This window comes from Pinus tabuliformis, chromosome 9, assembly GCF_031772625.1.
Source record: "Pinus tabuliformis cultivar Carrire ecotype Pingquan chromosome 9, CPIR1, whole genome shotgun sequence".
Classification (NCBI taxonomy): domain Eukaryota; kingdom Viridiplantae; phylum Streptophyta; class Pinopsida; order Pinales; family Pinaceae; genus Pinus; species Pinus tabuliformis.
Window position 1 is genome coordinate 68,700,662 of NC_142307.1, and position 144,179 is coordinate 68,844,840.

Here is a 144,179-nt window from a genome sequence, read left to right on the forward strand (position 1 = left end):
TTGAAAGCCCTCTCTAGAAATGGGGTCTTTTTATAGGTAAATGAAGGAAGTTATGCCATAAATGGTGATAATGAATGCCCTCCCAAACTTAGGATTTAGTTCCATGGAGGAATGGATAAAGGGATTTATGTTCCTTAACTCCCTCCCTCATCCAATTTCGAGCCCAAAGGAGTGGATAGCCTTGGGAAACTTCTAGATGCATTCGGTGGATAAGAATATTCCAAACCCCAATGTAGATTTCGCTCAAATTCGCATAGCGCACCCTAGTAGTGTACTGAGCTACACTGTAGTGCACCCTGGTAGTGTACTGGGTTGCACTACAGTGCACCCTGGTAGTGTACTGGGCTACACTGCAGTGCACCCTGGTAGTGTATCTACCTGCATTGATCCTCTTAGAGACAATTTTTGGATGATTTCAGTCATAGAACTTCTTGGGAAGCTAGGCATTCTGATGGTTGACTCCTTTAGGGCATGTAACAACTGAATTAGGGTTTGATGGGCCCTAAAGCACTAATCTATAAGATTTGAATGATGTTCCCAAATGGATCTATAACAGTTGCCCCCTAAAGCATGAAGTCGAAAATATGTATGTTGAGTGAAATGCTTTACGATGTGGAGAGGAGGTTTCGAAGTAGAAGGTGACATGCATCAATTACAATACATATATCATGATAATTTGTTTTTTTCTCATGAACTCGCTGAGGGAAGGCATACCCATGCTCAACTTATAAAATTTCATTACATGTACAAAGATAGTTTTCTATAGATATAGGCCCATGAATGGATGACCATGAATGTAAGGCCATTGTATATTTGATTTAGTACTCCTGAAAATATCGCAGCCCGGATGGATGAAACTAGATCTGAGGTCTTCATTCTCGTTCAATATTTTGCTCAAGTACAAATCTAACCATGTGAATAGATTATCTGAAGTCGAACATGGGAAGACATCATCTGATTACCAGCCAATGATGTAAGTCGTTAACAGATGCGAGAGGAATCACCAATAATGATGATGACCCTCAAGGTACTACAGTACATTTCGCATGGTGTGAATAAATGATTTTGATGTCAAACACCATACAAAGTCTTTTGGTCGAAGGCCAGTGATGTCAACCTATCGCTGGAAGCGAGAAACCTGCCATTGATGTATGCAAGCCTCAAGGTACTAAGGGGGTGTTTCTAAGTCAACTTCTTGGATAATGTGTTGATGTCGACAAGAAGTTACTCATCGCAGGAGGGCCTTGATGTATCCCACATCAACAACACGAAATGAGGTAAATGATTTTGGAGATGAAATCAACTAATGACAAAAGGTTCAGGAATGTCGGTCATGAAAATGAAGGTTTACGATATTGCAAAGGATGAAGTTTGAACTGAATGACTTCTCTTGAACATGTCGGCAACACTAAGATGAATTAGTAGCATTGACCCAAAACAAAGTAATGGATGGTATGATAGACCAATGGTGTGATAACCATTGTTATAGACATTTTTGTGCCTTACAGCATTGAGCATGAAATGTCCATAATCCAAGGGATCCAAAGTCCCTAAACATGTTGTTCCTACCCCTAGAGGAACAAGGCTAACAAACCACAGCAATTCACAGAAGTTCTCCACCAGAAACTGCTCAGAAACAAGTCAATTCAGGATCAATTCAGAGGCTCCACTAGCTGTCTGTGCTGAAATGCAGAGATTACACTGGCTAGGTGCACTGCAACGCAGGTAGAAGCACTACCAGGGTGCGCTGAGCGGGAAGTGACAAATGGCAAGTTCATTCAACGAGGTGCAAAGACCCTGGAAGCTTCCAGAATCTTCTCCAATGACACTTGCCTCAATGAATTCGACTAGTAATGAGTAAGAGGCTCTTAGTCTCCAAGTGGAAGCAAGAACTGACAGAGGGAGAGGACACTAGTCAGATCTCAAGCTGACTCATCCTCTCTCCAAACATCTATATATGGATCTCTCCTCCATGAGATCCAGGAGGCTGGAATTTTGTTATTGCAAAGAATTGCTGTTGGTTTGAGATTGGAATCATTGGGTGCTTAATGCTTTGAAGGGAGGTGAAGATAGGAATTTCATTCGCTGGGAGGTAGATGCTGGATTGGAGCCCTCTTGGTTGTATCTCCTCCTGAACCTTGTTATTCATCAATAAAGCTATCTTGGTTTCTCCTATATACTTATGTATCTTTGATGTATGATTGCATTAGTATGTTTAGTTTATTTCTAATCCTGAACTAGTCATGAATATGAATCTATGTCTTTTTGTAGTGTTCCCTTCTTGTGATCTTGCAGGAACCTGTTGAAGCTGGGCGAGCGAGAAGGCAAGTAGCTGGGAACTCTCAAAGAGAAGGGAAACCGGACCAAGGGACAAACGGAAGACACCGGTTAGTCCATCCATCTCTCTTCATTCTTAATTCATAAAGGAAGAATACTAGAATAGCTGTGTCTGTTTGTTGCTAAGGCACTGTCACACCTTAGGTGGATAGGATCGTCCTGCATAGGCATTTTTCCCCACAACAAATTGGCGACTCCGCTGGAGAGATATGTTTAGTCATTTTATTTGTGTCTCTATCATTGTTTGTTTCATAGATTCAAGAGCAACAATCGAACTGCATCTGCTATTCTCAGATGCAAAGTAGACAGCTCCTGCTTTGATCCAATCACTGGATTTGTCTATGATCTGAACAATGGACTCACAAATGATTTGATGATCCTTTGTGATAGATCTTAGTCCTCCTTCAAAGCATCCCTTTTATTGTACCTTGCTTGTTGCTTTGATTTGGCCTGAAACCGTAGATTAATCAGCAAACTGTGACCCAGAACCCAGAAACAACTCTCGTTTCTGTTTCAGCGCAGACTCTGTGAAGAGGTTCTGCATTTCAACGTAGGTCTCGTGAAGGCTACCTACGCTGAGTGTCAAAACCTCTGTGTTGGGGGTGCGCTGATCCAGTTTAGGCCTTGTGCAGCTGGGGTTCTCTGCTCTGTTTTGCCTTGTTTTGATCTCTGATTTCTACGGCCTGTAACCAGCATAGGTACCTGTCTGATAACTCCTTTTCTCTGCTTAAATTCCACCTCCTTTTGTACAAAAATACTGTGAGTGTTTTTATGTGTTTGTGGCGTCATTTACAGTTTTCCTTTGCAAGAGTGAAATAGTCATCCTGTAGCCCTTGATTCAGATCTGTTGATTGTGATCTTAGATGAGAGTTCATTGGCTGTTTACAGTTGATTATACATTTACTTTTGCTTTTGGTTTGAGTTTGTCTCTTTTAAGTGTCGAAACAAGTGTTCATTTCGAAAGTCGTAAAGTGTTGTATTCTCTTCTACCCTTTCTGATTTTGAAAAAGTAAACTTGTTGGTATTTGTCATTTAAAAGCAAATTCAAAGTTGTACAAAAAGCTTTCTTTTTAAGCATCAATATTAAGAGAGCGGAAAACAAACACCTGCATTGTGCATTTGCATCTTGATAGTTTGCATGATTGATTTAGGGAAAGTGCATTTAGAGTGTGCTGATTGCTCTTTGAGAAAAGATGGTGTCTTTCTTTTCCCTTTGTAGCTAGGATTTTCATTGTTGAAAAGATATAAAAGCTTGCTTATCATCTTTAGACTGCATTTAGGAATTGTATCATACATCTCGTGGTGATCCAAAAAGGCAAACTTCTAAGAAAGATCAACCTAAAATAAATTGAATGAACTTAACAACGCTTTGTAACTTAACGCACAACATAGAGGTCTAGGCTAGAGACGTGTTCCGGTGTCGTAAAGCCTGGTGACTGTCGATCTCGCTGATGGTGGGTGATTCCTCCTAAGGGACGATAGCGCCAGTACGGATTGTGCTCCCACGTACCGTCGAGTATATATTGGGAGACCCCTATAGGCATAAAACCTTTATCCTTAGGAAGTCGTGTCGGCCGCCCTACTGATCGCAATGCACTGAACACAGCATTTAGGAAGATTGACTGCCCGTACCTTAAAAGGTATTCTACGGTTTTGTGAAAAGTTTGGCACACCCTCTACCTAGAACTCCAGAGCAGTTCCTTTTGGCCTTTTTCAGACTCTATAATGGAAAAAGTCCATCCGAGCATTTGTCACTTCGGGCTCGTTAAAACATCGAAGGAGACTAGAGTCATCTTTAGCTTTTTCTCGACTCTTTAAAATTGAAAAAGCAAGTTGTGTCTAAAGCGTCGTTAAAATTTATTTTAAACGGAACAATCACCCCTTTTTCCTGCGTTGATCTTTAGGTTGAGAAAATGGAGCACACCAACCAAGGAATTCCCCTTGGTGGAAATCCTCGTCCCTTCTCCTCTTGGGGAGATGTTGGTGCGCCCCATATGGCCACATTGTCGCTTCCAGGACTGACGATTGGCTTGCCGGTCTGGCTCTTCTCAACCAATGTCGTTCAGAACACCACTATTCCTGAACAGTCGAATCAACAGTTAGACCAGACCAGAGTTACCCACCAGCCTTCTACTTCATCTAATTCTTCCTCTCCTCCTTCCTCTTCGCTTGACAGAAATGGTAAAACAAAAAACCAAGTTCCTAAGGAGAAGAAGGAAAAGAAGAAGAAAGAGAAGACGAAGAAAGAGCCAAAAGTGACTGGGGGCAAACAAGTGTCGTCTGACAAAAATCCACACACAGCACTGACTAGGCCTAAATCGCCATGTGTCATATGCAAGGGAGACTACTTCCACAGAGATTGTCCCTGCATCCCTCGGATACTAAGGGACTGGTCTCCCCGTTTGCACAATCTGGTGGCATCAACCTCTGATAGCCATGTTGAATGCATACCGTCAACTAGCGAGAGTGAAGTCCTTGGACAAAAAGGGAGAGCTAGATCTCCCTGTAAACTGTGCGAAGGCAACCATGCCATCCACCGCTGTCCCTTCTTAGACGAAGCGAAAAGAGTTTTGGATGATCGTCCGGTTTCACCGTTACGACTTCCTCTTGGATATAAGAAACTCTTGCCGAGTCCCTCGTTGGTTGAAAATCCAGCTGGCCCGCTCAAGTGGTCAGCTGAAGCACCGTTCATTGAAGATGAACCAGCTGAATCCATACCTGACGAAAGTCAAAAGGTCGAGGCGGCAGTTGACCCAGTCTTGCCTTCAGAAGATTCATCTTCGAATGATATCATCACAGAAGAGAATAAAGACGACATCGTCCAAATTCTCTTCATCAACACAGACTGCGACGAACAAGGGAGCAATTTTCCCATTCCTTTATCGCAGGAAGGAACTTCGTCAGAGTCATACCCGGCCGTATATTCGGTCCCACCACCAAGCAACCTAGTTGTATCCTTCGATTGGAACCAACTAGGTAGACCCCAGTTGCCAACAAGCATACCATTCAGAATTATCGTTCAAATATACAGAATGGTAATGGCTGGCACCATTATTGATGAGGAGGCATCTGTGAGTATCCTTTCCTCTATTGCTTGGAAAGCGCTTGGTTCACCAACGCTTTTGCCTGAAATGAGAAATCTGACAGGCTTTGATAAAGGAACCAGTCGACCTTTAGGGATCCTCCCCAATGTGCCCATAACATTGAAAGGGAAGACCGTTCAAATGAACGTGATGGTCGTTCAAGGACCCTTGGATTATAACCTACTCCTTGGACGAGACTATATATATTGCATTGGAGCTATTGTCTCCTCACTCTTTAGAGTAATGTGTTTTCCGCACGAAGGAAGAGTGGTCAAGCTCGTGGACCAGCTTTCATTTCCCGGATCACGCATCGCAAATAGTCATATACCTTCCCTAAATGGTCTCTTCATGCAAGAAATGTCTCAACCCACGGTCCGTCCTCCCGATGAGCGCGAGTAATTCAGAAGGATATGACTGGAACCCAGGGGGCATGCATCCTGGTTTGCTTCGGCAGGAAAACTTTGGGTATAGAGTAGGATTCCGCGGGAGAATATGACTAGTCCGTACCCCGTCCGTGATTGAGACAGTGGTTGTTCTAGAATAAGATTCTTTTGTCAAAGTTATGTGTTTGACAGAACATAGTCACTCACCTTTGTTCATCTCGGTGGACATCGCCGAAGAAGTGTTTTGTTTGAAAGATTAACAGGACAATCTTTGGGTAACCTGAAAGAGGTAGGCCTCTCTCGGTAAAACAATTGTTCTGGCGGAAGTGAAGTAGAGGTAACCTTGAAACTCTGTTTTATACCTGGGGGCATGCAAACCTTTTGGAGTGCAAGCAAGGGGCGACTATTTATTTTTTAAATTTTTAGGTCCTCCCTTTAAACCTGTAGGTCTAACCCTTTAAACTCTTAGGATTAGTCGTTTCCAAACTTGCATAAAGAAAGGATCCGGAGCAAAGCTTTGTAAGATCAAGCTCCATAAAAAATAGAATCTTAATGAGACATTCTTATCATATGACTGGATTATTCGAGCAGTTTTAGCACACAGTTCATGCTCATTAAAAAAATAAACGCAAGATCCGAGCAGTTTTAGCACATAGTTCATGCTCGTTAAAAAATAAACATAAGACTGAGCAGTGTTTTTCCGCGTTTAAGCTCGTTAAAAAATGAACTATCTTCCGGTAAATAACCACCGTGAATGTAACATTATCATCCATTAAATCCTTGGTCGTGTTTGCACCGTCACCTCCACTTTTCCATTGGCCGATCGTTCACCTCCATATGATTGTTTACCCATTTTGAGGAACAGCTGCGAAGAGTGATTTCACTAGCCATCCTTGTGACACTGTCGTGATTGGAAAATTCCAACCCATACCTGGAATCAACTGCTAACCCGTTTTATCACTCGTTCCTCAAAAGACGAGTCTTCTTTAAGCTCTTTTCATCTGACTCGTAAAATATGAAAATATTGCCGAGTTTCGACCTTCCTGCTCGTTAAAGCGACCGGAAGTGCTATCCCTCCTCTAGATTTTAATCTTTTTGGACCTGAGGGATTATTACACAAAAATATCGAGCACTTGTTTTGTTCGGCTCGTTAAAACTATCGAAAACTCATCCCTTCTGTATTGTTTTATACTTTTTCGGACTTAAGGGATTAGATGACGAAAAAGGACTTTCGGAGTTGACTTTACGTACCTTTTCAGACTCTCTAAAAATGAAAAGGACCGAGTTATCTTTGTCGTTAGACTCGTTAAAAGAATTAAATAGCGACAAACTTGTCTTTAGACGAGAACGAGTTTCACTATCGCTAGGCTCATTAAAACATAGAGATGGGCTTGCCCGAAGGGCAAGTTATAGAACAAGCATATGTTATCCTCCTCAAGCTTGACAAAAATAAAGAGGTACTGGTCAGCAATGACTGGGGAAAAATTGGGAGAAACTCAAGAAAACATTGATGGTAGCAAGTCGCTCTTGAACATGAAACTTTTCCTCCGTACCACAGTCGGGTTGGGTTGTTTCATTCACCGGTCACATCACCATGGTCTCACCATACCATCCATATTTGGGGTAATGCTACCGATCCATCGCATAAGTGTCACCATATGTTCAAGAGAAGTCGTTCAGAGAAGTCACCCATGTCCCATCCACTACCATAAATTATCCTTCATTCTTTTCATGACCGCCACCCTGAATCATATATCATCAGATCGTTTTCACCTCCATCAAAATCATTTGCTCCGTTCCGTGTCACTGATGTGGGATACATTAAGGCCCTCCTTTGACGGATCGCTTCTTGTCGACATCAGCTCATTATCCAAGAAGTTGATCTAGGAACACCCCCTTCAGTACTTTGAAGCTTGCATGCCTTAATGGCAAGTTTCTCACTTCCGGCGACAGGTATACATCAATGACCTTCGACCGAAAGATTTTGCGTGGTGTTCGAAGCCAAGTCCTTTATTCACACCACGTGAATTTTACTGCAGTACCTTGAGGGTCATTATCATTATCGGTGATTCCTCTCGCACTTGTTAACGGTTTACCTCATTGACCGGTAATCAAGCGATGTCTTTCCATGTTCGACTTCAGAACATTTCTCACATGGATTGACTTGTACTTAGAGTGAAGATCGAATGAGTTTGAAGACCCCGGATCTAGTTTCATCCATCCGGGATGCGATATATATTCAGGAAAGATAAAGACATTGACATGTACATCATTGCAGCAGATAATCATCCTACCCAAAGGATGATAATTTCATGAAAATTATTAGTCTACCATCAGACGATTGTCTGTTCTGTGTACAGAAAAATGAATTTATAAAGCTGAGCATGGGAATGCCCGCCTCAGCTAGATCATGAAAGCAGTATGAAAAATAATGTATTGTATTGTATCTTATTATAGGTCTCCTCCCAGCATTGGATGAACTCCGGATCCTCCTAATAAAGCATTTCACCCGATAAACGGCCTCATACTTTAGGGGGCAACTGTTATAGACATTTTTGTGCCTTACAGCATTAAGCATGAAATGTCCATAATCCAAGGGATCCAAAGTCCCTAAACATGTTGTTCCCTACCCCTAGAGGAACAAGGCTAACAAACCACAGCAATTCACAGAAGTTCTCCACCAGAAACTGCTCAAAAACAAGTCAATTCAGGATCAATTCAAAGGCTCCACTAGCTGTCTGCGTTGAAATGCAGAGATTACACTGGCTAGGTGCACTGCAACGCAGGTAGAAGCACTACCAGGGTGCGCTGAGTGGGAAGTGACAAATGGCAAGTTCATTCAACGAGGTGGAAAGACCCTGGAAGCTTCCAGAATCTTCTCCAATGACACTTGCCTCAATGAATTCGACTAGTGATGAGTAAGAGGCTCTTAGTCTCCAAGTGGAATCAAGAACTGACAGAGGGAGAGGACACTAGTCAGATCTCAAGCTGACTCATCCTCTCTCCAAACATCTATATATGGATCTCTCCTCCACGAGATCCAGGAGGCTGGAATTTTGTTATTGCAAAGAATTGCTGTTGGTTTGAGATTGGAATCATTGGGTGCTTAATGCTTTGAAGGGAGGTGAAGATAGGAATTTCATTCGCTGGGAGGTAGATGCTGGATTGGAGCCCTCTGGGTTGTATCTCCTCCTGAACCTTGTTATTCATCAATAAAGCTATCTTGGTTTCTCCTATATATTTATGTATCTTTGATGTATGATTGCATTAGTATGTTTAGTTTATTTCTAATCCTGAACTAGTTATGAATATGAATCTATGTCTTTCTATAGTGTTCCTTCTTGTGATCTTGCAGGAACCTGTTGAAGCTGGGCGAGCGAGAAGGCAAGTAGCTGGGAACTCTCAAAGAGAATAGAAACCGGACCGAGGGACAAACGGAAGACACCGGTTAGTCCATGCATCTCTCTTCATTCTTAATTCATAAAGGAAGAATACTAGAATATCTGTGTCTGTTTGTTGCTAAGGCACTGTCACACCTTAGGTGGATAAGATTGTCCTGCATAGGCATTTTTCCCCACAACAACCATCAAGCTGAATGACCCAACCCACATAGTAATGGTGATGAGATGAAAGTGTCATGTTCAAGAGCGACTTGCTACCGTAAAGTGTTTTCCCCTTTTTCCAATTTTCCCCAGTCATTGTTGACCAATACCTATTTATTTTTTATCAAGCTTGAGGAGGATAGCATATTCTTGCTATATAATTTCACCCTTCCGGTGAATCCATCGTTATTTGATGCTTTAACGAGTCTAGCGAAGGTGAAACTCAGTCTTATCTAGATGGACAAGTTTGTTGCTATTTGATGTTTTTAACGAGTTTAACGACAAATATAACTCAGTCCTTTTCATGTTTAGAGAGTTTTAAAAGGGACGAAAAGGAAACTCCAAAAGTTATTTTTCATAGATTAATCCCTCAAGTCTAAAAAAGAATAAAATAATATAAGAGAGATATCATTTCCAATCCATTAACAAGCTAGAAAGGACAAGTTCTCGACAATCTTTTCATGTTTAGAGAGTCTGAAAAGAGCTTAAAGAGGACTCCATTTTGAGGAATGAGTGGTGTCTAGGATAACATCTGGTTCTGGTGATGTTGGAACTTCTCAAAACATGTTGATTGATGTGAAGAGGCTAACTAATAAGACCACTCATTGCAACTATTCCTTAAAAATGGTAAAATAACCAAGTGAAAGTGTATGATTGGCCAAAGGGATGGTGGCAATGGGCTGAAAAAAACCAAGGCTCATCTGATGAAAGAGGCTGATAGAATGGAAATCACGAGGGTTAAAATGGAAATGGATTCACTTTTACACAAGCCTAAACCATAGGGAGCTATGCTTGGATTCAATTTCATGTTTATACAAGCTTGAAATGAAAAACTATGCTTGAATTCAGTTTCATGTTTACACAAGCTTGAAATGAAAAAACTATGGTTGAGATAGGTTTACATGCCCCCAGCATGATGAAAGGGAGAGTCTCTTGTAACCAAATGGAAGTCACTGCGGTGAAGCAAGACAGTTATCCAATACCTTTTTGGCTTTGTCCAGAAAGGGACAAAGGTGAATGAGGTGATTCCCTTCACATAACCTACAGGGAAACTTAACTTTACCATTAGGTGCATGCCCCCCAAGCTTCATTACATTCACCTAAGTAGACTACTCATGGATATCAGGTGGATGGAATGAAGGTTCTTTTATGGGATCAAGTGAAAGAATCGACTAGGATTTTACGAGATCTAATCAAAGACTTGTCTTGGAACTTGGGACCTTGTTTCATTTTTTAAATGAGCTTGACACAAGACAAGGAAATCTGCTCATGGGAGATGTTTCATTTTTTAATGAGGCTGACACAGTAAAAGAACTATCCTCATACCCCTTGTTTCATTTTTTAATGAGGTAGACACAAGACAATGAACTATCCCCATATTCCTTGTTTCATTTTTTAAACGAGGTTGAAACAAGACAAGGAACTATCCTCATGGGCCTGTTTCATTTTTTAATGAGGTTGACACAGTAAAAGAACCATCCTCATACTTCAATCACAACCCATAAGAGGTCACGAAGGAGAGATCTAGTTCCAATGCCCCCAGTACATGATGTACAACATCACTGAATTGATTGTTAGTTGATGTAGGTATGGAACGGGTTGCCACATAATTAACCCGTGGTGAGAATGATATCATTGGTACAAAAGTACCATTTAGGGAAGATGGTTGACTAGAAGCCATATTTGCACCGGAAAATGAAAGCTGGTCAATGATGACAATTATGCCTTCATGTGGGAAACAAATCACTCGAAAGAGTGTTGAAACAATAGCTCCCATGTCATAAACATAGTCGTGCCAAAGAAGTAAGTTATAATATAAAGGGCATGGGACTACCATCACATTCAGAGAAATTATTTTTCCTCCCAAAGTAATAGGGAACTGAGGGAGGATCCTTAATGGTTGACCGGTTCCTCTGTTAAAAGCCAATAGATTCTAGGTATTAAGCACAAGCGACGACGAACTGAGCGCTTGCCAAGCAATTGAGGAAAGGATATTCACAGACACACCTTCATCTATAATAGTGCTCGATACAAACATATTACAAACTTGTATTATGATCTGGAAAGGAACATAAGAAGGAAGACGAAATCCTATGAGTTGATTCCAATCAAAGGAAGTGACTAGACTACTTGGAGGAGGTACCATAGAAACAGAAGAATTAACCTCTTGAGTTACAAGAACTAGAGGATTTTCCTCTTGTCTTGATGGAACAGGATAAATTCCCCTAAGATCATTAGAATCTGAAGAAACAAAAAGAACTTGAGTGGTCTCATATTCACTCTCTTCGAGAAAGATACAACTTACTGAAGGTGAAATCGGGTCAACTATTACCTCGACCTATTGATTTGGGTCGGGTATAGACTCATAGGATTCACTTTCAGAGAGAGTGGGTTTGACCAATGGTTGATTTTGGTCAGTCAATTCATTAACTAGTGAAGGATTTAGGGAGAGTTTCCTATAACTAGATGGAAGTCACTATGGTGAAGCAGGACGATTATCCAACACTTTCTTGGCTTCATCCAGATAGGGACAAAGGTGAATGGGGTGATTCCCTTCACATAACCTACAGGGAAACTTGATTTTTCCATTCTTTCCATGAACTTTACTACCACTAGTTGATGGTGTGTCACCAACATGATCTCGATAAGTTGATGACACAGGATGTTGTGAATGAGAAGACCATTCTTCTAAGATTTGAGGAATATCAGGACAATTTCGAAGAATATGGTCTCCCGCACAAAGTTTGCATGGATATCGAACCTTGTGAGGCTTGACAGATGGTTTCTCATCAGATGTTGCATTCAAAGCAATTGTTTCTTAGTTACCCCTCTGTTGAATTTACTTCTTCTTCTTCTTATTCCCTTTCTTCTTCTTCTTCTTAGCCACCTAGTTACTACTACTAATACTTTCACTAGGTGAAGAAGAAGAAGGGGAGGAAGAAACAATCAAGGAAGAAGGCAAAGGGTCAACTTTAGGATCAACTGGAGGTTTATTTTTTCCAATTGGAGGTGTACTTGATTGCGGAGAAATCATGACATTTTCAACCAAGGAGGTTGAAAACAACCATACTAGCAAGCCAATGGTAATCCCGGAAGGGACAATGTAGCCATATATGGAGCACCAATATTTCCAAAAGAAGGAAAAGGACTAGGATTCCCATCAAAAGGAATTCATTGATCGGTGGACTCTGGATTTGTCGCCATATGCTTCAACCTAAGATCAACTAAGGAGCGAGCATGGAGGATTTTATTCACGGTCAATTAATTTTATTTTAATCAAAGTAACATAACAAAACAAAAGAGGGATAATCTAGGCAAAAGGTTTACCAAGCAACTGTGAACTACAAAAAACCTCCTGGCGAACCAAGAAGTACAGGCAGGCAATCTCCCTGAATGTTGTGTTCAGTGTATCATAGTGTACAAGGTGGCCAACTTGGTTAGCTAAGGATGGATAGCAACCTAGTTTTGTCCTCCCATAAATACCTGAAAGTATGTGGAGGCCCAATCTGTATAAGCGTTGTCTAATGCAAAACCACACAGTGAGAGAATTCACATATACTTTACATACTGTAACACTGCCCTATATACCCGAAGCTACATGGATGAGCTACGATATAATCATGTACGTGGAATGAGGTATCACACTCAAGATGTATTGCAGACAAGTTAGTGACAACTGCTTTGTTTTAGAACACCGGAACACGTCTCTAGCCTAGACCTCTAAATATTTTTCGTTAGGTGACAATGATCCATTAGGTAAATTCAGATAAATTTTAAGTTGATCTTCTTTAGAATTTTCCTTTTAGGTTCACTACATGATGTATGTTTGCAATTCCTAAAATTCAACTAATATGATAAGAATTCTTTCCATCCAATTTAATAATGAAAATCCTTAGTGAGTAGGGATAGAGCAATCAGATCTTTGATAAAGAGAAAAGAGCACATCTAATGCAATTTCCCTACACTATTCCTATCAGCACACACAAACTTTTTCAATGAAACATGCATGTATTTCTTTTAAATTTCCCTTAATTTTAATTAACAAAAAGGAAAACTAATGCACAATCGATCAATAAACTCTTTTCATAAAAATGACGATTTTGCGACAATTTCTTTTCAAGGAAAGGAAGAATTTATGACACTTTTGTTTTCAAAGAAATGAGGAATTATGACACTTTAAATGAAAATACTAATTATATGCACACATCAATCAATTGATCTTTCATGAATGAAGACTTTACGACAATTCAATTTTCAAAGGAAAAGACGATTTTATGCCACTTTCTTTTGACAAAGATCAATCAACCAAAATACTAACTTTCGACTATAGACAGAAAATGACAAAGTAAATACATAAGAAAAATTTATCAATCCTAGTCTAAGTAGGGCTAGCTAAGGAGATGAAAACCTATTTTCTAAGACATGACATCCATTTACAATCAGCAAACAAGAAATCAGAAGAATTTTGGTAAAAAATTTAATTCTAAGGGTGGGAATCTGACCCTAGGAAGATCAACACAAGCAAAAGAGGGAGTAACTACACTACAGTGCACTGTCTGTAACTAGAGGGTGCATTGCAGCACACTGTCTCTAAGGCTAGCCTGCGTTGATTCTTGTGAGGCCATTGGAAAGTCATCTAACCTCAAATTTTGACCAAAATTCAATACAAAAGGTTGAATTACAACAAGTGAAGTATGTCAAGGTGTCTAAAGAGGGTGATAAGCTACTAAGATGGATAATCTCTCCCCAATAGAGTCGCCAATTTGTTTTGGGAAGTTTTAGTGTCTACGGATAAATGCTTAAACCCCTAGACTAGTAGCTAAGTCTAGAACAACATTGCAAAGCATTCTCTACCTTTTCTATAATCAATAGATTAAATAAGACAGTAAAGAAGCGTACATGTAGCTTTCGCTTACTCCTTATCTCCCTTGACCAATTCTGTTGCTCCTTTCTATACTTAATCCGCTTGAAGAGTACCTGCACACAGACAAAAGACAAAAACTGATCAAAGCATATGATAATGATCTATTGATTAAACATAGAATGGAATCAAGTTCATAATACACATATGAAAGCATCAATGAACACTACAAACATATGGAAAAATATTTGAACACTTTATTAGTAAAAGGAAGAGTTACAACCCAATTTTCTTGATTTAGTGTCACTCCTCCAGTTCAATCCCATCCTCTCCTCATAAAAATAAATACATTTTGACATCATTACAATACTTGAAACTAGCTCAAGTATCATACTAACAACATCTCCCTATAATTCAATGATTTACAACCCCTGGTCACTTAGATGAGTGGTTTTTTTATAGGTGAATGAAGGAACTAATGCCATAAATGGTGATAGTGAATGCCCTCCCAAACTTAGGATTTAGTTCCATGGAGGAAGGGATAAAGGGATTGATGTTCCTTAACTCCCTCCCTCATCCAATTTCGAGCCCAAAGGAGTGGATAGCCTTGGGAAACTTCTAGAGGCATCCTATGGATAAGAATATTCCAAACCCCAACGCAGATTTCACTCAAATTCGCCCAGCGCACCCTGGTAGTGTACTAGGTTGAACTGCAGTGCACCCTGGTAGTGTATTGGGCTGCACTGCAGTGCACCCTAGTAGTGTATCTACCTGCACTGATCCTCTTAGAGACAATTTTTGGATTATTTCAGTCATAGAACTTCTTGGGAAGCTAGGCATTCTAATTGTTGACTTCATTAGGGCATGTAACAATTGAATTAGGGTTTGATGGGCCCTAAAGAACTGATCTATAATATGGGAGTGATGTGTTCAAATGGATCTATAACACCATTCCCTCCATTGATCCATAAATGAGGTCGAGCCATTTGCCAATGGATTGCACCAAATTAAGCCAATCCAACGGCCTCATTTCAAATCATAAAGCCACCAAAGTCACGTCGAGTTCAAACTTTAAATGTTATTGTTCACTTGCAAGCACTTCCTCCCACTCCATTCATATATTATAGAGAACGCAAAGCAGAGCAAGAGAACAGCAACACAGTCCAGCATTACTAATTTTCAAGCAGTGATCATCAATTCCTATTCTTGAATCCCGTTTCTGATTCAAATCCCTTTCTTTCTCCCTCACTAAAAATCCCACTTCTTTCATCATTTTCTGTTACAAAGTAGACAATAATGGCACTGAAGTAGAAAGAACTACAAATATTCAACCCAATGGTGCACCCACCACTGGATTTAGATCATTTACCAATGGCTGACAGGGATTTCAATATCCATGAAACCCTCCTAGAATTTGATCTGTTTAATGTATATTGCTGGTGGGAGGACAAATTCATGGAGGAAATGGATGACATAGGCCTATCTAACACCAACCCCCCTTTCTATATATTCCCTAAAACATAGAGTTGTCCATAACTGATCAGGAAGTGCCATTCTTGTTACACCCAAAACAAATGGCAGTGATGGCCCCAACAGGACATTTTATTCACAAATGATGCTCAATCAATCATGCAGATGATGTAGGCCCCAATTATTGAAGGAGTTGTTCCTTTTTCACATGAAGTTTTGATTGAAATGTACCAAAAACTTGATTTATCTAAAAAAGCTAAAATATTAGATCTTTTCATGGCTGAGAACACACCTTTACTAGGCAAAAACCCTCCTTATTCCTCCTTTGTTTTCCCTGACAAAGCTAGACATATTTCCTCAGTTCTTTCTTACCTACTTGGCTATTATTCTGATCAATGGCTAGATGAAGCTATTATATCTTTCTTATCTATCCTCTCCACTGAATTCCAAGCCCTCAATCATTTTCAACTTCAGTCAGTTTCTAGCAGATGTAATTCATGAACAACTTGTCAACTTTTTCACAAAAGAAGTGTTTCATTATTCCTCAGTGTTGGCTAACATGTTTATGTATTTTTAGGCAGACAAGTTTCAGTTTTCATTGAGAAAAATGAATAATGAAGGTGATCCTCAATCAATGATATTTTGGACAACCTTGGTTATGAAATATCAAAAGGATTTTAGTTACAAGACATTTGTGGAAATGTTTGCACACCCAGAAATGATCCTCCTCAGTGGATTACAGAACCAAGGATAAGTGAAGACATAAAAAGAATTATGCAACTGTCTGATCAAGCCAAAATTGGTGATTGGTACTTGTCGCAAAACTACACTAAAATAAGAGTGTATGGCTGTGAATTGGCTCCCTACAAGCTGCCAAAGTTCCTCCCCATGAGGATCTTTGCATTAGAGTATATTAGACAGATGATTAGTGCAGATGAGATGCATTTTGTAGTAGCCAAGAAGAAATCCCAATTCAGGATCAAGTCCCAAATTGGTCCCTTCATTTGCAATAGCAGAGCTGCAGGAGAGGAGGCAGATAGAAGACTAAGAGAGATGAATTTCACCCATAGCTTCACTTGGTCTTATGACCCTTGGGGTATTATTTCTAAGAAGAGGGTGGAAAATAAATCCATGTCCTACATCCACACTCTGTTGAAAATAATACTGAGAGGGGGGGGTGAATCAGTATTATCAAATTAATATAACTTTTTCATTTCCATATTAAGATTCATATAAGCTACTTCAGTTAAGGCAAACCACGTGTATACGCAACTCTGTGTAATGCAATAAGCGTATATCCAGTAAACTTATGATTTAGCTAGTTGATCCTTAATGAGTGCATCAGAACATTATTAACCATATGAACAGTAAATAGGAGCAGTAAAATAGAACAAATCATCACACACAAGAAGCACACATGAACACCATGATGTAAGGTGGAAACCCAATGTGGGTGAAAACCACCTGTTGCAAGTTGTCTCAATCTTCTTTTTAATAAGAAACTTTTTTTTACAATGGTTTTGTACTGGTGCAGTCTTATACCAGTACACAGGCTTCTACCTGCAGAAGGATACAACCTTCTCTCATTCTCCAACTTCTCCTGGAAGGGAGCTACCACCCCCCTTAGCTCTTGTACTAGCCGATCTTTTTACTATGTTGGAAATAATACTGAGAGGGGGGCGGGTGAATCAGTATTATCACATCAATAAAACTTTTTCATTTCCATATTCAGATTCATATATGCTACTTCCACAACTTCTTATGGTTCAGTTAGTTGATCCTTAATGAGTGCATTAGAACATTATCAACCATATTAACAGTAAACAGGTGCAGTAAAATAGAACAAATCATCACACATAAGCCACACACATGAACACCATGATATAAGGTGGAAACCCAATGTGGGAGAAAACCACCTGCTGCAAGTCATCTCAATCTTCTTCTTAATAAGAAAATCCTTTTACAATATTTCTGTACTGGTGCAGTCTTATACCAGTACGCAGGCTTCTACCTGCAGAGAGCTACAACCCTCATAGTTCTTGTACTAGCCGATCCATTTACTAGTACGCAGGCTGCTACCTGCTACAATGCTCCAAAGTTTTCAACTGCTATTGGAAGGGAGCTGCCACCCCCTTAGCTCTTGTACTAGCTAAGATATTAGTACGTAGGCGCCGGCCTATAATCTTCTCTCCTCCAGGTACCACGTTTCATACATTTTCATACTGGATACTACTGAAGCACAACACATAATCTGAAAGGCCACGTTTCATCCAATTTTCATACTGGACCCATAAATATCATTGAAGCACATAATCAATCAATCTTTTGAATCACCCAATCACCAGATCAATACATATACAAGGATAATATGAGTGTTAGCAACCCGATCTAGTCCATTACTAGATCTCATCCATCAACACAATCAATCAAACTGAATATGTAGAATACTGACACCATTAAACAGTCATCAGAACACATCAACAACCTAAACCACCTGTAACTTTAAACATCATAGCTCAAATGGTATATGCTACTACAATGAACCAAACCTACGTACATACGTGCTTTCACCAAAGCCAACCTGCGTACAGACCTATAAATATTCAATCATGACTTGCAGCGATTTCAAACTTAAGTTATACCGAGTTCAGATCATTACAAGCATCCGTATACAGATCTAGAATAAGCATAATCAAATATATAGAGATAGTTCATTTCAAACCATTTGATCCCGATCTATTGACGCAAGCCTGGAGCTTGCCATACCCAGGATCTTCAAAAAACCATGCATGAAAATGCATACTCAGCATTTACCCAAATCAAAACATCAATCACTAGCAAATTCATCATTTTCCCATTTCAACATGCGGAAGTTTTCCATTATATGGTTTTATGGTTGTAAAACCATGACCATGAAACCATCCTCTCAAAAAAACAAAAACCCATTGATTAAATCCCAACCACATCTTGGAATCAAACTCAATTCATAAACTCAAATACTTTCCATCTAAAACAATTCCAAGACAACAAAGTTTTTCAATTCTCTATACACATGCATCATCCTCTATTCACTCAATCATACTTTCATGTTTTTAATGCCAGAGTTTAAAATCAAACTCAATAAAAAGATGCCGCCCTGCTACCATTTCAATCTCACATGAAAACCTTACATCCCAAATCCAAATCTTGAAACTCTTCGGACATTCCCATAAACAATCTCAAAGTATATTGGCCGGACTCAATTAAAGAGTGCACCTTACCTTTAGACTCTGATGATTAATCCTCATATGTCTGCCACTAATCTATTTAGTTCAAACAACTCTAAGTTTTCATTAACAAACAGCTCGAAGTTTACCATTTCAGCAATCTTACTCATTCTAGACTGCGCCCTTCAGATTCTAGATTTTAACAATCGAACTATTCGACTTCTGAAATTAATCTGTTTCAAAAGTCCATTGACATAAAACATACCTGCTGTCATCATGGCATAAGTTTGCATCTGCGTTTCCTCCAAGCTAACCACAATACGCACTCTTTACAGATCAGTCATTTGCGTCCAAATTCAACACATCTCCAGGCTACACGTGGACTTCAACGCATCCTCATTCAAGATTCACTTCCAAATACATAATTTCTTCAACACTGCCTCACAATGGATCCTTCATTTTAGTTGTAGAACGTCCGGCAAAAACAAAACCTGTTTCAATTGACATGATTAAACCAGAACTCTGCATTGACTATCAATGTAATTTCATGCGGCTTTATAACTACCGTGCGCCCTCACTATCGATCAAAACAGAAAAGCAATCGATTTAACTCATATCGAATTGCCAATTCGAATTGAAACGCCTTACAGATACCCTGACAGTTCAATGGTATCGTCTTCAACGCTTACAGTGTCAGATCTTCAACAACGCCATACTCCAGCAATCTGCTTCTTCAACCAAACACAATCATTATTAATGGCAAGTCATCATTCACAATTTAATGCTTATTTTGCAGGCCGAATACCAGAAATCATTAACGCATTCCTGAACAACGAATCTCCAGTGCTTAACGCTTTCTACACTGCATTATTAACTCAACGCTGTCCATTATTGACTCAACGCTTTCTGCACTGCATTATCAACGTTGTCCATACACGTACTAACATGTTTTCCCAACACATACCCATTCTGAGTATCGATTTAACTTGGTTGCAGTTCGGCTATCTGCAAAACAGATCGACTTCACAATTTCTTTAACACAACATTTCAATCGGTCATTGCCAATGTCCAATTACAGAATTTTGCAGAAACCTTGCGCCCTACTTCATACAATGTCTATTAAATTTTGCAATTGAAACCAATTTCAGTTTTCCCAAATGTAAATTCGTTCAATTCTATGAACACGGTTTCATAATGCGCCCTTATAAATCGACATTAAAATATAAGAACTATAATGCTGGCTAATGTCGATTCTTTACTTATGTGCAGAGATTGTTTATAAAATTTGTCAAATGACTGAATTTAAGATTCTAACTCATTATACCAAATTGACCAGAAATACAAAACTCACAAAAAATTTCAGAACAATTCCTTATTGTATAAACAAATTCAAATCAATTTCAAAACCCTTTATACATGGCTAGATATTCAACATTTGGCCCTTACAAATTTACCAAAGGCTTACAGCCTTGGTTGTTCCAAACCAGCTCTCTACTCCTTTCAATATTCTCTATTGTCTTTTCTCTCAAAAAGCCTGTAGGTTTTAACCCTGTACAGAAATTACCTGCATACGAATTCTTAAACAAAGAAAATAAACAATGCGAGAGCATAACCCATAAAACACATATGCACAGAGATTTTTCCCTGGATCCCAAAACCGGGACTACCAGCTTGATTTTTCATTATGTTCCTTTCAATGTTACAATACATATTTATACATGCCGAAGCATCCAATACCATGGACCGAAAAACCATCGCGTCCAATACCATGTGCGAAAATCATGCACAAAACCATAGGTAGGTTCGCCCAACCTAATATAGGGTCCAAAAAAATTTTTCCCGGGGTGCTGCCCCAGACCCCGTAGAGGGGGGCTACCCGCGCCCCGCTGCGCAATCGGCGCAACGAAGGGGGCCTACCGCCCCCCTCTAACCCCCCGTTTAACTACGTCGGTTAGTCGTGGAAAGAATATAACACAACCCAACAATCTCCCACTTGTTGTTTTCTTTCCACAGGGGGCCACAGGAGAGCTTAGTCATTTTTCCAGCCCTGAAACACCCATTGTTTCTCTACACCAAGAGAACTTCTCAGAGCTCACAGATTTTGTCAATGCATCTGCAGTATTCTTCAAAGTGTCCATCTTTACCAGCAACACCTTTTTGTCTTCTATCATATCCCTCACAAAGTGATACTGAACATCAATGTGCTTTGTCTTTGAATGATAAGCAGGGTTCTTTGCCAAGAAAATTACACTTTGGCTATCACAGTCTATTCTTATAGCTCCCTGTACTAACCCCATACTTGAACACAATCTCTGCAACCAAACTGATTCCTTGCTTGCATGAGTGGCTGCCATGTATTCTGCCTCTGTAGTTGATAGTGCCACTACAAATTGTTTCTTACTCATCCAACTGATTGCACCTCCAAATAGGTTAAACACATACCCACTTGTAGATCTTCTCTGATCCAGATCTCCAGCCCAGTCTGCATCAACAAAACCATGAATATCCAACACTCTGTCCAATCCTGGTCTTCCTTGGTAGCACAAACCATAATCACTAGTGCCACGCAAATACCTGAATACCCGCTTCACTGCTGTCCAGTGCTCCTTCCCAGGTTTTGACATAAACCTGCTCAATACTCCCACTGCATGTGCAATGTCTGGTCTAGTACAAACCATTGCATACATCAGGCTACCAACTGCACTTGCATATGGAACACGGGACATGTCCTCTTCCTCTTCTTGTGTCTTGGGACACTGTTTAGCAGATAACCTCACACCTACAGGAATAGGAACCTTCACCGGTTTACTATCCTGCATATTAAACCTCTGCAGTATTGTCTTGACATACTTCCTCTGGTTTAACCAGAGCTTCCTCTTTGCCCGATCTCTTTTAATTTCCATGCCCAAAATATAGTTTGTAGCACCAAGATCTTTCATGTCAAATTTGGAGGACAATTGGGTCTTCAAATCCTGGATAATTTCTTTGTCATTTCCAACCAGCAACATATCATCCACATACAATACCAGATAAATAACACGGTCACCAATTAATTTAAAACACACACAATGATCTGCTTTGCTTCTGGTGAAGCCAAGTCCCCATATAAATGTATCAAATTTCTGATACCACATCCTTGGTGACTGTTTTAACCCATACAGAGACTTCTTTAACTTGCATACCAGTTCTTTCTTACCCTTCACCGCAAAGCCTTCAGGTTGCCTCATGTAGATTTCCTCTTCCAAATCCCCGTGAAGAAATGCTGCCTTCACATCCATCTGTTCTACCTCAAAATCAAAAGCAGCAGCAACAGATAAAAGTAATCTAATAGAAGCTACCTTGGCAACAGGAGAAAAAATATCACCAAAATCAATTCCCGACACCTGGGAATAACCTTTTGCTACCAACCGAGCTTTGTATTTCTCCACCTTTCCTTCTGCATTAGTCTTCTTCTTGAACACCCATTTGCTGCCAATGGGTTTCCTTCCAGCCGGCAACTCTACCATATCCCAAGCCTCATTTTTGTGCAAAGATGCCATTTCATCAACCATGGCCTCTTTCCAGAGTTTTCCATCCTCTGAATCCACTGCTTCCTTCACAGTTCTGGGATCATCATCAGTAACAGACAAAGCAAAATTTGAACTGAAAGCAGATGGACTATACCTTTCTAGCTGCCTTCTTTCTCGACCTGATCTTCTCACAGCCGGAGTTTGTGGCTCTTCATCTTCTGATTCCTCCTCTGCTGCAGAGTCTGATTCTTCCTCCTTTGGCTCAAACTCTATCTTCTCAGGTTCCTTTGGTTGGACTTCATATTGAATAACATCTTTTACCTCTCTGAACACCACATCTCGACTGTACACAACCTTCCGTGTGACTGGGTTCCAAAGCTTATAACCCTTTAAACCATCCTTATACCCAATAAAGATGCACTTTTCAGATTTACTATCCAACTTGGTTCGTTTCTCCTTTGGAACATGTACATATGCATCACATCCAAATACCCTCAGATATGAAAGAGAGGGTTTCTTACCAGTCCATACTTCTTGTGGAGTCTTATCCTCCAACACTGATGAGGGTGATTTGTTGATCAGGAAACGTGCAGTATCCACCGCCTCTGCCCAGAATTCCTGTCCTAACCCAGAACCACTGAGCATGCTTCTTGCCCTTTCCATCAACGTCTTATTCATTCTTTCTGTGACTCCATTTTGCTGAGGTGTATATGGAGTAGTCTTCTGCCGTGCTATACCACACTTCTTAAAAAATTCTTCAAATTCCTTGCTGCAAAATTCTCCACCATTATCTCTCCTCAGCACCTTTATCTTCTTCTCTGTCTGATTTTCCACCAGAGCCTTAAATTCTTTAAACCTGTCAAAGACTTCAGATTTCTTCTTAAGGAAATATATCCATGTATTCCTTGAGAAGTCATCTATGAATGATACATAGTACACAGACTTACCCAGTGATGGAACCTTCACAGGTCCAAACACATCACTGTGCACAAGCTCTAATATATGTTTCGTCCTCTTACCACCAGAGGGGAAACTCACTCGATTCTGCTTCCCATACACACAATTTTCACAGAAATCAAAATCCAGAGAGATATCATTCATACCTTCTACCATACCTTTACCATGAAGTATTCGAAGGCCCTTCTCTCCAATATGTCCAAGCCTTTGATGCCACAACATGGTCTTCTCTCCAGAGACCACTAGATTTTCTACTCCATTTTCAGGAACCATAGAACTATTGCACCCATCAACAACAATGCTACCTTGCAGCTTGTATAGAGTTCCAATCTGAACTCCCCGCATCAATATCAGTGCTCCTCGAACCATCTTGCAGGTATCTTTATTGAACACCGTCTTTACACCTGCATCATCCAACTTGCTTACGGAAATCAGATTTCTGGCCAATGCAGGAATATGTAGAACACCCGGAAGTGTTCTAACCCTTCCACCTTGCAACTTCAACTTTACTTTTCCCCGACCAATGATTCTAGCCTTCCTATCATCTCCTAAGAAGACATCACCACCATCGTATTTCTCATACTCGCAGAACCACTCTCTATGGGGAGTGAAGTGAAAGGATGCACCTGAGTCAATCAACCATGCCTCATGATCTACATGTGTACTTGAAGAAGCCAAGTACACATCCCCACCTTCATCTGAGGTGGTTTTCACCTCTGCAGAAGGAGCATCATCAGATCCCTTTCCTTTATCAGGAGCTTTAGATTTACAATCCCTTCTGAAGTGCCCTTCCTTTCCGCATTTCCAGCACACCACCTTTGTAGGTTTTCCTGGAGATTTAGATCTCCCTCTAGATTTAGATCTCCCACTCGATGACTTATTTTTGTTTCTGTTCTGGGACCGTCCTCGTACAGATAAGGCATCACCATTCTGGTTGTCCATATTCTTCCATCTCATCTCCTCCGTCAGCAAGGCTGAGACTATTTCATCAAACTGCAAAGCAGTTGCATTGCTACCTATTGCAATAACCAGACTATCCCACGAATCTGGTAGAGAACACAATAGACTGATGCACTTATCTTCATCTGAAATTTTAATATCAACAGATAATAATTGACTTACCACAGTATTAAACGCATTCAGATGCTCTGTCACCGAGTCTCCATCTTTCATCCTCAGGTTATACAGCTTTTTCCGTAGGAACAGTTTATTCACCAGAGACTTAGATTGGTACAAAGTCCCTAACTTGACCCACAAAGCCTTTGCCGTAGCTTCCCCTGATACATTCAGCAATACTGAATCTGAGACACACAATCGTATTGTGCTCTTTGCCTTCCGATCCAATTTCTTCCATTCTTCATCGGTCACTCTCGATGGTTTAGTACCCGGATCTACCGTGATCCACTGATCTTTATCGACCAACAGATCCTCCATCTTGAGTTTCCACAACTAAAAACTCTGACCATTTAACTTCTCAATCTCAATCTTTCCACTGCTCGCCATCTTCTTTCACCACCAGAATCGATCTCGCAGATCTCCCACTGAACAGGGTCTACCACAGGCCCGAGCGAAACCCCTCAGCAACAAAGGCGTCCCCTTGAAGCCAAAACAGCTCTGATACCAAATGTAGGTTTTATCCCTGTACAGAAATTACCTGCATACGAATTCTTAAACAAAGAAAATAAACAATGCGAGAGCATAACCCATAAAACACATATGCACAGAGATTTTTCCCTAGATCCCAAAACCGGGACTACCAGCTTGATTTTTCATTATGTTCCTTTCAATGTTACAATACATATTTATACATGCTGAAGCATCCAATACCATGGACCGAAAAACCATCGCGTCCAATACCATGTGCGAAAATCATTCACAAAACCATAGGTAGGTTCGCCCAACCTAATATAGGGTCCAAAAAAAATTTCCCCGGGGCGCTGCCCCGGACCCTGTAGAGGGGGGCTACCCGCCCCCCCTGCTACGCAATCGGCGCAACGAAGGGGGGCTACCCCAACAAAACCCTCCTATTTATACAATTTAAAAAAAATCATTAAATTAAATGCTCAATCCCTTAAAATCCTCAACAAACCCCTAAATCTCTCAACATCCCTAAAGGATAGGTTTTTATCTCTAAAATCCTTCAATTTATTAAATTTCCTCATATCCTTTTATTAATAAAAAGATATTTACATAAATCCTCACCTTCTCCTATCTAATTCAAATTAATTAATAAAATATTAAAAATCATCACACCCCATATTTACAAATGGAGAAAAAGGTCTTGATGCTCCTGCATCAGACTCCCCATGTAAGAAAATTCATGACCACCTGGTCATAAGTCTGGATATCTCCTCCTGGATCCCAAATTTTATTTTTTAATCCTTCCGTGCTTGTCGATCGCTTCACTGCTGTTGTCATCTGCTGTTGTCTTCCAGGTTTCCATATTTTGTGCTGTAGTGCTCCACTTGCTCTGCTCTTGCAATCTTTCACTGTCATTCTCTTGTTGTCGCTCCTTTCCTTTCTTTCAGCTGTCTTTCTCTGGGATGTTTTTATCATTAACCTCCTTATCAACTCAATTTCTCTGTCCAGTATGTCCTCTGTTTGATGATTGTTTCCATCCCTTGATTGTTGAATTCTCATTCTTGCTTGCTCTTCACTTGTTTTGATCACCTTTTCTGATGATGCTACTGTAAATGTTGCCTCACATGTTGCTCTAGCTATTAATATGAATTTTGCGGCCTCCCAAACTTCCTTTCCCTCTGCAACATTCCTTTGCTCGTCACCTGCAATTTCATCTTGATTATCATTTATGACAACTGCTTTGTCATCCTTCATCAGCAATCTATCCTGGACATTCATCCTCTTTTCTTCCAATTTCCTCCTTTGAAAGTCTAATTCTCTATATAACTCAATGATTTTACTTGGAGTGGACTTTGGAAATTTTACACGATCTTCCATTTCCTCACATGGTTTTTCTTCTGCTAAATCTTCCTTAACATCCTTCAGTAGATGTTCTTCTTCTTCTTCCAAACCTGTAATCACACACAAATCATTAGTTTTAAAATCACAAGACCTTACGGTCTTGTTTAAGGCTTCAGTCATCAAATCTTTCGACTGCTTCGAATCATTCATATGATTCAACTCCTCTAGCTCTTCATCACTTTCAAAAAGTAATGGTCCACTCTCTGGGTAACATATAGAAACTTCAACATCTTCTTCAGCATCTTCCTTTTGTTGTAGCTCAACTGTTTCGAGCTTCTCTTTCTTCTGTCTCGCATCTATAACCTGTTCAAGTTCCCTTAGTTCCTTTATCAACTGCATATTTACCTGATGATTCCACTTCTCTTGTAGCCTCTGCCACCTCAACTTCTTTCTCATGACATAACCATGCTTCTGGTCTTCCTCATTTCTTTGAAACATCTCCATTAATACCTCAAGCTGAACTGCTATCTCAGCCTTCTCCCTCTCATATTCCTCTTTGCTTAACTTTCTCTGTATGCCAATTGCCTTGGCATCCTTCTCCTTTTGTCCTCTGCTGTGGTTGATTTTAGAACCTCTGTTATGACTGTCACTAGTCATCTTCCTTTCCATCTCTATGAGTCCCTCACTCACTTTACTATGAGTTGCACTAAAGCCTCTTCAGCAGCAAGTCCTGTCCTGCCGCCACTTACCTCACCAAGCTCTTCTCACTCAGTCTTTTGGCAAGAAATTGGTTCTATCTCTGGAACCTCCTTTGAGCACTTCTCTTTGCTCTTCCTGGCTTCAACTCATCTGCGTGTTCACAACTGTCTTCCTTCATCTGTTAGCAATTGCCTTTTGGGAGTTGCAATAATACTGCAAAGACTACAATATTCAAATCTTCAAAAAACATATCATCTTACCTCCAAGATCTCGTCTGATCTTGTCCTTCCATTTGCCTGTACTTCAATTACCTTCAGAATCTCACCACTCCTGCAAATCTGTTACAGCAATCTTTATGCTTCCTCTGTCAATCAGATTTAAAATCTGATTCTCTCTTCCAATCTTCTGGCAACTTCAGCTGTCGGCAACAATTCCCTCTTTGCTAAGTTTCTTCTTTGCTGCAACCATCAATTCTCATTCCATTTCTTGTCAGTAAAATTCAAATAAAAATTAACCAAACACAATACCTACATGATCTTTCATTCCTTTAGCTGTATTCTGGTTGCTTGACTTTCAATTAGAATCTGATCTTCTTTACCTGCATTCTGTTTACTTGCAATTGTATATGCTGCATTTCAGATTTAAAATCTGATCATTCATCACACATTCAGAAATATATTCCAGTTCAACAAACCTTCTGACTTCAAACAAACATTCCTCATTTCAACAGAGCCAAGCTCTAATACCAAAAATGACGCAAGCCTGGAGCTTGCCATACCCAGGATCTTCAAAAAACCATGCATAAAAATGCATACTCAGCATTTACCCAAATCAAAACATCAATCACTGGCAAATTCATCATTTTCCCATTTCAACATGCGGAAGTTTTCCATTATATGGTTTTATGGTTGTAAAACCATGACCATGAAACCATCCTCTCAAAAAAACAAAAACCCATTGATTAAATCCCAACCACAACTTGGAATCAAACTCAATTCATAAACTCAAATACTTTCCATCTAAAACAATTCCAAGACAACAAAGTTTTTCAATTCTCTATACACATGCATCATCCTCTATTCACTCAATCATACTTTCATGTTTTTAATGCCAGAGTTTAAAATCAAACTCAATAAAAAGATGTCGCCCTGCTACCATTTCAATCTCACATGAAAACCTTACATCCCAAATCCAAATCTTGAAACTCTTCGGACATTCCCATAAACAATCTCAAAGTATATTGGCCGGACTCAATTAAAGAGTGCACCTTACCTTTAGACTCCGATGATTAATCCTCATATGTCTGCCACTAATCTATTTAGTTCAAACAGCTCTAAGTTTTCATTAACAAACAGCTCGAAGTTTACCATTTCAGCAATCTTACTCATTCTAGACTGCGCCCTTCAGATTCTAGATTTTAACAATCGAACTATTCGACTTCTGAAATTAATCTGTTTCAAAAGTCCATTGACATAAAACATACCTGCTGTCATCATGGCATAAGTTTGCATCTGCGTTTCCTCCAAGCTAACCACAATATGCACTCTTTACAGATCAGTCATTTGCGTCCAAATTCAACACATCTCCATTCTACACGTGGACTTCAACGCATCCTCATTCAAGATTCACTTCCAAATACATAATTTCTTCAACACTGCCTCACAATGGATCCTTCATTTCAGTTGTAGAACGTCCGACAAAACAAAACCTATTTCAATTGACATGATTAAACCAGAACTCTGCATTGACTATCAATGTAATTTCATGCGGCTTTATAACTACCGTGCGCCCTCACTATCTATCAAAACAGAAAAGCAATCGATTTAACTCATATCGAATTGCCAATTCGAATTGAAACGCCTTACAGATACCCTGACAATTCAATGGTATCGTCTTCAACGCTTACAGTGTCAGATCTTCAACAACGCCATACTCCAGCAATCTGCTTCTTCAACCAAACACAATCATTATTAATGGCAAGTCATCATTCACAATTTAATGCTTATTTTGCTGGCCGAATACCAGAAATCATTAACGCATTCCTGAACAACGAATCTCCAGTGCTTAACACTTTCTACACCGCATTATTAACTCAACGCTGTCCATTATTGACTCAACACTTTCTACGCTGCATTATCAACGCTGTCCATACACGTACTAACATGTTTGCCCAACACATACCCATTCTGAGTATCGATTTAACTTCATTGTAGTTCGGCTATCTGCAAAACAGATCGACTTCACAATTTCTTTAACACAGCATTTCAATCGGTCATTGCCAATGTCCAATTACAGAATTTTGCAGAAACCTTGCGCCCTACTTCATACAATGTCTATTAAATTTTGCAATTGAAACCAATTTCAGTTTTCCCAAATGTAAATTCGTTCAATTCTATGAACACGGTTTCATAATGCGCCCTTATAAATCGACATTAAAATATAAGAACTATAATGCTGGCTAATGTCGATTCTTTACTTATGTGCAGAGATTGTCTATAAAATTTGTCAAATGACTGAATTTAAGATTCTAACTCATTATACCAAATTGACCAGAAATACAAAACTCACACAAAATTTCAGAACAATTCCTTATTGTATAAACAAATTCAAATCAATTTCAAAACCCTTTATACATGGCTAGATATTCAACATTTGGCCCTTACAAATTTACCAAAGGCTTACAGCCTTGGTTGTTCCAAACCAGCTCTCTACTCCTCTCACTATTCTCTATTGTCTTTTCTCTCAAAAAGCCCTCCTATTTATACAATTTTAAAAAAATCATTAAATTAAATGCTCAATCCCTTAAAATCCTCAACAAACCCCTAAATCTCTCAACATCCCTAAAGGATAGGTTTTTATCCCTAAAATCCTTCAATTTATTAAATTTCCTCATATCCTTTTATTAATAAAAAGATATTTACATAAATCCTCACCTTCTCCTATCTAATTCAAATTAATTAATAAAATATTAAAAATCATCACACCCCATTTTTACAAATTAATATTATCACACCCCATATTTACAAATGGAGAAAAAGGTCTTGATGCTCCTGCATCATCTATCCTTAGATCTTGTTCTCCATCAACTAGAGAGATCCCTCTTTAGCTCAGATCCAGATCTGCACCATAACCCAATCAAAGTATTCCAGATCTAGCACTTTATCAGATATTCAATAATTCAGATGATGCTTTGCCAAATGATCTCCTTCCTCTTTTATAGCCTTAGTCCTTTCTCAATACCACGATCCAAAGCCATAGCATCAAAAAACTGTTGGACTAATACCATGAACCAACCATGAAAGTGCGTGAGATCAACACTTTTAGATGCAATACCACGGACCAAAACCATAGGATCAAAAACTGTCGGACTAATACCATGAACCAATCATGAAAGTGCGTGAACTTTTCTCTACATGAAAGAAACTTTTCTCTGCATGAAAGTGCGTGAAATTTTCTCTACATGAAATAAAATTTTCTCTGCATAAAAGTGCGTGAACATTTCTCTACATGAAATAAACTCTTCTCTGCATAAAAGTGCGTGAACTTTTCTCTACATGAAATAAACTTTTCTCTGCATAACTTTTCTCTACATGGAATAAACTTTTCTCTGCATAAAAGTGCGTGAACTTTTCTCTACATGGAATAAACTTTTCTCTGCATAAAAGTGCGTGAACTTTTCTCTACATGGAATAAACTTTTCTCTGCATAAAAGTGCGTGAACTTTTCTCTACATGAACGAAACTTTGTTGCACTATAATTTATCAAATAAATTTGCTGCACTATAATTTATCATTTGTGTGATTTTCCATCAATGACAACACTTGTCTCATAATGCCAAAATCTCCCCCTTTGGACTTGTCATACTGAGAATTGTCATCTGATATCTCTTCCGTAGATTCATCTAGATATATATAAGTGAGTTGATCTTCTATGAATTGTTTGCCATCAAGTACAACACATGCATCATAATGCCAACAATCTCCCCCTTTGGACTTGATGGCAACAATACCAAATCACTCGCCCCCTTTGACATCAAGGGCAAAGGGCGAACCAAGATATTCTCTTTCCTAGATAAACATTCCACTGTCCATACTCCCCCTGAGTACCTGCTGAAATATCTGAATGAGCTCCCCCTTTGTATATGCCAAGGTGTACCAATATGTCCATGCTACATGCTGAAAGCTCTGCTCTTGTTGAATTGTGCTGTTCATGCTCCCCCTGTATGTAAGCAAGGTCTGCAAAAATGTGTTCTACAAGAAGATGACTCTATACATCATACGTGACCTTCCATACATCCATCTCCCAACCAAGTGGGGATATACCAGAAAATGACAACCAAGTACACTACATCATTCATCCCAGGCATAGTGGGGAAACCAACATAGGCCGTTACATGACCTGAAGAGATCTCAGCAAATGACTACAAAAGATAGAGACACACTATTACATCATGAGTCTTGATATGACCTTTACATCGAATGATATACATGACATTTATATAGAGACCAAACACCTAAATAAGATCATGATAAACATCAGCAACGACACTGTATGATCTGCTCCATAGTATCTATCATCATATAGGTAAGAACTCATCATCATCATCTCTCCAACAATGCAACATTGAATAATCATCCATGTATCCAGCCAACAATCCTCATTCATATATGTGTCAAGAACAATAGGAATCCTGCATCATAACTGTAATATATGATCTTTATGCATATGACGGCAACAGCATATGAGTGACTCATCATCAAGTAAAGAAGATGTGAATTCAAGCTATGTACTTCTCCTTATCCTTATGAAGATCACCATGTAAGCACCATTAGAGAATCAACTATGTAACCCCAAGAATCATCTGAACAACTCATAACCATATCATAGCAAGATTAATCATTTATCCATATAAGCATCATCACCAAGGACTATTAACCATAATGCCAACAATGCATTAAGAGCATATGCTCCCCCTAAACCTGTGCCATCTGTCAGATCTGATCATGCATATTAATAAGAAGTATCAAGACATCAGCAATATCAAGTTAGAACCAAAATACTTCTAACCATCATATCCACACATCATTAGCAAAATGCAACCATTATCAATTAGAGCAAAACTGATCCTTTTCTTGAATCTGACCCTACTGCCTTTCATCAAACAATCATATACGCGACTGTGCAGTAACAAATTCGCGTATATATGCAACTTCCCTTTATCAAGCTTGCGTAGGAGATTGAAGTTTTACACTTCCGGTTCCCTCTGTTATGTCTGTATAATGTGTTGTGCCGCCACTTTCTGACTGAACTTCCTTTTTCTTCCATATCTTCAAGTGTGATGATGTTTTCTCCTTTTGGTGTGATGTTTGTGCTTTGTTCCTGCATTCTTTGCTATATGTCCAAGCTTGTTACATGCATAACATCTTACATGTTTCATATTCCTTTTGTAGCAATCAACAACTTTGTGACCAAACATATTGCAAGCAAAGCAATATCCATTAAAGTACCTTGACTGAGATGATCTGTTTGTTTGATGATCTTGAACCCTTCTTCTTCTACATCTGGCTGCAACATGTCCAAGGTTATGACATACATAACATTCAACATTATTCATAGGAGGAGTAAAAGATTTTCATTGAAGAATTTCTTTCCTTGGTTGATGATGAGATTGACCTTTCATCTCTCTTATCTCCTTGTTGATCAATTTAGATTTCTCTTTAGAGTTCCTTGCCTCACCTTGTGAACTAGATTCACCTTCAATAGATTCATGAAAGCCAAGACCAGTTTTGATAGCAGGAGATCTTTGACTATTAAGAATATCATCCAAGACTTTAGTACTATCTTGAAAACGTAAGAGCTTATCCTTTTCTTCTAATTTACTTTTCAAGATATTTACCTCAACCTGAAGTTGTTCTTATTTTTCTAGATATTGCTTCTTCATGTCTTCTTCAGCTTTCCTTTCTTCTTCCAACTGATGCTTTAGCTTGAGAATCTCCTTTTCTTTTTCTTCATTCAGATCCTGTCGCATTTGATGAATTCTGAAGGCACATTCTAGCTGACATTTTAAGCTGATAACTTTGTTTCCCTGTTTTTCAATATCTTGGACTAGATCTTTATTCTGCTTCTTTGATTCTTCAAGATCTTCCTTTAGAGAGCGGATCGTGGCTTCAAGACTTTCATAGTAACTGTATCTATCTTTGAGTTTCTTGATGGTTGTGTTCTTTTCATTGACTTCATTTCTTATAGATGTTGCTTCAACCTGCAACTTTTGATATTTCTCCTTGAATAACTCTCGTTGAGCCTTTTGTCTAGTAACAGCTTCTTTGAGGGCAACACTCTTTATGTTCAGAAGTCTTTCTTGTTCACTAATTTTGTTTGTCAGCCTGTTAAATTTTGCTTCTATTTTATATCCTTCTTCCTCACCCATAAGAGCACATTCAGTTGTTTCGTTATCACTTCCATCTTTTCCAAATGGATAGATAGCTGGAACATCAGAGGATAGCAAATTCATACCTGATAGTTCATCTTCATTCTAAAATGATTCCGAATCTGAATCTGAATCTGAAGAGCTTCTTATACCTAATCCCCAATCGATTCTCCCACTGTCATAGTTCTTCTGAGATGTCTTCTTCTTCTTATGAGATTTCTTCTTAAGCTTCTTTCCCATAGTTCCATGGATCTCCTTCAAGCGATCAAGCTTCTACCAAAGGACCTGCTCTGATACCAATTGTTGGAAATAATACTGAGAGGGGGGGGTGAATTAGTATTATCACGTCAATAAAACTTTTTCATTTCCATATTCAGATTCATATATGCTACTTCCACAACTTCTTATGATTCAGTTAGTTGATCCTTAATGAGTGCATTATAACATTATCAACCATATTAACAGTAAACAGGTGCAGTAAAATAGAACAAATCATCACACATAAGCCACACACATGAACACCATGATATAAGGTGGAAACCCAATGTGGGAGAAAACCACCTGCTGCAAGTCATCTCAATCTTCTTCTTAATAAGAAAATTCTTTTACAATATTTCTGTACTGGTGCAGTCTTATACCAGTACGTAGGCTTCTACCTGCAGAGAGCTACAACCCTCATAGTTCTTGTACTAGCCAATCCATTTACTAGTACGCAGGCTGCTACCTGCTACAATGCTCCAAAGTTTTCAACTGCTACTGGAAGGGAGATGCCACCCCCTTAGCTCTTGTACTAGCTAAGATACTAGTACGTAGGTGCCGGCCTACAATCTTCTCTCCTCCAGGTACCACGTTTCATACACTTTTATACTGGATACTCCTGAAGCACAACACATAATCTGAAAGGCCACGTTTCATCCAATTTTCATACTGGACCCATAAATATCATTGAAGCACATAATCAATCAATCTTCTGAATCACCCAATCACCAGATCAATACATATACAAGGATAATATGAGTGTTAGCAACCCAATCTAGTCCATTACTAGATCTCATCCATCAACACAATCAATCAAACTGAATATGTAGAATACTGACACCATTAAACAGTCATCAGAACACATCAACAACCTGAACCACCTGTAACTTTAAACATCATAGCTCAAATGGTATATGCTACTACAATGAACCAAACCTGCGTACATACGTGCTTTCACCAAAGCCAACTCGCGTACAGATCTATAAATATTCAATCATGACTTGCAGCGATTTCAAACTTAAGTTATACCGAGTTCAGATCATTACAAGCATCCGTATACAGATCTAGAATAAGCATAATCAAATATATAGAGATAGTTCATTTCAAACCATTTGATCCCGATCTATCCTTAGATCTTGTTCTCCATCAACTAGAGAGATCCCTCTTTAGCTCAGATCCAGATCTGCACCATAACTCAATCACAGTATTCCAGGTCTAGCACTTTATTAGATATTCAATAATTCAGATGATGCTTTGCCAAATGATCTCCTTCCTCTTTTATAGCCTTAGTCCTTTCTCAATACCACGGTCCAAAACCATAGGATCAAAAAACTGTTGGACTAATACCATGAACCAACCATGAAAGTGCGTGAGATCAACACTTTTGGATGCAATACCATAGACCAAAACCATAGGATCAAAAACTGTCGGACTAATACCATGAACCAATCATGAAAGTGCGTGAACTTTTCTCTACATGAAAGAAACTTTTCTCTGCATGAAAGTGCGTGAAATTTTCTCTACATGAAATAAACTTTTCTCTGCATAAAAGTGCGTGAACATTTCTCTACATGAAATAAACTCTTCTCTGCATAAGAGTGCGTGAACTTTTCTCTACATGAAATAAACTTTTCTCTGCATAAAAGTGCGTGAACTTTTCTCTACATGGAATAAACTTTTCTCTGCATAAAAGTGCGTGAACTTTTCTCTACATGGAATAAACTTTTCTCTGCATAAAAGTGCGTGAACATTTCTCTGCATAAAAGTGCGTGAACTTTTCTCTACATGAAGGAAACTTTGTTGCACTATAATTTATCAAATAAATTTGTTGTACTATAATTTATCATTTGTGTGATTTTCCATCAAGGACAACACTTGTCTCATAATGCCAACAATCTCCCCCTTTGGACTTGTCATACTGAGAATTGTCATCTGATATCTCTTCCGTAGATTCATCTAGATATATATAAGTGAGTTGATCTTCTATGAGTTGTTTGCCATCAAGTACAACACATGCATCATAATGCCAACATACTAGTACGTAGGTGCCGGCCTACTGAATGCTCCAACCTTCACTCATTTTCCAGCTACTACTGGAAGGGAGCTACCACCCCCTTAGCTCTTGTATTAGCTGATATACTAGTACGTAGGTGCCAACCTACAGAAGGTTACAATGTTCTCTTTCTTCCTCCAGGTACCATGTTTCATAAATTTTCAGACTGGATACTCTTGAAGAACAACACCATAATCTGAAGGCCACGTTTCATCTAATTTTCATACTGGACCCATCAATATCATTGAAGCACACAATCAATCAAAATTAGCATCATCAATCTCTGAATCACCCAATACTAAATCACTGAAGCCCTGTCAACAAAATGCAGTCACCAGAACACAGAGCAGAACACTAAACTCTGCAACAATATTCAGAACCAACTGTATCATCAAAAATCATGCATCAGAGTGCATATGCTACTTGGAAGTGCCAAACCAACGTATATACGCAACTTCACCAAAGAAAACCAGCATATATGTCATTAATTACCTACTTATAACTTCACTACACTTCCTGACTTCAGACATACCCAGATCATTTCATATACAAGGATAATACATATGTTAGCAACCAGATCTAGTTCATCAGATCACATAAAAATAAGTCATTATGATCCTGATCTATTATAGATCTCATCCATCAACACTGAAACTAAACACAATCAACCAAACTGACTATGCAGAATACTGACACCAGTAAACAGTCATCAACAACCAGAACCATTTGTAACTTCAACATCATAGCTCATATGGTATACGCTACTTAGATGTATCTAACCTGTGTATGTACACGCTTCTATCATAGTCAACCAGCGTATACATCTGTAAATATTCATTCATGAGTTGCAGCTATTTCAAACTTAAGTTATACCCAGATCAGAACATTACATGTGTTAGTATACAGATTTAGAATAAACATGATCAAACCATATAAAGATGACTCATTCCAAGCCATTAGATCCCTATCTATCCTTAGATCTTGTTCTCCATCTACCACTGAGATTCCTCCTTAGCTCAGATCAAGCAAAGCATCATGAACCCATAACCTACATACTAGATCTCATACTTCATCAAATATTCAAGACTTTTTCAATGCCTTTTCCTAATGATCTTCTTCTCCTTTTATAGTCTTAGCCTTACTCAATACCATGGTCCAAAACCATTGAGAACCAATACTAGGGACCCAATACCTGGATTCAATACTTCGGACGCAATACCAAGGACCAAAACCATAGGTCTAATTACCACGGACCTAGAAATAAGATTTCCCACATGTACGCACTTTTCCGTGCATGAAAGTGCATGCATACGCATACGCGACATTTGATCAGCAATCTCATGAGTATACACATCTTTGTATATAGTGAACTTGCGTGTATACCCTACTTGGTGTATAGCGAAATTACATATATACGCAACTTGGTACATAGTGAACCTGTGTATAACCTGCATATGTACGTGACTTGGTATATAGTGAACCTGCGTATATACTCCTCTTTCTTCATTCTTTGTAGTCTGATCATCAACTCTTTGCTACTGACTTGTTGCACTATGATTTGTCATCTGTGTCAGTTGCCATCAAGGACAACACTTTTATCATAATGCCAACAATCTCCTCCTTTGGACTTGATGGCAAAGCTAACTTGTCGTACTAAGAACTGTCATCTGATTCCTTTAAGTTGTCCTACATCCCATGTATTCTATCACATCTGATATCTCTTCTATAGATTCATCTAGTTATATATAAGTGAGTTGTTCTTCTATGAGTGGGTTTCCATCAAGTACAACACATGCATCATAATGCCAACAATCTCCCCCTTTGGACTTGATGGCAACAACACCAAATCACTCTCCCCCTTTGACATCAAGGGCAAAGGGTGGACCAAGATATTCTCTTTCCTTGATAAACCTTCCACTGTCCATACTCCCCCTGAGTACCTGCTGAAATCTCTGAATGAGCTCCCCCTTTGTATATGCCAAGGTGTACCAATCTGACCATGCTCCTTCTCAGTACATGCTGAAGTCTTTGCTCTGCTGAAGTGTGCTATTCATGCCCCCCTGACTGTAAGCAAGGTCTGCAAAAAGATGTTCTACAAGAAGAACATGACTCTATCATAAATGACCTTCCTATCACCAAGGACTCATACATACATCCATCTCCCAACCCAGTGGGGATATACCAATATTGACTCATCCACCCAACCAAGTGGGGATATGCCAGATACCAAATGTTTATACATGACTGAACTATTACATCATCCTTCCCATGCATAGTGGGGGTACAAATTACATCATATGACCAAAAGGGATTCATCAAATGACTACAATAGATAGAGACAAACTATTACATCATGAGTCTTGATATGACCTTTACATGACATTTATAACAGAGACCAAACATCTAAATAAGATCATGATAGTCATCAGCAACTATCATACAATGTATGATCTATTCCATAATCATCTGACAACAACATCTAGACCAACAACAAGGTATGTCTGCATCAACTCATCCTTTTGAACAAAATTCTGCATATGACATATAGAATCATTCACATTATATCATATGTGAAAAACACCATAGCCATCTCATCAACATCAAGATCTGCATGATCCAAGTATCATCACATGGAAACATTTGCATCAATCAACATATGTAAGTATCAACCTATCATCATATAGGTAATAACTTATCATCATCATGTCTCCAACAATGCAACTTTGAGTAAACATTCATGTATCCAGCACTATGTATCCTAAGCTCAAGATCATTTGTCAAGACTTCTTGATATCATCAACAACAACAATCCTCATCCACATGAGCGTCAAGAACTATAGGAATCCTACATCGTAATTGTATTATATGATCTTTATGCATATGACGACAACAACATATGAGTGACTCATCATCAAGTGTATTCAAGCTTTGTACTTCTCCTTATTTTTATGAAGATCACCATGTAAGCACCATATATGCATCCACAAATCTGATCATAACACTAACTATGTAAACCCAAGAGTCATATGAGATTTTGTCATGGACAACTCATAACCATATCATAGCAAGATGTATCATTTAGCCATATAAGCAACATCACTAAGGACTATTAACCATAATGCCAACAATGCATTATTAAAAGCATATGCTCCCCTTGAACCTGTGCCATCTTGCTTACTGTCAGATCTGATCATGCATAAGAAGTATCATCATCCACAAGTTAAGATCAAATCATTCCTAAACATCTTACAAGTATCAAGACATTTTCACACAACATCAACAGATTGTAACCATTATGAAACAGAGCAAATAATGGACTGAATCATATCAGACCCCTTTTCTGAGCCTGTCCCACTGCTTTTCCTCAAACTAACATATACGCGACTGTGCAGTAACCAACTCACGTATATACATGACTTCCCTTTATGAAACTTGTGTATGAGATTTAGGACACTGAAGTTTTTCACTTTCAGGTCCCTCTAAATCTGTTATGTCTGTATATTGTGTTGTGCCACATATTTCTGACTGTACCTCCTTCTTCTTCCATATCTTCAAGTGTGATGATGTTTTCTCCTTTTGGTATGGTGCCCATAATTTGTTCCTACATTCCTTTGTTGTATGTCCAAGCTTGTTACATGCATAACATCTTACATGTTTCATATTCCTTCTATAGCAATCAACATCTCTGTGACCAAACATATTGCAAGCAAGCAATATCCCTTAAAGTACCTAGAATGTGATGATCTTTCTGAGTCATAGTCTTGAACCATTCTTCTTCTGCATCTGGCTACAACATGTCCAAGATTATGACATACATAACATTCAAAATTATTCATTTGAGGAATTGACCGACTATTATTTCCATAGTTAGGAATAAAATATTTTCTTTGAAGAATTTCTTTCCTTGGTTGTTGATGGGATTGACCTCTCATCTCCTTGTTGAGCATTTCAGATTTTACATTAGAGTCCCTTGTCTTACTTTGTGAACTAGATTCTCCTTCAACAAATTCATGAAAACCAAGACCCATTTTGATAGCAGGAGACCTTTGACTACTAAGAATATCATCCAATATCTTAGTACTATCTTGAAATCGTAAGAACTTATCCTTTTCTTCTAAGTTATCTTTAAGAATATTTACCTCAACCTGTTCTTGCTTCTCCTTTTCATGATATTGCTTCTTCATGTTTTGTTCATCTTTTCTTCCTTCTTCCAACTGATGTCTTAGTTCAAGAACTTCATTTTCTTGTTTTTCAAGAGCTTGGAATAGTTCTTTATTCTGCCTTTTTGATTCTTCAAGGTCTTCTTTTAGCGAGAGGATCGTAGCTTCAAGACTTTCATAGTAACTGGATCTATCTCTGAGTTTCTTGATTGTTGTGCTCCTTTCATTGACATCATTTCTTAATGATGTCACTTCATCCTGCAACTTTTGACATTGATCTTCCTTGTCCTTGAATAACTTCCTTACCTTGTTTCCTTCCTCTAATAGATCTTTTTGATCTCTAATTTTGTCTGTAAGCCTTTTAAATTCTACCTCTATTTGATATCTTTCTTGCTCACCCATAAGAGAAAATTCAGTTGTTTCGCTATCACTTTCATTATCTTCAAATGGATGGCGAAATGTATCACCAGAGTATAACAAATTCATACCTGCTAGTTCTTTTGCTTGTTCATCTTCATTCTGAAGTGATTCTAAATCTGAAGTGCTTCTTCCACTTATTCCCCAATCGATTCTCCCACTGTCATAGTTCTTCTGAGATGTCTTCTTCTTCTTATGAGATTTCTTCTTAAGCTTCTTTCCCATAGTTCCATGGATCTCCTTCAAGCGATCAAGCTTCTACCAAAGGACCTGCTCTGATACCAATTGTTGGAAATAATACTGAGAGGGGGGGGTGAATTAGTATTATCACGTCAATAAAACTTTTTCATTTCCATATTCAGATTCATATATGCTACTTTAGTTAAGGTAAACCACGTGTATACGCAACTGTGTGTAATGCAACAAGCGTATATCCAGTAAAATTATGATTCAGTTAGTTGATCCTTAATGAGTGCATCAGAACATTATTAACCATATGAATAGTAAACAGGAGCAGTAAAATAGAACAGATCATCACACACAAGAAGCACACATGAACACCATGATGTAAGGTGGAAACCCAATGTGGGTGAAAACCACCTGCTGCAAGTCGTCTCAATATTCTTTTTAATAAGAAACTTCTTTTTACAATGATTCTGTATTGGTGCAGTCTTATACCAGTACACAGGCTTCTACCTGTAGAAGGCTACAACCTTCTCTCGTTCTCCAGCTTCTCCTGGAAGGGAGCTACCACCCCCTTAGCTCTTGTACTAGCCGATCCTTTTACTAGTATGTAGGTGCCGGCCTACTGAATGCTCCAACCTTCACTCGTTTTCCAGCTGCTACTAGAAGGGAGCTACCACCCCCTTAGCTCTTGTACTAGCTGATGTACTAGTATGTAGGTGCCGACCTACAGAAGGCTACAACCTTCTCTTTCTTCCTCCAGGTACCACGTTTCATAAATTTTCAGACTGGATACTCTTGAAGCACAACACCATAATCTGAAGGCCACGTTTCATCTAATTTTCATACTGGACCCATCAATATCATTGAAGCACACAATCAATCAACACTAGCATCATCAATCTCTGAATCACCCAATACTAAATCACTGAAACCCTGTCAACAAAATGCAGTCACCAGAACACAGAGCAGAACACTGAACTCTGCAACAATATTCAGAACCAACTGTATCATCAAAAATCATGCATCAGAGTGCATACACTACTTGGAAGTGCCAAACCAGCGTATATACACAGCTTCACCAAAGCAAACTAGTGTATATGTCATTAATTACTTATTTATAACTTCGCTACACTTCCTGACTTCAGACATACCCAGATCATTTCATATACAAGGATAATACATATGTTAGCAACCAGATCTAGTACATCAGATCACCTAAAGATAAGTCATTATGATCCTAATCTATTATAGATCTCATCCATCAACACTGAAGCTAAACACAATCAACCAAACTGACTATGCGGAATACTGACACCAGTAAACAGTCATCAACAACCAGAACCATTTATAACTTCAACATCATAGCTCATATGGTATACACTACTTAGATGTATCTAACCTACGTATGTACGTGCTTCTATCATAGTCAACCAGCGTATACATCTGTAAATATTCATTCATGAGTTGCAGCTATTTCAAACTTAAGTTATATCCAGATTAGAACATTACATGTGTTAGTATACAGATCTAGAATAAACATGATCAAACCATATAGAGATGATTCATTCCAATCCATTAGATCCTAATCTATCCTTAGATCTTGTTCTCCATCTACCACTGAGATTCCTCCTTAGCTCAGATCAACCAAAGCATCATGAACCCATAACCTGCATACTAGATCTCATACTTCATCACATATTCAAGACTTTTTCAATGCCTTTGCCTAATGATCTTCTTCTCCTTTTATAGTCTTAGGCCTAATCATCAACTCTTTGCTACTGACCTACTGCACTATGATCTGTCATCTGTGTGAGTTGCCATCAAGGACAACACTTGTATCATAATGCCAAGAATCTCTTCATTTGGACTTGATGGCAAAGCTAACTTGTCGTACTGAGAACTGTCATCTGATTCCTTTGAGCTATCCTGCATCCATCTGATATCTCTTCTGTAGATTCATCTAGTTATATATAAGTGAGTTGTTCTTCTACAAGTGGGTTGCGATCAAGTACAACACATGCATCATAATGCCAACACACTCAAAGACCAGAAATCGAAAAATACATGAATCAAATAGAGTGGATGCCAGATACACTATAGGAAGCCGAGGAGCAGGTAATCTCCTCATCCAGTGCACAAACCCCAAGGCCATAGGAGAAACAAACTACTGAAGAAAGGTCTGAAAAGGGAAAAGATCCAAAGCAAGGAATAATAGGGAAGAGATCTAGATAAGAATGGTCACTAGGAACTGATATTTCCATAAAAGAGTTCAGATTGAAGTACAAAAAGAAATCTAGAAAACAACACATGGATATAGATAAAGGATCACCACCATAGACAATGATCAAAATAATTGATATTCCAGATTCTTCACCAATTGGAGAAAAATCATTTCCTTCTACTCCAACTTCAGAAAGACAACAAACTCTCCAAGTGCCCTCATCTAAAAAGGTGACTAAAGAGAGAAGAATTTGTCTTTGATACCTTCATGGAAATCAAAATTAGGAATGAAATGCTCAAGAAGAGCACTTATGCTCAGTTTTGGAAGTAAAGTGCAACTGCACAAGGCAGACTTCTCTCTGCCTTTGACTCAGAGAAGGGTAAGATGCATATGGAATTTTTGGAGGCACAAACATCAGAACCTAAAACTCCAGTAGACTACAAGTAGACCTCATTTTAGTTTGATGTCAAAAATGTGCATCCAGTTGATCAACTAGAGATGCACAAGCAAACAGGTGAAATTATTTCATCTACTTTGACCAGCACTTCCATGAATTTTTTCAAAATGCAGGTAGCCCTTTCAAATGCTCAGTCTCAGTTGAAGATGGAGAAAATTTCATCATTATCAAAGGACACCAACATTAAGTCTTTGGATGACTTAATTATAAAAATTGGGTATGACCCCTCAAATACTAAGGCAGTCGAAGAAGTGATAAAGAAGAAAAAGCTAGACATTGCAGCTTTGAAGAAGCAGCTCACGATGCGTGCTACACATGACCCACTTACCAAGGAAATAGAGGAAACAAAGAGCATAAAAGATGACATGATGAAACTTATAGTAGAACAATCCATCCAAATCAAACAGATGGAGACAGAGATGGAAAAGATGGTGCAGGAAAAATAAAAAGTAGCACATATGGCTATCACCACAATGGAGACCCTTCCTCTAATGGCCCTCTCCATAACTACTCTAGCAGGTACAACAACAGGAGCAGGAAGCAGTAGAGAACAGTTGACAAGATCTATGGAGGGAATGAATTTGAAAAATGAAGAAATTAAAAGGCTAGAATCTCAAGTTAGTGTGCTACAAGATCATATTAAAAGGGCTGAAGATAACCACTTGGTAGAGATGCAGAGAGCAAAGGCATTGATTGAGAAGCTTCAGAAGTCAGAAAAAGAATTCTCCATTGGGAATAATCTAGGGAGGGTTAAGGAAATCATTTGGCACAATATCATAGATCAGATGAACGAAATTTGGCCTAGCATACATTTTTTTTTTAGCAAAAATAGTTGCTAGAAAAAGCCAAAGAATCCATTTCAGCCACCAACACAGAGTTGGGAGATATGCCAAAGACAGCAAAATTTTTTATCAAGTTACTCAATTCAAGAAACAAATATGAGCTGGAAGTCTTGGGAGTGGCAGACAGGACAGAGACCATACTACAAGTCAAGAAGGTGCTGACAAAGAAGAGTTTAAATGTGCAGTTGAAGGAAAAGTGCCAAGTTTTAGAGTTGACAGTAAACAAGTTTTTTAACAGAATGCAGGCTCTACACCAAAAGGGTCTTCCCTCTCTATTTGTTATAAATGACAAACTCATGGACAGAGGGGATTATTTCCAAAAGCTTCAAGGCATAACCACAGACTCTGCAAATTTGTGAAACATCAAATGCAACATAATAGGAAAAGCTTTACTAGAAGAAATTAGAAATTAGATTTACATCCAACATGAGGTGAAGCATCTATTTTTGGTCAAGCCATCATTTTCCAAATACACTGATGCTAATGAAGTGTACCGAAGGTTAATAAAAATTAAGATCCCTGAAGGGGAAGCATGGAGTGACTTATGTGACTACCAGGAAGAATGAGACAAGGATGACTAGAGTAGTCATACATGTTTGAGTCAGCACGAGCCACATTAGCAAAAACCACTCCAATCTAACTAACACTTCAGGCAACAACATTCCAGAAAAGGAGGGACACCTGTTCCAGTATTCTCAGCGTGGCTACTCTTTAGCCAGATTAGTCATTTTTTCCTTCATTGTAATAAATAATAGATTTCCAAGTGTATGAGGCAAATCATTGTAGTTTTTGTTTAAATACTCAATGCATTGGGAGTATTAGGGGTTGGACCCTAGTCATCTGAACTATTTTTATATTTGGATCATTGTAATTTCAAGTTGGAGCATCAATATTAGGACAATTTACAGGATACTTGATCTGTTTTGACCTGGTGACGTTTTTCTCTTTGTGTTTAGTGTATTTCTATTTACTTATCCAGGCCTTTTCACTTCTCATTGTAAAATAAAAATTATAGTTTAAGATATGTCGTTGGAGCACCTTACTGTTATATGTATTTACAATCTCTATGTTTTCTTCTAAATTATGATTAGAAAATACTTAAATGTTTTGTAATCCTAACTGATATCATTATCTGTCATTCCATTTATCATTCTGCTTTAAAATATCTAGTGAAGACAATTAGCTTGCCCTATAAATGCTCTATAAAATTGATGTTACCACCTGGCCTGTGACTCCATTGCCTAATGGAAAATGTTTAAAAATGATCTTTCTCCAACCAAATGAACAAACAAACAAACAATATTTTTATTCTTAATATCTAGCCTAAAATATTGCAACACTAAAAACAAAGTTAAAACATAATTGTATAGAGAGAGCTCTCTCTGAGTCCAAGAAGGCTAGGTCCTGCACTCATAAGTGGTTTGATGTATCTTTTGTGACTTTTATCTTTCCAATATTCAAAATCACCGAATGATAACATGATCAAAGTTGATACGCCCCAATCTCCTATTCCATAGACAAGATTCATCTTGTCTGTCGATGTAGCATTCCTCACACTCTTCTTTCAATATATATACATTATTTTCAGGTAGAACACCTTTAGCCAGAACCTTCCCTGTAGATTTTGACCTAATTTCATAGTCTTGAGCTCTAAAGAGAACATCACACCCTTTGTCACACATCTGACTTACACTCAACAAATTATGTTTTAGACCATTTACAAACAGTACATATTGAGCCTTTCCTCTTCTGTTGTTCAAACTGATTGTACCTTTTCCTCTAATTCTTCCTTCTTCATCATTACCGAATGTGACATTTCCAGTTTTATTTTCATTCAAGGAAAAAAACTTGCTTTTATCTCCTGTCATATGTCTAGAACAACCACTGTCCACATACCATTTATTGTTTTGATCTTGAGCATACAGAACTAGATCACACTTATCAAGTTTCTTTTCTTCTACCTTCTTTCTCCATTGCATGCATCCATTTGTTCTATAAATGTTTTGAGATGTTAATCTATTGTCTTTAAGCTGACATTCATAAGACTTGTGCCCAAATTTGTGGAAATATAAACATTCAATGATATCAAGGAGAGGAGAAAATGCATTTTTGTCTAGATTCATGTTTGTTTTAATGTTTGTGAATCCATTGTTTCTCATCTTAAAATTTCCCAAATCAATTATTTTGACATAAGCTCTACAATTTATGGCTTTATGTCCAAAGTTTTTACAACAGTAACAATATCCATAAAACAAATATATTTACTTGGTAGTGGATGTTGTTTGAGAATCCAACCATCTTGATATTTTGTAATCCTATCTCCTGAAGAAGTTTTGTTTATTATATATTGTTGTTTGATTGTCCATTCCTTTTTCCTTCTATGTTTTACCAACAATTTTTCTTTGCAGCTGTTCACTTGATGTTGAAGTGTTTCTCGAACTTTTTTTCTCAGATTAATGTGAGTTTTCATCCTCTCCCCTAGCAGCTTTTACAAAGGTAATTGTTCTTTTATCCTCTCCCTTAGATTTACTGGATTCTCCTTCATATCCTAACTCGATCTTTATGAGTGGATATCTCTGAGAATTTAGTATCACATCTAGTTTTTTAGACCCTTTTATCTGTTGAATATTCATGTTTAGTTAATTTTGAGCCTTCTCTATCTTTTTCTTTAGACATACCATCTCTTCCTCCAATATTTCACACTCCTAGTTTTTCTCTTTTATTTTCTTTATTAAAATGTCTTCCACCTTGTTTTATTCTTAAAGTTCAACTTTCAACTTGATAATGTCTTCTGAATTTGATTCTTCATTTACATATTTCAATAGGATCTATTTTTTCTTTCTATTCTTTAGTTTAGGCCTTTCTATTTCATCTAGGGCACTGGTTAACTCCCCCTCAAGGTCTACCTCACCTTCCTCTTCTTCTTCAAATTCCTAGAAATCCTTTTCAATTTCTTCCAATGCCATCAACATGAATTCACTAGTTCCATATTCACTCTAAGAGGATTCATTAAAACTTTTAGATCCACTGCTATCATCTTGAGCATATAAATTTTTTCTTTTGAGTTGTATCTCTTTCTGCGTTTTGTTAGATTTGTTCTTCTGTTTCCCTTTAGGCTAATTTCCTCTTTCTTATAAGGGAATTTCGATGCATACTTTCCCACTCTTCCATAGTTAGAACACTTAGATGGAAGTTTTCCTTTATACTTACCTATGCCTTTCTTCATCCTTTTTATCTCTTTCATGAAAATTTTCTAACTTAACCCAGATATCTTTATTTGACATTGCATTACTTTGATGAATTCAAACTCACATAGACCACTTAGAAGTGCATTCATAGCTTTTGCATTAGCTATAAAATTCAGTTTGGCATCCTTTTCACTAGTTGTTTCCTTCGGTTCTTCATACCCCATCATCACAACAACCCAAACTTCTATTCCTAGAGACACTAAATATGCCTTCATTCTTACATTCCAGAAAGCATAGTTTGTACCAGTAAATAGAGGATCCTTATTTATTGAGAATCCTTCTTGACTAGCCATTTTACTAACTTAGGGCCTCCTTCTAGTTGTTAGATTCATGCTTAAGGAACTAAGGCTCTAATACCAATTGATATTTATGATTGGGAATTACTGATGTGAGGGGTGAATAAATAATTCAAAATTATTGATTTTTTCTCATCTTAATCTTCTTCTTATGTAGTTAATGGTTTACGTTTGTGCTCAATTATTATTGAATTCATTTTGCAAGTGTGAAGGAGAGAAATTTTCATATTTATTTATCAAGAATTCAAAAAATTCACACAACATGAAAGAATAAACACATGAAGACACTGATTATAAGTGGAAACCCTAAAGGGAGAAAATCACAAATTTTAGGTTGCATGTGATGTGAAGGAAGACTGCGACTCCTTATTAGATCATATTTTTGTAGGCCCCGACCTATAAGAGACTCCTACCTCAAAGGAAGCTCCAACACCCACAAATTTTTTTGTAGGCTACAATGCACGCGAGGCTCCTACCTCAACAGGATACAACATGTTCCTTTTCAAGCTGCAACATAGAAGGGAACATAAATTTCTCAATCACAACATCAATTCACAAATGTTGGTTACCTCATATATAATTCTACTGTCAAGTTTATTGTTGAACTCCTTCTTCTTTTCACTCCTTCTCTTCTACTACTCCTCATCAATTCTCTGATGTAGACTCCTTCCCCTAAAAAAAAGGTCAAATTTTCCATTCAACATTGCACATTTGATAAGAAAGTCATATTGGTTGTTTAAAATCTTTGTAGGAATATTAGATGAAGCATAGTCTCTTGGACTTCCAAAAACTACTCACAATATTGCCTCTTCATTTCAGTTCCAAAAATTATTTGTGATATAAGCTACAACTGAACTAATAGCTCAATCAACAATAATTACAAGAGACAAATCAGATTTGTATTATCTACATTTTATGTAAAAATAATATATGTATTCATCTTTTGTCAATATTTTATGTCCCACATGACAATGTTTAGCCTTCACATTGGTTAACATAGTCTTTGCACTTCACATCACTTTCAACCTTTTGCATTCAAGCATAAATTATACCCAATTCAACATTCAATATTCATGTGATTAATGAAATCAATTCCAACATTTCCAACAAATAATAAGTAGATGAAAACATGATAGTTTCAATAAAAAAAGAGGTAGATAATCGTTGGTTGATTTACAAATACATACTATGGAAAATTTGAGTGGAAATACATAGATTTGAACTCTCAATTGCATCTACCTTCTATTGAATATTGAAAAAGATACACTACATAGTTCAAAAAAAAAATTTGATAACCATCACAATGTAACACCTTTCATCTTGCTTATAGAATAAGAAGATGAGAGAAAATACAATGAATATGGACACATGCAAAATCCTATCTAGTTGGACTTTGTTAAATCATAGCCCTAACCTGATCACCTAGTACACCATAGTTGCATGGTAAGAATGCTAAGTAAGTGATCCGGGTGGATATTGGTGGCCACTCACCTATTCTAATTGGAGCCCCACCACTGTTTCTTTCATTTTTTCAGTTTCCTTAATTGTAGTACAATTTACTATTTTTGGCAGTTTTCCGGGTCCTAAATTTCTAGAGTTGTTTTTCGGCCCTAAACGATGTTTTTTTTGGAGAACGAGAAAAGATGAGTATTTGAATCATTTTTTCACTTGAAAGTTGTAGTGCTCGGTAGATGTTTCTAACGAGGTATTATGCACGTCAAACGGAGATCATATGCAAAAGTTACGACCCCGAGAAGTTGATTTACCAATTTACCCAAACAGGGCCCATAGTTTTGGTGCTTCACCTCCTAGGGTTAGGTTTTTGGATGTTTTGGGTTTTCCATTATTTCTCAGTAATAAATAGGTGTTTGAGCCTCATTGTAGCATATTTTATAGGAATGTAACCACCACATCTCTCCTCCGAGATAAGCTACCATCACTTGATATAGTTTTATTTCCTTTCTGTTTGTAAGCATATTTCAGTATTTGATGTTAATGAAATGAAGTGTTATTTTTGCTGCATCTCTATATTTATGGGTATATCTATAATCTTTTGCATTCCTTTTTAAGTTCAAATTAGTGGTATCAGAGCGGTATTCTCTTTATTTATTTTTCTTTGCATGTCCCCAACAAGGTTGGGATATAAGGAGTTAGGGCTTGAACTGATCCAACCATTGCAAGAACAACCTCACAAATCCTGATAGCATCCCATGGTGTAAGAGAAGAAAGATGAGGGGGTAGGAGATTCAAAATCTTTCTCAAAAAATCCCTCGAGCAACAGATGAATATAATGATGGACAACTTTCCCTAGATCCTTTAGCAACTACCCAAAGGCGATGCATCTCCTTCCAATAGCTACTCTAGAAGTGCCACACCCTTTAAGGTACAAGTTAACTTTGACATCCATATATTTGAAGGTCAGATAGATGTGGACGTCATAGATAAATGGTTAAATATGCTAGAAGGATATTTTTCTATTCATTATTTTTCGAGCCAGGAAAATATTACTTTTGCACTTCTCAAAGCCTCCCCCCATGTCAAGGACTGGTGGGAAACCTACAATGAGAAGAAGGACGATACTTGGAGACTTTGTATTGACTATCAGGCACTGAAAAATATCAATGTATGGAATAGGTACCCAATCCCACAGGTTAATGACCTGCTGGACCAGCTCAAGGGGGGCAAATAATTCAACAAGATCGATTTGAAGTCTAGTTATCACCAAGTGCCTATCGAACCCTCTGATGTGTGGAAGACTACCTTCAAATCCAAGGGGGGCCTTTTTGAATGGTTGGTCATGCCTTTCGGGTTGAATAATGCCCCCACAACCTTCATGAGATTGATGGATGACATCTTGCAATCTTTCAACAATGCATTCATGGTGGTGTGTTTAGATGACATCTTCATCTTCAACCAAATTTGGGAATATCACCTCCACCATATTTGATAGGTCCTCTAAACCCTGTGAGAAGATAAGTTGGGTGCCAATTTGGAGAAATGCACTTTTCGCATGACCCAGGTTCAATATCTGGGGTACATCATTGATGAGGAGGGTGTGGATGTGGACCCAGCCAAGATACAAGTCATTTAGGATTGGCCAACCCCAACCACTCTAACAGAGCTCTGTAACTTTTTGGGTCTTGCCAATTTATACCACAAGTTTATGTTAGGGTTCTCTCATATCACTTGGCCTTTAAATCAAGTCACCAAGGGAGGAGTGAAAGCAAAGGTATTTTGGTTTGAAACCCAAAAAAATGTGTTTTTCAAGTTGAAGCATTGCCTCTGCTCTACTCCAGTGCTCACATTACCAGACTTGCTGAACCATTTAAGATTGAGACGAAGGCCTCTAACTATGTTATTGGGGTAGTTATTACTTAGCAGGGGAATCTAGTGGCTTACCATAGTGAGACACTTTTAAACACAGTCCGAAAGTATCCCACCTATGACAAAGAAATGTATTCCATTGTGCAGGCTTGCTGATAATGGAAGCATTACATTACGGGGAAGGAAATGGTCATCCACTCTGACCACCAACCCCTACAGTTCATATAGATACAGGAAGCTGCAGAATGATCGCCATCAGAAATGGTCCACATACCTACATCAGTTCCATTTGAACACTAAGTACAAGAAGGGTAGCACCAACAATGTTGCAGACTGCCTCAGCCAACCACCAGTCATGGCATTGACCACTATGCTCGACTCTTGTGGGCATGAGAGTACAAGGTGGCCACATATTTACAAGAGTGATCTAGAATTCGACAACACATACTAGGAATTCCTGGAAGGAAAGTGTGGAGTACTGAAGAAGGTATGTTTTTATTGATTATTTTGTCATCTTTTCTTTAGAACTTGTAACCTCTTTGCATCATGAACTAGGTAGATAATAAGAAATCATGACAAAATCTATAGGATTTATACGCAACATGAAAACACTAATAATTTCTTTTTCTTATGCAGGAAAAGGGAAAAACAAAAGATTTTCGTTCCAAAGAAAAAGACAGGGCCAAGTTAACTGCTATCCCTTTGGCAGGGAACCATATGCAAACAAGGCGATCTAAATTAAAACATATCAGCCAAGGAAAGGAAAAGGAGATATCGACTCGGCACAAGAAAACAAATGGATAACTGGGAATTAATAGTTTGGCGAATCCCTCAGGATCCTTTGATCTTGAGGGATCACTGCCTTAACTATTTTTGCATCCTTGATATCTTCGCTTTAGCTGTTATAAAAAGGGGCAGCACTGCTAGCCCGGGCGACGATCTGCTGTTATTTTTTCTATGTAACTTTTCTCTGTATTTGAATCTTTGATCATCGACTCTCGTTTAGAATTGATTTGCTGTAACTCTGTTTTAATGCTTTAATATAAATCTAGTTGCTATTCTGTCTTTGATCCTGGAGTAATTTCAAGCGATGTGTCCCTAGAGGCTAAGGGCCCGGCCCTGGTGGAACACTTGCTCCTATATCATTATCTTTAGTTCGTGCGTGGTTTTCATTATCAGCTTTGTTCAGTAATTTGATGTGTTTTGTTATTTTACATCATGACTCTGTTATATTTAATTCATGTTTGACTGAGTAATACCGTTCTCTGTGACAGGAATGTCGGATTGTTCGTTCTGACTCTCTAACGCATTGTTGTTCCTTTAATCATTAATATAACATTGGCAGTCTTTACAAAATGCTATTATTGTTCAATTACAGAGTACTCGTGTTGTAACAATCATAAATTGGTATCACTGTATTCATCTATAGATTACATTTAATTGCGATTGTTGATTCAATTGATATTGTTGTTCCATTATGAATTACAATCGTTATTCTTTATAACTAAGATTGATATTTGTAGTACCAAAATCAAATTACTATTTTTCTCAATACTAAGGTGTGTCGTGTGTGTTATTTATCTTGGTTTATTGTGCATTTACATTTGGTTCCAAGTGATGTTCTATATTTCATTACTAATCAGTTTCCGTTCTATTTCCATGTGCTGTCCGATTTATTCCTAGAGTAAAGATTACTATCTGATTTCTGTAGGATACAATTTCTGCACTTATTCCTATAGATTAAAGTGTTTCTGTTTATAAGAATCAGTTGCTGTTACATTTTCTAGTTGTTGTTCCATTTCTTAGTTGCTGTTCCATTTCCTAGTTATTGTTCCATTTCCTATTATTTGCGTTCTCGTTGCTTTGGTGTGCAGAACGATTTGAAATTGTAGTGGGTGTTGACATTTGTTATCTAGTTCCCAGATTGATGATATGTTCCTTGATTATATTTATTTACATCAGTTTACAGAGGGATGAGTTACTGTTACTGGACCCTTGACTGATAAATCGCTTAGTTTTCTGAATGCATGATTTAGGCTTTAAAGTGCTTTGTTATAAGTAGGTCTTGTTTTAAGCATCCATTTACTCTTGGATTATGAGCACTATACTACTAGCATTAATCTGGAAAATAATAGCCTCAAACTGAGTACACTCTTTGAAATAACAAATCGTTCCTGGATTGACAAGTTAATGTGAGGTAATTATAGGTGAAAAAGACCCTTTTTACGGCTCGACATTTTGGCACCGTTGCCGGGGAGAGTGTAGCCATTTGTCTCTTTTCAGAGTAGTGTAAGATCCTGTTAGGAAAGGATTGGGTTTTAAAAATAGAAGGTAAGAACCTACGTGTGGAGTATGTAATAGCCCTGCTCCCCTGCCCGCTTTCCTGCAGATTTGTTGCTATTCTGTTTGGGTAGAACCTAGCAGTTGATTTTTGTGCATGACTAAGCAGAAAAAGCCTGAAAAGAACCCTAAACCTCTACCCAAGCCTGATAAAGCTAAGGGGCCGGTGACCCTTGGCTGATCGACCTTTATAGACGAAATCCTTAAGAAAGCAGAATCTCAGCCTTTAGTAGGACCTAGAAAAGTTACTTCTAGATAGCCACTAGTTCCCTTCAAGCCACAGGATCACCATCTGTAGCCTTTGCTGAGGTGCATAGTCAAACCGAAGAGAAAGATTTTCAAGAAATTGAAAATTCTAGCCCAAAATCATTACAATAAGGGAACCTTAGCAACCTCTATGAAGGAAGAGGAGAAACTGGAGAGACTGAAGAACCAAGATCTCCCCTTGGGGTAATTCAGCCACTAAGCAATCCAGATAAGGGAAGTGCTGCAAAAATCATTTATAATGAAATTCAAGAACCTGAATCCCCCCAGACGTTAGGCACTCTCATTATCCCAGATAAAGGAAGTGTTGTCAAGACCATTCCCATTAGAGCCATTCCCCCTCGACAACCTAGGAATACCCTCCTAGATATCCCAGAAGGTTATTGGCATATATTTGACCAAATGGCCCAAAACCAGCCAAACACCCAAACCTCTACACTGCAATACCCCATTGTGGATACTGTAGCTAATGCACCTATGAAAGAAATTCCTCTTCAGCACATCCCTACATTCCATGGCCTTACATTAAAAGATCCGGATGCATTCATGTTTGAATTTGATGTGTTGTGTAGAGGATATGACTATACCACTGATCCCCAGAAACTGAAATTATTTCCCTCTACATTAAAAGGGGCTGCTTTAAGATGGTTTATGGGATTGGGTGGTGGTGTTATAAATAACTGGGATCAAATGAAAGAATCTTTTCTAAAAAAATATTAGGACTATTGCAGGTCTAGAGAGTTAAAAGATGAAATATTTCAGATGGTAGCTAGACCAAATGAAACATTAGAAGAGTATGTTGAATGTTTCTAGTATAATATTCAAAGATCTCCTTATGTATCATTACCCTTATCTGATAATGTGTTAAAAACAAAATTAATTAGGGGAATGAAGGAACAATGGATTGAAACACTGAATATTATGGGAAAAGGAGATATTTATAAGGAAAATTTTGTTGACATTATTAATATATGTATCAGGAGCTCGAGAGGCAGCACAAGACTAAAACCAGCAGAACATGATCGGTTTGTAAGAGATAATAGATTTTCGGAAGAAGGAGTAACTCATGCAGAAATTGGAAATTTATTAGAAAATTTTAAAATTGACATATTGGGGACACTGACAACACAACTTGATATTATGCAGGCCAAACAAAAGCAAGCAAAGGTAGAACAAAATTTGGCAATCTTCTATCCCCAATGCAGAAAGAAACATAGCCATAAGTAGATGCAGTCCAAGTTTGTGCCATCTGTACAAAAGAACATTCAAGAGAGAGCTACCCCTCACTTCCTGGATTGAAAGCAGTATATAAGGAAGCAGAAGAAGAACCAAAACTAGTGTATCTACTCAATCAGCGCCGTCAATGGTAGCCACGACAATCAGGTATGTTTTCAGACCCAGCTTCTTCTTTTCAGCCTCCACAATATCATGCTCAACAATATAATACAATGTGGCAAAATCAACCTCCCTTCCCGAATTGGTCACAACAATCATTTCCTTCATCATATCCATGGCCAAATCAAGCAAACCAACCCAATTGGACAATTTTTCCCTATACCCCACCATATTGGCAAAACAACGTATATCCAGCACAATGGACCCCTCCTACCTCACAGAGTCAAGCCTGGCAGACAAACTGGCAAAGACCGATGAATCAGCCAGTAGGAACCATCCCGCTCCCTCAACCTACACTGCCAGCCTTACAACAAAACCCCCAGTCTAATTTAAGACTGCAACTCCTAGCCCAACCCAACCCTAATCCAAATAACAGACCAGTCCAATCTATTCAAATAGTGGAAACACCAAAAATAGGAACCGATCTAAGGGAGTGTAATGACCTTCAATTAAGATCTCAGTGTATCATCGAAACAGAGGGAGATAAAATAACTCAAGTTGAAAATCAGTTACCTACAGAACAACCTCTACAAGAAGAGGACATGACCAGACAACAAATTCATGACCCAAAAACCACATCCTCTCCCCCATCCTAGAGTGATTAATTATACCTCGACCTATACAACACCCTAATTTTGATATTTTGGGAGAACTAAAAAATCTGTACATAAAAATCCGATTCCTCCTGTTATCACTCAGGTTGTCCTTAAAGCTCCTTAAAGGATACGACCGAGGTAACCACAAACCAATCTTTGGACTGCAGGTCCTAGCCTACCTGCAATCAGAGAGGGCTCTCTCTTTATAATTTAGCTTTGTTGAAGATGATATTAGGCTAGCTAATGAGTTCAAGAGGGTTTTGTTTATGTTTGGTGGGATGGGGGATTCTTTCAAATAGAGTTGGGATGCATAGTGTGAGAAGTTAAAACCATTGGGCATGGAGTCGTGGATTAGGCTTGCTGTTGCGTTTTCTTGGTCACAAGAGGAATACAGAGCAGGATAGCTACACATAAAACAACATCAAGCTAGAATAAGGATGGAATGAAGGTCAGTGAATGAAAGGCAACTAAGTAGCTCTCATTATGCTAACAGAGGGAAGGTGAATGAACATTTATATAGGAGCAATCAAGGATTCCTAAACAACATTCATATATGAAGGAACTAGTGTAAATATGAGCCAATCAGTATTCATATTCAGGACTAATTCAGAGGAAAACATAGATAAATCACAGAAATTGAGAACATAATACAACTAAGTGAGCTCTGAACTATTCTTTCTTTCTGCTATTTAGATAGTGAAACAATGATGGCATAAAACATATAAACTATAAACAAAGATAAGAAACACTTATTGGGCTATGTAGAAGCGTTAGGATTCCATAGTCACTATTTAGTCATTAAAACACAATAGCCAGTTCATCTCCCAAACATTCCAGCGATCTTTGATTATAGAGACTCTCAGAAAATACAGTGCAAGTCTAGAGAGGAAGTTATCGACCAACCAACCCTTTAAACAATGCTCAGGGTGGTTTATATAGGCAAAATATCTACAATAAACAGATCTCAGACAGATCTGATGAAATAACTACTTCTAACCTAATCTGTACTGAAATAAATGCACAAAATATCTATCTAAGCTGCGCTGGAGGCAACAGCATTCAACATGAGTAAATATGGTGTCCTTTGAGCTCTGCGCTGGCCAATTTATCATAATTGTGCTTTAACACTTGTTCTGCTTCTTTATATTCGGCTTTGCTGCTCTTGGGTGGCCTTAACGCGCATTAACTGTGATCTGGTGAGCTTTGAATGGCCTTTGCCACTTTCTTTGACTTTGATGGAGGCTTTTCAATGTTCATCTGCCTTGGAAATAAAGATTTCCACTAAAAAACATTAACTGATACACTTTGCCGCAACACTGATACTCTTTTACTGAATGTGGGCTCTTTCTCACCACTGATACACTTTGCCGCATCAAAATCGCCCTTTTATGGCCACTTATGGCAAGATTTGACTTTTGTTGTGCTGTCTGTGGGCTTCTGGAGGCTTTGGAGGAGTTTTGGCGCTGGTCGATCAAACTATCAACCAAAATGAAGAAATATTGCAAAAATGGCAGAGATCTGCAAAAAGATAATTGTGCTTAGGCCGTGCTCGTTGTCCGGAGCAAAATCTGGGCTTGGAGCGATCAAAAATGGCTTAAGAATGCATGCTTTTCCTTTGACTGGGCGCGCGCGGGCGCTGGAAGAAATCCTGTGAAAACCGGCCATTTTCCTTTTACACAGCCAAAAAAAACCCATTTACACGCAAAAATCGCAAAAATCCGGAGCGGGAGCGGCACTGTAGCAAAGATTAAATCCAGGCCGTTGGATCGCGCGAAGGCAGATCCAACGGCTAGCGCTAAATCGGCAATCGGCGGATCGGTAGTTCCCAAACTGTAATACCTTCGATGAGCGATGAACCTAGTGGACTCGATATACTATAGGCCCTTTCTTTTATGGATTTCGGGTCCGCCCATCGGAGCTTTCATATTAGCGGATTTGGTAAAAATGGGTAAGCGGACCCGATATACTATATGCTGCACTTCATAGCTTTTCGGCTCCGGGATATAGGAGCACACAGTGTGGACCCTTTCGGACCCTATATGCCTTTATGCCGCGCTTTATTACTTTTCGGCTCTGTGGTCGGAGCCATATAGGAGTGATGCGATTAAATATGGGTCGTTGATCTCTGGGCCTAAATGGGCGGCTGAGATTAACTCGGCAATTCGCTATTGGCGGGGTCATGGGGTTGCCACATAGAAATGCCGAAACCCATCGGACCCGATAAGTTATACAGGCCCTCTTTATTTTATTTCGGGTCCGACCCATTGGCGGAACCCAAATCGGCGGTTTTAACAGTGGAATGGGTCTGCGAACGCGAAAACCCTTAACACTACAATTGATAACTCATCGGCTCCGCCAAATCGGAGCAGTATATGGGGCGATGCGAAGTGGGGGGCTGCGCGACAAGATCTGGGCCGTCAGATCTGGGGCCCGATCCAACGGTCCAGGATCCGGCGGACCCGAAAAACCTTTGCAAGCCCTTTATTATTTTTGAAATCGAGTCCGGCCCGGGCTTTCGGCAATGCAACATAGAGTTAACACATTATATCGCCCGACCTCCGACAGCGATATCGTGTCGGAGGGAGGGCACATGTCTTCGGAGGGTTTCCAAATATGCTTGTTATATGCCACTTCCCCCTCCCGATAGCGATATCGCATCGGAGGGGGACCAAATAGATCCTTTTCTCATCGGAGCATGCATTTTATTAAAATGCAAAGGAAAAATGAATTCGGAGGGGTAGCCTTTGGTGTTTCGGATGGATTCTAAGGCATCGGAAGGGGTCCGATAGCCAAAAAGGGAGAATTTTATCATTTTGTGAAGGTTTTTCATGGTTTTTGTATTCTTATGCCTTGGAAGGAGTCCAAAGGCACTTAGGAGGAAAGTGATGTGGTTTTGAGAGGGGTTTAGTGACCAAAGAGGGTTTCATGCCTTATAAAGGCAAACCAAGGCCAAAGAGATGATTTTTATACATGTGAAGGGAAACTATGCAAAGGAATGAGTCCTTATGCATTTGGAAGATGGTCAGAGGGGTCAATGAGGGTTCTTGCTAAGTTTCAGATAAACTTAGCAATTCCCAAGGATGTATATGGTTATTTTTCAACCAAGGCGAGGGGATAAGTATATAGGGGAGTTATAGAGATAGTTTTAGTAGGGGAAGGGAAAAGAGATAGGGAGTTACATAATAAAGTTAGTAGTTAATATGATAATGATGAGAAAAAGCACTAAGAATGAAGTCTTAGGCTATCAATGGGGGAAAATTACTGATAGAAGAAGTGTGAACATTCCTTTAGTGAAGCAGATCTTCACCAAGGCAGATGATATGGAGAATGATGAATCTAAGAGGTATCAAGCAGATCTTGACCTCTTTAGGGGAAGTTAGTGAGTGATTTGGGAAAGAGGGAGAAGGGGGAAGTTAGACATGCATTTCTTGAAGTCCTCCAACTGAAAAATCACCTTCAACTTGTGATATGATAGATATAACACTTGACAATATGAAATGGATCACAAGCCATGATTCTGCAACCACAAAGCTACCTACCCGGCCTATTCACCTAGCTTTTTCTCTTCTTTTTGGTTTGGGTGCACTTGAACTAGCATACCCAGCTTTTTGTTCTTTTCTTCTTGCTGTCCTTCTATCTACAACTACATTTATTACATCCAGGGGCTCAGATTAAGCTGTTGAGCACCCTTGTTTCTCTACCTATCTACAAATCTGCCAAGATTAAGCTCTTTGGACAGATGTTCATTCTCTATATTCTACAACAGGAAATTGAAACCTAGGGAGGCCAAGATTAAGCTGTTTGGACCTCCCTATACTTGAAAACTGATCAAAATGGATTACTCATCAAAACTAGAACACAACAGTGGCATTTAGACTAGCACACTCTCATAGATACTTCTCTGGCCATCTGTAGAAAATATGGAGCATTTCAGCAAGCAAAGTATGACATATTTGGCATGTAAAAATGTCGATCATGAAAATGATTAACTTGCTACAGCAGGAGGCTAACAGTGGCTCCACTTGGGGATGGCTTTTCCTTGTGAAGCCAAGAACAACAGGTTAGAATGCCTTGATCCTCTGTAGTTGTTGTTAATTGAAAATTTCTTCTATGCTAACTGTTGAATGACTAGAACTTTAACTTCTGAATGCAACACTCCTCCTTATCTGAAACACTTTGAAAAATAAAGCATCGTCTGCTTTCTTCTGCGTGCTTGATATTGCATACGCTTTTGCTTGAGCACTGCCTTGTGAAATAAACACAAAAAAGGGAATAAAACTGGAGCTCTTCTTTTCTTGTCTTTGAAAGGGTGCTAAAGTAAACTGAAAATCCTCCTTTCTTTTTTATACTGTTGACTTGAAGACTACAAGCTGCAAACAGTTTCTCTTTAACCTAAATCACTGTGACATGACAGCGCTGCTCTTGCTGTTTTGCTGAGATTACTGCCGAGACAGAGCTTAAAAATAGAGGACTTGCATCGGCTGTGTCTTCACAAAATTTGTTGCTACTCTAACAATCAGACTGTTTATACAAAATAAAAACAAAAGTGTTGATATATACAAATATCACTGTACAAAGAGATATATACAAAGTTGCATTATGTTCAACAAAAGGGATAATAATAATGCTTCAGAATACGACCATTTACAGGGCCTTCTTCAGCAGTGCTGCCCTCTACAGATTTGAGGAAATATGTGTTATTTCCCTGAACAGCAGAAATAACAAATGGCCCTCTCCAAAGGAAATCAAATGTTGCATGTTTTCCCTTGTCTTCTCTTCGTGAGTCCCACCTTAAAACTTTGTTGCCAACACAGAAATTCTCAGCCTTAGTCCTCTTATCAAACATCCTTTTGAGCTTCTCTTGCATAATTTGAGCTCTATCATAGACCTGCTCTCTTGTCTGTTGCAAATGAATTGTTTGGTTTATCCTCCTTTGTATATCATTTGGCTCAGCTTGAATCTCTTGCAGCAACTTGATAATAGGAATGCCCAGTGATGAAGGAAATCTGGCCTCCATGCCATATACTAGCTCATAAGGGCTCAACCCAATGGATTTCTTGGTTGACAATCTGTCTGCCCATAGGGCATTTGTGAGCTTTCTATGCCAGTTCTTCTTGTTTTATTCTAAGATCTTCTTGATAATACTGATCAGGATCTTGTTAGATGACTCGGCTAAGCCATTACCTTGAGGGTAATAGGCTGTGGAATGGCCTAAAGTGATATGGAATTTATGGCAAAAATTGATCATCTTTTTGGATTTGAAAGCAGCGGCATTGTCAGTGATGATCTTCTCAGGGCAGCCAAATCTAGATAGGATATTGCACTCAAGGAATTGGATAATGGTGGTGTCATTGGCCTGCCTACATGGAATGGCTTCAATCCACTTGGTGAAATAGTCGGTGGCAGTTAGAATCCACTTATGCTGGCCTGAGGAAGAGGGATGGATTTCTCCAATGAAGTCAAGACCCCATTGTTGAAAAGGTTTTTGGGTTGAGATGGGCTTAAGAGGCAAGGGCAACAGCTTTCTTTTGCCTTCAAAGATTTGGCAATTGTGGCATGAGGTGGCAAACTTCTTTATATCTGCAAACAAAGTGGGCCAATAGAAACCAGCCCTTAAAATTTTATCAGCAGTGGACTTCCAATATAGATGTCCTCCACATTCCCTTGCATGGAATTCTTTCATGACATTATTAGTTTCATTCATGGTCAAACAATTAAGCAATATGCCTTCATGATTTTTCCAAAATAATGCACCATCTAAGACACAAAATTTCAAAGCCTTCATTCTTAAAAATCTATTCTTGGTCCTGGACAATCCTGGGGGAGCAAACAGGTTTAACAATACAAAGCATATATCAGCATACCATGGGGATTGCAAAAAGGTGTCACTGATCTGTGGAGTCGCCAGCTCTTATTCATTGTCCAGTTGGTTGATGTCTAAGGCTTGAATGTTTGTTTCGGACATCAGTTTGGCTAAACCTTGTCCCGTTATTAGCTTGGTTGGTTTTATTTCTATGTCATACTCAAGAATGTTAGCAGTCCACTTGCCCCTTTTGCCTTCTAATCCTTCTTGGGTTAATATGTATTTTACAACAGCATTTGGGACATAGGCAATCACGTGTGAATATAAAATGTAAATTCTGAAGTCTTTGATTGCTTTAACAAGGGCATAGGCCTGCTTCTCCATGATTTGGTACTTCAGGGGTGCATCTCTTAAGGCTCGGCTAAAAAAAGCAATTGGCTTTTCATTTCCTTGGTCATCCTTTTGCAATAGGACGGCAACTATGGTATTATCAGATGCTAATGAAAATATGATAAAGTCCCTATCAAATTGAGGACTTGTGAGGACTTGGGCTTGAGTTAAGGAAACTTTGATACTCTCAAATTTTTGCTTAGTTTCAAGAGACCATTTTACCTTGGCATCCTTCTTTAACATGTTGCTCAACAGTCTTATCAGCTCGGCTAGGTTTGGGATAAATCTCCTTAGGAAATTGATCTTTCCTAGGAATGCTTGTAGCTCTTTTATGTTTCTTGGATATGGGATTTGGAGAATGGCTTGGATCCTTTCTGGATCAATTCTAATCCCGTCTTTTGAAATGATATGTCCAAGTAATTTGCCTTCTTCAAGGCCAAATAAAGACTTCTTGGGGTTCAAGGAAATTCCATATTTCCTACATGTTAGGAACACTTGTCTCAAATGTCTTAGGTGCTCTTGATCAGATTTGGAGAAAGGGGTAAGATCATCAAGATAGACAACCAAGAAATCATGGATCTCCTTGGCAAATGCAATGTCCATGGCCCTTTGAAAGGTGGCACCTGCGTTCTTTAGGCCGAAAGGCATTTTCACATATTTGAATGTTCCCCACGGTGTGGTAAAGGCTGTCTTGTCTTGATCATCTGGGTGAACCAGTATCTGATTAAAACCTGAAAAGCCATCTAGCAAAGAGATTCTAGATGACCCCACTACTCTTTGTAGGATGTGGTCCATTTTGGGCAATGGGTAGTGGTCTTTAAGGGAGACTTGGTTTAAGTTTCTCAAATCTACACAAAGCCTAATCTCACCTGTTTTCTTTCTTGTGGGAACAAGATTGGATACCCATTCAGAAAATCTAATGGGTGCTATGATACCTGCTTCAAACATTCTTTTCACTTCTTTCTCAATTAAAGGGAGAAGCATAGGATTGATTCTCCTCAGTTTCTGTTTGAAGGGCTTTTGATTTGGCTTTAAGGGGATGGTATGTTGAATAATTGAGGTGTCATAGGACTTCAAGTCCTCATAACTCCAAGCAAATACATCTTGGAATTCTTTGAACAAATCAACATATTTGGGCTTTTGATCGGGTGGCAAAGATTGAGATAGTTTGATCATTTTGGGCTTCTCTGCTGTCCCAATGTTGTGTTCTTCTATGGCAGTGTTTATAGGCTGCATTTTTGGCTTTTTGGGCACATCATTTGCATCAAACATGTCTTCTAGTGGAGTGAGGCCAACCGGGAGAAAATTGTCCTTTAGATCAATGATTTCGGCCTCTGTTTTGGCTATTTCCTCCAAATGCATATGTTTCAGCTCTTCTATGTTTTCTTCATCAAAGATGGTTGGCTGTAGCAATTTTCTAGCTGTTTCAGCTGTTACAGTTTGCTAGATTTGGTTTATTGCTTGCAGTGGATCATCCATAGCATCCATATCAATGTTTAGGCCTGAAAACTCATGCTGTAAGGTAAGAAAATTTTTGATTTGAGCATCATTCTCAAACACTTGCCAATCTTTAACATTGTTAGGGACAGCAGGCCTGTGTTTTATCTCAGCAGTAAAGTGGTGATTGGGTTCAAAAGGAATCTTGCAAGTGCTAGCAAAAGTAGCTAGGCTGTGAGCATGCATGTTATTGCTTCTAGAAATATTAGCAAGTTTGGATTCAGTGAAGGTATCAAGTATTGCAGTGGCAGCAGTCCTATAAGCTCTTAGCCTTCTATCATTGGTAACAAAGTTGCCTTTCATTTGTTGGATTACTAGGTCTGAGTCACCTAGAATGGAAACTTTGGCAGCTCCTAAAGCTTTGAGCAGCTTAAGGCCTAAAAGGAGAGCTTCATACTCTGCCATGTTTTTGGTGCATCTGAAATTCAATCTATAAGCATGACCCTCTGCATGGTTGTTATGTGTATTGTGAATCCATATTCTTGCCCCTGCTCCTAACTTGTTAACAAAGCCATCAAACTCTAAATACCATGTGATTTCTTGCTTGTGGTTAGTATTAAGAGTTTCAGTCATTTTAGGATTGGGTAGACCTGAGTCTTGTGTTTCAGGAGGTTTTTCTTGTGTGCTGGTTGCATTGGCTGTTGTAACAGTCTCATGGGTATGTGCAACTGATTCTTCATTGATGTGCGCTTGTTGTACTAAAGCCATAGGCTTATCATCAGTTGGAGGACTTGTTTCATCATTAAACAAAATAAAAGAATCCATATCAGAATGGATTGAATAGATAGGGATATTCTGGGGCTTTTCCTCACTACTTACCACATACTTCATCAGTGTTTCTCTATACAGTCTCTTTGGTTGCCCAAAGACTGAAATAGTGGCATAGGAGAGGTCTAATTGGAGAGATCCTTGGAGTTTTGCCCCCCAAGATCTTGATAACAGCATGCCATACTTTGGTGGAATGTCAGCAACCACCACATCCATGAGGATTGTCTTGTTTGGGTATTGGACTAAGGAGACACACAAGTCTTTGATGAGGCCTAAACATTTGACTTGACTTGAGTCAAAGGAGAATAGATCTTTGTAGGGTCTTGTTACATCAAGGTTTAGCTTCTCCATTACAGCTTTGGGCATAAGGTTGTGTGAGGCACCTGAGTCAAACATTGCATTCTGTAAAACTTTATCATGTATGTGTAGACTGACATAAAAGGGTAGAACAGCTCCATGTGCTGATTTGCCATCAACTTTTGGACCAAAAAGCAACTCAGGTGTATCATCTAAAACATTCACATCATCCCTATTCTCTGGCATTTGCAGTGATCTTTGGATTTGTTGCCTATACACATCATGCTTTGCAAGTTCAGATAAGGGGATGGAAATCTTGAGTTTGCTTATTTCTGCTTCTAAGTTGAATGGTTTCTCCAATGGAGTCTTTGTGTTGGCAATAGCAGATTTCCCCTTTTCAAGTGTATTTTCTGCATTTTCCTCTTGATTATCAGTGTTATGGTGAGTGATACCTTGCGGTATTTCTATTTTGGGAAGGCTTTTAGGAGTGTTTTTCAAGTTATCTTTCGAGGGAGAAGGTGGCAGAGGCTGATCAACAGAAGGTTGTATGTCTGTTATGTCCTCTACAGTCACTTGGTGTGGGTTTGGGACAGTTATATCAGTTGTTTCTGTTATAATAGCCTTGCCTCTAATCTAGTTGGGTTGTTTGCCCTCCTTTGGTTTAACTTTTTCGGGCACATCTATGGTTCTTGTCCTCAGCTTATACTGTTTGTGGACTTCATAAATAGCTGAATCATAACCTTGTTTAAAGTCAAAAGACTCACCAGAGTTAGTCTGAAATTGACTTATCTCATGGTCATCTTGGTCTTCTTGAGTTAGGAAAATTTGTTGCTCACCCTTCAAATCCACCATGTTCATGTGAGTGTCCTCTATGGCATCACTAGATGTGGATGCTTCTGTATAATTTTCTTGGAAAGGAGGCCTTATATCACGGTCTGGGCTAGATCTACCAGCGTTTGAGTTCTGAGTGTTCCTGAAATTTGGGTTCCTTATGGTATTGGGCTGTTGTCCTTCCCATGATGATTTCCTCTCAACACTCTCTACTCTGTCTCCCAGCCTGTGCATGCCATTGATAATAGCATCTAGCTTTTGATCCAAGGCTGAGGGCTCTTCCTTGAAGGTGGTTCTTCTCTCAGTTCTAGCTCTGTTTCTTTTGGCAATTAAATTTGCCTCCACAGTGACAGCCACATTTTTCATGTTTGCAAGGCTGTTAGGGGCTCTTTCTTTTAATTGGTAGGCCATATCTGGGTCGAATCCATCAGGGAATTTATATAAGGCAAGGTCATGTGGGGGCCTTAAGTTTTGTGGGATAGCATTATAAACGCTATTGAACCTTGCACAATAGTCCAAGACTGTTTCTTGTGGACCTCTTTTGATTGTATCATATTCAGCTAGTATGTGCAAGGGGTCTTTATTTTTCTCCCATTTGTTGATAAATGAGTGGTATAAGGCTTCTAGGTCTGCTATGGAATTGGCTGGGAGTGCTCTAAACCAAGTCCTGACATCACCTGACAAGCCTTGGACAAAAATCTTCATTCTCACACTATCATCGTCAATCTCATAGCTTTCAAAGTAATCCTGCATTTTCTTTGTATGCTGAAGGGCTGTGCAGGCACTTGTGCCATCAAAATATGTGATTTTAGTTTGGTAATCCTGAGGCATAGCTCCAGGATTAGCAGGTAATTGCAAAGGTGCATATCTGTTAGCCATATTCACAGGGATAAGAGGGACAATAGGAACAACTGGGATAATAGGAGTAGTAGTGGTAGTATGTGCAGTGAATGGAGGTGTGGAAGGAGTGCTTTGAGAGGTGGATGAAGAACAAGGGGAACTGGGGGTTGAACGAAGTAAAACTTTGACAGGGGTTGGGCCACAGCGTGGGTGAACTGCTTCAGGACTATTATCAGCAAAATCCTCTCTTCGCTCTAGCTTCCTAAGGTTCCTTGGGATTATATTGGGATTTTCAAAAGCTGTTGGGGGATTTGGGTTTGGATTTGACCTTGTATAATGTGAATTCTTCCTGGGAGCCAGCTTCTAGCTTGTTGTTTGGGGATTTTTCTAAGAATATATGCATTAGAAAGAAACTTTTGAAGGTCTGGTGCTTTCCGAGTGGAGCTTTCCAACTTGATTTGTGAAATTATCTGAGGATGTTCCCCAGTGGAGTCGCCATTATGTTATCACTCAGGTTGTCCTTAAAGCTCCTTAAAGGATACAGCCGAGGTAACCACAAACCAATCTTTGGACTGCAGGTCCTAGCCTACCTGCAATCAGAGAGGGCTCTCTCTTTATAATTTAGCTTTGTTGAAGATGATATTAGGCTAGATAATGAGTTCAAGGGGGTTTTTTTTATGTTTGGTGGGATGGGGAATTCTTTCAAACAGAGTTGGGATGCATAGTGTGAGAAGTTCAAACCATTGGGCATGGAGTCGTGGATTAGGCTTGTTGTTGTGTTTTCTTGGTCACAAGAGGAATACAGAGCAGGATAGCTACACATAAAACAATATCAATCTGGAATAAGGATGGAATGAAGTTCAGTGAATGAAAGGCAACTAAGTAGCTCTCATTATGCTAACAGAGGGAAGGTGAATGAACATTTATATAGGAGCAATCAAGGATTCCTAAAAAACATTCATATATGAAGGAACTAGTGTAAATATGAGCCAATCAATATTCATATTCAGGACTAATTCAGAGGAAAACATAGATAAATCACAGAAATTGAGAACAGAATACAACTAACTGAGCTCTGAACTATTCTTTCTTTCTGTTATTTAGATAGTGAAACAATGATAGCATAAAACATATAAACTGTAAACAGAGATAAGAAACACTTATTGGGCTATGTAGAAGCGTTAGGATTCCATAGTCACTCTTTAGTCATTAAAACACAACAGCCAGTTCATCTCCCAAACATTCCAGCGATCTTTGATTATAGAGACTCTCAGAAAATACAGTGCAAGTCTAAAGAGGAAGTTATCGACCAACCAACCCTTTAAACAATGCTCAGGGTGGTTTATATAGGCAAAATATCTACAATAAACAGATCTCAGATAGATCTGATGAAATAACTGCTTCTAACCTAATCTGTACTGAAATAAATGCACAAAATATCTATCTAAGCTGCGCTGGAGGTAGCAGCATTTAACATGAGTAAATATGGTGTCATTTGAGCTCTGCGCTGGCCAATTTATCATAATTGTGCTTTAACACTTGTTCTGCTTCTTTATATTTGACTTTGCTGCTCTTGGGTGGCCTTAACGTGCATTAACTGTGATCTGGTGAGCTTTGAATGGCCTTTGCCACTTTCTTTGACTTTGATGGAGGCTTTTCAATGTTCATCTGCCTTGGAAATAAAGATTTCCACTAAAAAACATTAACTGATACACTTTTCCGCAACACTGATACTCTTTTACTGAATGTGGGCTCTTTCTCACCGCTGATACACTTTGCCGCATCAAAATTGCCCTTTTATGGCCACTTGTGGCAAGATTTGACTGTTGTTGTGCTGTCTGCGGGCTTCTGGAGGATTTGGAGGAGTTTCGGCGCTGGTCGATCAAACTATCAACCAAAATGAAGAAATATTGCAAAAATGGTAGAGATCTGCAAAAAGATAATTATGCTTAGGCCGTTCTCGTTGTCCGGAGCAAAATCTGGGCTTGGAGTGATCAAAAATGGCTTAAGAATGCATGCTTTTCCTTTGACTGGGCGCGCGTGGGCGCTGGAAGAAATCCTGTGAAAACCGGCCATTTTCCTTTTACACAGCCAAAAAATTCGATTGGAATCAAATAAATTTTGTCCCTATTGTTACAAGCATACCATTCATGGAGAGATAAAAAAAAGAGATTAAACGTACTACCCATGGATAGGAATAAATCACAGATATAAAAAGAAATGGTATTTCAACAAGATCTTTAATGGAACAATATTTTAAAAAGATTTTGAATAAATAGTATTCAAAAGGTTCATGAAACAAACTATGGATAAACCCAAGCAATCTTTTCGTAGACATTTGAAACTAATTCGCAGACGTTTGAAACCAATTCGTAGATATTTGAAACCAAACCCATTTACACGCAAAAATCACAAAAATCTGGAGCAGGAGCGGCACTGTAGCAAAGATTAAATCCAGGCCGTTGGATCACGCGAAGGCAGATCCAACGGCTGGCGCTAAATCGGCGATCAGCGGATCGGCGGATCCCAAACTGTAATACCTCCGATGAGCGATGAACCTGGCGGACCTGATATACTATATGCCCTTTCTTTTATGGATTTCGGGTCCGCCCATTTGAGCCTTCATATTAGCGGATTTGGTAAAAATGGGTAAGCAGACCCAATATACTATATGCTGCACTTCATAGCTTTTTGGCTCCGGGATATAGGAGCACACAGTGTGGACCCTTTCGGACCCGATATGCCTTTATGCCGTGCTTTATTACTTTTCGGCTCCGCTGGTCGGAGCCATATAGGAGTGATGCGATTAAATATGGGCCGTTGATCTTTGGGCCTGAATGGGCGGTTGAGATTAACTCGGCAATTCGCTATCGGCGGGATCATGGTGTTGCCACATAGAAACGCTGAAACCCATCGGACCCGATAAGTTATACAGGCCCTCTTTATTTTATTTCGGGTCTGACCCATCGGCGGAACCCAAATCGGCGGTTTTAACAGTGGAATGGGTCCGCAGACCTGAAAACCCTTAACACTGCAATTGATAACTTATCGGCTCCGCCCAATCGGAGCAGTATATGGGGCGATGCGAAGTGGGGGGCCGCGCGACAAGATCTGGGTCGTCAGACCTGGGGCCCGATCCAACAGTCCTGGATCCATCGGCAGAGCAGCAGTCGGAGGGACCGGGGGGCGGCACACATAGAATCGTCGAAATATGGCAGACCCGAAAAACCTTTGCAAGCCCTTTATTATTTTTGAAATCGGGTCCCGCCTGGGCTTTCGGCAAGGCAACATAGAGTTAACACATTATATCACTCGACCTCCGACAGCGATATCACATCGGAGGGAGGGCACATGTCTTCGAAGGGTTTCCAAATATGCTTGTTATATGCCACTTCCCCCTCCCGATAGCGATATCGCATCGGAGGGGGACCAAATAGATCCTTTTCTCATCGGAGCATGCATTTTATTAAAATGCAAAGGAAAAATGAATTTGGAGGGGTAGCCTTTGGTGTTTCGGATGGATTCTAAGGCATCGGAAGGGGTCCGATAGCCAAAAAGGGAGAATTTTATCATTTTGTGAAAGTTTTTCATGGTTTTTATATTCTTATGCCTTGGAAGGAGTCCAAAGGCACTTAGGAGGAAATTGATGTGGTTTTGAGAGGGGTTTAGTGACCAAAGAGGGTTTCATGCCTTATAAAGGCAAACCAAGGCCAAAGAGATGATTTTTATACATATGAAGGGAAACTATGCAAAGGAATGAGTCCTTATGCATTTGGAACATGGTTAGAGGGGTCAATGAGGGTTCTTGCTGAGTTTCAGATAAACTTAGCAATTCCCAAGGATGTATATGGTTATTTTTCAACCAAGGGGAGGGGATAAGTATATAGGGGAGTTATAGAGATAGTTTTATTAGGGGAAGGGAAAAGAGATAGGGAGTTACATAATAAAGTTAGTAGTTAATATGATAATGATGAGAAAAAGCGCTAAGAATGAAGTCTTAGGCTATCAATGGGGGAAAATGACTGATAGAAGAAGTGTGAACATTCCTTTAGTGAAGCAGATCTTCACCAAGGCAGATGATATGGAGAATGATGAATCTAAGAGGTATCAAGCAGATCTTGACCTCTTTAGGGGAAGTTAGTGAGTGATTTGGGAAAGAGGGAGAAGGGGGAAGTTAGACATGCATTTCTTGAAGTCCTCCAACTGAAAAATCACCTTCAACTTGTGATATGATAGATATAACACTTGATAATATGAAATGGATCACAAGCCATGATTCTGCAACCACAAAGCTACCTACCCGGCCTATTCACCTAGCTTTTTCTCTTCTTTTTGGTTTGGGTGCACTTGAACTAGCATACCGAACTTTTTGTTCTTTTCTTCTTGCTGTCCTCCTATCTACAACTACACTTATTGCATCCAGGGGCTCAGATTAAGCTGTTGAGCACCCTTGTTTCTCTACCTATCTACAAATCTGCCAAGATTAGGCTGTTTGGACAGATGTTCATTCTCTATATTCTACAATAGGAAATTGAAACCTAGGGAGGCCAGGATTAAGTTGTTTGGACCTCCCTATACTTGAAAATTGATCAAATTGGATTACTCATCAAAACTGGAACACAACAGTGGTATTTAGACTAGCACACTCTCATAGATACTTCTCTGGCCATCTGTAGCAAATATGGAGCATTGCAGCAAGCAAAGTATGACATATTTGGCATGTAAAAATGTCGATCATGAAAGATGATTAACCTGCTGCAGCAGGAGGTTAACACCTCCAAGCCATGCAAGACATCCCCATATATGCAAGGACTATCAAAGAATTATGTATAAAGAAACCAAGTAGGAAAATAACAAATAACCCAAAAGTCCAAGTAGTTGGCACTCTATCCAACTTATTATCAGGAAAAGAAACACCCGTTAAATACGAAGACCCAAGAAATCCAATAGTAACCGTACAAATCTATGGTCAAACCTTTTCAAATTCCTTAGTTGATCTAGGAGCTGCAATTAATATCTTAACAACCACCACTTTCCAAAAACTGGGCATTACATCAGTAGAGCCGACCTCTACTTTACTAGAACTGGCTGACCGATCTATGGTTAGGCCAGAAGGCACACTACATGATGTCATGGTATCTATTGACTCATAGGAGTATTCGACTGATTTTCCGATAATAAACCCCAAAGGCCGACTTGATGGACATCCATTGATTTTAGGCAGACCTTGGCTTGCAATTGTCGATGCTTATATTTGCTGCCGATAAGGCAATATGACCATCACTAGATGGGAAAATATCAAGAACCTAGATTTATATACTCTAGTGCAGCCAAGTGTCACAATAATAAAAACTAAAAATCATCTTGTATCATACCTCACCAAAAATATTAGATCTCCATTAACCATAGAAGAGGCCCTTGATTTCAAAGACCAAACAGAAGATGATGCCATTAATAATTTTATTAGCCAAGCTGAACCCAGATCCCACATACAATGTCAAATGATAGAAGCAGCATTTGATAATGAATTAGAAGAAGATCCTCTTAAAGATACACACAATCAAACAATGCCTAATACCTCTGTTTCAAATAGTAAAATTGTAGAAATTGAGCCAGGAAAGACTTTAAACATTAATGCCAACCTGACTTCCGAGCAAGAAAAGAAGCTCATCCAACTATTGAGGAAATATAAAGGAGCATTTGCATGGGACTACCCTGATATGAAAGGAATTCATCCCTAGTTATGTACACACCACATTTACATAGAAAGGGATGTGAGACCTGTTCACCAACCACAAAGGAGACTTAATCCTCATCTAAAAGATGTTGTAAAATCTGAACTTCAAAAAATTTTAGATGTCAACTTCATCTACCCTATCTCCGATAGTAAATGGGTCTCTCCACTTGTTGTGGTACCAAAGAAGAATGGAAAGTGGAGGATTTGTGTAGATTATAGAGAGCTAAATAAAGCAACATAAAAAGACCACTTTCCCCTTCCATTCATTGACCAAGTATTAGAAACTTTGGCAGGGAAGAAATTCTTTTCTTTCTTAGATGGCTTTAGTGGATACAATCAAATTTAGATTGCCCCTGAAGACCAAGACAAAACCACTTTTACTTGTCCTTGGGGAACATTTGCCTATAGAGTTCTACCTTTTGGCTTATGCAATGCTCCTGCCACATTTCAAAGGGCTATCCTCAACATCTTTTCAGACTTAATAAATGAAGGACTCGAAGTATACATGGATGACTTTACACCATACGGAGATGATTTTGACCCAGCATTGGACACACTGGAAAAAGTATTGCAGCGCTGCATTGCCACCAAGATTTGTTTGAGCCATGAAAAATGCTATATGATGATGACTGAAGGACTTATTCTAGGCCATTATATCTCAGTGGCTGGCATACAGGAAGACCTAGCCAAAATTCAAATAATTTTGCTAATTCCCACTCCTACCACTCAAATAGACGTACGTAGTTTTCTTGGATTTTTTGGTTATTATAGAAGGTTTATAGAACATTTTTCACATATTGCTGCACCTCTATATGCACTGACAGGTAATGTTGACTTTCTTTGGACAGAAAAATGTGACCATGCTTTTCAGGATCTTAAGAAGCTTGTGTCCACAGCCCCAGTCCTTTGAGTACCAAATTGGGACCTGCCATTCCAAATTTCATCAGACACCTCAGATACAGCTATTGGAGCAGTCCTTGGGCAGGAAGAAGATAAAAAACCATATGCAATTTATTATATTAGCAAGAATTTATCCCCTGCTGAATTGAATTATACTATTACTAAAAAGGAATTTCTAGCTGTAATACATGCTGTCAATATGTTCAGGCATTACATTACTGGATATCTTGTTATCTTGTATACAGATCACTCTGCCATAAAATATTTAGCAAATAAACCAATCACAAATGGTAGAATAACTAGATGGCTAATTTTATTGCAGGAATTTGATATTACAATCAAGGACAGACATGGAAAAGAAAATCTTGTAGCTGACTTTCTCTCACAAATGCTAAAACTAGTGGACGCAGCAATAGTTGAAGATCAATTTCCAGATGAGAATTTGTTTGCTGTCACGGTTAAAACACCCTGGTATGCTGATGTTGTGAATTACTTAGCAGTAGGTAAATTACCAAAACATCTGACCCCCAATTAATGAAAATAGATTGTCCACTGAAGTGCTCATTTTTCTTGGATTGGGGGCTACCTGTTCCATACAGGGGCAGATATGCACATCAGGAGATGCATCCGCGAGGATGAAATTTTTGACATTTTGAAAGCTTGTCATGACGGACCATGTGGTGGACATTTCGCCGATCGCAGAACTAGACATAAGGTCCTGCAAACAGGGTATTATTGGCCCACAATCTTCAAAGATGCAAAAAAGTTTGTTCAAGCCTGTGACAGTTGCCAGAGAGCAGGATGCCCTGGTCAGTCCGACGAAATGCCCCTGAACCCACAACTAGTTATTGAACCATTCGAGTGATGGGCCCTCGATTTCATTGGATCAATTAACCCATCCTCAAACCAAAAAACATATATTTTAGTTTCAACAGAGTATGTCACCAAATGGGTTGAAGCAGAGGCATTGCTGAGAGCTACAGAGGATTCTGTCATACAGTTCCTGTTCCATATATTCGTGCGATATGGGCTTCCAAAAGATATAATTACAGATGGTGGACCACAATTTGCTGGTAACAAGATTGCTGCAACACTTAAAAACTATCATATCCAGCACAAAATCACCACTCCATACCACCCACAGGCAAATGGTCAAGTAGAAAGCAACAATAAAACAATAGAAGCAATCTTAACAAAAACCATTGCGTCACATAGATGCGATTGGGTTGCAAGACTACCAGAAGCCTTGTGGGCTTATAGAACAACATGGAGAAGAACTACCAGGTATTCACCTTACCAATTGGTGTTTGGAAAGCAACCCATATTTCCCATAGAATTCAAAATCCAAACACTGCGAACAACACAAGAAGTCAGCTTAGATCTAAATGAGGCACAAATTAATAGGTTACAGCAAATCAATGAGCTGGATGAAATCAGGCTCTCTGCCCTCCAACACACTACATTGATCCAACAGTAGTGAGCTAAATGGCATGATGCTCGCATTAAAAATAAAGTCTTCCACGAGGGAGATTGGGTGCTCTTATATGATTCTAGGTTTCAAGATTTTCCCAGGAAGCTTCAGACTCGTTGGCTGGGGCCATATGAAATCCATAAGGTACATGATAATGGTACCCTTAATCTAGCCACTATTGACGAATCTGGACATACTTTTAAAGTAAATGGCCATCGAGTTCGATTATACCACAAACCACTTACTCGGGAATCCTTCTACCAGCAACTCCACGAAGATTCTGATGTGCAAATTTTACAGAACGAAGAGAAATCTTCCTCCCCTATGATTCATTAAGTGATTCACCTGTTTTTACACTTTGTACATAATTTCTTTGTTTTGTTAAATCATTCTTTGTACATATTTTTGTATTTGCACTTTGTTGTTCCTTTTCGAAGCAGCAACAATTCCATCGTTTTTGTTGTTCCTTTTTTTTCAAAAGAACAACACTTGCATTTTTTTCTGCTGTTCCTTTTTCAGAGGAAACAACACTGTCATTTTTTGCTGTTCCTTTTCTGAAGGGACAACATTTGTGTGCACTTTTGTTGTTTTTGTTGTTCCTTTTCCAAAGGGACAACATTTTTGTTTTGCTATTCCTTTTTCAAAGGAACAACACCTTTTGTTTCAGTCGTTCCTTTTTCACTTTCATTTTGTTGTTCCTTTTCCAAAGGAACGACACTTTTGATTTTTGTTGTTCCTTTTCCAAAGGAACAACATTTGAGTTTTCTGTTGTTCCTTTTCCAAAGGAACAACACTTTTCATTTTTGTTGTTCCTTTTCCAAAGGAATGGCATTTGCATTTTTTCTGTTCCTTTTCCAAAGGAACGACACTTTTAGCATTTTAGTTTTTGTTGTTACTTTTCCAAAGGAACAACACTTTTGGTTTTTGCTGTTCCTTTTCCAAAGGAATGGCATTTGCATTTTCTGTTGTTCCTTTTTAAAAGGAACAACACTTGCATTTTTTTTGCTCTTCCTTTTTCAAATGACAACATTCTCATATTCCTGTTACTTATGATTGTTCTCCTTGTTGTTCCAATTTAAAGATATTTGTCCTTCCTCTTGTTTCAAGTATTTTGAAGCACAGTTATACGCTTATGTGTATTTTTTTTGCTCTTCCTTTTTCAAACAACAACATTCTTGTATTCCTGTTACTTATGCTTGTTCTCCTTGCTGTTACAATTTAAATATACCTATTGTTCCTCCTGTTTCAAGTGTTTTGGAGCACACCTATATGCTTATGTAATGGATACAAAGCTAGAGCATACTGAAATCAGCAAATTATATAAAATTTCTACTTTTAAAAGAAATTGCTATGAATTGATGGGAGGAAAGAGGAAAGGACACAATTATCCATCACTTTTGTTGTCATTATCCTACTAATACTGATATGATTGGTTATGTTTATCATGTTGGTTCTTTTTAAATTCCCATAATCTTCTTTGATCATTATTAAGGAATAAGAACAAAGGGTCTATATTTTTATATTGGGATGTTAAGACTTCTTCCACCATTCCCACTCTTAAGGAGTGCTAAACCACCCGTTGTGTATAAATAGGAAAGTACTTTAGAAAAAAAAAGGAGAAAAAATGTTTATATGAGTTGTCAAATGCAGGATAGGGGGTCTCATCAAGAGCCAACCTACCATGATCATAAGGAAGAAGTGAAGTGGCATTCCCACTATGGCCACCACACCAGGGATATGATCCAAGAGGCACATCAGAAAAACAAAGAGCCCTTGGAACAGGAGGTCTCATTACGAGCCAGCCCGCCCACCTTTCACTCCTTCCTGGGGAATAGCATTATGGTTTAACTGGTTACCAAGCCAGCATAATGACCTCCATTTGGACATGGACAACACTTCCTAAGTATACATAAATGATCATGGTTCCATGGGTGAAACAAACAACTCTATCAAGGTTATGGACACATGTCTATAGCGGAGCTGTGTTAATGGTATTGAAGTCACATTCTGTATACACCAATAGAAATCATTAACACGCTTCTGTGTCTTATACCTTTGTAATCCGTCAAATAAGATTATGTATATCACTTCCCCGAACCATTAAACACATGAAAATTCAGTCATAACCAATCATGACAGAAAAGTTGATAATGACCGCATTAGACTAGTTGTGCACGTCAGCTGTCCTATCCTCCCAGCCTCACATCATATCACAACATTCTGTTATTTCTTAAGCGATCCTATTATACGCCTCAATTTCGGAAACCTACTCCTTTTGTAAACATGGAATGTTCACATACGTTGTTCCTTTATGACTCTTTACCATGGCAGATCGGCACGCCGCTCCCTGATTTGACGTTGAGGATGGCCTATCACATTGTAGGGGGGAGGTTGACCTCATAATTTGCTGGCATACATGTCAGACTATTATTCGGAAAACTTTTACTTGGAAATAGCAAGGCTTAATGGTATCTCATTTTTCAATTTGCATGCCTTGTTGTTCCTAAGATATTTCTGTATTATACTTTGCAGCAATTAGTAAGATTTGAACGAGCCTTGCTGTTTCGTTATTTTTACTCTGTGTTTCTAACAGTTTGAATAGCTTGTTATTCTATTCCATTGTCGTCTCTGTGTTTTTACAGTGAGCTAAAGCATGGGAGGAAGGTCAATTCGAAGAGAACCACAGGTATTGACAGTCTCTGATGCTGCACGGGAAATCCTGGCATGGGCAGGATGGTTAGTCTATCTTAATTGTTTACAGGAATCCAACGAGACCGTAGCAATAGAATTCTTGCAGAACTTGCAAGAATATCACTCCACGATAAGGGGAAGACACATAGCAATCACTGATGACATAATTATAGAAGTCTCGGGACTGCCAGCCACTGGACCTGTGTGGACTCTAAAGAAGGAGAGACTACGAAAGATAATAAAAATCTTCTGAAATGAAGGCTAGAACCTGATAGTCAAAGGAAAGGGAATTCTGCCAGCATCATTAGGAGAGTTGTGGCCAGAATTGGTGAAAGTCATCCAGAGCTACATCACCTGTGAAGGCAGGAAAGACGTGGTAAGACCATGACACCTTAAACTCTTAGCCGTATTAAAACATAAATGCTCTGTGAACTTACCTGCATTTTTAAATTCATTACTTCATGATGTTGCTCAAAGCATGAAAAATTCACAACATGTAGCATCGGTATTAAGTCACCATGGGATAATATGGATGATAGTTAGCCACAATCTTGCTTAGCAACAGAGCAGCTGGGAAGAGATAATTGCCATAATAGATGGGGGACTGACTCTGCCAGCCCCGAAACGCAAACATGCTACCAGTACACTAGATAGACCATCGAAACGGAGAAAATCAGTTAGATTGGCATGGATTAGAGGGAGGTTGGAAAATCTCCAAAGGAATACCAGCCAACCTGTGGAAATAGATGATTCTGGGGACGAGCAACCCCCGCAATTGGAAGGAGGAGAGAATGAGAAAGAATTGGAAGGAAATGAGGAAGAAGAAACAGAGGAAGAGACTGAGCAGCCTAGGCAGGCGGAGGCGGAGACAGAACAACGTGAAGAAATCCCATTGCAAAATCCATTGCAAGAGGACGAATTGGCCCAAATTCTGGCCAATATGGGCGAATATGCCCAACCTCTCAGCCTGCTAGGCCTCCATATTGAAGAAGAATCAAAGGAGCATTCTGCTCAGGACAAAAACGCACTCGAAGAATTGCACGACGAGGAAGAAAACAAAGAGAATAATTTTGTTCATGATGTAAGTATGACAAGAGAGAAAAGTGATGAAGATACAGAAGAGGGACAATCTATTCCCAGCCAGAGTGCACCAGAAGAATTTCATGGAGAAGGAGTGGAAAAACAAGTTACCCAGGAAATAATAGAGCCAGCTAGGGTTTCTACTCCTGAGCAACCCAAACAGAACAACGAAGGAGCACCGCAAGAAGAAAACCAAGGAATTGGCCAAGATAACAGTCCAGGCCCGAGTAAACAAACAGTTGTTCCTTCTAAGGAAACAGAAGAAATTAGAAGATTACGAAAAGAACAACAAAGATTACTGAATGTGATAGCTCGACTTTGACAACAAATCAAGGTTTTGAAAATGAGAAAGAGAGTAAAAAGGACTTCAGGGGTAAGACATGCAACCACTCCGGCAAGACCCCTCAAGAAAAAGGTAAGGAGGGCTCAAATCTAGCCTGTCGTTCAAAACCAAAAGGAACAACATTCAATTGTTACCCATGTTGAAGTACAAACAGATGATATGTCGCCCTGTGACAAAGAAGTTCAAATAGAGGCACAACCCTTTGAAGAATTACGAACCATGAACACAAGACAATGCAATAAGAAGATTCAAGTGAATCTTTCGCTTACCACTGCCATGTGGGACAGTGATCCGAGGACAATAACCCTATGAGAGGGTTTGGTACAAGCTCAGCAAGCAGTAGAAAAACTCACAGAACAAATAGTTTCTTGAGAAAAGTATGAAGAATTACAACAATAGCTAAGGAATGTAAATTTATCCGAAATTCGGGCCTTTGAAGGATGGTGAAAGGAAGAAGAAAAATTCGCAAAGGTAACTCATGGGTTAGATGTAGTTATCAAGTAGATAGATACCTTATGCTCTTTGTACACTGACATCCTAGCATGTAGAGCCCTTGCTAAGAATTATGCCTTGTTTTTAATGGAATGATATATGCAATTGAAAATTTAGGCTTTCAAAGCAGGAGCCCCTATACAAATTAATACTATTTATGATTTTATAAATTGTTGTCAGCACTATGGAGTAAAGGTTCAAAGATTATTGTGTGAATTCTATCTGCATAACCTTGTGTTAGATCAAGAGACAGAGCAGAACCCTGGCCCTTTCGTTGGGGCTATCCAACTGCAAGCATTTATTTCGTTTGGGGTTAATCAAATTAAATGGCTTAAATCCTATAATGCCTTCCAAAGACAAGAAAATGGATTAGATTTATGGGCAAGAGATGAGCCTAGAAATCCAATGTAGTTATGGAGGAAACATAGGAATCTCATGAGGACTCCAGGTGTGATTGAAGCATTGAGACCCATTCATACAACAATCAATTAGCAAGGAATAGAATACTTTTTCACTATTAAAGACCTTGCCATTGATGCCGCTAAATTTCGATATCGGATTTCTAATCCAAATATTCAACTCAGGGAACCATTTAATTATGAGAACTTTAAATTAGCTGCCGATCACTTGAACCTCTGTGGCGAAATTATCTTGAGGGCAGGGCCATCTTGGTTAGGATATAGGTTTCGAAGTCCGATTATTTGGCACCCTACACCTGGATACCAAGCCCTGTATGAGATTCCTGAGGGTTAGAAAGGCCATCTTTTTGAACACCTAGTTAGGCATCATGGTTTTAGACCACCACATGAGATCCCATCTCCAGCCTACTCTTTCACTGCCTTACATTTCAACTACAATGTTTTCATGAGGGCATAAAAAGGGTAAGCAGGGGGGTGTGTGGAGTACTGAAGAAGGTATGTTTTTGTTGATTATTTTGTCATCTTTTCTTTAGAACTCATAACCTCTTTGCATCATGAACTAGGTAGATAATAAGAAATCATGACAAAATCTATAGGATTTATACGCAATACAAAAACACTAATAATTGCTATTTCTTATGCAGGAAAAGGGAAAAACAAAAGATTTCCGTTCCAAAGAAAAAGACAGGGACAAGTTAAATGTTGTCCCTTTGGCAGGGAACCATATGCAAACAAGGCGATCTAAATTAAAACATATCAGCCAAGGAAAGGAAAAGGAGATATTGAATCGGCGCAAGAAAACAAATGGATTTTTGCATCCTTGATATCTCCGCGCTATTATAAAAATGGGCAGCACTGCTAGCCCGGGCGATGATCTACTGTTATTTTTTCTATGTAACTTTTCTCTATATTTGAAACTTTGATCATTGACTCTCGTTGAGAAGTGATTCATTGTAACACTGTTTTAATGCTTTAATATAAATCTGGTTGTTGTTTTGTCTTTGATCCTGGAGTAATTTCAAGCGGTGTGTCCCTGGAGGCTAAGGTCCTGGCCCTAGTGAAACACTTGCTCCTGTATCATTATCTTTAGTTCGTGTGTGGTTTTCATTATCAGCTTTGTTCGATAATCTGATGTTTTTTTTGTTATTTTACATCACGACTCTATTATATTGATTCATGTTCGACTGAGTAATATCGTTCTCTGTGACAGGAATGTCAGATTGTTCATTCTGACTCTCTAACGCATTGTTGTTCCTTTAATCATTAATATAACATTGCCGGTCTTTACAGAATGCTATTGTTGTTCAATTATAGAGTACCCATGTTGTAACAGTCATAAATTGGTATTACTGTATTCATCTATAGATTACATTTAATTGCGATTGTTGATTCAACTAATATTGTTGTTCCATTACGAATTACAATTGTTATTCTTTATAACTAAGATTAATATTTGTAGTACTGAAATCAGATTACTATTTTTCTCAATACTAAGGTGTGCCGTGTGTGTTATTTATCTTAGTTTATTGTGCATTTACATTTGGTTCCAAGTGTTGTTCTATATTTCATTACTAATCAGTTGTCGTTCTATTTCGGTGCGCTATCCGATTTATTCCTAGAGTAAATATTGCTATCTGATTTCTATAGGATACGATTGTTGCACTTATTCCTGTAGATTAAAGTGTTTCTGTTTATAAGAATCAGGTGCTATTACATTTTCTAGTTGTTGTTCCATTTCTTAGTTGTTGTTCCATTTCCTAGTTGATGTTCCATTTCTTGTTATTTTCGTTCTCATTGCTTTGGTGTGCATAACGATCTGAAACTGTAGTGGGCATTGACATTTGTTGTCTAGTTCCCAGATTGATGATCCATTCCTTTATAATCTTTAATTACATCAGTTTACAGAGGGATGAGTCACTGTTACTGGACCTTGACTGATAAACCGCTTAGTTTTCTGAATGCATGATTTAGGCTTTAAAGTTCTTTGTTGTAAGTAGATCTTGTTTTAAGCATCAGTTTACTCTTGTATTTTGAGCACTATACTACTAGCATTACTCTGGAAAATGACAGCCTCAAACTGAGTACACTCTTTGAAATAACAAATCATTCCTGGATTGACAAGTTAATGTGAGGTAATTAGAGGTGAAAAAGACCCTTTTTACGGCTCGACAGAAAGAAAGTTCCAAATCAAATTTTCACCTCCTGAATGCACTTTTATGTCACTTGGGACACCTCTGTGTTCCTTCAAGCGAGCGTGCCAAGACAATTTCAGAGGTGCACTACAATCGGGTCGCTGGACATTTCAAGGTAGAGAAAATAGAGGCAGTGTTGTATAAGTATTTTTATTGGACAAACCTTCGATAATATGTTGGGAAGTACATCAAATCCTGTGTTGGGCCATGGAAAAGGTATGTTTTCTCCTCGTAATAGCTTAATAAATCATTTGTATTTATTTGTTTATATTCATTTTAGGAATAAATATAGAAGAACCAATAGTAGAAGCTAGGTAAAATTGATTATTAACAAATTGGGTAAATCTCGGCACAAAAAAATAACTTTCACTATATTTATATGTAGGGACGTGGATTGAATGATTTTTGTTCAAATGATAGAACAACAACGTCTAGGAAAGGAAAAGGACAACATCTTGATTATGGAGGACAACAGAAGACCAGGAGGACCAATTCTATTATGTGATGAAATTAGATTGAGGGTTGCGAAATCCTCAGGATCCCCTAATCCTGAGGATTCACTTCTATCCATTTATCTTTCCAAAAGTTATATAAAGCCATCAGGCGAATTGAACAGCTAGTTAGGAATTTTAAGATTGTAACTATTCTTTTTGGAAACAAAATACTTTTACTATGATGTTGTAACTTTATTATCACTCTTAATGAAGAACATTGTGTTTCATCTATAATCATATTCTGGATATCTTTCAACGGGGACTTCTCAAGACTTTGGGCCCAGTCGATAGGAGATCTACTACTTTAATTGGGTTATATTTATTTATGTTTATTCTTATAATCATTGATTATTGTTAGTTTGTGAAGTTAGAACTATTCTGATTGCTATGAGGATTGATGATTCTGATTTGCATTTGTTGTTTAGACGAGATTCTAGATCTGGCTGTGTGTTACATCTGTATGATAATCTTTACCAAATTTATTATGTTAATTTAAAAATTCGATTGGTGTTCATTCTAAAGTAATATTACCATAGATATCAAGGTTATAGTTGATTTCTTTCTATGAGATGTTTATGTTATAGCACCATTTACCACTCTTGGTATATCTAATGCTCTGATTACGGCCTATGGCAACCCTTCCTTCCAAACTTGTTCCAAAATCTAAAAAATAGTGTTTTATTCCCTATACACTACTTTTCCTATGATAAAAGTGTCTACACACGGGTCAACATATATCCAACCCACGTACATATGTAAAAACACTTAAAAAAATCCTTACTTTCAGGCGGAGTTCAAGGGTTTTACTTGTTACCCACCTCCTATTGCCCGTGGCCCAACTGTTTCACAACGGAAAAAACTAATTAGGAGAGGTATAAATAAACCTCCATGGGAAGGCCTTAGAGGAGAAAGGATGAGATATTGATACTATAGTGATATTACCCTTGATCACGTCTGAAGGATCCCCGTGCCTCCTAGACTCCCCAAATTTCCAGGAAATCCTTGTTTCCTTGATTATAGATACCCACCATATTGCTTGAGATATCCTTGTATTAGTGATGGAGGAAGATTGTTGAAGGTCGGGAAAGGACAGATCTAGAGGACAGTTCCGCTTGGAGCCAAAGAAGGACTCAGGTTATATTTCTCCACCTTATTTATAGCTTACTTCAATAAAAGGAATGTTGTTCTGTTTCCGATATGAAATGTGTTTATGCATCAAAATTATGTTGTAATTCATTTATGAATCTTATATTGATGTATAATTAGTCATTCATTTATATGATTTAAAGTTAACATCATGTATATGCTTTATGTTTCTACTGTCGTGTATGTTCCATTTGAATAATTTTTAGGTTTCAAGAACATCAGGAGAAGCTGAGGGTTTTCACCATGAGGGATTTACCCAAACGAAGGACATACGGGTAAGGACACTCCTACACGATTTAGTAGAATAAGAATTTTTGATGATTTCTTGAGCATTTCTTGTTGAGGTTTTCCCTCTACTCTATTGGGGTTCTCAACCCAAAGCCCTAAGGTGGTTTCAACTGTAATAGAATTGGCGACTCCACTGGGGATAACAATCTTGTTATTCCTAGTTTGGGTTGTTTGTTCTCAATCAGGGTTCACTTTCTTGATTGCTTGCTTTTCAATATTGTTTGGTCCATTAGTATCCCAGGTATCAAGTCTGATCTTCTTTATTAGACCTTGATTTTTTTTTCCTATTAAAGTTTTGTATACGTTGTTTTCTTTGACTATAGTAGTGTATACATGCAGGTTTATTTAAGGAAAACTCACGTATACATGGGTTTCTTGTATTAGAAACGCGAGTGCATGCTTCTGTGTCTTTACATAGTCACGTATGCAATTTTTTGGATTGTTTTTTCAAATATTTCTGCCCAGTTAGGTCTTCTGCTTGGTGGTTTATGTTGTTGTATGGTCATCTGTTGTCTGGAGAATTCATTTTTCCTGCAAGCTTTCTTTTTCAAAAATCTCCTTCTCACTGAAAAGATTTGGCCTAGGATTGCTTCTTAAGCAAGTTTGTAGTTTGTATCTTGGGTTCAAGGCTTCATTTTGAAGTTCTTGGTTGTTCTGGTCTTCCAGAATAGAAAATTGTTTTCAATTTCATTTCTAACCCGGATTTCAAATGCCTTTCTTTGCTTCCCCTTATTTGGTGGCCTTGTTGCTTTTCTTGCTTTTTGAGTGTCCTTTTGACAAATTTGAAAGTATTTCTTTCGTGACCTTTTTGTCAGTTTGTCGAAATATTTTGCTACTACTTGGGTTAGTTTGTACAAGTTCGTAGTCTTTCTTGTTCAAGTTTTATTCATTTTCGAGTATATAACTTGCGAGATTGAAATATTCCTTGTGCCTATTTATTGATCTTCCGAGTTTTAGCAGTACTTTTGTGACCTCGAAAAGTTGTTTTGTTCCCTTTAAAAGAAAAAGCTAAAAAAAACGATTTATTTTTGTTTTTCTTTTTCCAAGTTTTTGGTTTTTGGTTTCTTTTGTTTTTGTGTTGAAAAGCGAATTGAGATCTTTTCTGATTTGTTCCGCTTGCTTTGAAGAGAGATTTGTGTTCAAATTTTTTCTCTCTTCATTTTAAGTTGGTTGATTGTCTCTATAAAGAGTTACATTTGCTTATGAGTGTTGTTTAGGATCTTGCATCATCATTGTAATTTGCATTAGGTTAGTTTTCATTTTAAGGAATTCTTAGTTTTGTTAGTTTTTGGGTGTGTGTGGATTGTTTTAGAAAAGAAAAGAAAAATATTTTTCTTATATATAAGTTTTTGTAGAGCCCAAGTAGAGGTTGTTATAAAACAAAATGACCTCCTCATCAACTCAGAGGTGAAAGACATGATGACTGAAGCAAAGACCACAATTGCAAGCCTTGATTCCACACTAATGCTGGTTTCACACTAAAAACCTACTTTATAAAGCTTGTTACCAAGCCTAAGGGAGCGTTAGTGACCCCACTAACTCATGTTACTAGTGAAGGGGAAACGTTAGTGAAACTAAGGGAAATTCAATGGGTCAATCCAACAAATTGACTCACAAATATCTAGATATTTATCCCCAAATTTGCTCAAGAAAAGTAAGGAAACATCCAAAATCAAGATATTTGGATGATTTCTAATCTAAGAAAAGAAGGCAAATGGGAAAGAGCTGAAAAGTGGAGCAAGTTCATTGCTTTTTCCCTAGTGAACTCTAGGAGGAGCTTGGAAACCCTAACTCGATTGCTATATAAGCAAAGTGAGGGTTATTGTGAAAGGGGTTAGAGCATTTGAAAGGATATACCACTAAGATGTTGTGAACTGTCATACACTTGAAGAAGTGAGCTAAAAGAGAGAGAGAGAGAGAAGAATAAGGGGCAAGGGAAGACTGATACAACGGATGGTTGTAATCACTCTTCCATTATTAATACAGAACTGCAGTTGTGTTCCCTACTCCATAGCGAATTAATTTGGAGCTGACTTTGAGGGAGTTCTTCTTGGCTGCATAGCAATCTCCAAACAAATCTAGAAGAAGACTTGAGGTAATCCTCTTTCCATACTTTGTTAACTTATATTTGATAGATGAACATGTGTATAACTTGGTAGCTTCTGCAGATAATCCTACAGTCTGTCGAAGGTCCCGAGAAAGCCTTTGAGGGTAGTTTTCATTCTCCATACATGGTGAATTTTACCCCATAGCAGAATTGGTGACTCCGCTGGGGACTATACATCTAGTTCCTGGTTTACCCAAACTCTTCTCTGTTCTCTCTTCCTTCTAAGAGCTCCCTATTCTTTAGCAATCCTTTTTTGATCCACCAGATATCTTGCTGCATCCTACTAGTATACATTCATCTCAGAAACTGATCTTGGAAACCCTTATTATGAAGATTTCCCACACTAACGGAGGTTACCAGGCTACACAGAACTTTATAAAGCACTGTGCCTATGTACAGGGAGCGTTAGTGACCCTACTAACTCTTTGTAACCACTGTTACAGAGCGTTAGTCTCCCTTTGCCTTCATTTCCAGTAGTATTTGTGGACCAAAAGGGATGGAAAATCTTCTCATGGGCTGAAATAAGATCTGTAACTATATTATGTCAACAAAATTGGTGTCCTAGAAATTTATTTTTAGGAAAAAGTTTTGGTTTTTCTCTCTTAAAAAACATTTTTTCTGAAAGAAAGACTGATATTTTGTATTCATCCTTCTGTTTTAAATAGTTGTGAGTTGCTTCATTTTGGTTTTCAATAGTTGTTAGGAAATATTGGAAGATAATCTTTTGGTTATGAATGCATTGAAATACTATAGATGGATAGACGATACTATGAATCGAAAAATATGAATATGTCGAATAAAGCTTGTTTGCATCAAATTGAAAAAAAAAATTCAAAGCATTGTTTTTGCATGATTTATTGAGTCAAGAGTCTCACCATATTTCATACATCAACACCCCTACCGAAGAAAAATAATCAAGTACACATAAAATTTACATTAAAATCAATCAGTTACTCTTTTGAGCAAACTAACATTAGCTAGGCTAGGATCTTGGGATAAGCATGTGAGTGAACTACCCAAGGTTCAAAACAAAAACTAGTGTCGTTAACGAGCGAAAAAATCCTTCTGCACTCATATTACCAGAACCACTCCACTAATAACAGAACAAAATACGAGACAACATTGGACTGTAATTGAAGGTAGCCCGCCTTCTCTTACAAATCCTTTGGACATTCTGTGTATTGGGGGTCCCTTTGGGGATTTCGGAACTGAGTTGGGGACTCCAGTATCCTGCCCACAAAACATGCTGTCTACGACTATGTCCCCCCAAGTGATGTCTATGATCTTAGGTATCTCTAGTGGCCAAACTTATAGGGACTTACACAAGGTGACTGGGATGCACTATCCTGGTACCTAACACAAACAAACCTACTTTGTCTTTAGTTATTGGGAGGGTGCTCGTCTTCACGAAAGTACTTGGCCCCTCAATCTGAGGTTCGGGAGAAGCTCTAAAGTAACCATAACTGTACATTTGGCCATCCTTCTCTGTTATTTATTGAGATATTGGGTTTCATCTCCGGTCATCGGTGCTTATGAGACGAGGTATTTTCCCTCTGTTTGCTGATTGATAGACTTAGTGTATTTTTTATATTAGGTACCCGAGTGTTTTCATTTTGAGACTTTAACGAACATCAAGATAAAATTTATTGATAAAATTAACAGTCACCATGGCTACATCTGGCCCTCATCGTCACTCTAGACGATTGTTAGGACTTCCTCCACTCATTGTGGAGGATCCGCCAAGCTCTAGTGAACCGGATTCCCCATCTTTAGGGAATCAGTCTCCCAAATCTCACACGAGATCTGTTTGGACAACTAAAGATTCAAGTTTTCCAGAGGATTTCTTCACGGAAGGATTTCTTCCTCATTTTAACCCTCCGCTCACAAGTCAGTTGGACCCACTCTTGATTCTAGTGGCACCAGTACTTCCTGCTTCAGTATTTGGAACATTTCCATCTGTCCAGTCGACGACTAATGGATTATGGAACTTTAGGGACACTTTTGGTCCTTCACCACTCCCCTAGTCGACAGTCTCCACAACACTAGTAATGGTGAATCTTGCTATCCCGTTTGTCCTAGGTACAACCACTCACACAACACCCTCTATGAGTGGAACCCAGCAGATGCCAAGTTCCACCCCTATGGTGCCACACTGCATACCTTCGACAAGTGCCACATATAATGCTCCTTATAACACTCAATGTGGCACTATGGGTGCGGTTCCCGTTTACAAACAATATGGTCGGCTGCCAATGTACAGTTCAAACCCCTGGACTCATATACTTGGGGGGGTTCCCAATATGCACATGCCGGTAGGGAACGTAACAGTTCCCCCTCCGTTCTCAGGCATGCATGGTTAGTTTCTAATTGACATGAGTGTCCCCTCTGTCAATCAAGGCCAAATGATCAGTTCTGTGTCGGGCAGGAATCCACAAGGAGTTCCCAACTAGTCCATGGGGGCAGCCTACTCACATACTCAAATGAGTCAAGGGGGCACCGCTTATACTGGGGGCAACTTCATACCCCAGTATCAAAATCCTCATGGAAATCCACTCTACAACACCATACCACAAAGCAACTGCTACACCATGTAACCCATGTACATTATGGGGAACCAAACCATGGGAGGAGCGCAAAGCTCCTCGAGTCATCCGTCATCACCATGGTCCAAGTCGGGGGCACCTAACTCTCTGCCTTTCTTGGCAACATTGGATATACCTGACTTATACAAGTTGAAAAATAACCCCATCTATCACAACTTACAATGGTCGTTGATCCCACATAAAATACCAACGGACATCCCAAAGTTCGATGGAAAACAAGGGGAGGATACGAGCACCCACATCACCACCTACCATCTCTAGTGTGTTTCAAACTCTATGGTGGATGATAGTGTCTGGTTACGTCCTTTTCCTCGCACCCTCATTGGCAATGTAGTGAAATGGTATATTTAGTTACCACGCACATCAGTAAACACCTTTGACACTTTAGCGATGGAATTCCTAAAGGACTTCCAGTTACCAATCCGCTATGAGACTGGGACAGAGCTCCTCACTTCATTTCATTAGCATACCACCACCCACATCTTCGATCATATCCATGAATGGACATGTAGGAGGAGGTTAGTAAAAGATCTCATCCCAAACTTTCTCTTAAAGGACTAGTTTTGCAAGTCCTTACTCCCGTAAATCGCTAGAGATGTCGCTATAGGTGGTGCAGTCACATAAGACCAATCCATACGTCATGCCCAACACTTAAATTTGATATATTCACAGTCTAGCACTCTTTATGACATAATTCCCAATGCTCCTGGGAACCCCAATGCTTTTGCCACTCAGCACCCCGGAGTGCACGCCAACGGGATTGTCGGCGCAACCTCTGGGGTTGCTGTAAAAAAACTTAGTGGTTCCATTGCCAAGTTGTTAGTGGACCCCTCTACCAATACGATTGCTCTTCCTCCCACTACGATAAAATCTGTGCAGTCTACGTAAAAATCCAATGGAAAGAACAAGAAGAATAAGAAAAAGACTGCTCCTTCTGAAGAGCAGTCACCCAAGCAGCCCAACCCAAAACAGAAGGTCGTTGCGCCTACTAATGAGGAAAAGGATAAACCCACCAGCTATCCATGTAAACTCTGTGCTGAAGACCACACGATTTGGTGTTGTCCGCAGCTTCAGGAATGCACAAACTACCTTGCCAAAAGGGATTCTAGTAAGCACCTGATGTCCTTAGAAATCCTTTCCCTAATCAACAGTAGCAAAATCTTATTGGCAACCAACTACAATCCCTGCAAGGGGGCAATGATGGTTTGCAACATCCTTTGGCTGGTGAAGGATCCTCTACCATTTACACATTTGAAACGGTAGAACTCACCACAACAGCCAAATCTTATGGAGCTCATGTTGCTCCAGCAGCAGAACTATCCTTAGGTCAAAACCCATCTCCGCCCAACGATTTACATATCGAAAGGCCCATTGAGGACTTTGTAATTAGACCCCAAAAAGGGGCACTTCGACACACAATGCATAATACATCTGCACATGCTGCCCAAAATTACAACATCGTAGAGGATTTGGCGCAAGGACTATCGGCTATCTCGACAGTCGAAGTATTACCAACATGCCCAACACAATGGAAAGCTTTGCTTTCAGCTATTGGAGGTATTGACGCAATGGATTCCATGCTTGCTATTTTTGACATGGACAAGTGTAAACCTCCCCTTTCTCACCATCTTGCATTCCAGGTGCATATCACTTCAAAAGGTAAAGGTATACACAGAACTGTCATCGATGAAGGTGCTTCTACCTACGTCATGTCGGCTTCATGTTGGCTCACCCTGGGTTCTACAACCCTAACCCCACCATCGAACTCCTTGAAAGCTTTCGATGGCCACACCCAAAAGGGTACCTAGCCAGTTTCCCTATCACTTTGTATGGGAAAACCATAACGGTGAACATAGAATTCGTGGACAAAAAACATGACTATAATCTCTTGCTGGGTTGCAATTGGATATATGCCATGATAGTCATCATATCTACTGTCTTTCACATCATCCTATTTCCATTGGATGGAAAGGTAGTTATAGTAGATCAATTGTCTTTCTACAACCCCGATTATTCACCATTAGCAAGTGGCTTTGTACCCCTAATAGGAGGTGGAACTGACTCTTATGTCAGTTTAGGTACCGGTCTACTGAAGGCTTCCTCCCTCATGGGTTGTTTTCCTCTTCAGCTGCCCAAGGTTTCACAAACAGTCAACATGCTTTCATCTATTCCTCATGAACTAACTGATCCATGGATCCTACCGGCTCCTTTCGACCTTGACATATTCGGACACCAAATACCGTTGTCACCAGCTGAATTGGCCCTCTAAGCCATTCAATCTGCATCAACAGTCATGTTGGTTATGGATAACAGTACCACCGCCCTTCCCATAACTGCTCCTCCTTTAGAGCCATTCAATCAACTCCTTCCTACGAACGAAGTTGTTCAGGAAATCATGAGTTTTGGACAGCAACATTGGGAGGATTGGCACCATCATGTTCCGATATCTGATTCGGACATGATGCCTCTTCAAATCCTATACCTTGACATATCAAATTTTTTTTCCTCACCATTTGAGATCATCCAAACTTTGGATGTGGAAGGAAACATGGGAGACACTTCCAGATCATTGCCCATAGATATTTCGGTCGCGACAGGCATCGCAGAAAACATCCAGATGCAAGCAGATTGCAATCGTGAGGAAATTGTGAGCTCCACCTGCCTATTACAGGAATTCTATGTTGTATTCAATGGGTCTCATGAGGAAATGACCTACATTAATCCATCGATTATCACACATGAGATCCAAATTTACGACGATGACCAACCCATTGGGTATCATACCCCTTCCCTAGAAATAGTCGTTGAACCAATGGCCGGCACTACGGCTGAAGAAGAATGCTTACTATACCTTAAACAAATGGATAAAACCCATTGAGAGGCCAACATGGCACTTGAGGCTCACAACCGCCAGGTACAATCCCTATTTGCAAAAGAGCTTAAGTTTCCTCCTTACTAAGAGGGCGACCTTGTGTTGCTCTATCATCCAAAAGATGACCACTTGGAGGCATGCACGCTTCAACCCAAAAGGCTAGGTCCCTATGTCATAACAAAAGTCCTCACCATGGGGGCATATGAACTATAGGACCGGGAAGGAGTCCTGCTTAAGGAGCCCACATATGGGCTCTATCTGAAAAAGTATTATGCCTAGTATTGCACTGGGCATATGCTTTGTAATTTTATGTATTCATACATTTTGCTTCCCTTTTTGGTGTGATTGGATTGTTTTGTTATTTAGTGGAGTACTTGTCTCTTGAATTCTTCTCGCAATGCAAATGTTGTCGTTACCTTTAGCATACATAGGATTCGTGGATAGTGCTAGTCGTCACACACGACACATTGCATCAGCTACTTGGGTCATTTACACACCCGAGTCAGAACTATTTTGCTCCAAAGGGGTCTTTCTTGGTATCACCACCAAAAATACTGCCGAGTACATGTCTGTCATTTCACTTCTCATGGAAGCGTCATCAAGGGACATCTCCAATCTAGTGATCAAGTTAGACTCCCAGCTAGTCATTATGTAATTGACTAAAGGTTATCACATTCGTAATCCAACCTTGTTATGTCATTATCTAAGGGTGCAACTCCTAGAACGTCGATTTGCAATAATCACATATGAACATGTTCCTTGAGAATTAAATACAGTTGTTGATTCATTAGCTAACTATGTATTAGATTGGCATTTGTCTCATTCTTTATAGAAGCATGCATGAAAAGTAAAACATTTACTGAGTTAAAAATTTGTTACAAAAAACATTTAAAAACACATTTACACCACCAAAATACCAAAAAATGTTTGTATATATATAGATAAACATCCAGTCTTTTACATCAAAATATTCCAAAACTTGGATGTTTTAAGTAAAAAATGGCTATAAAATCCCAGCTACAAACACTCATGTGGCTACGCTAAAACACCTTCTAAAAAGAGCCTATTGCTCCAGAAATGCTAAAACCGCTCTAGCTACCCTCTGAAGAGGAACCAAAAACCGCTCAGGTACACCAACTGTGTGCTGCTGTGTTAAACTCACATGGACAGCGCAAAATATATGAAAGATAAATCAGTGAGTGCATTTTTTTATTAACATAAGATACACATTTATAGTACAATAGGTGACCCTTGGGATTCAGATCCCAAGGTCTCTTGGACTGCTTTTGTCCATTCGAATTCCACACTAACCCATTAGGATTAGGTGTCCAACATTCCCCCCCTTAATTCGAAGGGTTATGTATGAGTCCAAGAAGAGAGCTGTAATACAAAGTGTGCAAAAGATGCATGGCAGCACTAGGCTGAATGTGCTCTATGAAATGTTGGTATAAAAGGGTGGTGGTTTAAGGATGACCACCAACACTGGAACGCTTAGTGCAGTTCTCGGAACTCTTCCAAAACTGGCAAGAAACTGAAGTTTTCTGCTAGAGGAAGTGATCCTATTGTTTCAAAGAGGGAAACCTTCAACCATAAAAGGGAGGTCTCACCCCGCATAAAAGGTAAAACTTCAACCTGAAAAGGGAAGTCTCAACCTGTGATGGTTTAAGGATAACCAACAACTCTGGAATGCTTAATGCAATTCCTGGAACTCTTCCAAAACTGGCAAGAAGCTGGTGTCTTCTGCTAGAGGAAGTGTTCTTAATCTGTGATGGTTTAAGGATGACCAACAACTCTGCGATTCCTGGAACTCTTCCAAAACTGGCAAGAAGCTGAAGTCTTCTGCTAGAGGAAGTGTCCCAGATTGCCAACTGAAGGCATGTTCAGGCATCTTTGTCTCTGGCTACAACTCTGAAACTGGTGTGGCAGGTTGTGGCTCAGGCTCGCTTGATGTGGCTTTGAAGCTTATAGATGACCATCATCATTTCCCCCCCTGTCAGATACAAGGTGAGAAGATGGAGAAAACTCAACTGCAAGACTGTTCAATATTCTAGAACAAGTTCTAACATGTGTTTGAAATATCTTCTTGGCTGTTGATGCCCATTGCCAAGAAGCGATCCATCCAAGATGAATCTTTGTTCTTGCAGGACATTTATTTCTGAAGCATCTGTGTGAAGAATGGCTGGTTTTATGACAGTGCTTACATGGATGAAGATCAAAACAGTGATCTTTCAGATGGCCAACTCGGTCACAGTGTTGGCATTTCACGATCTGTTGTTGTTTTTGTTGTTGTTGCTGTTGCTGTGGAAGAGGGGCAGAGTCTGGAACAGATGGAGGTGAGCTGTCATGCGAAGCAGGTGAACTGTTATGAATGAATCCAACACTCTGAAATTGAATGGGCTTGGCATAGTCTGGAATATGAAAGGACAAGTCCTTGTCATATCCAAGACCTGTTCTGTGCTTGTTGTGGACAAGTTGTTCCCAAGGTCTGATGATGGGCTTGGGAAGTGCAGATTGAGTTTCTGCATCTGCATGTACACTTGCTGCTTTATTGAATACTGAATCTGAATGAACTTGAACAATATTGACTTGCTATTTATGGGAGTCTGCTTCATTGTTCTGAACAGAAACAGGTTCAGAATGATGACTCCACTGGTGTAATTCTTCCTGTTGTAGCTTTGTTTCCAGCTGCAAAAACTCAATATTTTCTTGTACATTTTTCAAACAGATTTGAATGTTTGCGACAATGGCTTTATCAATCATAATTGTATTGTCCGTGGTAGAATGTATTAGAGTGTTCAGCAATTCTAATACAACACCCATTCTATCCATTTCTCTGACTAATTCCTTTTCAGAATAAACTTTTATAGGATCAACAGGCTTCTCAGTGACATCATTATCACCTGCTGTGAGAGATGATTCACGGACTGTCTTTGTCTTTGGACTATTTCGTTTGTTGCCAATAACAGGCAAACTTGAAGACAACTTTATTTCTGAAGGTGCAAAATGACCTGTCATTCCCTCAAATGCCCGCATCTTTGGTTCTATCTTCTCCAACCTGGCATTGATCTCTTTCAGTTGGCTTGGGCGAAGATTGTGACGTTGGAGTTCCTCCCGAAACTGAGGTCCTCCTTGATGATACATTTCCTCAAAACATAGAATAGCTGCTTCCCTAACATTGCTGTTTGAGTCTTCTAGCAAATGTAACACCGATGGAAGCACTAAACGCTGGAAAGGAAGCTCAGTGGCAGCAAAAAGACTGATAGCAGATGCAACAGTTCGAGCAAATTCTTCACGAACTCGCCAATTTTTATGTGTCCAAGCATAGCTCCCTGCTCTCTCCACAATTATTGTTGGTGATGATACCTCCATGAGAGCCAGCAAAATCTTGCAAGTGGCATCACGCACAGGCTGTTTGCCATCTCCTAACCTTTCAACAATGACTGGCAGCAAGGCATTGAAATGTAGCTTCAGATGCTCCCCGGACAATGATGCCGCGAATGCAAGTGCCTGCAGAGCGCCCTGACTGACCCTAAAATTATTATCCTTCAAGAGCGACATAGATGCGTCCACGAGATTGGTCACTTCGGTCGCACTCATACTCTTGGTCGAATGCTCCAGGAGCTGCTGCAGCCTCTCCACGCCGGCCATACGCTCCTTCGTGTCCTTGGCCTGCACCATCTCTATCGCTTCCTCCATTGTGGTTATCATTGCTAAACGTCTAGACTCCAAATAAAGCCACGATATGGTCCCGCAACTGGGGATCAAACCCGTGCGGATCTGGGAACCTAAATTTTGTGCATACAATACAATGGCTCACTTAATGGGGGTTTCGAAACTCAGATCTTGCACCTGCGGTTGCGGCCATGAGAAGGAAGCAAGTGAAGCTCTGGCCCTGTCGCCCTGCTGCCTCAGGAGACGGAACACCTCAATGGGCTTCAGTATTATGGACTGAAGATTTGCAAACAAGAAATACGTCTGTATTTCTCTCAGAAGACGATTTCTGAAACTTGTCTTAGATTTCCCATGCTTCTTGGTCGCAGCAATTGCACTTTGGTAAGTCCATACGTCTACGGTGTGCTGTGAGCGGCAGCCGGAGGGGATTTTTTTTTTTTTTTTTATGAAAGTGGGCCTCAGAAAGCATTCCAATGAAATCAATTAAAGGAGGAAAATATATCGCGCTTTTTTTTGCAGAAGACACCGAATTAGTTTCATGGAATTTTGATGGGTATTAAACACATCTCGGGTATATATTCGTAATCTGCCCTCCTTCTAGCGCCATGGATCTCCGTATTCCTATCTTCGTCGTTTGAGTTGTATGAAAGCAAACTGATCAAAACGCTGAATAATGTCTCAGCTGGGAAGATTTATGTCGAAATAGAAAGGGCCCGGTTGGTTAGGAAGCTCTCCAGAATGGGCTCACTCATAAGATATCAGTCCAGCGCTGGTTTTTGTTTAATGATTTCCCTCTGGAACCTGCGTACAAAGTTATGGGGGTACAATGACTGCACCCAACAACCATAGAAGCCACGACCTTCACAGTCTTTAATTCAACGTATTACCAAGAATTCAACGAACAAAGAAAGATAGATAAGATAAATCATGCAGTACTAATAAAAACAAATTCCTATGATTGCCGAAACTCAGCGAGTATAACTGAGATTGCCCCGCTGGAGCCCTGGCATCTTTTCAGAAAACCCCTTGCGCAGATGGATTTCAAGGTGGAGACGAGATTATCAGGCTGAGATGCGGGCACGTCCACCACGACAAGTGTCTAATCCAATGGCTTCAGATCAGAAATATATGTCCAGTCTGCCGATGGAACTTGCCTCCCCGTTCTCGTTTCTTCGCACAGTAATTCTAGACTCTCTTTCTTCCACGCATCCCACTCTCAACACCACCAGTTCGCCTTGTAGCATAGCACCAACTCATTCAAATGAGGCCACTGCTCTAGATTTTCTCTTAGTGGACATGAGTAGTCAGTGGAAGGGCCGCATATCCAACAATAACCGCCTTTGGAGCTTCAAGCTTTGTTTGAAGATCAATCTGATAAAATGTAAAGAGCAGATGATGCTGGGCAGATTCAGAATGGTAGAGACAGCGCAGGACAGAGCAGCGTAATCATGAAACGCTCATGGACAGTGCAGACAGCACGCAGGAAAGGAATATGCACAGCCCAGGGAGTGCAGAGGGCGCAGTCAAGGTGTAACCGAAACGCACATTCAGATTTCCAAAACGCACATTCAACAGGGCAGAGGGCGCAGTGTCAGGATAGAGGCGTTATAAGGCAGTGGCAACATGTCAGGAGCGCTGGAAAAGAATATGGTAGAGGGCCAGGACTGACATGCACATAATAGGCCACAGAAAAACAAGTGGCTCTGATACCATGTTAAACTCACATGGACAGCGCAAAATATATGAAAGATAAATCAGTGAGTGCATTTTTTTATTAACATAAGATACACATTTATAGTACAATAGGTGACCCTTGGGATTCAGATCCCAAGGTCTCTTGGACTGCTTTTGTCCATTCGAATTCCACACTAACCCATTAGGATTAGGTGTCCAACATGCTGCATATGAGCAAGAATCTCCCTCATAGGAGCAGGGGCACACCCATGGTCAAACCCTCCAGGTTCCTTAGAAACTCATGGATACTATCGGCATCACCCCCTCCAGCAAGTAGTTGGCCTCCTCGTCGCACATGGCGAGGTTCCCCTACGGGTCATAATGGCGCCACATCTGTGTTAAGCATAAAAGTTTCATGTCAATACTTATCTCGCCTATAAAAAACATTACATAAACATTCAAAAGCTAAAAAATACTTAACGTACTGTCAAAATTATTCTCACCTTGAGGACCCCAGTTGGTCCCAGGTGGTAGCATCAAGTCTGGGTCACCGGTGAAGTCCATGCCTTCATAAGCATAGTCATCAATAATCACAATCTGGCTATGAAGCCACTGGAGGAAGTCTTTGTCGAAGAAATGTTGGATTGGTCCTCCTCCTATCGATTGATGACCAGTAACCCTGCATGGGCTCCCTTAGATCAAGGGGACCTAAGCTCATCTGTGGGCACATTATAGGTACCCTCTCAAGGAAAAATGAGACTATGATAGTACCGTACCCAAAACTGTGTTAGGTACGGGTCTTTCATGCTATTAATTCTGCCTTCAACTGGTGAAGCACTGCTTCACACCAATTGAACATATGGGGCTGGACACAGTCAACTGAAAGCAACAGTTGGGCCTTTGTCGCAACGTGGGGACTATTTGACCCCGCCAACTACATAATCAACCATAAAACTGCCCTCATAGACTGGGATCTTATCCTCTCCATGGGGACTCTGTTGTTGACTAGTCCACTCTCAAGGATGCAGTAAGTTTGTACCAGCTCTGAGGTAGATCATGGATTTGGCCTGCCAACGGTGAGGTTTTCCTGTGCCCCATGGCATGACAAACCAGTCAAAAAATATATGTCATCCCAGTCAATAGCCAGCACCTGATCTCCAATCCTGAACACTTGCTCGTGTTCATCCCAGCACTAGATAATCCATCTCAGTAAATCCTCCTGCCCTTTCATCAGCTCCAGCTTTGCATACTTCAGTAAACTGCAGCGGTGCAATGCAAGTATGCATGCTGGAACGTTTCGCATAAGAAATTCCTCATTATCAATTGCCTGTTCTCTCCATAGGTGAGTCATTTCTGCTTGAAACCTGCACAAAGTAGCCCTAAAACTAGTTAAAATAGGGCAAAATCACCTAAGGAATCCATGCATGAGGGTTTTAACTATTCTCATTAGCTCTAATGCTACCCCCAGTGCTGCACAGGGAGGAGTAACACACTCTAGTGGATCATACAGAGTGTTTAACCCTCCCTACTAGCCATCTGGAGGACATTAGTGCGCAAATAAGGCTTCAGGGCACCTCAGATCTAGAAAATTCCACCCATAAAACTGTCAATAAAGGTCAAGTAATTCATAGAGCAAGGTTTTAGCTTTCACCTGGGACTGATAGCACATTGAATGGTTTCCCGAATCTCCTGTAATGGTCTGCGGAAAATCTGCTCCTCTTTAGCTCTAGAATGCTCTCACAAAATTAAAAATAGTGAAAATGATGCATGTGAAAGCTCCAAGCATCTCCTTTTATAATTTTGGAGATATGATTTTCTGAAAATCATTAAAGAGGAAGTAGTCCATTCTCCATGATTTTTTATCATGCATGAACCCATATGATAGGAATTGCTGCTTTTTTATACTTTTTACTGCTTTTGATGAAAGTACTTTCAGGAATTAAAAGCAGTAAAAGCTACATGCAATTCTCAATAGAGAACTTTTTGTGATATTTTATTGCTCTTTAAAAAATAGATACATCTCCAAGTTTTCATCGTTGCGCTCATTAAATCCATACAACAATGCTCTGAGCAACTCTTTTTTGATCTTTTTCCGACTCATAAACTGAAAAATACCAAAAGAGAATTCTTTTTAGGCACTTTTTTCTCGCTCTTTAAATTAAAAAAATCCTGAGCTGAGTCTTTCTGCTCATTAAACTTGATGAATATGACCCGAGCATTCTTTTAGGTACTTTTCTTGCTCGTTAAAACTGAAAAATCCCGAGTTTTTTTTTACCGGGCTCGTTCAAAATATACGGCTGCAGTAAGAGCACTTTCTTTTTTGGGACTGTTTCTCGCTCTTAAATCGAAAAATCCTCAATTTTTCCCCTCCTTCGAGCTCGTAAAACTATGAAGAAGGGATGCACCATTCTTTTCCCTCTTTTTCTCGCTCACTAAACTAAAAAAGATACCCTGAGTTTTTTTCATTTGACTCATTAAAAATTCATGACAAAAAATGAGTTTAGTTTGTCGCTTTGTACTTGTAACAAAATGAGGTCGACATCTATTGAAAATAGGTTTCTCTTTATCCAGGTTCAATAGATTAACTTACAGAAAAGTAACCGATCCGGGTATACTATTAACCTTTTGTTGCACCTGGTTAACAACTATGACAAAGGGACCACCATGGAATCTCTCTTTACGATCTTTTCAGAGTCTCTAAATATGAAAAGACCACTGAGTTGTCTTGTCTGGACTCTTTAAATTACACAGACAAGATATAGAGCTATTCTTTCTACGACACTTTTCAGACTCTTAAAACATGAAAAAATCGACGAGTTTTCCTGTCTAGACTCATTAAACTAATCAGATAGGAAAAAGAGTTGTTCTTTTTGCGATCCTTTTCGGACTCTTTAAACATGAAAAGATCGATGAGTTTACCCGTCTGGACTCATTAAATTAATCAAACAAGGAAAGTGGACAATACAACTGTATTCCTTATTAGAAAGTGTGGTTTGGCAACAGTTGTTCCCTTGAACATGGCACTCCCTCAGATAAACCTTCCTTTTGATGGCCTCTCAATATGAACCCTACCATTCTATGAGTTTTAACCTATATACCCTGATGTAATTGTGTCTTTATATCCTAACACTCTGTAGTGTTCATGAATCTAGTGCTGTCTGGTTAAAACCATTGCCGTGCCTTCTATTGTTCAAGGGTTACCCATTTGTTTCCTCCATCAACCGATCAAACATATCCTTTCATCATGTCCTCCGTTGTTTAGACCAAAATGCTCAAAATATTCCTCAAAAAACAAAATCATTCTTGTCTCATTTCATGTCTATTGATGTAGGACACATCATTGCCTACCTTACAATAGGTTTCTTCCTATCGACTTCAACACTCTATCTAGGAAGATAACCCAGAAACACATTCAGTGCCTTGGTACTTGCAAACATTAGTGGCAGGTTACCTTGTGTTTGACCAGTGGTTCTCTTTATTGGCTCTGTAGAATTTTCTCTACAAATTAGCTAGCTCACTGATATCATGTAGAAATTTCACCTGCAAATCCAACTAATATATGCAATGTACTAAAGCATAATACTAGATCTACATCTACCATAAACTTTGTGGAAGCTAATCAAACATGAGCAACATCAAGCATGAACACATACAACTGACAAGAAGGAATCAATCACACATAACACAAAATATATCACTGGGGAAAGCACCAGCATAAAACCCCAACATTGTATTATCAATCAAGTGTAGATCCTCAACAACATACAAAAAGAATCAGCGCATTAGCTATCTTGCTCTCTCTGTAATCAGAAGATCCTAATGATCTTCAATCAGAAGATGAAAATCATGGACTACCTAGGCCTCATTATATAGGCTGAAAATTGGCCTAATCATACATGTTGTCACCTCAGGTCCACCTACGTAGTCATAGAAGAAAATAGATTTCTTCCTCATGCAAGGAATACTTACTAGAAATATCCTAGCATCTGATAGTACATTGTCCCTCATCTAATCTCAACTAGGTCTCTATCTGAACTGCCATGCATCAGTTATCCATGAGAAAATACTCAGTTATCAATTTTCACATGCATGAAAGCATTAACAAAATTAATATAGAAAATTTAACAACTTGTTAAATAATCTAACTGGACTTGACTAGTTAGAACCAAGTCCACGGATTCTATCATTATAGAACTAAACCTTATATCCTTTAATTAAGGGATAAATTCCTAAATCAAGGGAGAAAATAATTAGATGATCTCACCAAGACTTCAAGTTTAATTTTCCATAACTAATTAACTCATGGAGATTAGTTAATTAATATTTTAAACTGCTGGTAAGACCAAATTCGTTTTTACTTTCTATAGTTAGACCAGAGACTGCTAAAAATAGGAAGGGACCCAGAAATGCTATTTTTAGAAGTTTCTATTTTCAGTAGTTTCACCTCTCACCGAAGGTGTTTCTGGGAAAATTAGTGTCTTGTTGAACAACTAACCCTCTAGGTTTGGCAGCTACCCTAGAAACAATAGTTTAAAGAAATTCAATGATCTTTCCTATGTGCAACAGATAACAGAAAGATAGTAGAAAACCAACTTGGAACTTTTGCTTGATCCCTTGCTTGATCTCTCTCTCCTTTGGCAGATCCAGTAACTCCTCCCCTTCTTAACATGCTTGGAGAGAACCTGCACAAGTACAACAACAAAAAACTGCCAAAGCATCATCATCTATTACAACATAAAAATTATAGAATCAGATATATGATGAACAAATGAAAGCATTCACAGTTAAAAAACCATATGAGAAAATTCCTGAAGAACTTTATTAATAATAAGGAGAATTACAACCCAGTTATCTGATCCAACGCCATCCTCCCAACATCAATCCTTCTTCACCTCATGAATTAGCAAGATCACACCAAAAAGAATAAAATGCTCTCTCCTCAATCACAAACTAATAGCACTTACTGGCAATTCACAACAATTCAGCCTCCTGGTCTCTTGAATGGGAGATCCTTTTATAGATGTTTCCAAGGGGTGTGAGTCATCCATGGGGATTGCTTAGTGTCATTCCACTTGTTACAATTGGTTCCACAAGAGATGGGAATTGGAGATGGTTTCCTAATTCCTTTGGTCATCCTTGGGTGAATTCAAAGAGGCAAGTAGCACAAGAGAAGTTTCTAGAAGATTCCATGAGCAACCAACTAACAAACTGTCCTGGAAATTTGTCCAACCTCGCCCATCACACCCTATAGAAGGACTAAATAGTATGCATCGCACTTTGACAGTTTAACAGTCAGTATGCATGACACTTTGACAGTGTAGTAGTTAGTATGGTTCAATTTAGGCACTTTCTAGATGATTTCTGAGATGGAACTTTTGGGGAATGATGTACTCAGATGACTAAGTTTTTTTTAGGGTATGAAACAAATATTTTAGGGGTTTATGAGCCCTAATACATTGACATATGAGTTTGGGATTGATGTGCCCAAATATGTCTATAATAGTTGCCCCCTAAAGCATGAGGTCGTAAATATTCATGTCGGGTGAAATGCTTTATCATGAGGATCCGAAGTTTCGAACTAGAAGGTAACCTGCATAAGTTACAATACAATACAATACATCATCATAATGTGTTTTTTCATGATCTAGCTGAGGGAGGCATTCCCATGCTCAACTTTATAAATTTTCATTTCATGTACATAGATCAGATAGTCGTCTACAGATACAGATTGGTGATTCTACAGATATAGAGTCATCATCCATGATTAGGGTGACCATTTGCATAGAGCCTTTGTATATTTGATGTTTTTTATATCCATGAATATATCATAGTCCAGATGGATGAAAATAGATCCGGGGTCTTCAAAATCATTCAATCTTCGCCCGATGTACAATTCGTTCCATGTGAAAAGATGTTTTGAAGTCGAACATGGAAAGACATCGCCTGATTACCAACCAATGATGTGAGTTGTTAACAGACGTGAGAGGAATCACCGATAATGATAATGATCCTCAAGGTACTACAGTAAAATTCACGTGGTGTAAATATATGATCCGATGTCAAACACAATGCAAAATCTTTCAGTCGAAGGCCATTGATGTCAACCTTTCGCCGGAAGTGAGAAACTTGCCATTGATGTAAACAAGCTTCAAAGCACTGGAAGGGTGTTTCTAGGTCAAATTCTTGGATAATGAGCTGATGTAAACAAGAAGTGACTCATCATAGGAGGCCCTTGATGTATCCCACATCTACGACACAAAACAAAGAAAATGATTTCTGGAGGTGAAAATGAACTGACAACACAAGGTTCAAGAATGGCGGTCATGAAAATATGAAGGTTAGAGGTATTGCAATGTATGGGACATTTAACTGGATGACTTCTCTTGAACATGTTTGTTGGTAGTGTTAAACCCAAAAGAGGGATTGTATGAAAGACCAATGTTATGATGACTAGTGAACGGAATAACCCAACCCAGCTCAATCATGGAGATGAAGTGAAAGTGTCATGTTCAAGAGCGACTTGCTACCATAAACTCTTCAAGAATTTTTCGCTTTTTCCCTAGTCATTGTTGACCAGTACCTCTTTATTTTTGTCAAGATTGAGGATGATAACATATGATTGTTCTATAATTCACCCTTCAGGCCAACCCATCACTATTTGATGATTTAACGAGTCTGGCGACAGTGAAACTCGGTCTTGTCTAGATGGACAAGTTTGTTGCTATTGTTTTAATGAGTTTAACGACAATGACAACCAGGTCCTTTTCATGTTTAGAGAGTTTGAAAAAGGGACGAAAAGAAAACTCTATAAGTTATTTTTTGTAAAGTAATCCCTTAGGTCCGAAAAAGGATAAAATAATATAGGAGAGATGTCATTTCCGATACTTTAACGAGCTGGAATAGACAAGCGCTCAACAATCTTTTCTTATTTAGAGAGTCTGAAAAGAGTTTAAAGAGGACTCTATTTTGAGGAACGAGTGGTGTCTAGGGTAGCAACTGGTTCTGGTGATGTTGGAACTTCTCAAAAAATGTTGATTTATCTGAAGAGGCTAGCTAATAAGACCAATCATTGCAACTTTTCCTCAAAAAAGGGTAAAAAAACCAAGTGGAAGCATATGATCAGCCAAAGGGATGGTGACAATGGGATGAAAACAACCAAGGATCATCTGATGAAAAGGCTAATAGAATGGAAATCACAAGGTTTAAAAATTGAAATGGGTTCATTTTTAGACAAGTTTGAACCATAGGGAAGTGTGCTTGGATTCAGTTTCATGTTTACAGAAGCTTGAAATGAAAAAACTATGCTTGGATTCAGTTTCATTTTTACACAAGCTCAAAATGAAAAACTACGCTTGAAAATGGTTTACATGCCCCAAGCATGATGAAAAGGAGAGTGTCCTGTAACGAGATGGAAGTCACTGCGGTGAAGCAGGATGGTTATCCAACACCTATTTGGCTTCGTCCAAATAGACAAAGGTGAATGGGGTGTGTTAGAGTCAGTCTTTACATCCCTCTGTCAGAGATCATTTCTCTTATTGCATTTCATTTTTTAGGTGTATCATATAGTTCATTCATCTGCATTCCGTTAGGGGGCATGCCATAGTCTGATGGTAGGGCCTTGTCACTTATTCCCCTCATGTTATCTGCCTGTTGGCTCATGTGTGTGTGTTCATTTAAAAAAAAAAAACACATATACAGTCTTTTTGTCTTGAAAATTGCAAAAGTTGTCTTTAGGGTTTTCATGGTCACTTAGGTCTAGGGTTTTATTAGGGTTTTGTCAATAAATGCTTCAGAGGGTCCAATAATCACCAGCAGGCCATGAGGATGTTTAATCGTCAATAAATTTTGTTAATAAGTGTTCGAAATGTGTTTTTCCTCAAAACTCTGTTTTGAGGAAAAAACAGAGTATTTAGCCTTTATTGTACAAAAATCATGTAAAGTTTGTTTTCTTCATTGCAAATTCCTTCATCTGCACCCTGGTTTCTTTCCTTAGCCTAAGAAGCTCCGACACCTGCAAAATCAAGCAAAGTTCAGGTTATTAAATCATCATAAAGTGAAAAAGCATGAAAAAGTCCAAAAACAGAGGTTGAAATAAAAGTTATTGGCAAAACATTATAAAAGTGGGTTTCATGAGCCAAGATTTCAAAAGCTCTTGGTCTATAAGCTATTCCTTCATGTCATAAGCTCATTTGCAAAGGAGAAACAAGATTGAGCAAATTTGGTGAGCAAGTGAGAATATTGGGCAAAAAATCGTTGCAAGTTGTAGGCGCAGCGCACTGAGCAGGAGGCACGGCGCACTGGTGAGGTGCGATGCACTGGGCACGATCATTTAGTGCATTTTTACACAGGCGCAACGCACTGGTGGGGTGTGGCACATTGGGCGAGCTGCGCGGCACACACAACAAAAGGCCCGAAACTGCTCACAATTCACTCCAAATTGCCAATAACTTGCACGGATTCGCCAGGTAGAGCCTCCATCTTGGTGTTTCATCCAATTTTGTGATAGACTATGGTGGTTTATGGATGATAATGGTCAAAAAAAAAACATCAAACCCTACCTCCTAAATTACCTCAAGGAAACTTGCTGTTAGGGTTTCAAAATCATTGTTTTGTCACCAAAGTCACTCCTCCATCCCTTTCTCCCTTGTTTTCATCATTCCCTAAGTTTCCTTACCCCCTAGGTTCATTAATTCCTTCTCCCAAATTCTTTTTCCCAAATTCTCAAATCCAAAACCTCAAACCCTAACCCTTCACAAAAATTCCTAATCCCATACATAACACCCCCAAACCCTCCCATATTTCCCTAACAAAATCTATCCCAATAGCCCCTAATCCCTCACTGTTTTCCTCTCTCCTAACAGTCCCTTGTTTCACTATTTCCCCTTGGTGGCAGAGGTTAAGCACATCACTAAAGAGCAGTCCAACACAGTTTCATACACCAGCATCTATTTCTCTAAGGCAATTTGTATAGTAGCAGTTATGTCATCCAGTCATTCATTTGATTATGGAGTGGAGACTCAAAGTGACTCACCCATGGAGGAACATGCACCCCGGAGGCCTCATAGAGGTGGCAGACATATTAGAGAAGAACCAACCACCCTTACTGAATTACATGTTTGCCCTCTTGCCATCTCTTGTTTTTAGCATCAGTCATGTTATGAGTTTTGTGAGAAGGTTGCTAATGTTCAATTTCATCATGAGTTGGCTCATCTGTTTGTACTGCATTTACATGGTGATTAGGCCACTTTAGCTAGTGTCACTTTCACACTAACACCAGATTCCATTTCATTAGCAACCAGCATACCAAACATTGGAGAACCATGGAATAAGAGGCATAAGATTGACCGGTAGCATTATGAGCCATATATTAAACCCGGTTTCTTGAGGCAGCTCAAGAGAGTGTTTCCATTCCGATATCTTAAAGATGAATATGCTCCACTAATGAAATTAATCATGAAGTATTTCAGTTGTGAAGGCCGGTTCTCTCGTTTATATGCTTATCACATCAGGTTGCTCATGCATTTCACCCGGGTACAGATGATGAACATTCCTTATTTCATATGCCGAAACATAGAGAGGATGACCACCCTTGTGCAGCACAAGACCCCTCAGCAACAGTTCAACAGTATTTGCCATTTTGCTCTCATCAAAATTTTGGTGGTTCATCAGCTTGGATTACAGGGCATCACTTGGGATGATTTCATCTCTCGTGACTTCTTCAGAGCTTCACAGGGACCTTCAGAGGCTGGGCATGAGATAGGTGGACCTTCTCATCAGCATGAAGGCCATGATCCACACACTGCAACTATACCAATTTTCATTACTTAGCAGAAGGGCACCAGGCAGTTGTTTGCGGTAGCAAAGCGAGTGTTATCTCCACTCGGTGTGGAAGGGGCCTCGCTTTCGACATCAGCACCATAGGTACAGGACAAAGGCAAGAGGCCAATGCAGGATGAGGGGCCTTTAGGTGAATGAGAGATCGACTTCATTCTCATTCAGGATGACGATACAGATATGGGCCCGCAAAGTGCCAACCTTAGAGATATCATCCAAGAGCAGCAGACAAAGATCAAATCCTTGTCCCTTAACTTGGAGAGGGCTAAGTGTAATATAAAATACTTGGAGCAAAGGAATAAGTAGCTTGAAGATCAGCAGGTGATTATGGAATTACAAAACATCAGGGAGAATTGTCAAGCTTCCCAAAGGAGGAGGATTGAATTCACTTCATTGGAGCAAGAGATTAATGCTGATTAGGAGTCTTGGCTCGAAAGAGTCAACTTCCACTTAGAGAGACTGTTGGACAAGGCCGATAGGGACAAAGCATTGCTGGGACACATTGTTATAGACAATTTTGTGCCTTACAGCAATAAGCATGAATTGTCAATAATCCAAGGGATCCAAAGTTCCCTAAACATGATGTTCCTACCCCTAGAGGAACAAGGTCAGCAAACCAACAGCTCTCAGATCAGTTCCCCACCTGAAAACACTCAAAAACAAGAAATCTTGAAATCAAAGCAGGTGCTCCACTAGGCTTCTGCGCTGAAACACAGCTGCTCCATGGTGTACCTGCGTTGCAAAGCAGGCAGAACAAAGCCCACCTGCGTTGGGCGAGTTTGGACATGTGGCACAGTGAGTCATTGCTTTGGAATCTTCCAAAAATGACACTTGGATCAGGTATTTCGCCTTGTGATGAGTCAGAGGCTTTGTTTCTCCAAGTGGAAGCAAGGTTCACCAAGTGGACTCAAGAACTGAAGATCAACTAAAGATTAACTGAAGAGAGAGAAGACACAAGGCAGCTACACATCAGTTGCAAGCTGACTCATCCTTTCTCAATTCATCTATATATTGAGCTCTCTCCTATGAGCTCAGGAGGCTGGAATTTTGTGCAAAGTAATGATATGTTGTTGGTTTCATTCTTGAGTTATTGGGTGATTGTTTGAGAGAGGTGAAGAAGAGCAATTCTTTCTGCTGGGAGGTGTTGCTGGGTTGGAGCCTGCAATGGTTGTAATCCTCTCAGAACCTTTATTTCTTCATTAATAAAAGCTATTGAGGTTCTTGTATGTGCTCTTGTTTCAATTATGTATTGTGATGATTGCATGTTTGGTTTACACTAATCCATGAACCAATTATGATTGCATGCCTCTTGTAGTTTCCTTCTTTGTCATTGTGCAGGATCTCATTGCAGCTGAGCGAGCAGAAGGACAAAGAGCTAGGAGCAAGCGGCCAAAGAGGAGAGTTTGGATTCGACATTAAGCGCAAGGCAACGGTTAGTGCTTTCTCCATCCTCTTTTGCTTTCATAAAGAAGTAAACCTTCAGTAGTTTGTTTTACAGTTGTTGCTAAGGAACTGTCACCCTTAGAGTGGGTTAGGGTCATCCGAGTCGGATACTTTTCCCTACAACAAACTGGCGACTCCGCTGGGGATCGTATCCATTTGATTGTGTTTGTAGTATCTTTGCTATTCATTTCCTGAAGAAAAGAGTACCAAATCGAAAAGCTTTTGACTATATCAAAAGCGAAGTAGAGGGCAGCTACTCTTGCTCATTTTCTGAGCAGATTCATGATTTGAAGAGCTGATCTACAAAGATCCTTGTAAGCTCTTAGTGATAGCTTTGTACCTTCTAAATCATCCCTTTGAGTATGCTTGACTGAATGCTTCTGATTTGAGCAAAAACCGTGCATTTTTGAGAAAATTATGACCCGGAAACTGTGAAAACGCAATTCTCGTTTTCCAAAGCAGGTAGTACACAGGCTACCTGCTTTGCAACGCAGGTCCCGAACTGGCTACCTGCGCTGAGAGCCAGTTTGACTGTGCAGAGCCTGCGTTGGCCCAAATTTGCTTAGTGCATTTGGGGTTTCCTCCTTTCTCTTGCCTGTTTTCACTTAGTTTTGCTGCTAGGTGTCAGTCTTGTGCCTGTTTTGAAACCAATATTACTTGCCATCATTCTACCTCTGTTATATAACGAAATTGTACTTGTTCTTTGTATTTCTTACTCATTTACAATTTCCCATAATGAAAAGTAAACTAGTCATGATTTTGGCCTCTTAGATCTGAACCTGTGTTAGGCGTTTTGCTGGTCTAAAGAGTTAGCTTGTTTGCTGTCCATAGCTGGTTAGTCATTTTACTTTCGTTCGTATGGTTTGATTTCATGTATTTCCAGTGATTAAGCAAGTGAATCTTAAGGTGTCTTTTGATTTTGGACAAGCTTGTTTACTTTCGCTTTAAATCGAAATCAAAGTTATATAACCACTTTCTTTTTGTATCCATCCACATTAAGAAAGGGAAAAGAAAATACATGCATTGTGCATTTTGCATTTGACTGTGTGCTTGACGATTTAGAAAAATTTGCATTTTAGTGTGTGCTCTATGATCTGTGTGAAAAGATTTTCCTTTCTTTTCCCTTAGTAGTTAAGGTTTTCAAAGTTGAAAGATTGAAAAGTTTGCTTCTCATCTTAGACTGCATTCAGGAATTTGTTATATACATCTCGTGGTGATCCTTAAAGGCAAACTGATAAGCAAGATCAACATTAAAATAAATCCAATTTACATAACAACGCTTTGTAACATAACGCAAACATCTAGAGGTCTAGGTAGAGACGTGTTCCGGCGTCGTTAAACATAGTGACTGTCAATCTCTACGAAGGTGGGTGATTCCTCCTGAGAGTCGGTGGCACTAATACGGACTTGTGCTCCCACGTACCGTCGAGTATATATTGGGAGACCCCTATAGGCAATTATCCTTTATCCATAGGAAGCCGTGTCGGCCGCCCTACTGATCGCGATGCAGTGAACACAGCATTCACGAAGATCGACCACCCGTACCATAAAACGTATTCTGTGGTTTCGCGAAAAGTTTGGCACACCCTCTGCCTAGAACTCCAGAGCAGTTTCTTTTGGCCTTTTTCAAACTCTATAACTGAAAAAGTCCATCCGAGCATTTGTCACTTCGGGCTCGTTAAAACATCGAAGGCGACTAGAGTCATCTTTAGCTTTTTCTCGACTCTTAAAACATGAAAAAGCAAGTTTGTGTCTAAAAGCGTCGTTAATAAAATTTATTTTAAGCGGAACAAAATCACCTGTTATTCCCACGTTGATCTTTCAGTTGAAAAGTATGGAGCCCACCAACCAAGGAGGCAACCTTGGCGGAAGTCCAAATCCCTTCTCCTCTTGGGGAGATGTTGGTGCGCCTCATATGGCGACGTTGTCACTTCCAGGATTGACAATTGGCCTACCTGTATGGCTCTTTTCAACTAATGTAGTCCAGATCGCCACTAATCCTGAGCAGTCGAATCAACAGTCAGACCAGTCTAGGACTACCCACCAGCCTTCCACTTCTTACAATACTTCCTCTGATCCTTCATCTTCGCAAGGTAGAGCTGGCAAAAGTCAGCCTCCCAAGGAGAAGAAGGAAAGGAAGAAGAGAGAAAAGAAGCAGAAGGAGCCTATGGCGAAGGCGACTGGGGGCAAGCAAAAGACAGCTGACAAAAACCCACACACTGCACCGACCGGGCCTAAATCGCCGTGTGTCATTTGCGAAGGGGCCCACTTCCATCGTGATTGTCCTTGTATTCCCCGGATACTAAGGGACTGGTCCCCAAGATTGCACAATCCGGTAGCATCAACCTCTGGCAGTCATGTTGAGTGCAGTCCGTCAACTAGCGAGAGTTAAGGACGAAGAGGGAGACCAAGATCACCCTGTATATTGTGTGAAGACGAGCATGCCATCCACAGATGTCCATTCTTAGATGAGGCAAAGAGAGTTTTGGAAGATCGTCCGGTTTCGCCGTTACGACTTCCTCCTGGATACCAAAAACTCGCGCCTAATCCCTCGATAGTTGAAAATCCAGTTGACCCGCCCAAGTGGTTAGCTGAAGTGTCGGTCATTGAGAATGAACCTACTGAATCCAGACCAGAAGAAAGTCTAAAGGTCGAAATGGCAGTTGACCCGGTTCTTCCTTCAGAGGTTTCATCGTCCAATGACTCCGTCATTGAAGACCCATCTTCAAATGACACCCTCACTGAAGAGGATAAGGATGACACCGTCCATATTCTTTTCATCAACACAGACTCTGATGAGCATCAGGGCAATGCGCCCATTCCTTTATCACAGGAAGGAACATCGTCAGGGTCGTATCCGGCCATATATTCGGTCCCACCACCAAGCAACCTAGTTGTATCCTTTGATTGGAATCAACTAGGCAGACCCCGGTTACCAGCCAGTATCCCATTCAGAATCATAGTCCAAATCTACAGAATGGTGATGGCTGGAACTATCATTGATGAAGGGGCATCTGTGAGTATCCTTTCCTCTGTTGCTTGGAAAGCACTGGGTTGCTCGGCGCTTTTACCTGAGATGAGAAATCTATCAGGTTTTGATAAAGGAACCAGTCACCCGTTAGGGATTCTCCCCAATGTTCCGGTTACATTGAAAGGGAAAGCAGTTCGCATGAACATCATGGTCGTCCAGGGACCCTTGGCATATAACTTACTCCTTGGATGAGACTATATATATTGCATGGAGGCAATAGTGTCCTCACTCTTTAGAGTCATGTGTTTTCCGCAAGAAGGAAGAATGGTCCAGCTAGTAGACCAACTTTCATTTCCAGGATCACGCATTGCAAATAGTCAAATACCATCCCTTAACGGTTTATTCGCTCAAGGAATGCCACCGCCCCCGGTTCTACTTCCCGATGAATGCGAGTAATTCGGAAAGAAAGAACTGGGACCCAGGGGGCATGCACCCTGGCCTGCCTCGGGCAGAGAAAACCTTAGGTATAAAGTTAATTTCCGCAGAAGGATGGACTAGTCCGTACCCCGTCCGGCAGAGGAAGAGAGGGTTGTTCTAGGGTAAAATTCTTTTGTCAAAGTTATGTGAGCAAAGCAATCGCTCCCTTTGTCTAAAGAAGTGGGCTCTCCTAAGGAGGGGGTCTATTTGTGGCAGCAAGAAGCCACCATCTTTGAATGTCAAGCCTCACCCATTAAAACAAGCTGTTTTGAAGGATAAGTAGGGGCAGTCTTCAAAGAAAGAGATGAAATTTCTGCAACAAGTAGTCACCATCCTTAGCAACCTAATGATAGACATCGCCGAAAAGAGGGTTTAGTTTGCGGCAGCAAACAAAACCATTTTTCGGATAATAAGTAAGAGATGGCAGAATCTCGAAATTATACTTTATACCTAGGGGCATGCAAACCTTTTGGAGTGCAAGCACGGGACGACTATTTATTTTTTAAATTTTTAGGTCCTCCCTTTAAACCTGTAGGTTCAACCCGTTAAACTCGTAGGATTAGCCGTTTCTAGCTTGCATAAAGAAAGGATGAAGGGCAAAAGTTAAAACCTGCCAATTTGGAGTAATTAGTGAGGTATCGCTCCTTAAATAAGATTACCTCACCTAAAGCATTCCTTGTATTAAGACTGGTATAATTCGAGCAGTTTTAGCAATGTTCATGCTCGTTAAAAAATAAAAGCAATCATCGAGCAGTTTTTGTGCAGAAGTTCATGCTCGTTAAAAAATAAACGTAAATTGTGAGCAATCTTTCCCTAGCAGTTCAAGCTCATCCAGAAAAATGAACCGGTAAACAACCTCGAGAAATGTAACCTTTGAAAGCCATATTAAAAGCCCTTGGTCGTGTTTATATGCCATCACCTCCATCTATTCATTTGGCCAATCGTTCACCTCCATATGTTTGTTTACCCATTTTGAGGAACAGCTGCGAAGAGTGATTTCACTTAGCCATCCTTGTGACACTGCCGTGATTGGAGAATTCCAACCTGTACCTGGAATCTGCTGCTATCCCTGTTCATCACTCGTTCCTCAAAAGACGAGTCTTCTTTAAGCTCTTTTCACTGACTCGTAAAATATGAAAAGTTTGCCGAGTTTTGGCCTTCCAGCTCGTTAAAGTGACCGGAAAGCTATCCCTCCTCTAGATTTTAATCTTTTTGGACCTGAGGGATTATTGCACAAAAAGATCGAGCGCTTGTTTGTTCGGCTCGTTAAAGCAACCGAAAATTCATCCCTTCTGTATTGTTTTAAACTTTTTCGGACTTAAGGGATTAGATGACGAAAAAGGAATTTTGGAGTTAACTTTTCGTACCTTTTCAGACTCTCTAAAAATGAAAAGGACCGAGTTTTCCTTGTCGTTAGACTCGTTAAAATGATTAAATAGCGACAAACTTGTCTTTAGACGAGAACGAGTTTCCCTATCGCTAGGCTCGTTAAAACATAGCGATGGGCTTGCCCGAAGGGCAGGTTATAGAACAAGCATATGTTATCCTCCTCAAGCTTGACAAAAATAAAGAGGTACTGGTCAGCAATGACTGGGGAAAAATTGGGAGAACCTCACAGCATTAATGGTAGCAAGTCGCTCTTGAACATGACACTTTGTCCTCCGTAGCACATCGGGTTGGGTTGTTTCATTCACCGGTCGCAGAATCATGGTCCTCGCCACACCATCCACCATTGGGGTAATGCTACCAATCCATCACATCAGTGTCGTTATATGTTCAAGAGATGTGGTTCTGTAAAGAGTCAACCGTGTTCCACCCACTGCCATACATTATCCTTCATCCACTTCATGACCGCCACCCTGAATCATACATCACAGTTTGTTTTCACCTCATCATAATCACTAGCTCCGTTCCGTGTCACTGATGTGGGATTCATTAAGGCCCTCCTTTAACGGATCGCTCCTTGTCGACATCAGCTCATTATCCAAGGAGTTGATCTAGGAACACCCCCCTCAGTACTTTGAAGCTTGCATGCCTCAATGGCAAGTTTCTCACTTCCGGCGACAGGTATACATCAATGACCTTCAACCAGAAGATTTTGCACGGTGGTCGACGCCAAATCCTTTATTCCCACCATGTAGATTGTACTGCCGTACCTTGAGGGCCATCATCCTTATCGGTGATTCCTCTCGCGCTTGTTAACGGTTTACATCATTGACCGGTAATCAAGCGATGTCTTTCCATGTTCGACTTCAAGAAATTCTCACATGGATCGACTTGTACATCGAGTGAAGATCGGAAGAGTTTGAAGACCCCGGATCTAGTTTCATCCATCCGGGCTGCGATATATATTCAGGACATAAAGACATTTGATATGTACATCATTGCAACAGATGATCATCCTTTTCAAAGGATGATAAATTCGGCAGAGAATTATCAGTCTAGCATCAGACGATCGTCTGTTCTATGTACCAAAATGTATTTATAAAGCTGAGCATGGGAATGCCCGCCTCAGCTAGATCATGAAAAATGTATGAAAAATAATGTATTGTATTGTATCTTATTACAGGACACTTCTCAGCAGATTGAATGAACTTCGGATCCTCTCAATAAAGCATTTCACCCGATAAACGACCTCATACTTTAGGGGGCATCTGTTATAGACAATTTTGTGCCTTACAGCAATAAGCATGAATTGTCAATAATCCAAGGGATCCAAAGTTCCCTAAACATGATGTTCCTACCCCTAGAGGAACAAGGTCAGCAAACCAACAGCTCTCAGATCAGTTCCCCACCTGAAAGCACTCAAAAACAAGCAATCCTGAAATCAAAGCAGGTGCTCCACTAGGTTTCTGCGCTGAAACACAGCTGCTCCATGGTGTACCTGCGTTGCAAAGCAGGCAGAACAAAGCCCACCTGCGTTGGGCGAGTTTGGACATGTGGCACAGTGAGTCATTGCTTTGGAATCTTCCAAAAATGACACTTGGATAAGGTATTTCGCCTTGTGATGAGTCAGAGGCTTTGTTTCTCCAAGTGGAAGCAAGGTTCACCAAGTGGACTCAAGAACTGAAGATCAACTAAAGATTAACTGAAGAGAGAGAAGACACAAGGCAGCTACACATCAGTTGCAAGCTGACTCATCCTTTCTCAATTCATCTATATATTGAGCTCTCTCCTATGAGCTCAGGAGGCTGGAATTTTGTGCAAAGTAATGATATGTTGTTGGTTTCATTCTTGAGTTATTGGGTGATTGTTTGAGAGAGGTGAAGAAGAGCAATTCTTTCTACTGGGAGGTGTTGCTGGGTTGGAGCCTGCAATGGTTGTAATCCTCTCAGAACCTTTATTTCTTCATTAATAAAAGCTATTGAGGTTCTTGTATGTGCTCTTGTTTCAATTATGTATTGTGATGATTGCATGTTTGGTTTACACTAATCCATGAACCAATTATGATTGCATGCCTCTTGTAGTTTCCTTCTTTTTCATTGTGCAGGATCTCATTGCAGCTGGGCGAGCAGAAGGACAAAGAGCTAGGAGCAAGCGGCCAAAGAGGAGAGTTTGGATTCGACATTAAGCGCAAGGCAAAGGTTAGTGCTTTCTCCATCCTATTTTGCTTTCATAAAGAAGTAAACCTTCAGTAGTTTGTTTTACAGTTGTTGCTAAGGAACTGTCACCCTTAGAGTGGGTTAGGGTCATCCGAGTCGGATACTTTTCCCTACAACACACATGGCTTTCCACTACATGGCACGGAACAAGGTTTGTAAGGCACGAATAAGGAATCTAAAGGCAAAATTAAAGAAGGCAATAAGGAAGCAAAAGAGGCAAAAGGAGCATGATCGTCTTCAGATATTAGCTGAAGCCTCTTTAGCCCAGCATGACACTTGATAGAGAAGGTCCAAAGCAATTTTTGGCATTTTGAAATTTTTTGCACTAAAAAACAGGTTTTGCCTCCCTATGCGCTGCGCCATGTGGCACTTGCTTTTGCTATAGGGCTCCAAATCTCAAAAACTTTACATTTTTGGATTTGGCATGAAAAATTATGGTTTCTTGTGCATGGCCAAGAAATTTGGGCAGGTTTTGAGCCCTAAAGAGGTCAAAAACACTCAAAACGTGACCTCACTGCCCTTATTTTGACACACAGGAAGCAGTGTTGGGAGATTGAAGTTTTGGAGGGGAAAATGACATCCAAATTCAGAAATTCCACTTGGGTTGGAAATTAAACAAGCAGGGCTTTCCAACAAGCTATATTGGGCTCAATTTTGACTCCAGGAAGGGCCTCAACTTCAGCTCCAAAGTGGCACGATGCATAGAAAATCAGACGTGGCGCATAGAGGATTTTTTGCATATTTTTCATTGTATAGCTCATAAATTCACCCAGTTTTGACTAGTTTCACTTTTTCATGTAACTCTTGATCCACCATGATGTAATTTCATAACCATGATGTAATTTTGGTACATATTTAATTGTTCTAGAGGATTCATTCACTAAAAAGTCAAAATTAAATGAATGAATCAGTTCCTACCATATAGAGGCAAGTTGTTTGATTGCCTATATTTCAATGCTTTATTTAGAATTGGTTGGAATAGCTCCTAGAATGATGAGCTCAAACCCTAGAGGAATGGGAATGGGTTGAGATAGTCTTATCATGTATTTTCTGAGTCATTTTCAGGGTTGGACACTAGGGATTTCTTAGCACTCCATTGTACATTTGATTTCTGCATTTTTGGCTAAGGAAAGACCAGGGTTTTGCAGCACTTGTTGGGATCCTTGTGGCTCTGTGTTTTGATGGTGTTTTTCTTCATGAAATTTTAATTTCATTGATGTTTCATGTATGCCATTTCCCTTCTCTTTGCTTCTGAAATTAAACAAATGAGTGACAAAAGGTAGAATTCATTAGCTTGTTGTGCTCTGCCTGTTAGTTTGTTTAATTTTCAATGTTTTCTTCAGTTTGAAGAGGATTATTGGTACTCTCTTCCCCTATTCAGTTCCTCAGCGGTATTTTCTATCCATTAAATTAATCTAAAGCATCAAAACTATTGCCTACCTCACCCTAACCAGAACTCTGCAAAAATTTGGCCTCATCCCCAGACCCAAAATTTTCCTTTCCCTTTTTTCCAACAAAACCCCCAAAAACTCAAATCAAATCCTTGCACTTCATACCTAGCCTAAGATCAGTTGTTAAATCAATCATCTCAAGCCCCATCGATTATCTTTCGCTGAGATTGACCTGGAGAGAGCCCTCTCCTGTCCTCGTAGGGCTAGCTACGAGGCTGAGTGTGGTTTGATGTGGACCTAGAACCTTGGCTTTTCAGCCTAAGGCAAATCTAGGCTCTAACAGGGTGATTCCCTTCACATAACCTATAGGGAAACTTAACTTTACTATTAGGTGCATACCCCCCAAGCTTCATTACATTCACCTAAGTAGACGACTCATGGCTATCAAGTGGATGGAATGAAGGTTCTTTTACAAGATCAAGTGAAAGACTCGGCTGGGATTTTACGAGATCTAATCAGAGACTCAACTTTGAATTTTCTTTATGGGACCTTGTTTCATTTTTTAATGAGCTTGACAGAAGACAAGGAACTATGCTCATACCCTTAGTTTCATTTTTTTAACGAGGTTGAAACAAGACAACAAACCCTCCTCGGATTCCTTGTTTCATTTTTTTAACGAGGTTGACACAAGACGATGAACCATCCTCAAAAATCCATGTTTCATTTTTTTAACAAGGTTGACACAAGACAACAAACCCTCCTAGGACTCCTTGTTTCATTTTTTAATGAGGTTGATACAAGACAAGGAACTCTCCTCGTAATGCTTGTTCCATTTTTTAACGAGGTTGACACAAGACAATGAACTCTCCTCGTACTCCTTGTTTCATTTTTTAACGAGGTTGACACAAGACAAGGAATTCTCCTCGTAATCCTTGTTTCATTTTTTAATGAGGTTGACACAAGACAATGAACTCTCCTTGAGCTCCTTGTTTCATTTTTTAACAAGGTTGACACAAGACAAGGAACTCTCCTTGTATCCTTTGTTTAATTTTTTAACGAGGTTGAAAAAATCCAAGGAACTCTCCTCGGAGACACTTCACAACTCATAAGTGGTCATGAAGGAGAGATCTGATTCCAATGCCCCCGGTACATGATGAACAACATCACTGAATTGGTCGTCAGTTGATGTAGGTATGGAATAGGTTGCCACATAATTAACCCATGGAGGGGATGACACCATTGGTATAAATGGACCATTTAGGGACAATGGTTGACTAGGAGCTATATTTGGACCAGGAAATGAAAGCTGGTCAACGGTGACAACTTTTCCTTCATGCGGGAAACAAATCACTCGAAAAAGTGTTGAAACAATAGCTCCCATATCATAAACATAGTCGCGCCCAAGAAGTAAATTTTAATTTAAAGGGCCTGGGACTACCATTACGTTCATATAAATGGTTTTTCCTCCCAAAGTAATGGGTAACTAAGGGAGGATCCCTAATGGTCTACCGGTTCCTCTGTTAAAACCCAACAAATTCTATGTAACCGGTACAAGCGGTGGTGAACTAAGCGCTTTCCAAGAAGTTGAGGAAAGGATACTCACTGATGCACCTTCATCTATAATAGTGCCAAATACAATCATATTACAAACCTGTACTATGATCTAGAAATGCACATAGGAAGGAAGGTAGAGTCCTGCTAGTCGATTCCAATCAAAGGAAGTGACTAGACTAATTAGAGGGGGTACCGTAGAAATGAAAGGATTAACCCCTTGAGTTATGGGAGTGGGAGGATTTTCCTCCTATCTTGATGGAACAGTAGGATTGCTCCCAAGCTCATTTGAATCTGAAGAAACAAAAATAACCTAAGTGGTATGGTGTTCACTCTCTTCAGAAAAGGTATGATTTACCGAAGGTGAAATTGGGTCAACTGTTACCTCGATCTGTTGATTTTGGTCGGGTATAGACTCATAGGATTCACTTTCAGAGAGAGTGGGTTCGGCCGGTGGTTGATTTTGGTTAGTTGGTTCATCAACTAGTGAAGGATTTAGGGAGAGTTTCCTGTAACCAGATGGAAGTCATTGCGGTGAAGTAGGATGGTTATCCAACACTTTCTTCGCTTCATCCAGATAGGGACAAAGGTGAATGGGTGATTCCCTTCACGTAACCTATAGGGAAACTTGACGTTTCCCTTCTTTCCATGAACTTTACTATCACTGGTTGATGGTGTGTCACCAACATGATCTCCAGAAGTTGATGACACAGGATGATGTGAATGAGAAGACCATTCTTATAGGATCCGAGGAATATCAGGACAATTTCGAAGAAGATGGTTTCCTGCACAAATTTTACATGGATATCAAACTTTGTGAGGCTAAAGAAGAAGTTTATCATCAGATGTTGCATTCAAAGCAATGTTTGCTTGGTTGTCCCTTTGCTGAATTTGCTTCTTCTTCTTCTTCTTCTTAGCCACCTGGTTACTAGTACCAATACTTTCACCAAGCGAAGAGGAAGAAGGGGAGGAAGAAACAAACGAGGAAGAAGGCAAAGGGTCAACTAAAGGATCAACTAGAGGTTGATTTTGTCCAGTTGGAGGTGTACTCAATTGCTGAGAAATCATGACATTTTGAACCAAGGAGGTTGAAAACAACCAGATTGGCAAGCCAATGGTAAATCTTGGAAGGGCCAATGTAGCCATATAAGGAGCACCAATATTTATAAAAGAAGGAAAAGGACTAGGATTCCCATCAAAAGGGATTCCTTGATCAGTGGACTCCAGATTTGTCACCATATGTCTCAACCTAAGATCAACTAAGGAATAGGGATGTTATTCGCGATCAATTAATTTTAATGACACTTTAGACGCAACTTTGCTTTTTAAGTTTTAAAGAGTCGATAAAAAGCTAAAGATGACTCTAGTCACCTTCGATTTTTAATGAGCCTGAAAGGACAAGTGCTCAGATGGACCTTTTCTTTTAAGGAGTTGAAAAGGAACAAAAGTGATTACTATGGAGAATCTAGACAAAAAGGTTTACTAGACCAATCGCAAAACTGCAATATACACCTTGGTGATAAATTAAAGAGAAATTACCAAGGACTTTATGTACGACAGTCAATCTTCTTGAATGTTGTGTTCAATGCATTATGATCGATAAGGCGGTAGACTTGGTTTCCTATGGATAAAGGATTTAAGCCTATTGTGGTCTACCAATATATATGCGATGGTACGAGGAGCACAAATCTGTGCTAGCACTTATCGTATCAAGGAGGAGGAATCACCCAACCTTCAATGAAAACGATAGCCACTAGTTTTAACGACGCTGGAACACATCTCTAGCCTATACCTCTAAATGTGTTGCGTTAAATTCCAAAGCGTTGTTAGATTCATTGAAGTTCATTTTGAAGTTGATCTTGCTTAAAATTTTCCTTTGAAGGTTCACCACATGATGTATGTTCGCAATTCCTAAAATGCAACTATCATGATAAACAAACTTTTGATTTAGTTTGAACGATGAAAACCTTAGCTACTAAAGGATAGAGCAATCAGATCTTTGACAAAGAGCAAAGAGCACATCTAATGCAATTTCCCTAGCTATTCCTATCAAGCATTCAAAAAATTTAATATGAATAATGAAAAATGCATGTATTTCTTTTCAATTTCACTTGATGTGAATGATACAGAAAGGAAAACTAATGCACAAATGATCAAAAATCTCTTTTCATAAAAGCGACGATTTGCGACAATTTCTCTTAAATGAAAAGGAAGACTTTACGACACTTTTGGTTTTAAAGAGATGAAGAATTACGACACTTTAAATGAAAAGAAAAATCATATGCACATATAAACCAATTGATCTTTAATGAATGAATATTTAATGACAATTCAGAATTCGAAAGAGGAAAGACTTTATGACACTTCTTTCGATAAAGACCAATCGACAAGAAAAACAACTTTTGACTAAAGATTGCAAATGATAAAGTAATAAATAAGAAACATTCAACATTCCTAGTCTAAGTGAGGTTGAATTAAGTGATGCAAGTAAGCTTCAGTGAAGAGGCATTGTTCATATTCATCAAAACAACCAAACAAAACTGAAAACAAGTCAAAAATCCTCAAGTCCTAGATGGGAAAATGAGTTCAGTCAATCATCGCACTTGGCCTTTGGAGACAATAGTATGATCATTGCACCTGGCCTTTGAAGAGGGTGAGATGCATCTCACCCTGCCCATTCGGGAAGTGAGATGCATACTGAGTCATAGTGGAAGACAGTGCGATGGTCTAGGGAACCATTTCTGAAAGTGTTTTGGCTCAAATTTGGAGTAGTTTTCAATGAATCAAGCTTGGTTTTTATGAACAATGAGAATAAAAGTATGATGGAATGTCCTAAGAGGTTACTGAGCTACCAAAAGGGAATCTAGATGTGTTTTCAAGTCAAATGTTTAATTCATAAACTAAACCAGAGATTGACTGAAGCAACATTTATCTACTATGCAATTACAGAGCAAGAGCAGTTCGAAAGCTACCTGGCTAGCTTCAGACTCTGTCTATAGTTTATAAAATTGAACATAAAACAAAAAAAAACACAAACATCTGGTCTTCCCCAGTGGATTTGCCAATTTGTTTCTAGAAAAATTAGTGTCTTGTTGAACGACTAACCCTCTAGGTTTGGCAGCTACCCTAGAAACAATAGTTTAAAGCAATTCAATGATCTTTCCTATGTACAACAAATAAGATAAAGATAGTAGAAAACCAACCTAGAACTTTTGCTTGATCCCTTGCTTGATCTCTCTCTCCTTTGGCAGATCTAGTAACTCCTCCCCGTACTTAACACACTTGGAGAGTACCTGCACAAGTATAGCAACAAAGAACTGTCAAAGCATCGTGATCTATTACAACATAAACATTATAGAATCAGATATATAATGAACAAATGAAAGCATTCACAATTACACAACCATATGGGTAAAATCCTGAAGAAATTTATTAATAATAAGGAGAATTACAACCCAGTTATCTGATCTAGCACCATCCTCCCAGCATCAATCCTTCTTCACCTCATGAATTAGCAAGATCACACCAACAAGAATACAATGCTCTCTCCTCAATCACAAACTAATAGCACTTACTTGCAATTCACAACATTTCAACCCCCTGATCTCTTGAATGGGAGATCCTTTTATAGATGTTTGCAAGGGGTGTGAGTCATCCATGGGGATTTCTTAGTGTCATTCCACTTGTTATAATGGATTCTATAAGAGAGGGAAATTGGAGATGGTTTCCTGATTCCTTTGGTCATCCTTGGGCGAATTTAGAGAGGCAAGTGGCACACGAGAAGTTTCTAGAAGATTCCATGAGAAACCAACTAAAAAACTATCCCGGAAATTTTTCCATCCTCACCCATCACACCCTATATAAGGCCTAAATAGTATGCATCGCACTTTGATAGTTTAGCAATCAGTATGCATCACACTTTGACAGTGTAGCAGTCAGTATGGTTCAGTCTAGGTACTTTCTGTATGATTTTTGAGATGGAACTTTTGGGGAATGATGTACTCAGATGACTAAGTTTCTTTTAGGGTATGAAACAACTATTTTAGGGGTTGATGAGCCCTAATACATCGACATATAAGTTTGGGGTTGATGTGCCCAAATATGTCTATAACACAAGGTGGCCAATGACCTCCCTGGCTAAACTGCTATTTTTAGACATGTTATTTTGAGGACTTCTATTTATAGCACATTCTAAATTTAACATTTATTGTTGCACATTTTTCAATACTCCCTCTCAACAAGAAAGGCTTCCTCTCAAACTCGATCCTGTAACTCTTGAATTTTCTGCATGCAACACATCTACCCAGTCCACTTGCTCCAGCAACTCTTGAAACAAAAAAAACTCCCAACTAACCTCTTTGTTGGGTTAGAAACATACTCTGATGCTGAAGCTCTACCTACTACTGATAAGTGCTCCCTCTCTGACCTCTGCGCTATTGAAACATCTCCATGCATCTTGCACCATTGCACACCTCTTTGTGCCACCTAGCACTGTGCAAAACACTTTTGCCTCTCACATTGTTGCAAATTGCTAGCTATGCACTGTCCTAGGATTCCTTGCATTGTCGCTTTCTCTACCACTCCATCTGCATCTGTCTCTACCCAATCAGTTAGTTCCTGCTACTCCACATTGGGGCTCCCGTAGCAAGGTCTCATCTAAGAGGCTGGGTACCTCAAGGATCCTGCCCCTCCTCCTTAGACGATCACTCTATGTCGCCCCACCTCATACCTAGAGGTATGGCTGCATGTGATCCCTCTGCCCACTTGACTTGAAGTTTCCCCCCGCTGGAGGTCTCTACATGAGTAGATGTCTCTACTCGATCTCCTCTTAGCTTACCCTATTGTGGCTACTCCACAACCTCCTAAAGCTGCTGCATCAATCGTGGCTCCTCCACAATCGTCTAAGACTTCTTTTGGCGCTGCATGTTGATAGGTAATATACCCTCCCTCTCAAACACCAAGTCTCCATCAGTTGCCTTGCTGCTCAAGGCTTTGCATGCATCTTGAACCTCAAGAACATATAGGTTCTTGACCTATGAACCAATCTGCTTCACCTGTCTAGTGATGATGTGTCTAAGGAAAAGCTTTCCCTGACTGAAGACTACATCATAGCCTCTGTCTTCCAGCATTGCGATTGACACCAATATTCTCTTCAGTCCTAGTACATACTTAACATCATTCAAGGTAAGGCGAGCTCCATGCTCCCTGTTAAAAATAATCGTGCCTACACCTAAGACATTATACTTTTCATCATTACCCATCGCTATAAGTATCTTGAGATCTTTCTCCTCCAAAGTACTGAACAAACTCTTGTCACTAGTCATGTGGAAAGAAGCTCCACTATCAAGAAACCAACCACTTCCCACGATGGCTGAAACCATGCATGCAAAGAGTGTGAAATTGAACTCAAATTGTGAAGCAAAGGCCTCACCTTCAAATCCTTCCCCAGATCCCTTCTTGGATTTCCTTTGTGGACAATTTTCAACATAATGGCCTACCTCATGAAAATGAAAACATCACACTTTCGATTTGTCGACCTTCTTCCCACCATTGGAAGAACTGGATTCGGAAAGAGAAACCTTCTCCTTCCCCTTCTTTTCCTCACTCGCTAAGGCACAATTCTCCTCATCCTCCATGGATGGAGAACCGTCTCTGGTGCTCCGTCTAATCTCCTCCTACATCAAATCTGACCATAGTCATTCCCAATCTAGCAGTTTCTCCCTTCCATTAACCGGGTCCTGGTAGCTATGCCAGCTCTTAGGAAGCCTAAGGAGTGATAGACTCACCATATCATCATCAGCTGTCATGACCCCTACACTTGCAAGCTCATCCCTGCATGTGATGAGCTTGGTCAAATACATAGAGATCGTCTCATCCTTTTCACACTTGATCTTTTGAAGTTTGTCCTTCAGTGCCAGCTTCCTCTGATCACTGCTATTCGGATATAAATCTTTCAATGTTTTCCACATTGCATGCAGAGTCTCCTTCCCATGGAGGATTGAGATAATGTGATCTCTCATTCCCTCCAAGAGAATTCACCTAGCTCTAGCCACGCACTTCTTCCATTCTTCCAGTTGAGTAGCATCAGTAGGCTTAGGGACTTCTTGATCAATGAAGTCCTTGAGGCCGTTATCTTCTAATACTACTTCCATGCGATCCTTCTAAGATATATAGTTTGAGCTGCCATCAAGGGCATAGTCAAGTCTCAAACCAGTGAAGGCCATCTGGATGAAATATGAACTGTGATGAGAACTAGATATCTATATCCCAAATAATAAAATTTGAATTCCTTTCTCTTGCTTGCATATTGGTCCTTGCTTGATTACCTATGCTCTGATACCATGTAGAATTTTCTCTACAAATCAGCTAGTTCACTGATATCACGTAGAAATTTCACCTGCAGATCCAACTGATATATGCAATGTACTAAAGCATAATACTAGATCTACATCTACCATAAACTCTGCGGAAGCTAATCAACCATGAGCAACATCAAGCATGAACTCATATAACTGACAAGAAGGAATCAATCACACATAACACAAAATATATCACTGGGGAATGCACCAGCATAAAACCCCAACACTGTATTATCAATCAAGTGTAGATCCTCAACAACATACAAAAAGAATCAACTCAATAGCTATCCTGCTCTCTCTGTAATCAGAAGATCCTAATGATCTTCAATCAGAAGATGAAAATCATGGACTACCTAGGCCTCATTATATAGGCTGAAAATTGGCCTAATCATACCTATTATCACCTCAGGTCCACCTACGTAGTCATAGAAGAAAATAGATTTCTTCCTCATGCAAGGAATACTTACTAGAAATATCCTAGCATCTGATAGTACATTGTCCCTCATCTGATCTCAACTGGGTCTCTGTCTGAACTGCCATGCATAAGTTATCCATGAGAAAATACTCAGTTATTAGTTGTCACATGCATGCAAGCATTAACAAATTGAATATAGAAAATTTAACAACTTGTTAAATAATCTAACTGGACTTGACTAGTTAGAACTAAGTCAACTGATTCTCTCATTATAGAATTGAACCTTATCTCCTTTAATTAATGGATAAATTCCTAAATCAAGGGAGAAAATAATTGCATGATCTCACAAAGACTTCAAGTTTAATTTTCCATAACTAATTAACTCATGGAGATTAATTAATTAATATTTTAAATTGCTGGTAAGACCAAATTCGTTTTTACTTCCTATAGTTAGACCAGGGACTGCTAAAAATAGGAAGGGACCCAAAAATGCTATTTTTAGAAGTTTCTATTTTTTATCAGTTTCACCTCACCCAAGGTGGCCAATGACCTCGCTAGCCAGACTGCAATTTTTAAACATGCTATTTTTAGGACTTCTATTTATAGCACATTCTAAATTTAACATTTCTTGTTGCACATTTTTCAACACGCTCCTGGTTAAGCGATTCTACGGGTGTTCAACGACAAAGAAATTTTTCACACTCGCTAGTTTGTACTGTGCATCTTGGAGACAATCACCATTATCAATGGCCTTCCTCGCATTTGTTAATGGTCTCCATTATTGACTGGTAATCAGATGATTTCGTGCATGTTCGACATCAACACATATTTTTCACATGTATCGATCTATACTGTTCAGTGAAGCAGAAATCAAGACCTTAGGTAGAGGCTTGTATCATTCAGCCTTGTTTCCTCTCCCAAGCTACAGATATTGTTTTTTGGAGACAATTGTTTCAGGATGATTCTATTATGACACTAGATCTGCATTGTGCTTATTGGTGGCCAGCCTAGTTATACCTCTTTGAAGAAAAATACTCTGACGTAGCTACTAAGCATGGGAATACCCGACTCAGGAAATGATTTTAGCAATTATATATATATGTGTTGTATCAAGTTTTCCTTGCCACTGGAAGCTTCTCTCGCTCTCTACAAATTTTGACAGGAAAAAATTACAGTTTTGGTAAAGTATTTCAGCCATCGTCTCTGCCTCTAATCTCATACTTTAGGGGGCATCTGTTATACAACAAAATGACCTCCTCATCAAATCAGAGGTGAAAGGCATGATGACTAAAGTAAAGACCACATTTGCAGGCCTTTATTTCATACTACCATTGGTTGCACACTGAAAACCTGCTTTATAAAGCTTGTTACCAAGCCTAAGGGAGCGTTAGTGACCCCACTAACTCATGTTACTAGTGAAGGGGCAGCACTAGTGAAACTAAGGGAAGTTCAATGGGTCAAGCCAACAAATTAACTCACAAATATCTAGATATTTATCCCTAAATTTGCTCAAGAAAAGCAAGGAAACATCCAAAATCAAGATATTTGGAGGATTTCTATTCTAAGAAAAGAAGGCAAATGGGAAAGAGCTGAAAAGTGGAGCAAGTTCATTGCTTTTTCCCTAGTGAAATCTAGGAGGAGCTTGGCAACCCTAACTCGATTGTTATATAAGCAAACTAAGGGTTATTGTGAAAGGGGTCAGAGCATTTGAAAGGATAGCCCACTAAGCTGTTGTGAACTATCATACACTTGAAGTAGTGAGCTAAAAGAGAAAGAGAGAGAGAGAGAAGAAGAAGGGGCAAGGGAAGACTAATACAACGGATGGTTGTAATCACTCTTCCATTATTAATCCAGAACTGCAATTGTGTTCCCTACTCCATAGTGAATTTATTTGGAGCTGGCTTTGTAGGATTTCTTCTTGGCTACATAGCAATCTCCAAACAAATCTAGAAGGAGACTTGAGGTAATCCTCTTTCCATACTTTGTTAACTTATATTTGATAGATGAACATGTGTATAACTTGGTAGCTTCTGCAGATAATCTTACAGTCTGTCGAAGGTCCCGAGAAGGCCCTTGAGGGTAGTTTTCATTCTCCATACACTGTGCATTTTACCCCATAGTAGAGATCACTCTTCATCGAAGAAAATGACTAAATTCATATAGTTAGTTTTCTATTGATTTCTTTTGCATCATAAAAACATCATCAGTGTCACTCTCATAATTCCCCCTGACTTAAAGAAAAACTATATAAAATCAAGCGATTAATAAAATGAACTAGAACTTTTATTGTTGTCATTAAACAAACACCAACTAGTTTAGGTTCATTAGGGCCTTGGATTAGGTGAGTGGAGAATTAACTCTCCAAGGCCGCTCAAATTACAAAACGTAGAAATTGAATAAAGAGTGAAACCCAATATCATTAGAAAGACCAAGAAAGCTCCATGACTGGGAGTTAAGCACGAGGGAGAGTGAAGACCATAGAAAATTTTAGGGGCAAATGTTCACCCTTTGGCGAAATTAAGGGGTTTTAAATTTTTAGTGGGCGAATATTTTGTATCATAGTACATTTTTACAAATCACCTCAGATAGCCCACCTTATTTTAAGGGAGAGGTTAAAAAAGGTAAATTTAGCCCTTGAAATTAGGAGTTACAACCTTCCATTTTCCCATTTTCAAGAATAGGTTTTATTTAAGTGAATCCATTCGCCCATTTTCAAGAATAGTTTTATTTAAGTGAATCCTATGGGCCAAATACCATATTTATAAAAGAGGTATGGTAAATTAATAAAATTATAAATAAATGAGAGGTATGGTAAATAAATAAAACATTTTTTATATTTACTCCATAAGTCACCTTATATACATGCAAGGGTGTAAACAAATAAAAATATAAGTCAAGTGGAAGTATGGTAAATAAAAAAAAATATAAATAAACTAGACTTATGGTAAATAAATAAAACCTCTTTTTATATTTAGTCCATAACCCTCGTTCTATTTATGAAGGCTCAAGAAAGAGGTTTTATTTAAGTGAATCCTATGGGCCAAATACCATATTTGTAAAAGAGGTATGGTAAATTAATAAAAATATAAATAAACGAGAGGTATGGTAAACAAATAAAACATTTTTTTATATTTACTCCATAAATCACTTTATATTTACGAACACTCAAAAAATGCGTTATATTTAGGTGAAACCTATGGGCAAAATACTATGGGACAAATACCATAGACTAGATTGTTATTAATACCATGCAAAAAAACATTATTAACCCTAATATTAGTATTAATAAAAATAAAAATGGCACATGGTATTGACCCATGGTATTCACCTAGAATGTAGCCTATTTAAATGGGGGAATTAAACCAACATAGATCCATCTTTACTCTGGATCTACTAACCCCCGAGAGGTATCAAATATCGTGATATGCAAACTAGCATAGAGTGAAAAAATATTTGATCCCTCTTGGGGCTTGTGGATCAAGAGTAAAAATGGATGTTGTAATTTAATGTATGTTAGACATTTTAGCTTGGTTAAAATAAACAATAAAATAAAAATCAACTATTAATTTTATTAATTTTTATAAATTACTAATAGTAACTTTTAAGCTCGAGGTTTATGATAACCCATGGTAATACCAAGATCTTACAAGATTTTATAATTGAGTAAAATATTCGCCGTGCCTGGTGAGAGATTCGCCAAAAAATTATATATACATATTATATTATTCATAAAATCGCCTTCCATTTTTCCTATACACCATGGAGATTCACCCATTTATTATACATATAAATTTAGGGGGGTTCTTAAAATTTTCCCTGGTGAAGACAAGGAACAAAGATACACCCTCTCCAACATTTTGGACCCTGCCTCACGATTGTTCCTCTCAGATTTTTATATGAGTTGGTATCCATAGTTGCATTTCCTAGGGATCGCATAAGGGGTTGCGGAGGGGAATTCTGTGGCACCTGAGGCTAACGCTGCATCACGTTTAGCAGTAATTCTGGAGGGTACCCTTGCGAATCTTTGGTGCTTGCACCGAAAAAGGCTATTGTCTGGAGGTTAGTGTAACTACCTCTGATACCTTCGCTAGTAGGCCTGGGGTGTAATTACCCAGGTCTATTTTCGGACGGCCCTTGATTTTGGCTTTCTAGTATTTTGGCATCCGTTTCTAATCACTTGGAGTGGAAATACTTGAAATTTGTTTGATTTCTTGTATCTTTAGGGACTTTTAGAGAGTGCTCTTTCCTCCTAGTTGGCCTAGCTTTACAATTTTTTTTTTCAAGTCTTTAAGTAGATTTCTTTAAAATATTTCAAAGTGTCTGATTGACCAGCTTTTCAGTCTAGGAGACTTTGTGGGCTATCACCTACAAGTCCTGAGCCTTCTCCTTGAAGGCATAGAAGCAATACTACCAATGGTTTTCAACCAGTGGCAATAGGTGCATTAGAGATTGATCCTCTGGTTGGAATCATTGATTCACAAGATAGACCTGGTACAAGTAGAGAGTTAGAGAGGAACACTCCAGTTCTTTCTCAAGTCCTCTTTCAATCGAAAGATAACACTGAGGTAAAAGAGCTTTCAGAGTCTATTGTGGCTCTTAATTCTCCTCTTCCTCTTGATCATCCAGACGTTCTATTATATGTCAGAACTCTGACCAATAGGCCTTCGAGCCCAGGTTTACATCAATCTATTCCTTCGATGACCACTACTGGAAGCATGGCATCCACGACAAGTGCTATGAGTATGCAGACTCCTGTATCTGTACAAGGAGGAGGAACAATTTCTGTACCTTATGTTACTCCTATCACTGCTATATTTGGTTCTACTTCCATTACATCATTGAGTGGAAGTTCTCAAGTTCTTGCCTCTCGCATTGGTTTCTTCCCATTTGGAATTCCAACCAACATGATTCCCTTGGTTCCATTGAGTATTCCATTAGCTTCCTCCACATCCATGGTGAGTAGATTAGCTTCTTTTCAAGGTTTCCCATATAGGGGTGGTCATATACCACATTCCAACCCAACTATGGGATCCATGCCTTCTTCCTTTTCAGGTCAAGGTTATAATCCATTTCAAAGTTGGACAAAACCTGGAGTTAGTGGGTTAAGAGTCAGGAATCTGTTAGCACCTAAATCTGCCCTAGGCTGAAGGAAGGAAAAATTCAGGGTAACCACAAACCACGCTCAGTCTGGTAGCTAGCCCTACCAAAACAGGAGAGGGCTCTCTCCGAGTCACGCTCAGTGAATAGATAAATGAAACGGTCTGAGATGACTTACAGTGAAATATTGATCTTAGGCTAGTAAGTGAATATGGATACACGAAACAATTTTTATGAATGACTAAGCTTCTGGGATGTTATGGGACCAACGGACAACAATGAACAGAGAATTTAATACAAAGGCACAGATTACTCCATGAGGCAAGACAGGCGGAAAGTGTAGCGATTTAGTTCGAAATAACGTGGAATGGAGAGATTGCTTAGGAGAGTGAAAAGGGCATAAGTACATGAATCCTTTTCAATAGAAGAAGAACACTGAACATGAAATTTTCCCACAGGCAGAGCAATAAAATTGAATTCTACCTTATCTAACTCAGAAAATTTCACTGGAAATGAATATGAATTGAACTATGAACATTAAAAAATACATATGAAACATAAGAGACACATTTACTACAATCAAAACCACATGAATCTCATGAAACAGAGCTGCTACCTTTCAGTAATTCTCTGTCTAAAATAGACAGTGAAGAAATAGAGTTTCTTTCCCACAGTCTCCCAGAAGTTACAAGCCAACCAACCCTTTGCAAATAGTTTGCATACAATATATAGAATGTGCCATGAAGAGATAGAATGCCCAGGGGTTGGGGAGTTACTCGAATCATTACAAAATGGTGGAAAGCCAACCATTAGGTACAGGTGCAGCATTACAAACATGACAAATGGCTTGGGTGACCATTTGCCTTCCTTTGCCACTTGGATAGAAACCAATCTGGAGAAAAAATAATTTAAATGCCACCTTAGGTGCTGAAAAAGTGAAATGTAGATGAGCGGGCCCACTTGGAGAAGTCGCGAATTGAAATTTCACGAAACGGAGGTAAAATTGGGCTTTTTCCTGTATGCGTCGCGCCATTTTCTGTGTGCGCCGCGCTACTTTGGAGCCTGTTTTGAGGCACTTTTAGGAGTCCAAAATGTACCCAAGTGTGCTTGTTGGAAATCTTGTCCTGTCTACTTTCTAAACCAAGTGGAATTTCTGAATTTGGTGCTCATTTGCCCCTCCAAATCTTCATTCTACCAAGAGTGCTTCCTGTGTGTCAAAATAGGGGCAGAGAGGTCATTTTTTGGGTGTTTTTGACCTCCTAGAGACTCAGATCTTGCCAAAATTTCTTGTCCAAGCACAAGTAGTCGTGATTTTTCATGCTAAATCCAAAAATGCAAACCATTCTTCATTTTGAGCTCCCAATTTTTAACGAGAAAAAACCTGCGCTTTGCCCAAAAATTTGTCAAGTGACCAAAATTTCCCCAAATTTCTTGAAATTTGGGCTGGAGGTCCTCTATGAAGTGCTATGTTGTGCCAAGGAAGCTTCAGCCAAGATTCAAAGATGATCTTGCTCTTTTGCCTCTTTTGCCTCTTTTGTTGCTTTGCTCAATTTTGCCTTCAAGCTCTTTATCCAGGCCTTTGCACTCATATTTCGTGCCCTGTAATGGAAGGCCATGTGTCTCAGTAAGGCATGGTCCTTGTCGGCCTTGTCTAGCAGCCTCTCCAAGTGCATGTTAACTCTCTCGAGATTGGCCTCCCGATCCTCATTGATCTCTTGCTCCGATGATGTGAGCTCAACTCTTCTCCTTTGTGTAGCTTGGCAATGCTCACGAATGTTTTGTAGCTCTATAACTGCCTGCTGATCCTCAAGCTGCTTGTTTCTCTACTCCAGGTATTTCATGTTCCACTTAGCCCTCTCCAAGTCAAGGGATAAGGCCTCAATCTCTGATTGCTGCTCTTGGATGATCTCTCTAAGCTCTGCATTTGTCGGTTCTGTATCTGTCTCATCATCATGAAGGAGAACGAATTCAGTCTCTCATTCACCTAATGGCTCACCTGAAGGCCCCTCATCATGCATTGGCTCCTTACCTCTGTCTTTTTCCTATGTCGTCGATGTCGGAAGCAAGGCCCCTTTCACCCCGGGTGGAGATAACACTCGCTTTGCCGTTGCAAACAAATGTCTACTGCCTCTCTGATAGGTGATGAATACTGGCATAGTAGCAGCCTCATGGCGCTCATACTGATGAGAAGGACCACCTATCTCATGCCCTACCTCTGATAATACCTGTGGAGTGCTGAAGAAGTCACGGGAAATGAAGTCCTCCCAAGCAATGCCCTGCAATCCCAACTGATGATCCACCAAAATCTGGATAAGAGCAAAGTGATAAACACTATTAAGCTACTGCTGAGGGGTCTTATGCTGCATGAAATTGTTCATCCTCTCTATGTTCCTGCAAATGAAAAATGGGAGGTTCATCATCCGCACCCTGGTAAAGTGCATGAGCAACCTGATGTGATAGGCATATAGGCGAGAGAACCTCCCCTCACAACTGAAGTACTTCATGATCAATTTCATGAGCGGAGCATACTCATCTTTCAAATATCTGAATGGGAAGACTCTTGTGAGATGCCTCAAACAACTGGCCTTAATGTAAGGCTCATAGTATTGCCTATCCACCTTCTTCTTCTTATGCCACTGTTCTCCAACCTTTGGTATGCTTGTTGCCACTTAGATAGTTCGGGTGTCAATGTGAAGGTGACCGCAGCCAAGATAGACTGACCTCCATGTAGGTGAAGCACAAAAATATGGGCCAACTCATGATGAACTCTAACATTAGCCACCCTTTGACAAAATTCAAAACATGCTAGGTGTTGGAAACATGACATAGCAAGAGGGCATGCCTGCAATTCAGGGAAGGTGTTGTTAACTCCCAGGTTGTTCCCTTTGACTCCCAAGGGAATACGGCCGGGGTAACCACTAACCAATCTTTGGATTACAGTTTCTAGCCAAACTGCAATCAGAGAGGGCTCTCTCTTTAAGGTTTGTCTCTATTTTGTGAAGATTTTAGGCTAGTTATGAGTTCAGGGTTTGGTTTTATATTTTGGTTGAGGGATGTCTTTTGTACCTAAAGCGGAAACCTTCAGATAATTCTAGTCCATTGGGCAATGGAGTCTTTGGCTACTGGCTGTTTGAGGGGAAGATTGGGATTGCTGAAACTACAGGGCCTTTTGAATATCTCATGAAACAAACTTGATATTATAATGATGAAGTGTGTTTAACCAGTGAAAAGCAATTAAGAATTTTCCACTAAGCTTGGTTGTGAAAAAGAGATGTATTGTAAAGGAGCAGATTTGAATTCCTAAAACAATAATCACTGTGAAAGATACAGTGTAGAGGTGCAGCAATTAAGAATTACACCTTTATAACCATAACTGAGGAAAACATTTATAATAGCATAGATTGAATTCAGGGTATTCTATGAATAAATCCTCGAATTAGTCTTTTTCTCTGCCATTAATTGTGAAATCTAGAACATGGATGAGTTATGAGAAAATAACAGAAAGAACATAACGAAAGTTTAAGGAAACTTATTGAGCCATGAAAACACGTAGGAATCCTGTAGCACTCAGCAATCACATTACAACCCCTCAGACAACACAGACTTTGCAAATTCCATCAGCCTTTGTATTAAACTCTGAAAATTTACAGCAAAAGAACTCTTGAAGAGAAATCAACAACAACCCCTGCAAGCTTATGCGAGGGGGGAATATATACAAACAGTGATACAAAAATATCTGAGGCGTTGAGTCATCTGAAAAATAAATACATTCACCAACTTGCACAGAAAGCAGATAAGAAGTTATTACAGCTTTGAATATAACATAAATGCTTCTTTAATTCTGTCAGAGAGACTTTTTGACCTTTGGAGGTCACTGAGTCGTTTGAACACTCTGTTATAAATGATGAATGACGTGTCTTTGTAGCTCTGTCTTGCTGTAGATTTTCGGCCCTGTCACCTGTGACTGTCACTGTTGCTTTGGTGGCTGAAATAGTTTTGCTGAGTTGGCTCAGCCCATTCTTCTCCATGCATGCTGACTTTATCAAAAATTTTCTTGTGCATGATAACTTGTATTTTTTGATGAAAAAACTTAGTGAATGGCTTCTTGACTATAAGATCATCTGTATTGCTTTAGTCCACCATTCCTGTGTAGGCAATTGATGTCTCAGAATTGCCTCTAAAGTCTCATCTGCCTCTGTGTATTTATAGAAGTTTGGAGGCACTTCAAACAGATGTTTAATTTCATTCATTATAAAGAATAAGTTCTCTACCCTGTTGAAGAGACTTTGTCCTGTAGCTGGTCCTGTTTCTTCTGAGGTACTGGGCCTTTCATTGATCTCATTTGTGGCGAACGTGTTGACCCTCTTGGCATACTGCTCATGTGTAAGTAGCCTTCCTGCGCTGTTCAGTAAGCTAGGAAGACCTTTGCCCTGTAGTGCTGTGAACTTGTCCATGAACTTGTTCACCTCTGTCTGCATGTCCTGGCTTCTCCTTTCCAGCGTTTGTACCAGGCTTCTCAGTGTAAGGACCCTCTTTATCAGCTGGATGGTTTCAGTTCTGCTTGTGATTCCCATTGTCGCCAGCTGAGCACTTGTTCTATTATTAAGCACATTGATCATCCTGTTGGCAACTTCAGGCATATTGCCTAGAGATGCCCTTGATCTCTGGATTTCCCTCTGTGCTTTCCCTATGAGCTCTATTTGCTCATGAATTGTCTCAATGTATTGCCATTGATCAGTTATGGATTGGCCAATGTTGGCCCATAAGACTGTCTTGAGCTCAGCTGTCACTTTGTCAAGTGTGAGCTCCTTCTCCAGCTCCTTTATCTTATCCTTAAGGGCCTTTATTTCCCTGCCCTTTTCTGCTACAGTCTGCTTGGATTTATCATATCTTTCATTGAGCTTGGCTAGACTCTCCCTGGCCTCATTTAGCTCTGCCATTTGGGCTTCCAGGGCTTGTATTTCATTCTTGAGCTTCTGCATATCCAGGCTTGGAGCCTGCTCTGTTGTTGGTGCAGTTGCTGATGTAGATGGTGCTGTTTGTTCAGGAGGAGGAGCTGTAGTCTGAGGAGGTTCCTCCGGGTTAATTATTTCTGGAGGAGGTTGAGATGTTTGTCCTCCTTCTTTTTGCTGTAATGCTGCTTGTAATGCTGCCTGTGCAGCCTCTGATTCTCCCAGCTTTTCTTGAGTCTGGATCAGCTGTTTATATAAAGACACCAGCAAAGCTGTGGCATCTTGATCATGTCTCAGCTGGGCAACTTCATCTGTTTGAGGGTGAATTGTTGCTGGGATTTTGATCTTTTTCCTCAAAGCTTCCATGTCTGCATCCCTCAATTTCAATATTTCTTGTATGCCCTTGATGTCCTTGGGATCATGCCCAATCTCTATGATTATATCTTCTAAGGACCTGATCCTGTTGTCCTTTGCTTGAGCGGATGCTCTCTCCAACTCAAGTTGGGCAGCTGTATTATTTAGGCTATTTTCTAGCCTATAATTATCCAATGTCTTATCTGCCAAGGAGGCATACACCATCTCACCTGTTTGTTTATGCAATTCGATTTTGTCCATTGGGTGGATGTCCTTGGCAAGGACCTCAAGATTGGTCCTCAAGTAGTCTGAAGGGGACTGTGGTTGCAATGCAGTTGGCATGAAATGGCTCATGATCATTTTGCCTTCATTAACATCATATGCAGACATCAGTCTTTGTTGGTTAGTGGGAGCCATTTTCAACAAATGATTATATAGCTGAATTTTTATTGGCTCATTCCTCCTCTTTATGTCAATGAACTGTTGTTTGATGCTCAGTTCACCTTCTCTCTGCTGGGTTGAGGAGCTGACTTCTCCTCCCACTATCCTCTCTTCTTCCTACTGGAAGGAACTTGCTGAGGCCTCCATACTTGGTGGGTCCATGCCCAAAGATTGCCCCAAAGGCATTTCCTCCTCTGAAAGGGGATTCATTCTGTGTCTTTTCTCCCCTTGAGTCGTTGTTGTTGTGAGGGGAGTCTCTCTGTCCCTCTTTCTGCTTATGTCTTCTTTTTGTGGGGTTTGGAGGACTGAGGCCTCCACTGTCATTTCTGGCCTAGGAGGCACCGTGTCCTGAGCCTGTTGCTCAGTGGAAATTGGGGCTTCAGCTACCTTTTCTTGTTGTAATGGCTGCTCTTTCTCTTGCTGCCCCTCTTGTTGCTGTTGTACTTGTTGTTGTTGCTGTTGTGCCTCCTCATGAGGTGGCTGTTCTGGTTCCATCTCCTTTTCTTTGCCTTTGCTTGAGGTTTGCTCAGTAGCTTTAACCGCTTGCTGATTTGCTGTGGAGGAAGATGCAGCTGCTCCCACTTGAGTGCTTGGAAGAGTAAACACCTGTGCACAAAGCTCCAAGTCAGCCATCTTTTGGATATTTCTAACTACTCTTTGATTTAATTCTTCTTGTGTAGCAGCCTCTTCTAAGGTTCCCCTCCTCCATTTTACTTGATTTGCATATTTTTCTATGTGAGGCAACCTTACATGGTCATAACCAGACAACCTATACTTGACCCTTCTTAAAGTTATGAAGTGATTGGGGTCATAAGGTTTCCAAAGGAAACTGGTCTGTAGGCCAAGGGATCCTAACATGCTGTCAGCTTCTTGCCAACCTTCCTCCCTTTTGTTGTAGATGAAGTGGCCTAATTGGTTTCTGAACTTGAGTTGTGCTTTCTTGCCTTTGCCTGAAAAGTGCAGCACATCAGCATTCCCAAATTGCCTGAAGTATTCCAGGGCAAACAATCTCATGGGCACATATCTAGGCAATCTGTATGGGGGCAGCTCACACCCATATATTCTGATGACTGTGTGGTGTTGGTAATAATACCAATCCCCGATGTTGTATGCCTTGGACAGCTGAAGAATCCTCTGCATCTCATCAGTTAGCCTAGGAGGAGGTGAGCTCATGAGCAGAGACATGGCTGGGTGGATGAAGAGGTCTATAAATTCACAATAAGTGTATGGAGAAATAGATCTGCAGTGGAAAGTAGAGGACCAATACACCACTGACCTTGGATTTCCTTGTGCATCCACTCTCTTCATAGAAAAGTGGAACTTCTCATGTTGATAATACAAAATCAAGTGGTAGATGTAAGAGGTGTATCTGAACACCCTTTCTCTTGCCAAGTTCATTAATTGCTCATGTATTTTGTCAGATATGTAGGTGGCATAGTCATAGCAGATTGGAGACTTGCCAGGGGCAAACATGAGCATCATCACCAGCACAGTCTCATCAACAAACTCAATAGAATTATAGCCCAGAATGGGACTGATCATATCTGCAAGGTCCCTGCCCAATTGGTTGAGGTAAACATGAGAGATGGGAGGGTACTTCACGGTGTTAGACCCTATGTACAACTGATTTAGTTTGGTGATCTGGGCATCTGTCAATTTGGCTCCTTGCTTTATCAGATCAGCCAGTGATAAAGGGACTAATTTCTTCTCAGTTTTGAAATGGAGCATCTCTCTGATGGCTTCAAGGGTGACATAGAAAGCAACTGAGCCTGAAGGGTCAATCACAGCCCTCTGAGTGGCGTCGTAGGATTCAGCACATAGGTGGATTAGGTCAAGAAACTGGTTGACCTGAGGGAGTTTGAATAGAGGGAGGAAAGAATCCCAAATGCCCAATACATCTGTTCTAGCCTCATGTTTAATCCTCAACGCATTCAGCAAATGAATGTGGTACTTGCTGTGCATTAGCATTTCTTCTTCTATCTGATAATCCAGGTCTGCTAGAGGCTGCCAATCCAATTGTCTCTGAGGGGCATTTAAAGGAGCAATGTTCAATGCTACAGGAGCTACTGGTGGATCCATGGTTACTTTTAGGATTTCTGTTGTTTATAAACTGGTGTTACTGTGCAGAGCAACACCAAAGAGTTTTCTTTGAACAGAAAGGTAAATTACTGAGGAACAGAGGGTAAATGGTCAATTGCAGCAATTGAAATACTGCTTAAAGTATGGATAAGATAAATGCCTGGCCTTAAACTCTTTTTCTCCACCAAAGGGTGCAATTTGGATTTCCTGTTCACTCCTGCGCGAACAAAATGCAGGTTTTGGTAAAAACTCGGGAAAACAAGGCTCAGCAGGTGAATTTCGTCGTTACAGGTGCAAATGGGGATCAGGTGCAGGGGATTTGCTGGTGAATTATATGTTTTTTACCGCTTTAAGCTATTTTGGCAATTTACAGACAAAACCGGGCGCCGGAGGGATTCACAAGGATAAATACCTGGTATAGTGCGAGCAATAGTCACGAATGCCAGCGGTTTCCACGTCGAATTCAACAGGTTGGCGTGAGTTTGGACGTGAAAAACATGCAGAGAAAACAACAGTTGTTTTTTCCAAAAGTGCAAAAAACGCGAAATTTTGGCCAAAATATGGATTTTTTGGAACATTGGCGCTTTTTTTGGATGACGTCAGCATGATATCATCGGGTGGGGTCAAGGTTGGATGACGTCAGCATGACATCATCGGGTGACATGGCGGCATAAGAGAGGTCCACGGGGATGTTGAGGTGACGGACAGGTGGAGTAATGGCGGACGGGGGTACCGACGCGACGCTGACGTAGCAGTGATGCTGGCGGTGACGTAGGCAGGGTGGATTAACTGAAACCGGAAGTGGTTAGCAGTTTCGTATCGCACCGCCTTCCATACGGAAGCGGAATTGTCAGAAGTACCTCCGATACGATGTGAGGGTGACGCGTGGCAGAGGCCTGACATCACCCTCTGACAAATATCAGAAGCTATTCTTCGGACGTCGGAGCCGCTCCGATATTCATGTGGGCCGTCGGATGAAAAGGGCCCGATCCGACGGTCGACGGATCGTTAAACTGCCGGGTCGATACGGAAGGGGGCGGGAATAAAATAATATATTCTTTGAAAATTGCGCCCGGCGGGGACTTTAGACTTTTGGCGGATTTGTATTGTTTTTCAATGTTTTTTATAGGATCGCGCATAGCGCCTAGACTTTGGATAAATCGGAAAAAGTGGGTTTTCATGTGTGTTTTGCAAATTGAGCGGGTTAAGGGTGAAAACGGGGTTTTTTACAAGGTTTTTTAGCAAATGAAGGGTTGAATGGGTTAAATGACTTCTGAAGGGGAAAGAGGGGTAAGGCTTAGGTTTCTCAAACTGACCAGATGTCAATTTAATCCCTAACAGTGAACATATGGCTATAATGCCAAGGGGAGGGATATTTATACAATGCTTGGGGTTTATACACCATAGTGTTATAATAGTAGGGAAAGGGTAACATAGGGGATTTAGATAATAGAATTTAGGGGTTAATATGGATGGAAAAGGTGAATGAGGAGTGAAATCACTAAGTTTATGTGAAGATAACTTAGCTTAGGGAGTAGATCAAAATGAAAAGATTTTTAGACAAGAAATGTGGCTTTTAAAGGAATAAGAACCACCATAAAACCTCAAATTCTTCCATGAATCTCAACTGATGAAGGGATGTTAGTAATGAATGTGAAAGGGGAAAATGTGAAGTTAGACATGCTCCTTTGCTTTGCTGCAACATGATGGAGAAGAAGACCTTCTCAATCCATTGATTTTCCTTTGTGAATAGGTTAGCACACATTCAATTGTAAGGAATGACATTTCTGCAACCCCATCTGCCTACCCATCTACTTGCCTAGCATTTTTTGTTTCTTCTTGGAGGGTGCACTTAGACTTGCAGACCCTTATTTTCCTTTTCTTTTCTCTTGGCTTTTTCTTTTGATTTTCTATCTAGAATTACCCTTATTGCTTCCAAGGTCCCAGATTAAGCAGTTGGGAACCTTAATTCTCTACCTAAGCTACTGGTCTGCCAAGATTAAACAGTTTGGACAGACTTCTTTCTCTATTCTACAACAGAAAATTGAAACATGGCATGATCCAGATTAGGCTATTGGACCATCCATCAAAATTGAGTCCACATCAAGCTATATACACACATTGTCTTCTCTTGGAAATATGGGATCTTTGTATCATCAAAGCAGAGCATATTTGGAACTTTCTTTGCCAATCATGAAATATGAAACCTATTGGTATAGGTAGCTAACAGTGGCTCCACATGGGGATGGTCTTTCCATTTGAAAGACCAAGAACAGCAGGTCAGAATGCCTTGGCCCTTGACTGCTTTTACCAAAACTTGAAGTATGCTGCTTTGACATGCCAAATTGTACTCTTCCCATCTTGGTATATCTCTGAACTCATTAGCTTTTTGCTGACAACCAATAAAACTTGAGAAACTGCATTTTTACATTTTAACAGAAAGTAATATATACACCTGATTATGTACAAGGGAAACTCAGGCTGCACTTATGGATAGTAGTCAAAATAGTGCTTCAACATCCTGCCATTCACAGGACCTTCATCCAAATTAGTTTCTTTAAGACCTTTAAGGAAATAAGTATTGTTTCCTTGTACTGCTTGAACAACAAATGGTCCTCTCCAAAGGGAATCAAATTTTCCATGTTTTCCCTTATCTTCTCTTCTTGGGTCCCACTTGAGGACTTTGTCTCCAACATTAAAATCTTCTGCCTTGGTCTGTCAAAGGCTTTCTTTAACTTTTCTTGTAAAACTTGAACTCTGCTGTAAACTTGGTCTCTAGTTTGCTGCAAACATATTATTTGATTTACCCTTCTTTGCATATCATTTGGCTCAGCTTGACTCTCTTGAAGTAATTTCATGACAGGGATTCCCAGTGATGAAGGAAATTTGGCTTCTAATCCATAAACTAACTCATATGGGCTGATCCCAATTGATCTTTTGGTTGTTAGTCTATCTGCCCATAAGGCATTCACAAGCTTCTTATGCCAATTCTTATTATTTTCTTCCAATACCTTCTTTATGATGTTCACAAGGCTTTTGTTTGATGATTCAGCAAGGCCATTTCCTTGGGGATAATATGCAGTAGAATGGCCCAAGGTAATGTGAAATTTGTGACAGAAATTCACCATCTTCTTAGATCTGAAGGCAAAAACCTTGTCTGTTATTATTTTATCAGGACAACCAAATCTAGAAAGAATATTGGTCTCAAGGAACTGAATGATAGTGGAACCATTTGCTTGTCTGCATGGAACAACTTCAATCCATTTAGTAAAGTAGTCTGTAGCTGTTAGAATCCATCTATGTTGGCCTGAAGATCAAGGGTAAATTTCCCCAATGAAATCCAAGCCCTATTGTTGAAAAGGTCTCTCTGTTGCAATAGGCCTCAAAGGAAGTGGCAGTAACTTTCTCTTTCCCTCAAACACTTGACATTTATGACAAGAGGTAGTGAATTTCTTGATATCAGAGAAAACAGTGGGCCAATAGTAACCAGCCCTCAGTATCTTATCCACAGTGGACTTCCAATACAAGTTTCCACCACAGTCACCTGCATGAAATTCTTCCATTATTTTGTTAGTCTCTTTCTCAATTAAGCAGTTTAACAATATACCTTCATGGTTTTTCCAAAGCAAATTGCCATCCATGACACAAAATCTTGAAGCTTTCATTTTTAGGAACCTACATTTAGTTCTGGACAATCCTGGGGGAGCACACAGGTTTTGTAGTACATAACATATATCAGAATACTAAGGGGATTGTTCAAAGGCTACATTGATCTTTGGAGTCGCCAGCTCCGGTTCATTGTCCAGCTGGTTTATGTCTAAGGCTTGGAAGTTTTCTTCGGTCATTAGTTTGGCCAAACCTTGCCCTTTTATTAGTTTTGTAGGTTTTATCTCAATATCAAATTCCAAGATGTTGGCAATCCATTTTCCTCTTCTACCCTCTAGGTTTTCTTGAGTGAGAATGTCTTTTACAATGGGACTTGGCACATAAGCTATAACATGGGAATAAAGGATGTAGATCCTAAAGTCTTTAATGGCCTTGACCAAAGCATAAGCTTGTTTCTCCATGATTTGATATTTCAGAGGTGCATCTCTAAGAGCTCTACTAAAGAAAGCAATGGGTTTCTCATTTCCTTGGTTATCTTTCTGTAATAAAACTGCAGCAATAGTATGCTGGGAGGCAAAAGAGAAAATGATAAATTCCCTGTCAAATTGAGGATTTGTTAAGACTGGAGTTTGGGTAAGGGCCAATTTTATGCCTTCAAAGGCTTGATTTGCTTCAACTGTCCATTTCACTTTTGAGTCCTTCTTTAGCATGTTATTTAGTAATATGATCAATTCTGCTAGGTTTGGGATAAACCTTCTCAAGAAGTTGATCTTACCCAAGAAGGCTTGCAATTCTTTGATGTTTCTTGGGTGGGGCATTTGTAAGATTGCTTGTATTCTGTCCAGGTCAATTCTTATGCCATCCTTTGAAATAATATGCCCTAACAGCTTACCTTCTTCCAAACCAAATAGAGATTTCTTGGGATTCAAGGAAATTCCATATTTCCTACATGTTAAGAAAATCTGCCTTAAGTGGTTCAAGTGTTCTTGGTCTGATTTTGAGAAAGGTGTAAGGTCATCTAAGTAAATGACAAGAAAGTCATGAATCTCCTTGGCAAAAGCAATGTCCATTGCTCTTTGAAATGTTGCCCCTGCATTTTTCAATCCAAAAGGCATTTTTACATATTTGAAAGTTCCCCATGGGGTTGTGAATGCAGTTTTGTCTTGATCATCAGGGTGCACTAGGATTTGATTAAAACCTGAGAATCCATCCAGTAATGAGATCCTTGATGCTCCTACCACTCTTTGGAGAATGTGATCCATCTTAGGTAAGGGATAGTTGTCTTTGAGGGATACTTGGTTTAGGTTTCTAAGATCAACACAAAGTCTAATCTCACCAGTTTTCTTTCTTGTAGGTACTAAATTAGAAATCCAATCAGAAAAACTGATTGGTGCTATGATACCAGCTTTAAACATTTTTTTTACCTCTTTCTCAATTGCGGGGAGAAGCATGGGGTTTATCCTTCTCAATTTTTGCTTGAATGGCTTTTGATTTGGCTTGAGAGGGATCGTGTGTTGGATAACAGAGGTGTCATAGGATTTTAAGTCCTCATAACTCCATGCAAAGACATCTTGAAACTCTTTGAAAAGGTTAATGTATTTGGGCTTTTGATCAGGGGGTAGGGAAGCCGATAATTTTATTATCTTGGGCTTTTCAATGGTTCCGATGTTGCATTCTTCAATGGCAGAGTTAAGGGGCTGCATTTTTGGTTTTCTTGGGACATCATTTGAATCAAAGATATCCTCTAGTGGAGTTAGGCCTGTTGGAAGAAAATTGTCTTTCAATTGTATTACTTCAGCCTCAGCATCAGCCACTTCTTCACTACTGATTTGTTGAATTTTTTGTATATTGTCTTTGTTAAAAATTGTTGGATGTAGGATTTGGTGAGCTGTCTTAGGTGATATTGGCTTGTTTTTCAGTTTACTCTGTATTTGTGATTGACTTGCTCCTTCAAGTATTTGTGATTGACTTGCTCTTTCAAGTATTTGTGATTGACTTGCTCTTTCAAGTATTTGTGATTGACTTGCTCTTTCAAGTATTTGTGATTGACTTGCTCTTTCAAGTATTTGTGATTGACTTGCTCCCTCAGTGTCAATATTTAGTCCTGCAAATTCTTGTTGCAAGGTCAAGAAATTATTTATTTGTGCATCATCTTCAAATACTTGCCAGTCTTTGACATTGTTTGGGACAGAAGGTCTGTGTTTTACCTCAGCTGTAAAGCAATGATGGGGCTCAAAAGGTAACTTGCAGGTGCTTGCAAATGTGGCCAAGCTATGAGCATGCAGGTTATGGGTCCTGGGAATCTTGGTAATTTGAAATTCAGTGAAGGACTGCAGTAGTTCAGCAGCAGCAGATCTATAAGATCTCAGTCTTTTATCATTAGTAACAAAATTTCCCTTTACCTGTTGGATAATCAAGTCTGAATCTCCCATAATTGAAACTTTTATGGCTTGTAAGGATTTTACTAGCTTAAGGCCTAGCAAGAGAGCTTCATATTCTGCCATATTGTTGGTGCATCTGAAGTTTAACCTATAGGCTCGGCCCTCTGCATGACTATTTTGTTTATTATGTATCCAAACCCCTGCTCCTGTCCCTAACTTGTTGACTGACCCATCAAATTCTAGAAACCATAGGTTCTCTTTTTCTAGGGGAGATTTAATAACTTGTCTGTGATCTGGAATCATAAGTTGAAGTTCTGGTTTTTCACCTGGTTTGCCTTCTAGGATAGTCTAATCACTTGATTGAATTAGCTTGATTTCTAGAGCAGCAGCTTGTTCATTAATATCTTGGTCTTGCTCAAGTGTTTTGGTTTCAACATCATTATTTGTAAGACCTGCATTGTCATTGAAAAGAATATATGAGTCTATATCAGAATGAACAACATATATGGGAAAATTTTGAGGTTTTTCTTCACTGCTGACCATGTATTTCATAAGTGTTTCTCTGTATAGTCTTTTTGGTTGCCCAAAGACAGAGATGGTTGCATATGACATGTCTAGTTGTAGGGAACCTTGGAGTTTAGCCCTCCATGATCTTGATAACAGCATCCCATATTTAGGTTGGATATCACCAACCACAACATCCATGAGAATTGTTTTATTAGGGTACTGAACAAGGGACACACACAAGTCTTTTATCAAGCCTAGACACTTGACTTGGCTGGAGTCAAATGAGAATAGGTCCTTATATGGTCTTGTAATATCTAGATTCAATCTTTCCATGACTGATTTGGGCATCAAGTTGTGAGAGGCACCTGAATCAAACATTGCATTGTGTAGTATCTTATCATGAACATGTAAACTGACATAAAAAGGTAAGATACCTGCAACAGCTGTTTTTCCATCAACTTCTGGACCGAAAAGAAATTCTGGGGTGTCATCTAACACATTTACATTATCTTTATTACGAGTTAGCTGAAGGGACTTCTTGATTTGTTGTCTATAAATGTCATGCTTGGCTAGTTCTGAAAGAGGGACAGCTACCTTCA

General features: G+C 39.5%; 1 pseudogene; it reads right to left on the minus strand.

The window, feature by feature from the left end:
- Positions 1-27,568: 27,568 nt before the first annotated feature.
- LOC149147148 (CLIP-associated protein pseudogene) lies at positions 27,569-94,484 on the minus strand (annotated as a pseudogene).
- Positions 94,485-144,179: the final 49,695 nt, after the last annotated feature.